This window comes from Thalassophryne amazonica, chromosome 12 (assembly GCF_902500255.1).
Source record: "Thalassophryne amazonica chromosome 12, fThaAma1.1, whole genome shotgun sequence".
In the NCBI taxonomy this organism is placed as follows: Eukaryota; Metazoa; Chordata; class Actinopteri; order Batrachoidiformes; family Batrachoididae; genus Thalassophryne; species Thalassophryne amazonica.
This window is the reverse complement of record NC_047114.1, coordinates 21,727,965-21,858,250: the sequence shown is the minus strand read 5'-3', so window position 1 is coordinate 21,858,250 and position 130,286 is coordinate 21,727,965. Positions and strand designations below refer to the sequence as shown.

At 40.0% G+C, this 130,286-nt stretch overlaps 3 protein-coding genes across 4 annotated transcripts; 1 reads left to right on the top strand and 2 right to left on the bottom strand.

Annotated features, from left to right (window-relative positions):
• Positions 1–15,157: 15,157 nt before the first annotated feature.
• Positions 15,158–41,065, top strand: LOC117521617 (gastrula zinc finger protein XlCGF26.1-like). The gene is made up of 3 exons (XM_034182954.1): positions 15,158–15,274; positions 29,756–29,890; positions 38,472–41,065. The coding sequence occupies exons 2-3, from the start codon at positions 29,878–29,880 to the stop codon at positions 40,208–40,210; spliced, it is 1,752 nt and encodes a 583-aa protein (XP_034038845.1). The 5' UTR covers positions 15,158–15,274; positions 29,756–29,877; the 3' UTR covers positions 40,211–41,065.
• A 15,848-nt stretch (positions 41,066–56,913) lies between these two features.
• On the bottom strand, positions 56,914–75,224 carry LOC117521614 (gastrula zinc finger protein XlCGF57.1-like). 2 transcript variants are annotated; one of them, XM_034182946.1, is made up of 3 exons: positions 75,100–75,224; positions 69,141–69,239; positions 56,914–59,671 (listed from the first exon to the last, which is right to left on the bottom strand). In XM_034182946.1, the coding sequence occupies exons 2-3, from the start codon at positions 69,166–69,168 to the stop codon at positions 57,759–57,761; spliced, it is 1,941 nt and encodes a 646-aa protein (XP_034038837.1). In that variant the 5' UTR covers positions 69,169–69,239; positions 75,100–75,224; the 3' UTR covers positions 56,914–57,758. The 2 variants fall into 2 exon arrangements, with proteins under 2 accessions (XP_034038837.1, XP_034038836.1); XM_034182945.1 differs by lacking the exon at positions 75,100–75,224 and adding an exon at positions 69,364–69,469.
• A 38,822-nt stretch (positions 75,225–114,046) lies between these two features.
• Positions 114,047–127,514, bottom strand: LOC117521168 (gastrula zinc finger protein XlCGF57.1-like). Its single transcript, XM_034182520.1, has 3 exons — positions 127,286–127,514; positions 122,497–122,607; positions 114,047–115,820 (listed from the first exon to the last, which is right to left on the bottom strand). The coding sequence occupies exons 1-3, from the start codon at positions 127,512–127,514 to the stop codon at positions 114,238–114,240; spliced, it is 1,923 nt and encodes a 640-aa protein (XP_034038411.1). The 3' UTR covers positions 114,047–114,237.
• Positions 127,515–130,286: the final 2,772 nt, after the last annotated feature.

Here is a 130,286-nt window from a genome sequence, read left to right as displayed (position 1 = left end):
CAAATTGCCTTGTGAATTGTGTTTTGCACATGTCATGCATGCTCTACAATGCTGTTTTGCATATGCATCGAACCCATAAAGACAAAAAATAGATTGCAATTGCGATATCATACCCCCTGATGAGACATGCGTCACGCCATGGCTCATAATAGCTGCCCATTTAAACATATTTTTTGGCAATATGGGTTTCTTTTGTGGTCATACGTACAAATCATTTGCATACGTAGCCCCTTTAGTTATCCACATTTGTTTTTCTCTGTCAGTTGCCTGCTGTTGCATGTCAGCAAGCAGTGTATGACCTAAATGCAAATCTGGAGTGGTTTCCTGTACAACAAAAATAGAAGAAGCTGCTGCTGCCTCTTTTGCTGCTCTGTCAGCAAAATCATTTCCTTTTGAAATACTGTCAGAGCCTTTGGTGTGAGCCGCACATTTGCATATAGCAATTTGTTTAGGCAATTTCACAGCTTTCAGTAGTGCAGTTAGGAGAGTGGCATGAGTCACTGGCTTTCCAGATGATGTCACCATTCCACGCTCTTCCCACAAACACATGCACTGTGCTGAAAGCGTACTGGCTGTCTGTATAAATCGTTACAGCCGTACCTTTAAACAGATAGCAAGCTGCAGTTAAAGCTACTAATTCAGCTGCTTGTGCTGAAAATGAGGATGGCAATGAAGCAGAATCCAATACTTCTGAATTTGTGACAACAGCATATCCAGATTGTGTTTGTCCATAAGCATTTTTAGTGGAAGAACCATCCACATACACAATTGTACTGTTTGGGATGGGTGTGTCCCGGAGGTCCGGGCGTGCTTTCGTACAGACTGTAGCTACATCAAGACAATTGTGCGGCTCACCATCCTCAGGTAAAGGTATCAATGTGGATGGATTCAATGTTGTACATCGCTCTATCGTAAGGTGTGGTTGTGATAATAGCAAGGACATGCACGAAAGATGTCTTGCTGGGGACAAAAGGCTCATGTTTGTCTGCAACAGAAGTGCAGAAACTGCATGTGGAACTTTCAATGTCAGCTGATGGAATAGAACAACATTACTGCTACTTTGAACAGCCATAGAGGCTGCAACAACAGCTTGTACGCATGGTGGTAGAGCACTTGCCACTGCATCCAATTTAGATGAGTAGTAGGCAACTGGCCTCAATTTTGAGCCATACACTTGAACCAAAACACTAGTCATGAACTTATTCTTACAATCAACTGTTTGAATGAATGGTTTACTATAATCTGGTAGTGCCAAAACTGTGGATGACACTAATGTTTGTTTTACTTTTACAAAAGCTTCCTCAGCTTCTTTGTTCCATTCCAACACGGTTGACATTGAAATATCATCCTTGTACATCAAATCAGAAAGTGGACTAGTCAACTCTGCATAACAGGGAATCCATGCCCTGCAGTAATTAGTCAGTCCAAGAAATGACATCATCTGCTTTTTGGTTTGTGGTTTTGGAGCGTGCAAAATTGCTTCCGTCCTGTCAGACAGGATCATGCGCCCTGTGGCTGATAATTCATGTCCTAAATATTTTACTTTATCCCTACACAACTGAACTTTGTTTTTACTCACTTTGTGGCCATTATCAAATAAGAAACATAATAATGCTACTGTGTCAGTTATGCAGTTTTCTCGTGTGTCAGAGGCAATCAAAATGTCATCAACATACACTAATAGTTGGCTATCTGCCGGTGGAACAAAATTGGCTAAACATGCTGACATGACTTGAGAATAAATAGTTGGACTTTCTGCGTAACCCTGCGGTAATCTGGTGAATGTATATCGTTGTCCTTTAAAGGTAAAAGCAAACCAGAATTGACTATCTGGGTATACTGGCACAGAGAAAAATGCATTACTTATGTCAATTACTGAGAAACTATTAAAATTTGGTCTCAGCGAATTTAACAAGGTGTGTGGATCTGGAACACATGGTGCTCTTTTAATCACAGCAGCATTTACTGCCTGCAGATCTTGAATCATTCTCCACCCCACTGAGGGCGGAGCCTTTTTTACAGGAAATATGGGTGTGTTACATGGTGAATCTGGACATGGCACTATTACTCCTGCTGTTAATAAATTCTCTACTACTGGCCTGATTCCTTCAATTGCATCAGGTTTTAATGGATACTGTCTTACACATGGTCTGTATTCTGTTTTTGGTCTTATAACTACAGGTTGTGCATTTTTTATCAGTCCTACGTCTGAAGGACCTGTTGTCCACAATCCTGATGGTACAGAAGAGAGAAGATCATCCTCTTCAGGACTCAACTGAAACACTCAGGATTGTGAAGTGGACACATCAATGTGTGTTCCAGCTGTCAGCACCAATGAGACATTAACTGGCACTTTATACAATTTAGTTGATGGACTGAACTCCGTTCGTGGTCCAACTCTGCTCCAATCAGTGGCTGACAAAGCTGTTATGACTGTCAGTCCCAATTCTTGCCATTCTGTCAAATATGGCTTACAAAGTGACACATGTAATGGCATACCTGTGAATCTCAATTTTAAAATGTCTTCAGTGGCACCTGTCACTGTTATGACAGCTGTTGAGTTGCCATCATGAATCAAATCGGTCATTGTCAGCTTCACAGGTGAAACGTTTTTCAATTTGTTTTCATAGTCACCATCCGGACCTGGAGGATCTTTATGCCACATTGTGACATGCAGGTCAGGTGGTGACATCTTTTGTTCAGGATTTTTTAGTAGGGCTGTCGCTTGCAAGATGACATCTTTACCCCATCCTGCAGCATCTTCTTCTGAAATGTCAAATGTATAGTAATAGTGGAATGTGGGGTCATCGCTTTCTTCTCTTACCATGTTAACGCCTCCTGTGCGCTCAACAACTAATTTCCCTTGTTCCACAATTATGGACAAGCCCAATGCAGTCAATCCGTCTCGTCCTAAGAGGTTAACTGGACATTGTGGCATGTTCAACACTGACATAGTACATGTCAGGCCAAATGGATCTGCCAACGTTATGGGTTTAGTGATAGGGACATCTGATGTTTGTCCATTTGCAGAGCGAACCCTAAAAATTTCGTTGCTCAATTGATGGACAGGTATGTTGTCATTACATGTGGTTCTACATGCTTCTGTATCACAAAGGAATGCCACCGGTCGTCCATTTACCAACAAAGTCACTTCTGGTTTTGGTACCGGATTTCCCAGTAAGGCACACAGATCCATATCACATTCAGACTGCCTATCTGATGTGGAATCATAGATTATGGATTCTAGTCATTGTGGATACTGTGGCTGCGGAGGATTATTCCGTTGTGGAATTCCTCCTGCTGCTCCATCAGTAGGTGGATTCAGACAATTTCTATACATATGTCCCTCTCTCCCACAGTTCCAACAAATCAGGGGACCACGTGGTGGCCCTCCCTGTCTGTGCTGCTGTTGTGGTTGCCATGGTCCTTGACGTTGTGGCTGTCCACCTTGTCTATTTTGCCATGGCTTTTGGGGGCGTTTGCACTGCTTCTGCTGTCTTAAGTTACCCTGTTGGTAATATATTTCACCATCTCTGTGTGCTACATACACTCCTTTGTTGCTGTTCCCTGTCTTTTTCTGCTTTAAGACTCCTTCTGCATGACAGCAGTGTGTATGTGTTTCTTCCAATGTGCCTGTTGGCAGTCCAATCCAATGTTTCTGTATCCAAGCTTTTATATCCTTGTTGGAATGTTGGATCAGAGCGTTTTTCAATTGTTGTTCATACACAGGTGCAGTGTTGCCACAGTTACTTTGAAAAAGTAATCATTTACTGATTACTGATTACTCCTTGAAAAAGTAACTTAGTTACTTTACTGATTACTCAATTGTAAAAGTAACTAAGTTAGATTACTAGTTACTTTTTTAGTTACTTTCCACAGCTACCGACAACAACTCACTTTATAGTCACCCTTTCTTGACTTCAATGAAAATAAATACTTGTTTTATAAAAAGTAAAATAAAGACCTCTTTCTTGACCTCATATTTAACTGTTGACAGCACTGTAACAGTAAAACTTGCAATTTCAAACCTACATTGTTTAGAAATGTAACTATTCTAACTAAACATTTTACTTGTCGAAATTATTATTATTTTAAGCAATATTAGTAGTTGTAGTAAAAAACGGCTTCAAAACTGGACCTTTAATCTAGGGGTGTTGTGGGGGAGGGGGGCACATCCCTGCCCCACGCCCCCATTCCATCTAGATTCGCCCCTGCTTTGGCGTTTGAGCACAAAGAATGGATAACATTTATTTATGCAGAAAACAGGACCAGATTTACATGTAAGAAAGTTTTATTGTGTTTTCACATCATATGGTCCTCAGAAAGAGAGTTTAGGTGCATTTGAGTGGAAAATAGTGTTAGTTGTTGACGCGTCGCCGAGGATCAGCTGTTTTTAACGAGACGATACAGAGCAGCTCAGCTCAGAATTCTAAATAAAGGAGGAAAAAAAGTATAAAAATGTCTTTGTAAACCTCAGTGCAGGTGTGCTGATCACCGCGCTTTAAGAGGTGAGGACGAGTCGAGCAGCTGCAAAAAACCGTGGATGAAAAGCTCACAGCTCGCTTAAAGTGGGCAGTTCAGTCGAACCCCGACCTCCTGCCCACGGACCAAGTTTAATGCTGCTATCGACCCACAATGAAAAATAATAGTAACGCACAGTGACATGAAGTAACTTTAATCTGATTACTGATTTGGAAAGATTAACGCGTTAGATTACTCGTTACTAAAAAAAAGTGGTCAGATTAGAGTAACGCGTTAGTAAGTAACGCGTTACCGGCATCACTGCACAGGTGTTCCTGGCAATATGCCACTATGGACTCTAAATACACTCTCAAATCTGCATCTAAACTCTGTCCATGGTTCTCCTTCTTTCTGTGTTGTCCTGGTAATTTCAGTGTAATTTATTTTTGGCCCTAACACACCTTTTGCTCGTGTAATCATAGCTTCCACTCTTGTTTTCAAGACTAGATCATCATGTGTCAGTGGTACGCCTTGTTGGTCTGCAGGATTCCAGTCTCCGCGTATCTGACTCCATTTAGGGCCACATGCTTTCATCCACACCTGTTGGACTTCAGGTCCATTAAGGTGGTAAGAATTTCTAATGTTTTCTATATCCTGCATAAATCCCTCAATATCGACACGTGGCGATGGTATCATGTCGACTGCTGCTTTGATATCATCAGCATTCCATGTTCGATATACGAGCATGGTTGATCGATGTCCTGCTGTTCCTGCACGAGGATTTGGTACTTCTATCATAGGATAGGCATCTCCCTGGTCACTGTGTTCCACCATGGGAGGGGCTGTGGGCACTTTCGCTTGACTGCGTGTTTGTGGTTTTTCTGGTTTTTCTGGTTTTTCACTTTTTACCTTAGGTTTTACTGCCAAATCATACTGTGGTGGCGGTACATTGTCATCCTCTGGTAGAGAGGGATATAAAGGTTCCGTTGTCACCGACGATCCAGCCGGCGGTGGTTGCTGAGGCTGTTCTGATTCTCTGTGCTGAATTATCACATCTTCTTCTGCCTTACCCACAGCTTTCTTTCCTTGCTTTCCCTAATCGTCGCTTCTCTGCTCCCTTCTGTCTGTTCTCTGCTTCCTCCTCCCAAAATGCCACTAAATCTGCCCCTACTTTCTGCATCTTTTTCTCATCACCTTTATGTTTCTGTTCTAACTCCTTCTTTAGCTTCTGTATGCTGATCAGGTTCAGTCGTCCGTCAAAGTCATGTTTATTTATCCAGGTCTCCAATTTCTTTGTTGCTTTTGGATTTTTTGCTTCCATAAATTTCCAGTCGTCAGTTGATAAATTTTCCTTATTTTTAGACGTCTTACCCCCCATTTTTATTATCCCTTGTTATAATTTGGACTTCAGACGGGGGCACACCTAGGGTGTTCTAAATCTGAAGTTTTCACACTTTCTTTGGACGTGACAATTAATTTGCCGTCGTGTGATTGATTCCTTTCACCTCCCCGTAGGAAGCGGAATCACTTGCCTGCTGCTTCCACACGCACGGTTGTCACTAACGTTGTCCAAAGTATTACACTTTCACACAGTTATTTACACTTACACAAAACACTATTTACACATAGAAACACTTTTAATAATCGTACGCGTATTCTTAGCCCAGGGGAGCTCGCCCTCCCGTGAAATTTAACTAATGTCCTGCATTAGGGGACTCCGCCGTCCCTGCCAGATTTAACTGCTTTTTTACAGTGCACGTATTTCTACCCGGGATTTCCTTTACGTATTAAAACAGAGGAGTCCGTATCCTCCTTCCGGAATTTAACTACGTGCGTCCCTCGCAACCGTAGAGGAGTCCGCCCTCCTCGCGGATTTTAACTGCTTTGCATTAACAGACGATTCCACGCCATCGCTTACGGAGTTTAACTGTTTTATGTGATCACACTTTTATCCCCTACCGGTACGCGTATATAAACAGAGGAGTCCGCACCCTCCTTCGGAATTTAACTACGTGCGTTCCTCGCCATCGTAGAGGAGTCCGACCTCCTTACAGAGTTTAATTGTGTTTCATTAACAGACGATTCTGTATCATCGCTTGCGGAATTTAACTGTTTATGTGATCTGATCACCACTCACTCAGTACTGTTACAAAGAAATTTTACTCACTGACTCGACCTCCTGTCTGTCTTCTTCGGGAAAATCTCGCCAACCAGACGATGCCAACGGTGGTCGACAATTGCAGACACGATCAATCGATCGGGCCTTGGCCAAGGATTTACGTCTGGACTTGGCGACCCCCGCCGGACACCTCCGGTATTGTTGAGATCCCGGACGTAGCCCCCAGTCAATGTTGGGTATTTTCTCCTCCAAACATTCTTAAAACCTTTGATAAGACAAACAGAGTCAAGAAACACCAGTGAGACAGAAAGTCAAATTAATCACGCGCGGAGTGCGGCCAGGCTGTACACCAAGGCTACACTAAAGTCTGGCCTGTGCTCCCGCTCTTTTATTAGAGATGCCCTCATTACATCATGAAACTTGTCCTAAGGGGGGGGGGGGGGACAACGCGAGACAAGTTTCTTCCCGTAACATAAACACATACGTCAATAAGTGCAGCTGTAAGGAAAAACAGTTTCTTTCTTTTACTCTTATCGTCGAAGGTCAGCACATCCCGTTCGTCTGTTACAGTTATCAGCTGTTGTGCATCTGCCTGGAGTGTCCTGGTCTTCACACTAAGCATCACATCACAACAGTCAAATCAACCTTCAGTTCTTTTACTCCCAGTTTAGATTGACCCCGTCATGCTTCACTCCCAGTCGTTAGCGGCTACAAAAACAAGTTGTATAATAATAATAAGTACATCCAGCTCTTCATTCCCAGTTCAGATTGACCCCAGCATGCTAAAACAGAGTTGAATAACAAATACATTCTCAGGGTTACTTTTAAGACAGGTGCATAACAGCACAATAACGTTTTCATAAGAAAGAAGACAAAGGTACAAATGTTTAACAGTGATAACATATATATATATATATAAAATCCTTAACAACTCCTCACTCAGGGGGAGGAGGAGTAACAAGAAGACAGAGATTGGCAATGAGAAGAACAGTAGTAGCCAATAAACCAGTATTGATCAGTATGCCTGGTATTTATATTTTATTTACAAACTGTTTTTCTTTTTTACTTTCACTTTTGATACTCTGTGTGCTTCTTCCCCTGTGTGCTGCTATACTATGCTGCTGAAACCTCAATTTCCCTGACGGAATCTTCCCAAGGGATCAATAAATTTCTATCTAATCTAATCTCTAATGTAATCTGTCCTGCTTGTTTCCTGTCTTGCTTGTTAAACTGCGACCCCTACAGGAAGTGGCTCGAGTAGCATATCATACTGGTGTAGTGTCAAAATTCATTAATTTAAAATATCTTACACATAGCCTGCCTAAAACTTTTGCATTGAACTCTGTACTGAAGGCCCCATGTAACCTAATGAGATAAGCAGCTCCATTAATAACCACACTGTTTCTGCCTGACCTTCCCTCCTATCTCCTGTACAGCAGAAACAATCTGTGATAACATTCAGTATTCAGCGAGAGTTTTTATGGGAAACTCGAAGTTTCATTTTACTGGAAAATGCATACGTGACTGTTTGCTGTACCCCTGCCTTTCTCTGAATGTACAACAGATCTCATGAGAAATGATGTGATTGCACACACATATTCAAAATCCTGCTGTTCAGACTTTTGACTATTGTGTGTCTTTGAGGCCTCGATTTAAAAGCCTGTTATTTAATGTTAATTTCCTTGACTTTATTTCCACAGTCTCAGATACTTTGACTTAAAATCATTTCTGCCTTAACACTGGTCTTACCAGATAGGCGCAAGTGACCTGTTACCAGTGTTGTGTGTTGGGGGGTGTGGCTGGATATTTTGGTGTTCTTTTCTTTTCTTTGCTCTTCAGGTGGCATGGAAACTGATTTGTCTGTGGAGAAGGTGCTGGCTGAAGAGTCCTCACCCTCATCAACATCATGTGTAGCACCTGTGACTGGTGCTCACATGCAACCTTAAAGACTTTCAGCTGAAGCAGATAATTGGATGGCGTTCTGCATTTAAGTCATGTGTGATTCAAGCAGAACTGCCGGGAACTCGACCTTGTGATGTTCGTTTGTGAGACGCTGAGGACCGCGCCTGGGTTTGACACATCGAGCCCGTGAAGCAAGGAAGGGTGAGGACACATGCTGTCAGCACACATCAAAGGTGATTAAGTGTTTGACTAATTGTTGATAGTAACTTGGTGTTTTGTTACACAGTATACTTGAATTGTGATGAGAATTGTGCAGCTTGCTTCTCACTGCTGTGGCGTGCGGATAATTGATCCTCCACCTGTTGTGAGAAGCTGCTCATTTGCATAAAGTTAAAAAAGATACAGACCTGAATGTGTTGCTGATAGCGTGTGTCTTTTGAAAGATTGTTGTAACTGCTGACTTACCTCACCTCTTCTTTGCTTCACAGAGAGTCAGTTTGTCGTGTCCACCTGGGGGGTGTTTGGCGGTGGTAGTGGGTCCAGGAGCGCCAGGCTTTGATCCTTACGAGCGCTGGAGAGCGTGCCAACAGTCACTCCACCAGAAAGACGCTGTTTAGTTTGTACACATTGTTATGCACCAAAGAGGGTAAAAAATAAATTGTTTTGTTTTGGAACCGCTTTCTGGTTATTTTTAGCGCTGGGTTCTGTCAGACGCAGGTCCGCTCCTCAACCCGCGTCGACACATAACAGTAGTTCCCGGCCATTCCATAATGGACCCAGCGGCAGAAGCGGTTCCTTTTGCCGAAAAAGTTCAAGAACACTTGGAGAAAATATGGGAGCAATTACAGCATCTCGCAAACCAAATTAAACAAACAGACGCCCGTGTTACGGAGCTTGCAGCGCAAGCCGTTCTGCTTCCTGCTGCTCCAGCTGTGGCACCATCGATACCGGAGCAGATAACTCCATCACCCAGAGATTCGGTGTTCGAACCGATTATTTGTCATCCGGAGCCTTATGCGGGAGACGTCGAAGCCTGTGCTTCGTTTCTGATGCAATGTTCTCTGGTTTTTGCTCAGCGACCGGCTTCCTTCTCTTCTGATGGGAGCCGTGTTTCATATGTGACAAATTTGCTCCGAGGTGACGCCTTAGCTTGGGTCACAGCGTTGTGGAGTAACAACTCGCCGTTGTTAGGGTCCTTTAAGGATTTCTCCCGGGAGTTCCGACTGGTTTTGACCATCCGGTGAAAACGAATACCGTTGCTCAACGGTTGCTGAATCTCAGGCAGGGGAGGCGGAGTGCGGCGGAGTATTCCGTGGACTTCCGGATTTTTTCTGCTCAGTCAGGTTGGAATGCCGCAGCTTTACGGGGCGTGTTTGTAGACGGGTTAAATGAGTCATTAAAAGACGAGCTGGCAGTCCGTGACGAGCCAAACGATTTAGATGAGCTAATATCGTTGGTGATTCGTCTAGATGATCGGATGAAGGAGCGTGGACGCGAGAGAGGGCGGCCATCGGAGCGGGTTTTTTCGTCTCGGGGCTTTCCCCGACACAGATCTGGGCCGCCTCTTCTTCGCCCCACTGAAGCTCCTCCGACGGGACCTCTGGCTCCTCCTGTTGACGAGCCCATGCAGCTCGGACGAGCAGAGATTACTGTATTGCCCCGACATGTAAGCGTCAAGAGAAATAATGGTGACGTATCTCCAAGTGTTCTGGGACAGGCAAAATAACACACATAAAAAAAAAAAAAATCTAGCACGGGTAAATGTTTTGTTTTCTTTAAATAGGGGTTATAATTGTATGGGAAGTCAGAGGCGTATCTGGTGGAGTGACTGTTAGGCGGTTAGAAGTCCGCCTGGCTCACGTCATTGTTCATTTTTATGTGTTTTAGGTATTTTCTGTTTGGGTTGTTGGGTCGTTTTATTTCTTGTTTTTATTTCTCTACATCCCTAACCCCAACCTCACTTGCCCCAAGACCGTTGTCTTGTGGGTTGTGGGGTGGTGCAGGTTGGTCACGCTGAGCATTCTCAGAAGACCTCTGCACCTGGGGGGGGGGGGGTGTTAGAGGCGTTTTTCTTGGTTTGGTTAGGGCCCGGTTCCACTCCAGCCTCGGTGAGCCTTTGTACCGTTCGTCATTGGTGTTGCCGGGGTGTGGTGCAGCGGAGACTTACCTCAGTCGGAGGGGTGGGCCGATCTGTTGCCGTTCGCCATTTCGGTAGTTCCACCCCTCCCAAGAGGCTGGGGTATGGTCGAGTTGGGGAACCGGACGTATTTCCGGTTCTCCGCTACGCCTTGGGGTTGGAGCTGGGTTAGTTTTTTCCTGTTCCCTTCTCCGGCTTAATGTTTTGAGCCGTTCGCCAAAGTTGAGCCGCCGAGGGGCTCTGGGAGGGACCCGGGGTCTTTCGGGGTGCCGGGGAGGGTAACAGGGTTTACGGTCGTTTTATATCCCCCCGGGGTTGTTTTTGGTAGTCCTCCGGGGGTTGATTTTTGATTTTGTTTTGTTTCCTTCCGGGTTCCACCTCCAGGGTTGATGGGACGGTCCTCTGGGGGGGGAATTGGCTTGGGGCCAACTAGCCAAGTGTGACCGGGTCTGGGGTTCCGGGGTTGTGGGGAGGGGTACCTCCTGGGGTGATGTACGGTCCTCTGGGGGGCGCCGTTGCTCCATGTACACCTGGGACCTTTGTGGGATTATGGTTCTGGCTGTTCCTCCTGGAACTGGCGATGAAGGCCTTCTGGGGGGGGTTGGGCTCTGCAGGTCATTCTGGGGGGGTTGTTTGTTATTTTCTTTTATGCATTTACATTTGTATTGTGTTTTGTGGGCTGTGTTGGGTTTTTTGCGTTTGGAGTTTTTCTTTTCTTCCCGGGGTTTGATGGGACGGTCCCCTGGGGAGGTTTTGGGAGAGTTTTAATGTTTTTTTTCTGTGTGTTGAATTGTACTGGGGAATGTTTGGGGCTTTTGTTGATGCCAGCCGGCCTTCCAGCTGCGGTGCCTGTCCTGCTGTCTGTGGTGGACCTTGGGAGCGTGGTGCTGTCTGCTTCCTGACGTGGACCCCGGAGGGAGGTGCTGTTCTCGGGCCTGGTCTGTTCGGGTCGCCGGGAGGCTTCCCGTTGATGGGGGGGTACTGTTGTGTGTTGGGGGGTGTGGCTGGATATTTGGTGTTCTTTTCTTTTCTTTGCTCTTCAGGTGGCATGGAAACTGATTTGTCTGTGGAGAAGGTGCTGGCTGAAGAGTCCTCACCCTCATCAACATCATGTGTAGCACCTGTGACTGGTGCTCACATGCAACCTTAAAGACTTTCAGCTGAAGCAGATAATTGGATGGCGTTCTGCATTTAAGTCATGTGTGATTCAAGCAGAACTGCCGGGAACTCGACCTTGTGATGTTCGTTTGTGAGACGCTGAGGACCGCGCCTGGGTTTGACACATCGAGCCCGTGAAGCAAGGAAGGGTGAGGACACATGCTGTCAGCACACATCAAAGGTGATTAAGTGTTTGACTAATTGTTGATAGTAACTTGGTGTTTTGTTACACAGTATACTTGAATTGTGATGAGAATTGTGCAGCTTGCTTCTCACTGCTGTGGCGTGCGGATAATTGATCCTCCACCTGTTGTGAGAAGCTGCTCATTTGCATAAAGTTAAAAAAGATACAGACCTGAATGTGTTGCTGATAGCGTGTGTCTTTTGAAAGATATTGTTGTAACTGCTGACTTACCTCACCTCTTCTTTGCTTCACAGAGAGTCAGTTTGTCGTGTCCACCTGGGGGGTGTTTGGCGGTGGTAGTGGGTCCAGGAGCGCTGGGCTTTGATCCTTACGAGCGCTGGAGAGCGTGCCAACAGTCACTCCACCAGAAAGACGCTGTTTAGTTTGTACACATTGTTATGCACCAAAGAGGGTAAAAAATAAATTGTTTTGTTTTGGAACCGCTTTCTGGTTATTTTTAGCGCTGGGTTCTGTCAGACGCAGGTCCGCTCCTCAACCCGCGTCGACACATAACAACCAGATCAAAATCAATCTAAGATATATGCTTGAGTATAAAATAAAATACACAAGTATAATCTATAATGTAAAGTTTATGTCAACTAGAGATGTGTGAACATGCTCACTGTGACACACCCTGGCTGCTCCTTAGTGGTCATAAAACAAAATACCTGAATTAGTAAATTAGTCAACCTCTGGACATACGATTGACAATTATGTCTTTCATACAACAACAATAATGAAATGAAAGTCCGGTTATTTATCCTTGATGATGTCAGAAAATAATCCTATTGTGATTTTGTTTTTAATTGATGTGTCACATATTGACCTCATAAGCACAACTCGACCATTCAGTGAGTTTTAGTGAAAGTTCATGCAGTTGCACAACATAAGATGTGCATGAGGCCAATTATACTGATTAGACGTCTTCAACAAGAGATAACTGGACTTTTGTTTAATTTGTGCATCACACTGTATGATGCTGACATTGTAAAAGCAACTCCTCTGAAGCTGCATTAAGGATTTCAATGAAACGTCATAAAGAGCAGCACGTGTTGATGAATATTTATTTTATTTTTTTTTTTAAACAACTTATGTGATTCTGTAATCAGCTCTCCACATTACAGAGTAAATGAAGCTCTTACGGAGAGTCGGGCGATCACCATACCGACAAATAAGCCCATGGCGAAGAGTCCTCCAACCTGGGCTTTGTGTTGGCTTGGTGTTTGCAGGCTACGAGGAGAGCGGTGCCACCAGCTTTGGGATGGTTGTTCAGCCACCACAGAGTCCGTATTCGTGTCATATTCCTCATCCTCTGAAGTCTCTGGGAGCTCTGCAGATTCACGCAAATTCTTGAATTCATTTGGAATATTTTGGACTCTCCTGAAGATCTCCTCCTCCTGTCTGCTCTCCAGCTGATCTTGGAGACTCTGTATCTCCTGTTTCAGAGCCTCCCTGCTGTTATTTAGCTCCTCGATTTGTTGGTGTTGATATGACAGTTCCAGCTTTTGTTTGTCAATTATTTCTTCTTTGTCAAAGAGTTCATCTACAAGATTGTCCAGTTCATTCTGCCGATGATCCAGAGACTTCTTCAGTGTTTCAATCTGTTGGTCCTTCTCCCTCAGAGAAACATGTTGTTCCTGATTTTTGTCCATCAGAGCAGATTTGTTTCTCTCAAATTCTTCTGTCTCCTTTTTCAGCCTTTGTATCTCTTTGTCCTTCTCCCTCTGACATGTGTTTTGTTCCTTAATATTCTTCATTAGATCAGAATTGTCCCTGTCCAATTTTTCTGCTTCGTCCTTAAGCATTTCCATCGTTTTCTGATTTTCACTGAGAAGATGTTGTTTATGTGCACATTCTGCCATGAGTTTGTCAACCTTTTCTTCCCAGAGTGTCTCAATGATCTCAAAATCCTTCACAGTGGTCCTCAGGGTTTTCATGTCCTCCTGCTGTCTTTTAAATTGATGCATAAGATCAGATATCTCAGCCCTGAGCTGTTGGATCTCTTGCTCCATATTATCCTCCAATTAAGGGACCCAAACCATGTCCTGAGACGGTCTGAAGGATTCGTGGTGGCTGCTGCTCAGCTTCATCAGAGCTCCTCCTTCAAACACTGTGTAGTCGCAAATTGTTTCAACTCCTGATGTGTAAATATCATCTGATTCCATTTCAAGTTTAGAGGCCTTCAAAATGTGGTTGGTACTCTCAGAGAGACGAAATGGTTATCCACCACCAGCAGCAGCAGAAGCAGGAAATTGTGTGTGTGTGTGTGTGTGTGTGTGTGTGTGTGTGTGTGTGTGTGTGTGTGTGTGTGTGTGTGTGTGTGTGTGTGTGTGTGTGCACAAGCATCATAAAGCAGACTGAGGTACAAAGCAGTAAAGTGGATTACTGCCTCTTTGTGTTTTTTTCTCATTCAATTCAAGATCTGGCTTTGTGACGTCACAGCTCTACACTGGCATGCATGAGCATTTACATTTTGATTTTTGTTAAACATAAAATAACACAGGTTTACAAAGATAATTTATGAATTATGCCATTATCTGATAAGTCCAAAACATCTGCTTCTGGAAAATAATAAACATTGAAATAAATAGTTGATAAACAAACTTTTTTTAAATTATTATTTTTTTTATCATATCCCGTGTGGGTAAAACCATATGCCTATGGGTGAAACCATCGGAATCCGTCACACACACGTCATCTATGACGTCGACGCTGAAAGGTCGCTACGCCGCCCGCGCGGGCGGGGACGTTCCATAATCGAGCACACAGGCAGCTTTTTTTTTAAAAGCAGGTAGCTTATGTTTTCAGAAAAGACTGACGAGATGCAGGTTCAAGGTGAGACTTTGTGCCACTGAAACAGCTTTTTCTACCAACATTGTTGGCAGCATGTTGCGTTCAGTCCAGTATTTCAAAGGTTGTTCCGTACAAGAACGTTAGCAAAACTTGGCTAGCTGTTAGCCTCCGTTTACATTGACGCTAACAAGAATCCAGTAATATAATGCTCCACTCCTAACCAGTTGGAGGCGGTAATGCACCGTATTGGTTTGCAAACCGTCAATAAAATTCAATGAAGAAGAAGAAGAAGAAGAAGAAGAAGAACGTCCAGTAGTTTCACAATTGTACAGTTGGTGGCGGTAATGCAACATTCTGGATGCCAACCGCCAATAAATTGCAAGAAGAAGAAGAAGAAGAAGAAGGAGGAGGAGGAGGAGATCGTCCATGCGCAAACTGTTATGATTGTAGCCTCGTATCGCCGAGTTGCAAAGTTAACACATTTGCAGCGTTTGATGCTTTACGGTGACTGTACTATTGTGTAAGTACTTGTACTGCTGTTTTTCAGTAAAGCAAATCACTGTTGCTATTTTATGCTACTTACGACGTGAGTTAGTGTCGTCATGTCGTGTTCGCTAGTACGTTAGCATTGTATGCTGATGCTGCTAGAGGACCTACAATAAACATAAACATGTAGTCAGACTGTTGTCACCGCATGTTTATGTGTAATGTTTGGTTGTTTGTGAGATTGGCATTATAATGGTTCTGTACTGGTGTAGCCTATTGCTTTTAGGCCTTTCCATATCGGAAAAGCGCCGCAGAAAGCGAGGAAGCCAGGAGACAGGCCCGCTCACGTCCTGTGTCCCAAATCAGGGTCAGTACCCTTCTGAAGCCACGGCTCAATAAATCTTGAGAAAAACGTTGTAGAAAAACAAAGTTTCTAATCTCAAGAACGTAGATGAAGAGCTACAACCTAATTGTTATTAGGGTTGGGAAGACGTATGAAAATCTTTCGTCAATTTGTACCATTAGTCATTGCCTAATTCTCATAATAAATAACCACGTTTAAAGTGTAGGTGACACGTAATGCCATGTTTTCATGAATATTTACGACGAAAATTAAACAGTTTGAAATTTATCCTTTCCTAGTTTGCAGTTTGTGAAGAGATAAATATTTGGATTTTGAACTGCACGCCACTAAAAAAACAGGAACTTCCCTGTGTGCCAACATTGGACAAGGAGGAGGAAGTGGCGTCAGGTCCGGAACCATTATTTAATTGTACCATTAATTTATGGATTTTTACAGGCTACTGATAGCCCCGTGGTTCAGGTCAGAGCTGCACCATGTTTTCATTGTCAGAACGGTTACTTTTCACCGCCAGAATGGCAGGTGGAACACTTATATTGACGAGCTGCTCCACTCCACACTGAAAACAAAACTGAGGATCTTCAGATTATTTTATTGTTTTCTGGATCATGGGATATGTAGCTTGTAGATGAGGCGCTGGAAGTCTTTTTCCTGCAGCGCGAAGCCGCTCGTTAACAACACAGACAGGATTGATCAGCTGCAATAATTGATTACGCTGGAACCTGGCACCAAAGTTTAGTGTGTCAAATGAAATGGAGTTTTCTTCAACCAGAACAGAAGGAATTCAGTTATTTTTCAGATGTGGTTTTGTAAAGGTGGATAAGTTTAAAGATGATCTCACTGAAATGCGCAGGTAAGACTATATATTTACTTCTTGTGTGAATGGTTTTAATCTTTAATAACGTATTTAAGAAGGAAAACAATATTTATTTTAAAAATAGCTATTTTCAGTCCCTCGTGTCACTTTTCAGATTTGAAATTGCTTCTAAGCAAAAATAAATAAACAAAAAAATCCACATTTCCTCATCACTTTATTCTAATGTCACAGTTTGTCACACTTTTTTTTTGTTTTATCAGTTGATTACAGCCCAAGAGCTGGCAAAAAACAATCAAAAGCAGTTTATCACCTCCACCTGTGCCAAAATCGTCTGCATTATTTATTTTTTTAAAAGTACCATTCTGTGTTCTGAACTCTGGCAGTATCGTCACTGTTGTCAGACTGAAGGTTTTCCTCTACAGTTTATTGTCATCTAAATAAGGCTGCAAACCATAAATGCTGTCCCCCACAGCTGCTTCAGAATCACCTTCAGACTGGATTAAAAAAACGCTCCACACTATAAAAAACATTATCCGAAAACAGCTCGACCTCTGCCATGTTTACAACTGATTTGGGCTTGAATCAGCAGGTGCCATTCCGGTGATGATGTAGCAACAATATGGCCACAGCTGTTCAGGATTTTTTTTTTCTTAAATATCATAACATTTAATCATTTTTAGTTATTATTTGTGCACATTTTTTGGTATCACCTACACTTTAAGCACTGAAATTCCAAACTGACTTTATTTAAGGTACAGAACCAAAGACTTGCAAATGCAATAAGAGAATATATTAACACAGTGGTCTCTATAGAGATACTGCTTTAGGTACAAATTCACATCACATATCAATGGTCTCCTGCTGGTTATACTACAACACTGTTTGTTAAAATATCCTATTGCATAATTTTGAGGGACATTTAGATTTGACTTGTTAGTCTCGAAAGCCACCTTTTAACACTACACAAACGCTTGCTTACAAAAGAGACTTTCTCTACTCCTTTCCTAAGGTTACATTCAATTCAAAGTCAGTGGGAAGAGTTAAAAATGATAGAGCTCTGAAGAAAGACCATAATGATGGATATGAGTACTAGAGAGTGCAGTAGCAATGCTGGCTTCATAATGCAAATGTGTCTTCATGGACAGCGATTTGCAAAAAGCTTGCAAAATATGTGTTAAAAGACCATTCTGACCTGGATATCAAGCCAGTAAAATTAATTTACTTTAAATTATGTAAAGAAAATAATAAACTTACCTAACACCTCCACATTCCGAAATATTAGTGTTGAAAGTTTACACGGGTCCGATCTCTTCCAGCTGCAAATAAATCAGCTGCGCTGAGATGTTCAGCTGCTGCTGCTGCATTCAGTGCAGTGCAGCTGAACACTGTAAATCAATCCATTAGTATATATATGTACAGTGTATGTGTGTGTGTATATGTATAGCTGTAAATGATTTCTGATTCTGGGAACAATGAGAGAATGGTTTCATCAGTCAAGTTCTGAAAGCATATGCTTCATCGGCTACAAAATATTTTATTTTCGTGTTGAAAGTTTACACAGATCCGATATGTACCAGCTTCCAAATTCTGCAGACATAAGGCACAATATCACATAATCCAGACTGGGCACACAGCAGGGATAGAAAGTCAGATTTGATTTTTGCAGGGACTGCGGCACTCAAAAAAAATTTTTTGCTCATGCACTTTGCTTGCTCGCATCATATTAAAGATATATTAGGCTACTCATAAATGATAACGTTTGTCCAGTGCACTAAAATCTACTTCAACACCTCACGGACAGCATATTCTGTTTATTATTTTCTTGTATTCATCAAATTTACGTTTACTATTTTGGAGAAAATAAAAAGACAGGAAAATACAGACTGGGATGCAGAGACCCTCCAGTACACTAGCGCTAGTACTGTTCATTAAGCCATATAAAGAAGTGTTTTTGAGCTCTACAGACTCTGTAAGCAGACTCTGTAGCAGTTGTGGTCCCAGTGAGTACTGCTTCTTGTAATTTTTCTAAATTAAAAGTTGTGAAAACATACCTCGGATCCCATCAGGGCTGTGAAAACTCTGCAGATCTGAGGAATTTCGCAGATTTCATCATGGCGGGTTAGGGTTATGGCCCAGTCACAAGGCACTTAACGAAGGGCAATGAAGCCCTAACAAAACAGGAAATCTGGACTTTCATTGGCATCGTTTAACCTTTGCTCAGCTTCGTTCCTGCAGCTGGCACTTTGTCAGGATTTTTAAACTGTTGAAAAATTTGAATGAAGGGCAATGAAAACCTCAATTCATCTGTTTCATTTTGCTGTCATTCTTGATGTCTTTTAATCTGTTTAGTTTTTGTAACGTTATTGTTTAGTTTGACTTTGTGCGACCAGCTGAACGTTTTCACACAGTGCAGAAGCTGCTTCTGAGCACTGCTGCTGACTCTGCGTTCATGTACCATTGGAAATTACAGGGCAAAGTCGGCCCGTTTGCTTGGATTTTTTTTTTTTTAATCTGAGTGGGGGGGGGGGGGGTCAGCTTCAATGGGCTCACGCACCTTATATAGGGAATAATTAATCTTTTTCTGTGGATACAATTAAGTATTTTGCCACAAGCAACTGCTGGATTTCAAACAAAAAAAAAAGTTGTCTAACTTCCGACGGCACTTGAATGCAGCGGCAGTGACAGCTGCAGCCCCTGCGTGCGCTTATTATTTTTTATTAAATATAACAATATGAGTGTAGGAATGACAATCCAGCCATTATGTACATGTGGCAACTGGTAGATAATTCAAAGGATTATATAAAGAGCTGTTCTGGAAGACAGAATTCGCGTTGTGACTCAGCTGCAGCTGGTGGAAATAACCGCATGAGTCAATCTGCACGTTCACACGGATTGATCAATTTACTGCTCTGATATATTCAGTCATCTTTACACTTATATTTATTCCCTATTTTGTTTATTATTCCCTAACAGGCTACGCTAATGTTAGCCCATCATTAAACCTTCAAAGCAGTTCAGTAAACGTCACGTTTTATTTTTACATTATTCTCACCTCGATAAAGCTGCAGAACTAAACTCCATTGGGCAAACTGGGACTTCGCATATATCCAAAAAGTGGGAGATTTCGGACTGAGTGGGTCTGCTCCATCACCCCGGCTGCCTGCCTCGGTCTGCCCAGTGATGATGCCTGAAGGCCGGCTTCTCTGTGCGGGTCGGCCCGCTGTCGCGGTTCAATCGATAGCCCACCAAGTCGTCGGTCCTCCCTTGGTCGGCATCACTCCGAAAAGTAGCTGGGAAAAAAGTTTCTCCCAACAGGGTGATGGGAGAATCGTTCTACTGCTGTTTTTTAAAGCTTTTTTTGTGGTTCAGGCGACCCAAATTCAAGATGGCAATCGCTGAACTTTTTCAGATTGTGGAAACAGCCAGAGTGTGACGTGGCAATCTCCGCCCCCCCCCACCCTTTTTTTTTTTTTGCTGCTTCCAAAGTGACGCGTCTGACGTCATGCGGATCCGACGGATCCCGACACGTTGACGGATTGGCCTGACGTATTCAGTGTGAAAGGCCCATAAGGCTAACTTAGCATTAACTTGTGGTGGTATATAGACAACAGTTATCAATACAGATGTGATTTCCTGAGGCAGATAAAAAGGTCTACAACTCAGGATTGTGTACGTATTCAATGCCTGTTGAGCAGTGAGTCTCCATTACCCTGGCATCGGTGCACCATCTGTTGTGTGTGTATATAGATGCACAGACCCCTCACCTCTGCTCTTAGTGGAGTGACTGTTGTGGTCTGCTCTGTAAACAATGTGGCCTGCTAGCTCGATAGCAGCGTCCGGCATGTTTGAATCCAGCCATGTCGCTGATATAATCATCACACAGTGCTCCAGGGACTCGATGTAATCCGCAGTCTCAGCTCGTCCATCTTGTTGTGTAGTGACCGTGCGTGGGTGAGGAAAAGGCTGGGGATTGCTGGTCTGTGTGGGTTAACTGAGTGTTGGGGGAGGAAGTCTTGTGCTTTATTCAAAATGACAATGATCTTTGGCATTTTAGATTTAACATACTTTGTGTTTTCCAACTTAGATTATCATCAGTAAAGATCCCAAGAAATTTGGTTTCATTTACAAGTTCAATTTCAACATCATGCACTCAGAAATTTCAGCATAAATTTCTGGGCTTATTTCCAGATATGATACACTTTGTTTTACCAAAGTGAAGTGACAATTTGTTAGCGTCAAACCATTCCATAAATGTCTGTATTTCCCTCTGTATCATGTCCAGAATGAGAATTGAGGTAGCAGGGAGATTGGCCTGTAGTTTGAAATGTGTTAATCACCAGATTTGAAGAGCGGTACTTCTTTAGCTATTTTCATTTTGGAGTGAAATCTCCCAGCTGTCAATGACAAGTTACAGATAGAAGTTAAAGGTTTAATGACACAATCAATTATAGTTTTATCAAAGACGTATCAACATTATTGTAATCGGTTGACTTTTTCCCCTTTAGTTTATGTACTTGTCAATTATTTCATATTTATCAGTTTCTCTAATAAATATTGAATCTGAAAGGTTAGTCCTCATTGTCCTGTTATCCCAAGAACTCATATTAGAAGGTACAGTTGAACTTGCTAAATGTTTCCCCACATTGGTAAAATAATCATTAAAATGATCTACAACCCCTGGCAAAAATTATGGAATCACCGGCCTCGGAGGATGTTCATTCAGTTGTTTAATTTTGTAGAAAAAAAGCAGATCACAGACATGACACAAAACTAAAGTCATTTCAAATGGCAACTTTCTGGCTTTAAGAAACACTATAAGAAATCAGGAAAAAAAAATTGTGGCAGTCAGTAAAGGTTACTTTTTTTAGACCAAGCAGAGGGAAAAAAATATGGAATCACTCAATTCTGAGGAAAAAAATTATGGAATCACCCTGTAAATTTTCATCCCCAAAACTAACACCTGCATCAAATCAGATCTGCTCGTTAGTCTGCATCTAAAAAGGAGTGATCACACCTTGGAGAGCTGTTGCACCAAGTGGACTGACATGAATCATGGCTCCAACACGAGAGATGTCAATTGAAACAAAGGAGAGTATTATCAAACTCTTAAGAGGGTGAATCATCACGCAATGTTGCAAAAGATGTTGGTTGTTCAGTCAGCTGTGTCTAAACTCTGGACCAAATACAAACACCATGGGAAGGTTGTTAAAGGCAAACATACTGGTAGACCAAGGAAGACATCAAAGCGTCAAGACAGAAAACTTAAAGCAATATGTCTCAAAAATCGAAAATGAACAAAACAAATGAGGAATGAATGGGAGGAAACTGGAGTCAATGTCTGACCGAACTGTAAGAAACCACCTAAAGGAAATGGGGATTTACATACAGAAAAGCTAAACGAAAGCCATTATTAACACCTAAACAGAAAACAACAAGGTTACTATGGGCTAAGGGAAAGCAATCGTGGACTGTGGATGACTGGATGAAAGTCATATTCAGTGATGAATCTCGAATCTGCATTGGGCAAGGTGATGATGCTGGAACTTTTGTTTGGTGCCGTTCCAATGAGATTTATAAAGATGACTGCCTGAAGAGAACATGTAAATTTCCACAGTCATTGATGATATGGGGCTGCATGTCAGGTAAAGGCACTGGGGAGATGGCTGTCATTACATCATCAATAAATGCACAAGTTTACCTTGACATTTTGGACACTTTTCGTATCCCATCAATTGAAAGGATGTTTGGGGATGATGAAATCATTTTTCAAGATGATAATGCATCTTGCCATAGAGCAAAAACTGAAAACATTCCTTGCAAAAAGACACATAGGGTCAATGTCATGGCCTGCACATAGTCCGGATCTTAATCCAATTGAAAATCTTTGGTGGAAGTTTAAGAAAATGGTCCAAGACAACTCTCCAACCTGCAAAGCTGATCTGGCAACAGCAATCAGAGAAAGTTGGAGCCAGATTGATGAAGAGTACTGTTTGTCACTCATTAAGTCCATGCCTCAGAGACTGCAAGCTGTTATAAAAGCCAGAGGTGGTGCAACAAAATACTAGTGATGTGTTGGAGTGTGTTCTTTTGTTTTTCATGATTCCATAATTTTTTCCTCAGAATTGAGTGATTCCATATTTTTTATTTTTTTTCCCTCTGCTTGGTCTAAAAAATGTAACCGTTACTGACTGCCACAATTTTTTTCCTGATTTCTCAAAGCCAGAAAGTTGCCATTTGAAATGACTTTAGTTTTGTGTCATGTCTGTGATCTGCTTTTTTTCTACTAAATTAAACAACTGAATGAACATCCTCCGAGGCCGATAATTTTTGCCAGGGGTTGTACTATAGCTTTCTTTTCCTTGACCACTGTATCAGTATTTGAGTAAAAATATGTTGGATAATCTTTGACAACTTTTTTTATTTTTGATAATTTCATTTAAGAGTGTGTTCACCAAGCTGGGCATCAATATGTAACAGCAACAGTGGGGTTGGGGGGGGGGGGGGGGTTCTTCAAAACAAGTGGAACATGTATTTGTTTTTAAGTATGGACCACTAGGGTTTTGAGAATGTAGGTTTTTTTTTTTTTTTTTTTTTCAACAATTTTTATTCTCTGAATAAAATCCTGGTCGCTCTTTTGCATGAAAGAGCGACAGATGATCAAAAGACACATTTCCAAATAAGTATGGAACTATTTAACTTCCTCCACAGTTTCATTGATGCCAGTTGTTGCACCATGCAGCAGTGTGGGAAACAATGTGTTAAGTTCAAATTTTTTTTAAACAGGTCCATTATTTCACTTGCTGTAAAAACAAAACCAGAAGAAAGAAGAAAAAACTGTTTGAAACATGCCTTCTGTAGTGCCCAAGCCTCATGCAAGAGGTTTTGCTGTAAGGGGTATAGTTTTATGTAGAGAATGTGTTGAAATATCTGTGATGGACGTACACTGTGGGACAATGTGCATGTGACGGACACACACTGTGGGACATATAGACCATCAAAAATTTAACAAGGATTTACATATGTTTTCTATACATAGAGCACTGAAATGCAAACGATATTAAAGCCGTTGTCCATTTGAATTAAGCGTGCCACAGTTAATTTCCTTTTTTGTTTACTTTTTGAAGACGCTTGCATTTTCTAATGTGGTCTGTCGATACCATGAATCCTATTTAGCCAAGTTGCCAATACATCAAATTAAAGGGCAAGGTTTTATAGGAGTAATTTACTAAAAGTAAACAAAAGCCTGATTTTACATGGAATGGACCATGCTTTAAGGATTTCCATGCAGTTGAAAACGCAGTATTAAGCATCCAAACATACCTTGAAATGAAAACAAAATGACAAGATATTAATGAGTTATTTAGTGGAAACCAAAATCAAGATGGCTGCCATGGGGGCATCTTGATTATTGGAGCATGCCACAAATCTATATGAAACATCCTTACCACCATAACGTACTTTTAGTACCCTGAGAAAATGAAAACAAAAGGACCGGGCATTTTTAAGATTTATAAGGCAGAAAATAAAATCAATGTGGCTGCCAAGCATGTAATAGCCATCTTGATTTATCAGAGTGAGATGTGAATTTAAAGGGAAATCATAGCAGGATGTGTATAAAAAGGAATCATCCTAAAACCAACCCCAGCACACCCTAGAATATTTGACACATGCATTTTTTTTTTTTTTACTTGTCAAAAGTCAAATTTGACAAACAGCTTTTGAAAGAATGTGAATTGAAGGAAAATCAGGTAACTCATGGTGACACACCTTCAGAAAGCTTTATAGAGTACAGTTCAAGATTTCCTGTCCAAATGAGGATTCTGAAGCCACCGATCAAAATAAACATGCTGTTTACAACTTGCACCCTGTGACACTGATTGCACTTAGCATGCACTCATTGAACTGCACTTGGTGCTTCTGCACTTACATTGCTGCTTCATTCTAAAGTGATATATTGCAAGTAATTAATCTGAGGGGCCCTAAAATCAATGAAGCATAAACATGCAATCAGTACTTGACCAATTTCATCTTTAAAAGACAGGTTACTTATAATGACTGATAATATTAGACTGAGCTCCCGACTGTACATGGGACGGATGGACACTGTGTGACCAAAATTATGATTTCTATCTCTGAAACCTTCAATATCCCAAAGTTAAATATGTGTGAATAATAAATCTTCACAAATTCTGATTTGAGTAAAAAAAGTCACCTTCATCTATGTAAACTGGTAATGAATGAAGAAAAATAATCTCCAGTATCATAAGAACAAAATTAGTGAGCCTTAAGAGATCTGTCGTCATGCAAAAGTAAATGCAATTTGTGAAAAATGCACAAATATCTGTTGTAAACAATGTGACTGCAAAATAATACATACAAATGATACCTTTTCCATACAAATAATGTACAGTACCAAAGGAAAAAATGTCCCACAAGATGTTTGTCCATCACATGTGACGGACGGACATTTTGTGGGACGGAAATGGTTCATTGGTTGTGGGGACTTGGCCACTTGAATTTTTTTCATGGATGTCATTATAGAGTATGCTTGTGGGTAGGTCTTCATCACACTTATGTCAGCATTTTTTTTTTTTTTTCCCCACAGTGAGGAGTAACATGTAGCGTTATAGACGGACACTGTGGGATGGAAAAAATATGCCCAAAATAAAAAGGCTACAGTATCAAATTCCAAAAATCTAATGAAAAGTTATTTTTGTCAACTCTGTTGATCAACCAGTAGGTGTTTTGGGTGCTTCCACAAGTTTTAACATGTTTTTATCCACTAAATGCAAGGTGACCTGTGTGTACGGTAAATTTTGGTATTTTTGCATTATGCTTCATTGAAGAAAAACAGGACGGACCAGCTGCAATTTCCCTGAAAGTACCACATGCCATATATCAATGGAAACGAGAAACAATAAGGATGCTGTAAATATGATGTTTCCTAATGATTAATAGGTGTACATCTTATTTCTGTCCAGCTGAATTTACATAATATCAAAGATGTTACATTATTTTGGAAAAACCATCATGTTTTTGGGTCAATTAAAGCTCACTGTGGGACTATTAAACACAACAGCCACCTGAATTTGTCTTGACAGATTCCTAGGAGCAGTGGCAAGACAATAAGGCCAATAACTTCTTTGAAAAATGAGTTTTGTCTGTTTCTGAAACTTGAATTGAAGGTAATTGGTTTTGATGCCCAGCATTGTGAACACACTCTTAAGAGCTTCCAAGTACCTTTGATGTTTGTTCTATTTCTTTTTTTTTTTTTTTCACAACAACTCACTGTAATACTGCCATTTGCAAGATCGCATGATATTGGTTAACTTGTTTTTATGTCTTGTATTTACTCTCAGCCTCAATTGTTCTACCCTTTAAAACTTGCCTATACAAAAAATGTTTCTTCTTACATGCATTCAGCAGTCCCTTAGTGATGCAATGTTTGTTGGTAATTCATTTGTATCCCACATTTGGTATCAGTGGACAATATTTATCATGCAACTTGGACATAATGAAGATAAATTATTCATATGATCGGTTAATGTCTTCAGTATAGATGCCACGGCAATCTTGGTGCGATAAATCCATTCTGAGATTGGCCGTAGATTCCTCAGTTATTTTTCTTTTGAAATTTGGAGTGTCAATATGATCAACTTTATCAGCTAAAGAATTGTAACGACAAACCCGGCAAGTGATCACTGATGCCACTAATAAGTAATCCACCCGTTAAATTCCCAACAATAACATTTGTTAATATCTTGTCAATGAGCGTCTGTGTTCGTCGTAATCCTGGTTGTGTTATCGCTGGATATAATCCCATACAGAACACAGAATCTAAGAATTCAGATTTTTTCATATATATATGGGCAAACATAAAAAATCTTAATCGTATTAACTCAATGACTTTCTGTGATTAGTCACATGGTATATGTGAAACCCAAAAATGAATTCAAAACCCGCTTAAAAGCACAGTTTTATTTTAAAATGTAAATGAATGTTGCATATATTTGAAAATGTAAATTTCAACTGAAACACACTAATGAAATCAAATATAAAACCACTGGCAGGTCATTTGTTATCCTGTTTCATATCAAATTGAGAATCTGTAAAAATAAAAAAAATAAAAAACAGTAACTGTTGAGGTGGTACCTGAGACTTGTATAGCTTCGGTGAAACGCAAATTCTGCATTGCAATGATTACAGATAACTTTGCTTTTCTCCAGTGCGCCATCCTGCAGGGCTGGATCCAGAGTGAAAATCTGACAGATACATTTTTGCCCAATGATAAAATAAAAATCATACGTGTCTTGTCATTCAATAATCCTCATTGTTTTATTCGTGTGCAACATACACTGTCACACTTCTTTTAATATATTTATTATACTTCATGGACCATAGTGAACACTTATTTGTATAAATATGATGTTCTAAAAAAACACTAACAAAAATTGACTGTAAACAAGATCAAATTTATTGCACAAATCTTTCAATTATACCTGAATCTACATATGATTTTTTTTTTCAATTGATAAAATCAATAAAAATTTGACTGCATATGTTCTTAATATATTGAGATACAGACAGTTCACAGAAGACATTTTCCATCGATACCAGTCAAAATTAGAAACAGTCCAGCAGGTACCAATATTCACGTCCATGACTAAATATACTAAAACAAATATGTCACAATTGTACACATACCACAATTTGATATGTGTACAATTGTGATGTATTTGTTTTAGTATATTTAGATGTTGTTGTGATTTGGCACTTTATAAGCTGATTAAATTGAAAATTTTATTGAGTCTTAAAGTAAATATGAAATTGATCACTGGATCCTTAAACTTTGGACATAAACTCTACATGGTGAATCCTTGATCTCTGGACATAAATAGGAATAAACAAAATCTGTAGTTTTTGTCAAAAGCATTTCCTTTCAGGCATTATTGGCATGAATGTCTTTCCATATATCTGAGCTGAGCTCTTACAGCTGCTGTGCTTCACTTCAGGATGTAATATGAAAAGAAAATACAGCACGTTTCATTTTGGGAGGAAAAAAATGTTTTAGTCGATTGTAGTTTCTTGTCTGTATTACAACGTTTGGAAAGAGGTGTCATTTTATATAAAACGGCGATTCATTTTGAACTTATTAATTCTGACCGGACTGTCTCGGCCGCGCAGCGTTTCAAGCTGTGTGAACGGAACGGCGATAATGACCTCAATAATTAACGCAACGTTAGCGTGTTAACGTTGCCCAGCCCTAATATATATAATATGGCCATGAGGATTTAGGAAATCTATGTTGAAGTCTCCACAACCAAATAAAAGCTTGTTGTTTTTAATTGAGTTCTACATCTCAGTAACACAGTAACATTCCATAACGCCATCCTAGGAAAATGACATATTCAGAACAATTTCACAATAATGATTGGATCTGACGTAAAGAGCCACACTACCACCCCGCTTATTTGCAAAAAAAATCATAACCCTCAAGATGGACAGAATCAACATACTCTTCTTTTAACCACGTCTCAGTAACTGCAATAACGGAAAAATATTTATTAGCAATTTTCAAACAGTCCTGGATTTTGGAAAAATTCCTAGAAAGGCTTCTACTATTAAAATGCATAATGGAGAATGCCCCGCTTGTGAAGGAATATTGCTTAAATTGTTCCTCAGTAAAATAATTACAATGATGATTTCTACCTATAAGAAAGAAACTGTCCGGATCAATATTGTTCTCAATGTTATGAAATCTATGCATCTTTGCTTGTGAACTACTGAGCCTTTTGGGGATGTTCCATTTATACCCAATCATGACACTCACAGTTAGTGTCCTCAGTTCAGCCTGGTTCACATGACAGGATTTTAAAATTATCTTTAGGTTTCCAAAACCTGAGAGACCACACACATGAAGATAAAAAAATATCATAGCTCTAACAGGTTTGGTCGTACAGTTTGTGGTGTTCAGCCACACGGTAAGGACAGCAACACCACACACGAACATACAATCTAGCAAAATCTCTCAAGATTAAACGTGACTTCAGAGTAAACAGAGATACTTTGTGGACTATTTAAAACAGAGGGAAAAAAAACAATGCAAAAAAAAGACAGGGCATTCTTTAAAGGAGTGGATACAGCGTGACCACCGCACTTTCTGGTAAGTCAGAACAGCTGTTTTGATTTTATTGTTTTGAGATTTTAACATATTAAAGACAGAACCACAAAACAACAACAAAAACAGATCAGAACCATAAACACTGAGCAATCTGAGTTAGAAATTAGGTCAGGGATATATATATATATATATATATATATATATATATATATATATATATATAAAATGGTAGGCAATTTACCTAAAACATACAGACCTCTTCAATTAGAAGAGCCAGCCTAAGGTTCTCCACCTCAACAAGCCTGTGCCCCTCTGCAAGGCATCACTTAAATCACTGGGCAAGTATTCCAGTAGAAGGCGCCATAAGTCCAGATGTTTATCCTCATTACCCCTTAACTTTGCACTTAAGCTTTCCATTGGTAATACTCAAAAAATTTTGTTATACCATTCAGTTACTCTTGGTGGCTTCTCCTTAATCCACTTAATCAAAATACATTTTCGTGCTAAGAATAAAAGTTTTCTTAAAAATTTTTTATTTATTTTTGTCCATCAATTTATTGGGAGATGCCAGCCCTAATAGAAACTGGCCTGGATCCTTACAGATTGTCATCTTCAGTATAGCACCAATTTCCTTAGTTACACAAGACCAATATTTAACTATTTTTGGACAACTCCAACAGTCCAAATATGTCCCATTAGTTACTTTGCATTTAAAATACAAAGGCGACCTATATGGGTCTGTTTTGTTCATAAATGATCATTTTATTTCTCCCTCTTCCTTTCTCTCTGGTAGCCAGTTCTCCTCTGCTGGCAGAGGATTGAGTGCTGCCACTCATAGCTGTCTGTCTGCTACAAAATATGTAACAGGCAGGCACTAAAATCTATGATTTCAGAGTTTACAACTGTTTTTAACTGTTAAGTTTTATTCACTATGCCTGCACAAATATGTTAGCGGTCTAAAAGTTATTGGAACTAAATGTATCAAAGCTAATTGCTCCGCTGATGGTTTTCAAAGTTATCTGAAGAGCTAATCTGCTAACAAAAATGTTAGCTTCGATAATTAGTGGTTAGCGGAACTGTGCCCACCACTGACACCAAGTGAACTATAACTTTTGGACTTTGTGATTTGTTTGTAACATGTAGAGAAATGTGCACAAAAGGGAAAAATGACCCTAATGTTTTGTTTTTCCCTTCCTCTTTATTTATTTTTTATAAGGATTCCAGATGGTGGTTCTCCTGAAAGGTGGTGGTCGTCGTCATTGAAGCCATGAAAACAGTTGAGTGTTTGAGCCAGAGAACATTCCAAGGCCGTTGCTGAACTGGAGATCAGACTGAAGAATGCAGAACAGAGGTACATCGTAATAACGTTGAGGATAATACTAACATTTCCATTCAGGCATTGCAGTGTGAAATTTTTAGGCTGTTTGTGTGAAACATTGAAATCGGCAAGGGGGGACTATGTGTATGAAGTAGATGTGGTTAGTGGGCCATTCTCGGGGCTTTTAAGATGATTTTTCTGTTATTTCCATCTGAAATCAGATGGTTTGCTGCACAGAATCGACCACAATAAAGACAAAAAAAATATCCTTTTGACTGAGTGCTTTGGCTCACCGTATATTATGAGCTTTGGAACAAACCCCATGAATGCTTTATAGTTTTTAGAAAGCTGTGAGATGGAATTTCTCTGTTTTCTCAGCTGTATGGAGACACTATAGACTAAGTCCACAGGTCTGTTGAGATATAGAAAGCAAATGTGGTGTCATGTTTCTTTATTATTATTCAGAGCCACCAATATCCTTCATACCCATGTTATTTTTAAATAGAAACACTGTTTCACAGTAAAATGCCTCTAAAACATAACATACAGGAGCCTGATATTGTCCTTTTTATAGATGGACATATTCACTACAAATGACATGGAAATTTTTAATCAGTCAACAAGCATGTTTTGTTTTTAGCTGTGTTGTGTGAGGCATTTCATACAGGCCCATAACAAACATATGAAACAAAAGTTGCAGAGTATTACACAAGAAAGCCTAAAAATGATTTCCATTTTGGTACCTAGGCAAGATATATTTGTAATCTTGTACCATTGTAGGTGACATTGTTGGACATAGTGTATTTGCCTGTCAGAGGGCCCAGGGCCAATTATCAGCCCACTTCTTTTTGAAGAAAGTTGATCATACGCCCAGCTTAAATTAAATTACAAAGAACACATTTATTAAATTGGAAAAAGACAAAAAACGGACACAACCAGGTGAGTTGTTTGATATATTTTTCGTTTGTGATGAAATTAGACGTTTTATTGAAATTGGCATTCCAATGTGCATGCATGGGTGATAGTCTTCTGTCATATGATGGATTTCCGTCAAAATCGAAATTCAGATTTCATTATTTTCGTACTATAATAAATTATTCCCATACTGTTTTTTCAGTGCCACTATACGGAGTGGCATCATCTGGCGATGCGATAGCATGAGACTTGGTGGGAATCTGACCGAGCACAGACCCATTTTTGCAGGGAAATTTCACATAAACAACTTCAACTCTTTATTTTTTGCTGTTTACATCCAGACGACACAAACCATGAAAAAATGCATTACATGAAGAGTTATGATCAGAGGACAATCTCTGCATTTTTTTTTTTTCATCTTGGCGGGGACCACAGCCTGTGTAGCCTAGGAGGAGCAGCCAGAAAAATGTCCCAATGTGCGGGGTGCTGTGATCGACGGTCCGTCTTGGGAGGGGGTACGCCGGTGCTGAGCATCATGGAGGCTGTGGCCGGTGCCCAAAAGACTCGATTGATGCTGTCTGCCATGGGATCGGTCAGATCGGAGGCTAACAATGCTGCAGTCCCTATGACAGGGAACAGGGAGGCTTTTATAAAGAAAATGGCAGAACGGAGATGTATTATTTCCATTCTTCTATGTTTTAAAGGACATGTCGCAGATTGATTGCAAAGCTTACATAAGTGTGATGTCGTGTTATGATGAATCGTTTTTAAGTGATAACTGTTACTTTTGATGCAGTCACAGTACAAAATGGCAGCCGCTTGCCACTGTTACTTGGTGCGCATGCACTTTCATCATGAATGGAGCCTGTTAAAACAGTCTGCTAGAAGCTCAGCTTTGTGCAGGCTTATAAGTGTTGTCATCACAATAACTGTGAAAAATCTAAGAAATACATCTGTGATCAGACAGCCTGAAAAACAGAGGTCCACAACATGGTGCATGCTCTGATTCTGATGGGCAGAACTCTGATGGACAAAGGAAAAAGAGGCCAGCCCCTTATGCCTGGTTCACACGGCAAGATAATTAGGCTGATATCGGACCCGATCTTCCCCTTCTGACAATCCTAAGGATGCCCCGACAATTGTGATGACGCTAAAGATAATCTTATCAGATATTTCTGTGGTGTGTTACGAGCAGCTCTGATCTGCTCGGAAGGACGTCTGAGGCACTCTAATTGTAAATCGGGGATATTCAACATGTTGGATTGTCTTGGCCCGATATCGCAGCGTGTGTGGTGTCCTCTGACCACTAACGAGCATGCAGCCTGCTGAATGTGATGTGTAGCCAATCAGAAAGCGAGGTGACGGATGCAGGGAGTGGAAAATAAAACCAAAACAGCTGTTCTGACTTACCAGAAAGTCTGGTGGTCGCACTGTCACCACTCCTTTAAAGAACACTTTTTTTTTTTTTTTTTTACCCTCTGTTGTAAATGGTCCACAAAGTATCTCCATTTGTTTACTCTGAAGTCACGTTTAATCTCAAGAGATTTTGCAAGGTCTTCTGTCTAATCTGGGAATGTTTGTGTGTGATGTCTGTTCGTGTGTGGTGTTGTCCTCACAGTGTGGCTGAACTGTCGTACACACTGTACGACCAAACCTGTTAGATCTATGACCACGTGTGGTCTCTGTTTTTGGAAACCTACAGATAATTTTAAAATCCTGCCATGTGAACCAGGCTTTACCCATCAAATCAAACATTTCACAATTGGTTAAAAGCTCAGATAAATGATAAATAATGATAAATCTATTCTGGAAACTGTAAATACATAATCTCATAAGTTAAATGTACAACCCCTGGCAAAAATTATGGAATCACCGGCCTCGGAGGATGTTCATTCAGTTGTTTAATTTTGTAGAAAAAAAGCAGATCACAGACATGACACAAAACTAAAGTCATTTCAAATGGCAACTTTCTGGCTTTAAGAAACACGATAAGAAATCAGGAAAAAAAATTGTGGCAGTCAGTAACGGTTACTTTTTTAGACCAAGCAGAGGGGGAAAAAAAATATGGAATCACTCAATTCTGAGGAAAAAATTATGGAATCATGAAAAACAAAAGAACGCTCCAACACATCACTAGTATTTTGTTGCACCACCTCTGGCTTTTATAACAGCTTGCAGTCTCTGAGGCATGGACTTAATGAGTGACAAACAGTACTCTTCATCAATCTGGCTCCAACTTTCTCTGATTGCTGTTGCCAGATCAGCTTTGCGGGTTGGAGCCTTGTCATGGACCATTTTCTTCAACTTCCACCAAAGGTTTTCAATTGGATTAAGATCCGGACTATTTGCAGGCCATGACATTGACCCCTATGTCTTTTTGCAAGGAAAGTTTTCACAGTTTTTGTTCTATGGCAAGATGCATTATCATCTTGAAAAATGTTTTCATCATCCCCAAACATCCTTTCAATTGATGGGATAAGAAAAGTGTCCAAAATATCAACGTAAACTTGTGCATTTATTGATGATTAGGGATGGGTATTGATAACATTTTATCTATCAATGCCATTATCGATTCTGCTTATCGATCCGATTCCTTATCGATTCCCTTATCGATACCTCGTGAATTTTGTACTAAAAGTAGGCTTTACAGGTTTTCTGTGTATTTCCTTGAGTCTTAAAGTAAATAAATATGAAATTAGTCACTGTATCCTTGATCTCTGGACATAAATAAAAATAAACAAAACTGTGTTTCGCGTTGAAATTATTAATTCAGACTGGATTCTATCATTCTATCTTGACTTGTCAGAGAGCCGCGCAACGTTTGGAGCTGTGTGAACACAACGGAGGAAGAGTCTCGTTTCTTTCTCGCAACGAGACAGGAGTCCCAGTTAGTAACTTTAATCTGCACAAAAGTGAATCACAACTCATATTCAGGGATGAAAGTAGTGAAAAACAAAAAAAGCTGAAACCCAAAATTACCCCCCAACACCACCTGCACAAAAATGTTTCAATTCTAGAAGCTCTGAAATGCAATCTGGGACTATTCCAGACGATAAACTGGAGTGAGTGCAGCATCCATTTAGGTGAGAGAAAAAAAAATACACAACTTTCCTTATTCAGATTCATTCCAGTAGTGTTCTGCTCTTACTAGGATGCAGCAGTTTTCTAGTTTGGCAGATAGTTCTGGAGAAAATCACTGAAGAAATGAACAAACCGAAAATATGGTTTGACCGAAACAAACTATCATCAAACTTAAATAAGACAGGGATGAAATGGAGGTGTGAGAGTCACTTGGTGTTCACAGGAAACATTTATTTCTGTATGTATTTATTTATGTTCATTGTTAGTTGCTATTATATATTTTCTGTTGTGTTTCTATTCAGGTTCTTTGTCTCTTTCTCTAAAACTGTATATAATAATCATTAGATTATTAATATATAAGCAAAAATAAATTTAAGGAATACTACAATTTGAAAACAAATGCACCCAAACATGACGGCTGCAGTTGCTAAATGCTAACTTTTAACATTGAAAATGCCATAGACATGCTAACGCGTTAGCATCGCTCCCGTTTTTAAGTTATAAAATACATCTATCAACTGTTTCAGAAACCATAACAGGTCAGTTTAACATAGAAAAGGTAAATAATACTGACAGACATATGCTCTTTAGGGTTTTAGCGGGGGAAAATTAAGCGAAAGAAAGAAATAAACGAAGCAATCAATCAATCAATTTTTTTATATAGCGCCAAATCACAACAAACAGTTGCCCCAAGGCGCTTTATATTGTAAGGCAAGGCCATACAATAATTATGTAAAACCCCAACGGTCAAAATGACCCCCTGTGAGCAAGCACTTGGCTACAGTGGGAAGGAAAAACTCCCTTTTAACAGGAAGAAACCTCCAGCAGAACCAGGCTCAGGGAGGGGCAGTCCTCTGCTGGGACTGGTTGGGGCTGAGGGAGAGAACCAGGAAAAAGACATGCTGTGGAGGGGAGCAGAGATCGATCACTAATGATTAAATGCAGAGTGGTGCATACAGAGCAAAAAGAGAAAGAAACAGTGCATCATGGGAACCCCCCAGCAGTCTACGTCTATAGCAGCATAACTAAGGGATGGTTCAGGGTCACCTGATCCAGCCCTAACTAGAAGCTTTAGCAAAAAGGAAAGTTTTAAGCCTAATCTTAAAAGTAGAGAGGGTGTCTGTCTCCCTGATCTGAATTGGGAGCTGGTTCCACAGGAGAGGAGCCTGAAAGCTGAAGGCTCTGCCTCCCATTCTACTCTTACAAACCCTAGGAACTACAAGTAAGCCTGCAGTCTGAGAGCGAAGCGCTCTATTGGGGTGATATGGTACTATGAGGTCCCTAAGATAAGATGGGACCTGATTATTCAAAACCTTATAAGTAAGAAGAAGAATTTTAAATTCTATTCTAGAACTAACAGGAAGCCAATGAAGAGAGGCCAATATGGGTGAGATATGCTCTCTCCTTCTAGTCCCCGTCAGTACTCTAGCTGCAGCATTTTGAATTAACTGAAGGCCGAAGCATTGCTTCAGTCTGCGAACCACTGCTTCGATTGGTTCAAGGTTCAAAGCAAAGCCATGCTGCAGAAAAGTTAAGGACCCGCTGCAGGGTCTGTAATCAATGTAGAGAAATTATAATTTTCCTGGCAAGCACCGCCAAAACAACGGCCACTCTGAAGGACAGATAACAGAATCGTTAAGCATAAAGCTTATTGATGTCGGTGGATCGAATCATTTCTTAACGATACCCGAAAGGAACCTGTTCTCGATACCCATCTCTGTTGATGATGTAATGACAGCCATCTCCCCAGTGCCTTTACCTGACATGCAGCCCCATGTCATCAATGACTGTGGAAATTTACATGTTCTCTTCAGGCAGTCATCTTTATAAATCTCATTGGAACGGCACCAAACAAAAGTTCCAGCATCATCACCTTGCCCAATGCAGATTCGAGATTCATCACTGAATATGACTTTCATCCACAGTCCACGATTGCTTTTCCTTAGCCCATTGTAACCTTGTTTTTTTCTGTTTAGGTGTTAATGATGGCTTTCGCTTAGCTTTTCTGTATATAAATCCCATTTCCTTTAGGCGGTTTCTTAGTTCGGTCACAGACGTTGACTCCAGTTTCCTCCCATTCGTTCCTCATTTGTTTTGTTGTGCATTTTCGATTTTTGAGACGTATTGCTTTACGTTTTCTGTCTTGAGGCTTTGATGTCTTCCTTGGTCTACCAGTATGTTTGCCTTTAACAACCTTCTCATGTTGTTTGTATTTGGTCCAGAGTTGAGACACAGCTGACTGTGAACAACCAACAGCTTTTGCAACATTGCGTGATGATTTACCCTCTTTTAAGAGTTTGATAATCCTCTCCTTTGTTTCAATTGACATCTCTCATGTTGGAGCCATGATTCATGTCAGTCCACTTGGTGCAACAGCTCTCCAAGGTGTGATCATTCCTTTTTGATGCAGACTATCGAGCAGATCTGATTTGATGCGTGTTAGTTTTGGGAATGAAAATTTACAGGGTGATTCCATTATTTATTCCTCAGAATTGAGTGAGCCCATATTTTTTTTCCCTCTGATTGGTCTAAAAAAGTAACTGTTACTGACTGCCACAATATTTTTCTTCTTGATTTCTTATAAGCCAGAAAGTTGCCATTTGAAATGACTTTAGTTTTGTGTCATGTCTGTGATCTGCTTTTTTTTTTTTCTACAAAATTAAACAACTGAATGAACATCCTCTGAGGCCGGTGATTCCATAATTATTGCCAGGGGTTGTAGTATCCATTTAGCCAATTTATTTTTTAATTTGAATTCACAAAGAAACAGAATCATCTGCAGTAATGCTGACTGAAGATGGTAATGATTCAATCAGAGAAAGTATGCATCATTGGCAGGAAAAGGAAGGAAAATATGTGCAAATCATAGTTAACATCTATTTGATCACATATTTTGATGTAGAGAATAGTCATTGATTATTGTTCATTGTTGGATTAGATAGAACTTTTTTGATCCCTTGGGAAGACTCCATCAGGGAATTTGAAGTTCCAACAGCATTGTATATCAGCATAGAGGGAAAGAAGCACTTGAGTATCAAAAGTGAAAGTAAAAAACGTATTTGCAAATATAAATATATAATAATAAATATACAGGAAGAAGGTAAGAGGAGCCACCACTGCGCCCTGGGGTGCTCTGGTGCTGCTGATCAGTGTTTGATGTGGTGTCCCTCAGCCTGACTATGTTGATTGTTGTTTATTGATCATTGATTATTATTATTACATATAAAATTATTTAAATATATTAATTTGGATGTCTTATTATAGTATATATTGGGTTATGGTGGTACCATTAAAAATGTATTTCTGGGGGGCATTGGGGCGCATGCCCCTGGACCTCCCTGGAGGACTTTATGCCTTTGGTGCTTTTGCCCAACAGCAAAAAAGTTTCATCCAAAAAATTTATATAGAAAAATTTTTAATTATATTTTATTTTTGGCAGTGGAGCAGTGACGAAACATTTCTTTAATTTTAGCACACACTCATCATGTAATATTGTATGTTAATATTTGTCTTTCATAAAAGAATACTGATTTGAATGGGCAGAAAAAATATAATACCCTGCAAAATAGTAATTACATCTCAGTATTCACTAAGATGCACTGTTTTTCAAGTAATTTTTGAAAAAAGTCCCCTTCGGGGAGGGAGCATTGTTTTCCATATTGACACAAAAGTCTTCTTGTTTCTTCAGTTGGTGTGTGTCTTGATCAGGGATATCGGTAGCACGTGTAATGAGTTACTCTAATCTGACTGCTTTTTTTCAGGAATTAGTTAATCTGACATGTTAATATTTCTAAATCAGTAACTAGATTAAAGTTACTTCTCAAAGTCACTGTGTGTTAGATATATTTCTGTATGAAATGTTATTCTGCTACACGAGATGACTTAAATTCATCAGAAAATGGGACAGCCTGTCTTGTGATGACGGTGTGAAGAACAACTTTAGGTGGCAGTGGTTAGAGGAAAAAGACAAGAATGGCAATTGTTTTGAAAATTAACTTCAAGAGGATAATTTATGTTGCCTGTAAACCACAAACTCTTGCTTATAGATTATGTTGGTAAGATAGACGTTATGCCTCTTGTGTCACTTAAAACTGCCTAGTCACACCTCACAGTAACCCTCTTTTTATCTTCCAAAAACAAAGCCACTGTTTAATCACTGCTATTAAGTATCATGGTTTTCTTTTATAGTGGTGTGACAGTGTGTCCAACATAAGTAATCTGACTAAATAATGAAATAAGTTGGATTTATTTATTATTGCAATAAGATATTATGTTTTATTGATCAGTTGTTGATAGTCTAGTTATGGTTGTGTTCTTCAAGAATTTGAGCATTTACATGTTAAACCAGCAATCAGATTTGACTGCAGTTAGCTGTAATTGTTCATGTCACTTTGGTCAGTTGCATACTCACAAGCTGAGTTAAATTCAATTGGACTCAACATCAGAACTATGAAAATGTTAATCTGGATCCAGTTAAAGACTGAAGTATAAATTAAGCACTAGAATACAATTCCATCAGTACAACAACTGAGTATGAGATCCCACTCACTAAAAACCTGTTATTTATGTTGTAATGAATATTGTTCGTAATTTCATGATTTTAATTGCTTATTTACAGACATGCAGCAGCTGTTGTTGAGTGAAGAAGAAATGGTCCCTGAACAGCAGGACTTACATCCAATTGTTGAAAAGAAGCTTGTTAAAGAGGAACAACAGGAACTCTTGACAAGTCAGGAGATAGAGCGGCTTCACAAGGTGGAGGAGACTGACATTCCAACGTTACCATTCACTGTTATCCTTGTGAAAACGGAAAATGCTGAAGAGAAACCACAGGTTCACCAAAGCCAAAGTGGGGGTAACACAAATGTTGAAACTGTAACAACTGCACCCAGAACACTGACAGCAAAAGCTGAAGAAGAGGACTATGTAGGACCACAACCACTCAGTAACGTGAGTCCAAATAATTGTTTACAATCAGACACCCAGAGCAGCCTCCCAGACAGTTCTGAAACTGAGTCTAACCATAACAGTGAAGGGACTCGCATCAGACTGCTTTGTCTAGGTTCAAACTGTTTGAAAATCAGTGATACCTTTGTTGGCGATAGCAGAGATAATTTCTCTGAATGTGGAACAGCATTGCGTCACATGAATTTTTCAAAGCAACACATCACAACTCATGGAATTAAGAAACATGTTAGTTTTCATGAGTGGGATAAAAGGTGGCAACAAAAGGGCTATTTGGCCGCCAAAAATGGCCACAGAGGTGGCAAGTTGCTGGGCTGTGTTGAATGTGGTAAAAGATTCAGGACAAAAAGTGATCTGAGCACACACACACGAATTCATACAGGAGAGAAACCATTTGGTTGTTCTGAGTGTGGAAAAAAGTTTAGAGTAAAAAGCAATCTAAAAGTACACACGAGAATTCATACAGGAGAGAAACCCTTTGGTTGTTCAGTGTGTGGAAAAAAGTTTAGAGAAAAGAAGAAACTGACCATACACCTGCGAATTCATACAGGGGAGAAACCATTTAGCTGTTCTCAGTGTGGTAAAGGATTTAAAGATAAACACTTTCTAATTCGTCACATGAGAATTCACACAGGAGACAAACCATTTGTTTGTTCTGAGTGTAGTAAAAGATTTCTAGAGAAAGTCCATTTGAACAACCATATGAGAATTCATACAGGAGAAAAACCATTTGGGTGTTCCGAATGTGGTAAAAGATTTCGAGAAAACGTCAGTCTGAAGAGACACCGGAGCATTCATACAGGAGAGAAACCATTTGGCTGTTCTCAGTGTGGTAAACGATTTAGAATAAATGCTAGGTTAGAGACACACATGAGAATTCATACAGGAGAGAAACCATTTGGCTGCCGTGAGTGTGGGAAAACATTCAGGGAGAAACGCATTCTGAATTTACATTTGAGAATTCATACAGAGGAGAAACAGTTTGGTTGCTGGGAATGTGGTAATAGCTTTCAAGATAAATACACTCTGAACAAACACATGAGAATTCACACAGGAGACAAGCCATTTGTCTGTTCTGATTGTGATAAAAGATTTCGAGAAAAAGCCCACTTGACCAGCCACATGAGAAGTCATACAGGAGAGAAGCCATTTGGCTGTTCTGAGTGCGGTAAAAGATTTGGTGAAAAGGTAAGTCTGAACAGACACCTGAGCATTCATACAGGCGACAAACCTTTTTCCTGTTCTGAATGTAGTAAAAGATTTCGTCAAAAATGTTATCTAGACAGGCATATGAGAATTCATACGGGTGAGAAACCATTTGTCTGTTGTGTGTGTGGTAAAGAATTTGGAGAAAAAGGCAATTTGAACAGACATATGAAAATACACACATAGGTGGGTTGGACTTCCTATTGGGCACTAGCCTTGAGTGTCCTCGGTCCCACTGTGAAGAGGGTTTGCTGGGAGAGATCTCGATGACGTTTCAATGATAACAAACCCCAGCTAAAACCTCCACAAAGCAAATATGAAAGTCTAACAATGATAAATTGTACTGGCCGAATGTCACCCAGGATTAAGAAGGTCCCCAAATCACAAAGCAGAAAAAGATCTTTTCCTGCTTTGCTTACTTAAGGCATGAGAAGTAGGGCAGGAGGGAAAAAGGCAGCATTTGAAGAGCAGATAACAGAAGCTTATTTCCCAACAGAGAAGAAAGAAGCCACCACAACTGCAAAACTACAATTGTGAGTTTGAAAGAAGTCAGTGGAAGAGGGAAGAAGAGTGGGCACTGCTATGGGCAACAGAATATCCCAAAAGGGAAATACACCAATCAGAGTCTGTTTATCCTTCTCATTAAAGAAAAATCATGTTTTTTTCCATTGTGCCAGTAAGCAGCCAGAGATGAAAATTTTTAATTTTTGATGGGGAGATCTGTCATGGTACGTGGATTGCATGGTCACAGCCAGAGGTGGTGGCTGGCTATGTTATGAAAAACTTACTTTGTCTGATGCACTACATGTCAAAAGCACAGTTAGACATATGTACATATTGTATGTTTACGGTATATTGTGTGCATGAATGAACATTGTGCTGTACCTTTAAACATATACAGTTGTGCAAATTTTACTTTGTTCATTCAAAATGGAGCCAACTGATAGTTGATTACAGTGCATCTGGAAAGTATTCGCAGCGCTTCACTTTATCCACATTTTTTATGTTTGCAACCTTATTCCAAAATGGAATAGATTCATTTTTCCCTCAAAATTCTATTCACAACACCCCACAATGACAATGTGGAAAAAGTTTTTAAAATTTTTGTAAGTTTATTAAAAATAAACCAAGAAATCACATGTACATAAGTATTCACAACCTTTGATGCACCTTTGGCAACAATTACAGCCTCAAGTCTCCTTAAATATGACGCCACAAGCTTGGAGCATCTATCTTTGGGCAGTTTTGCCCGTTCCACTTTGCAGCACCTCCCAAGCTCCATTAGGTTGGATGAGTGTTGGTGCACAGCCATTTTCAGATCTCTCCAGAGATGTTCAATCAGATTCAGGTCTGGGCTCTGGCTGGGCCACTCATGGACATTGCTGCATTCATCTTTCCCTCAATCCTGACTAGTCTTCCAGTTCCTGTCACTGAAAAACATCCCCACAGCATGATGCTGCCACCACCATGCTTCACTGTAGGGATGGTGCCTGGTTTCCCCAATAGCACCTGGCATTCACGCCAAAGAGTTTAATCTTTGTCTCATCAGAGCAGAGAATTTTGTTTCTCATGGTCTGAGAGTCCTTTAGGTACCTTTTGGCAAACTCCAGACGGGCTGCCATGTGCCTTTTACTAAGGAGTGGCCTCTCTCTGGCCACTCTACCATACAGGCCTGATTGGTGGAGAGATGGTTGTCCTTCTGGAAGGTTTTCCTCTCTCCACAGAGGAATGCTGGATCTCTGACAAAATGACCATCAGGTTCTTGGTCACCTCCCTGATAAAGGCCCTTCTCCCTCGATCGCTCCGTTTAAACGGATGGCCAGCTCTCAGAAGAGTCCTGGTGGATTTAAACTTCATTTATGGATGATGGAGGCCACTGTGCTCATTGGAACCTTCAAAGCAGCAGAAATGTTTCTGTACCCTTCCCCGGACTTGTGCCTTGAGACAACCCTGTGTCAGATCTACAGACAATTCCTTTGACTTCATGCTTGGTTTGTGCACTGACATGCACTGTCAACTGTGGGACCTTATATGTAGAAAAGATGTATCCAATCAACTGAATTTACCCCAGGTGGACTTCAATTAAGCTGTAGAAACATCTCAAGGACGATCAGTGGAAACAAGATGCACCTGAGCTCAGTTTTAAGTTTCATTGCAACGACTGTGAATACTTATGACATGTGACTCCTTTGTTTTTTATTTTTAATAAATTTGCAAAGATGTAAAAAACAAAAAAAGGAAACTTCTTCACATTGGGTGTAGAATTGAGGGGGAAAAAAATGTATCCATTTTGCAATAAGGCTGTAACATAAAATGTGGAAAATGCTAAAAACCGCTAGAATGGTAGGTTGTTGAGCTTGTTTGACTAAAATTTTTATTGACATTCAGTGTTGTCATTTTTGCATTGTGATATAAAGAATCCTTAGTGGAGACAGCTCAGACACAAACATGGGTATTTATTTCATGATTCTGTCACAGCTTTTTTTCTTTTTTTTAACCTGCTATCATGTCAAATTTGGGAGTGTGTGTGTGTGTATATATGTATATATATATGTATATATATATGTATATATATATATGTATATATATATGTATATATATATATATGTATATATATGTATATATACACACAAAAAATTAAAGGAACACTTTAATCCAAGTATAGCATCAAGTCAATTCAACTTCAGCAGAGGGGTTATTAATCAGTTTCAGCTGCTTTGGTTTGGATGACACCCAAAACAGGAATGGCTTTTACAGGTAGAGGACACTGACATTTTTTCTCACTATTTGACCGGTTTTTCACAAGTTTTATATTTGGGTAGGGTCAGTGTCACTACTGGTAGCATGGTCAAGAAAGCCCAACAAAGGCTCTTCTACAGAGCCAGAATAGTGTATCCCCTGCGTCAGAGTGATGGTATGGTTTGACAGCTGCACAGGACAGAATGGCCTTTACCTGGGCAGTGAGAACAATGCAAGGGATTGTGGGAAGTTCCCTCCCAGATCTGGATTCAGCATATGCTGGACGGGTGCAGAAGAGGGCCAGGTATATCGCTGCGGATCCCACACACCCAGACAATGGACTGTTTGTACAGCATTCCTTCCAGAAAGCAGTACAAAAACCTAAAATACCACCAGGTTGAAAGAGAACTTCTTCCCCAGAGCTGTGAAATCTGCCCCTTGCATGCACGCACACACACACACCACCCCCTGTAGACACATACAGGGAATAAAGTTCTCCTTCAATATGAATTGGGCTACCAAAAGGCAGGATTCACGCTGACACTGTCCTGACGCAGAATCAAGGTTGGACGCAAGGTTAAAATTTTACCACATTCTTTGGGCATAGGTGCACCGCATTCAAAATGTTAAAAAATTGATTTTTAGAATGTCTCTGTTTTGTCCTGTTTCCTCTGTGTCTCTGTCCTGTCTGCACTTTGCAGGAGGAGTGCGGTGTTGTCAACCTACTGTGTGGTTGAGTGTAGATGTTTCAGTGCGGTGAGAACAGTAGCAGAGTGCAGAGTTTTACAAACATATTTTCTTTCAAAAACTGCTCTCTCTGTGAGCGTCCTTGCTGTAATTGAACTACAAACACAGCTGCAGACCCGTGACAAATTAACCCCTTAAGCCCTAGAGCCTATTTCACCAAAATCACATACCCATACACTGTGATTTATTTCTCAGCTTGTACAAGGTCAAAAATGCAAATGTTTGGCTCAGTTAAAAGACAGGTCCTAGGGAGAAAACCTCCTCCATCTCCTCTGTCTAGGACCTGTCTCCCTAGGGGGGGGGGAAAAAAAATCAAAATAAATACTTGGTAGGAGTAAATGAGGCCCCCCCCCCCCCCCAAAAAAAAAAAACAACAAACAAACTCCGATTTATGTCTATTTGCTTGGTGTTTCAGCTGGGGTTAGTTGATATGTGATTGAAGTGGATACTTTTGTAGAGGAGACCTCGCTTGACATTTTGATGTATAATAAGTGTATGTTGGTGTCAGCATTGGTTATTTATGAGTGTTCAAATGTTCCAAAACAGGGGGACTCCAGGGTTTAAGAGGTCCCATAAACTCTCTTGCTGAGGTATGACAATATGTGCTCAAACTTTCTTACCTCTCAATCAGGTTGCACGTTCCACATTCAGACTGCAAACCAGGGAGAAATCTAGACAGAAAGAGGGTGTTGGGGGGGGTTGCCGGTGCCCTCCTGCCCTCCATAACACTCCTTGATTAAAAGGACACTTGAAGACCTTTTTCATACTGCTGCTACTACTTATAATAGTAATAATTTTAACAACTAAAATGTTTAAATCAGTATTACTCTGGGCTTAGGTTTTGCTGTAGTGACAGACTGTTTAATTAATGAACCATATAAAATAAGTTTACTTAATTTAACTTTTCTGCACAACTAAGGAGGGATGTGAAGCAATATTTTTATTTAATGTTTAAGCTTGGCATTACTGGGTCTGTTTTGGGTTCTCGCTTTAAAATTGTCAGTTAGGATGAGGGAAGCCAAAAATAAAAGGATTACAGGTCTTATGGTTAGTAATCTTATGAAATATACATGTTGTGATATCAATTTTGGTTAAAGACAAAGAAAAGGTGAAAATGTGCCAAAGAAAATGCAGATGTACAACACACATTAAGCAGGACGACCCCCCCCCCCGCTACACACATCAGAATTTCAGGTCCTGGAAAAACTCAGATTGTCACTGAATGGTGAGCTTCTGTTATTTAGCCTAATAGATTTGAATTAGCATTGAATGAAGTAAAAGCACTTTAAAAAAAGCTGTCCCCTTAAAATGTGTTTATCCTGAAGTATTTAAATATTGTAGGTTAAAGCTTTTCTATAACATGATGCTGCATTAGAAAAGAGCAGCGATGGTTGAGTGAAATATAACCTTGTTCAGCAGAACAGTAATTTGCTGGGGTTTTTTTTTTTTTTTTTTTAGCTCTCCACCTTGGTTTATCTTCAGTCCTAGGACATGATTACAAAATGGTTTCTATAAAAAGGTAGATGAACAGCTTATGATTTGGCCCTGAAAAAAAATTTCAGTCAGATATTTCAGTCATTTAACCAGTCAAAGCAATGGAAACGTGGGTTCTCCCAAAGAAAGCCAAAGCTGTCTCATCTGATGGAAAGGTCATGGCCGCTGTCTACTGGGATACTGACCCCGGTCATATGCGCAAGCTGTGACCGCAAACATTGTGGACAGAACCGGTGAGCTGGAGATGAGCTCCGCGGAGCAACAAGTGGCAGCTTTTCTCGCGACCAGAAACATTCATCTGGACGTGGACACCATCGAGGCTTGCCACCCTCTCCCAGCTACGGACAACAACACGCCTGCTCTGATTCTGAGGTTTGTAAGCAGGAAAAACAAAATTGCACTAATGAAACAAGGGAAAAAGCTAAAGGGTACGAATGTTTGTCTGAACGACCATTTAATAAAAAGGAATGCTGATATTGCCAAGAAAGCCAGATATTTACGGAAACAAAATAACAGAATACGTGGGTTATGAACTGTAAAGTATACATTAAACTTAAAGGTACACCTGAGGAAGCTAAGGTATTAGTTATCAAAGACATAGAAGAACTGAATAAATATGAATGAGGATAAAACTGGTTTTGGTTTGTGATTATTGATAAAAATCTATAGATAACATAATGACCATTGACAGTGATCAGTTTATTTCAGCCCAGGAGCTCGGTTTGGAAACATTCACTCACTGTAATTATGCTTCCCGCCCCTTTGGTCTTGAAATCGACCCTGACTCCTTTTTCACTGAAAAAATAGTACGACAATGTAATTATTTTACAGAACAACAACTCAGAGTATAAAATTAACAATGGGGCCTTTTCAATTATACATTTTAATAGTAGAAGTCTTCTTCGGAACATGTCCAGTATAAGTGATTGTTTGTCAACAACCAAAAGAAGCTTTTCAGTTATTGCAATCTCAGAAACATGGCTAACGGATGATATCAAAGATTTAGTACATCTGGATGGTTATGAATTATTTCTAGTTAATAGACAGAGGAAAAGGGGCGGAGGCGTACCACTGTATGTAAGGTCTGATTATACGAGGTCTGTGAGAAAACTATCGTACCTTTTTATTTTTTTCAAAAATCATATGGATTTGAATCAAGTGATTGCATCAGACAAGCTTGAACCTGCACATGCGTGAGTTTTTTTCACGCCTGTCGGTTACGTCATTCATCCTGTGAGCACGCCTTATGGGAGGAGTGCTCCACCCCCCTCGTCGGAGTTCTGTTTGTGCGGATAATGGCGGAACACTTGGAGCGACGCTATTGCATCAAATTCTGCCAGAAACTTGGCGACAGCCAAGTGGAAACCATTCGGAAAATTAAGACGGCTTTCGGAGATGAAGCCATGAGCACCACACGGATTAAGGAGTGGTACAACCGGTTTAAAGACGGACGTGTAACGGTGGAGAGCGAGCCGCGCCCCGGCCGACCATCGACGTCCCGAAATCACGAGATCGTTTCCAAAGTGAACGCTGTGGTGATGCGGGACCATTGCCTGACCATCTGAGAAATTGCGGAGGAAGTGGACATTAGTACTTTTTCGGCACATTCCATTGTTAGAGAAGATTTGGGTATGAAGTGAGTGGCTGCGAAGTTCGTGCCGAGGTTGCTGACGGCGGACCAAAAGCACCTCCGTGTTGAAGTCTCACAGGACATGCTGGACTCCATTCACACTGATCCCAGCTTTATGGACACCATTATAACCGGTGATGAGTCCTGGGTGTACGGGTATGACCCGGAAACCAAATTCCAGTCATCACAGTGGAAACATTCCACGTCGCCACGGCCGAAGAAGGCGCGCCAAGTGCGCAGCAATGTAAAGGCAATGCTGACTGTTTTTTTTGACTCCCGTGGTGTGGTACACCACGAGTATGCACCACAGGGTCAAACAGTAACGAAGGAGTATTACAGAGATGTCCTCCGTCGCCTCTGTGATGCTGTACGGCGCAAGAGACGGGAGTTGTCGGCCACAGGAAATTGGCGCTTCCACCACGACAATGCTCCAGCTCATTCCTCCAACTTAATTTGGACTTTTTTGTCTCAAAACCAAACTCCTGTGGTTCGACAGGCTCCATACTCTCCTGACATGGCCCCTTGCGACTTGTGGCTGTTCCCAAAAATCAAAACACCATTAAAAGGAACGCATTTTGAGACGAGGGAGGACATCATGGCTGCAACGATGGCGGCGCTGCGCTCCATCCCGAAAGAGGCTTTTTTGGAATGCTTCCAACAGTGGCGACACCGCTGGGAGAAGTGTGTGGAGTCCCAAGGAGACTACTTCGAGGGTGATTAGGTTTCCAACGCTCCAGGTAAGCCAGTTTTTTTTCCCCAGCCAAAGGTCCGATACTTTTCTCACAGACCTCGTAACTGCAAACTTGTTAACAATATGTCATTTACAGTGGACAATATTACGGAATGCGTTACTGTGGAAATCATAACCGTGAAGTCTAATAATATCATTGTCAGCTGCATATACAGAGCTCCTGGAGCAAACATTAATTCTTTTGAAGAAATAGTCATGGCAACATATAACAAAATCAATAGAAATAAGTATTTATTTGTCTGTGGAGACTTTAATGTAGATTTTTTTTTAATCCTCACAATCATCCACAAACCACCTCTTTCATAAATTCCTTATACTGTTTGGGATTATTTCCAACTATCACTCATCCAAGCAGAGTCACTGTTAACTGTACAACCCTTATTGACAATATTCTATCTAATGTTATATCTGGTAATCTCACAGCAGGAATTTTGGTAAGTGATATTAGTGATCATTTGCCAGTCTTTACTGTGTTTGCATCACAGGGTCATAGTAGTAGTAATCACCAAAGTGAACTAAAAACCTTGAGGAGAACAGTAACACCTGTAATCATTGATAACTTTAGGGAGGAATTATTGTGCCAGAACTGGGACGAGGTGTATGTTGATGAATCTTGTAATGCTTTTATTTCAACTGTCTCCAGGTTATATGACAAACATTGTCCTCTTGTTAACAAAAGGCACAGAAATCGATATTGTCACAAACCATGGATAACTAAGGGACTTCAGAATGCATGTAAAAAGAACTTGTTGTATAAAAATTTATAAATTAAGAACAAAGGAAGCTGAAACTAAATACAAAATATATAAGAATAAATTAATATTATGAGATTTTCTAAGAAAATATATAGAGAGTTACTGGGTATAAATAGAAATAACATCAAAAACACATGGAATATTATAAATGAAATAAGAGTAAAAATGTTAGCGATTATCCTTCATTTTTTTATTTAAATAGTAACAATATGATTAATGACAAGTCTATTGCTAGCCACTTTAATGAATATTTTGTTAATGTTGGGAAAAATCTTGCTAGTGTTGACTCATCAAATAACTTCTGGGTCAATAATACATCATTTAATAAATCTATGTCAATGTTTATTGGTGGCACTGGTGAGAGAGAAATAATTGATTTGGTGTATGGTTCCAAAAGTAAGAAATCGACTGATTTTAACAGTTTGGATATGGCTTTATTGAAAAAAATTGTGTAGTAAAACCTTTCAATTACATTTGCAATTTGTCACTGAGCACTGGTACATTTCCCTCTCAAATGAAAATAGCCAAAATAATACCTCTGTTTAAATCCTGCAATAAACACACCTTTTCTAATTATAGACTCATTTCACTTTTGCCACAATTTTCCAAAATTTTAGAAAAATTTTTTGCTAAGAGACTGCAGGACTATTTATCAAAATACGACATTCTCTGCGAAGAACAATACGGATTCAGAAAGTCTCGGACTACATCACTTGCTGTGATGGATTTGGTGGAAAATATAGCGACTGCAATTGATAATAAACAATACACAGTAAGCATTTTCTTTGATTTAAAGAAAGCATTTGCCACAGTTAATCATGGAATACTATTATCTAAATTGCAGCAAAACGGAATCAGAGGTCTTGCATATGATTGGATTAATAGTTATTTACATGGCAGATTTCAGTATGTTCACTTTAACAATATCGATTCTGAACCCCGGGAAATCAGAGGATTAGTATTGGGTCCATTGTTATTTTTACTGTATATTAATGATAAAAGCTGGGTGTCGAGATCACTGAGGTGTGTCCTTTTTGCTGATGACACAACTGTGTTTTGCAGTGGTGATAATGTCGAACAGCTTCTGGACATGGTGGAGAACGAATTGGGAAAGTTCAAGGTTGGTTTGATGCTAATAAATTGTCACTCCACCTTGGGAAAACTAAATGTATTATATTTGGAAATAAACAATTACCTAAGTTTAAAAATTTGACTATAAACAATACGGAAATTGAGGTAGTAACAGAATAAATTCCTTGGTGTTATAATTGACAAACTAAGTTGGAAAGTACATATAAACTATATTAAATCAAAAATGTCCAAATCTATCGCCATCTTGTATAAAGCCAAAGACACATTATCAGGGGAAGGGTTACTTACTTTATACCATTCATTAGGACATGCCCAGCTCTCCACAATTTCTCTGATACTTACTGGACTGGTAAGCATTGAAAGCTGAGATAGGCATGTCCCAACTTGTCCCATGACACGCCGAAACGGAGGTGTTCTTTGTCTCGCTCAAACAGCTAATTGGTGGTTACGCTCTAAGCCTCCGCGCTGCTTTCCATGACAAAATCTCTTGTTAAAAGTGAAATCTGCCGGAAAATGGCTGATGTCTAGCTCTTGTGATAACCAGAGAAAGTGCACACGACGGTCTCGTATCCACAGAGCCATCAGCTTAGAAATGATCTGGTGTTTTCTGCCTCGTCATCGCAGCTTGGAGTGCGACGCGTCGAGCGTCCTTAAAGCTGTCCTTAAAGCTGTAGTAACAGTCCTTATTCTCTGTGAAGCCTGTAAAATTTTCACTGAAAGCCAGATACATTTTTCAAATGGTTTCCAGGTGCCAGTCTCTAACAGCTTCTGAAAAAATTCTGATGGAAAAAAGTCCAAATCATTCTGCCATTTCCAGACAATGAAAATCCAACGAGGGGGCGGGACCACTCCTTCCACAAGGCGTGCTCACAGGCGAATGACGTCACTGACAGGCGTGGAAAAACTCACGCATGCGCACGGGGGTTCAAGCTTGTCTGACGTAAAAACATGAATGAAATCCATATAGTTTTTGAAAAAAATAAAAGGGTACGATACTTTATTGACAGACCTCGTATGTGGGTATGACCTGTAACGTGACTGAGAAGCATATGTGATGGTATATGTATTGTACAAGTATTTGTGTATAGATATATATGTGTGTGTGTGTATATATATATATATATATATATATATATATATATATATATATATATATATATATATATATGTATGTATATATATATATATATATATATATATATATATATATATATGTGTGTGTTTGCATACGTGTGTGTGTGAATCTAATTAGTAGTGAATGTATTTATTGATTTCGTGGAATAAGGGGTGGGTCTTGATAAGTTATGCTTCTACCCACCCCTTTCGGTCACATGGGTTTTGATTTTGGTCAGTTTTGGATTATTGTATTTTGTTTTCTGTTTTGCTGTATTGTTGTTTTGTTTTGTGTTTGTAAATATTGTATTTCTTTTTTATTCAACCATGTGTCGAAATAAAATAATTAAATTCAATTCAAATAGTTACCTGTTGTGACAAGTGCGTATGAAAATGAAACAGAAGGGGTGTGGAATGCTCCGTAGATGTTCTGTTTCACCACGACAAATGCTCCAGTTCACATCGGTAATCGCAATGGCTCGAATTCGCAAATGTGGCTTCACCCTTGTTCTGCACCAACGTTATTCCCCTGATTTGGCTCCTTCTGACTTCCATCCATTTCCAAACATGAAAAGGCATCTTGCTGGAACTCAATATAATACTGATCGTGATGACTTCCTTGAGCTCCAGGATGAGATCTTCTATGAGAACAGTATTAAGGCACTCCAGCAATGCTGGAAAAAGTGTATGGATGTACGAGGTCTATTAGAAAAGCATTGGACCTTTTTATTTTTTTCAAAAACCTGATGGATTTGAATCACGTGTGCTTGCATGAGCAAACCTTGAACCTTTGTGCGCATGCATGAACTTTTTCACGCCTGTCGATTGTGTCATTTCCTGGCAGGCAGCCTTTGTGTGAGGTGTGTCATGCGCTTGGCGTTTTTTCATTCCAAGGATGAAGACGGAACGACTGGAGCAGCGCCGCATCAAATTTTGCCAGAAACTGGGTGACAGCCAGGTGGAAATCATACGGATAATTCAAACGGCTTTCGGTGACGATCCTCTGGGCATCGCACAGATTTAGGAGCGGTACAACCAGTTTAACCCCTTAACACCTATTGTCGCATATATGCTACAATATTTGACTCAAATTTGCAACATACCATTATTATTATAACATAACAAAGTCATTACCAAAATACCAAAATTACTATTTATTTTTTGTGCAAAAGTGAAATGAATAATCTCAACATTATTTACCATCTACTTAAAGGCAAAAACACACATTTTTTTATATACAGCTATATAAATTCAGGCATTAAGGGGTTAAAGACGTCTGCACAATGGTGGAGAGCGAGCCACGCTCCGGTCGGCCATCAACATGCTGAAATGACCAGGTCATTCCAAAGTGAACGCTGTGGTGATACGGGACCGTCGTGTGACTGTCCGAGAAATTGCGGAAGAGGTGGACATCAGCTTTTTTTCGGTACATTCCAGTGTATAAGATTTCCACTGTAGAAGACAGATTTGGCCATGAAAAGAGTGGCTGTGAAATTCATGCTGCTGCTGATGACGCAGCAAAAGCGCCTTCGTGTTGAAGTCTCACAGGACATGCTGTGACATGCCCACCTCTTCCACAATTTCTCGGATAGTCACATGGCTGAAAATTCACCAAAAGCCGTCTGAATCATCCGAATGGTTTCCACCTGGCTGTCGTCCAGTTTCTGGCAAAATTTGATGCGCCGCTGCTCCAGTCGTTCCGTCTCACACACCCTCCTCACACAAAGGCTGCTTACCAGACAATGATGTAATCGACAGGCGTGAAAACGTTTACGCATGCGCACGAAGGTTCAAGGTTTGCTCATGCAAGCACACGTGATTCAAATCCATCAGGTTTTTGAAAAAATAAAAAGGTCCGATACTTTTCTAACAGACCTCGTACATGGGGATTATGCTGGAAAAATAAAGCATTACATTAATTCAGTTGTGGTTTCTTCTTGGTCAGGGTCAAACCTTTTCAATCACCCCTCATATATATCTCTGTGATGTCACACAAGGTTGATGGTTCAAAAAAAAAAAAAAAATGGTAGAACTCTGTCAGGTAATCAGGTAGCCCTCATTCCTCAGGATACACCTCACCTGACTAACTTCATTTGGCATAGTCATTCCAGCAATATACAAGGAGTTCCCCCATGCCAGCAACATCCAGTCATCGCCTTAGGTCACAGGTTCATGCACAAATCTCACAACCATCCGTAAAGCTGACAGAGAGGAGGCGCAGATGCAATGTGCCACAAAAACAGGTGAAAAGACAACTTTCACATGGAATCTCACTGAATTTGGAGCTCTCAACACCTGTGTGCATGGTGGCTGACTGTCTGCTGAATGCAAATTGGAGTGGTGGTGAAAAATCTTGAGCAGTCTGCACACAAACTGTGAGAACCACTGACGTGCCACGCAGCACACACACAAAAACATAATGCCACTGGTGCTGTCTGCAGGCCCCTCAAGACCAGGCACCTAAGTGGCTCTACTCTACTCTTTTCTATTCTCCTATTTTACTCTTCCTTTTTAGATATTTAGATATACCTTTGTATACTGGCATAGTTCCACCTTAGAATTGGAATATAATATATAAGATATACCTTAATGAATTTTCATGCAGCACTGCCACGGCTGAGATGACCACGTTTGTGCACATAGGATGGTGGTGGACTATTGCAGTTATGTGAAAGAATCTGAAAACTCCCCCGACTTTAGGAAGAAAAAGCACTATAAAGAATAAGTAAATAAATAAACCTGAAGAAAAGCTTGAGCTCACGAACTTACAGAATGATGTCCACTGAGCTGTGTCTCTCAAGTTCCATTGACATCCTCAAAGATAATGAAACAATAAATTGTCTCATCCACGTTCCCACATTGGTGAAATCCACTGTCCCCCAGAAAAAGATAAAACTCAAAAATCCAAGCCTGCCTGTACAGCTGCCCTGTGCATTCAGAGCCAGGCCATGCATAAAACTAAGTTCCACTTGATGGCACGGCTCTGCTGTGTTAGGACAGGACACACGGGCACCGTGATCCTTTGGAAATGCTCGATAAAAAAAGAATGAGGCCAGAGTGCTGACATTGTCCGTGCAGAATGTTGTGTACGTGGGATGAGGCCAGAGTGCTGACATTGTCTGTGCAGAATGTTGTGTACGTGGGGTGTGTGCTGAGCAGGAGGATTAAACTTGAATCCACTTCTGACCTCAAAAATAAACAGAGGTAAACTCAATGACTCTGGTCCATGCAGCTCATCTGTGGCTGGACAGGATGTGTCCATCCAGCACCTGAGTGTGCATGGTGGGTGTGTGCCGAAAAATAAATAACGACTAGTGCCCATGGGGATCCATGATAATGTATAATTTGCAGTAGGTTTACGTTTTGAGGGTCAACAAAGCACAAGCTCCCTAAAGTGTTGGACCATCACTCTCCTGCAACGTCAACAACTCTATCCAGAGATCCCATGACTACACAAGCTCTTTATAGGTGTCTCAAATTTCTTCCTACAAATTGTAAAGCAATTTTGAATATTAATTTACATCTACATTAAAAATTGCTTAAAGTGGCAGGGGGTTAAGAGGGCTGTGGTCAGCTGAAAAGCAAAAAAAGAAAAATGCTTAAAAAGGTGGGGAGAAGCAGAAGGGTTTTAGTCATGCTCATGCTCCCAAGAACCATTTTACTGAAAAAAGTCTGAAGGACCTAAAGCACATGGTTAGATGGCGAGGAGCTTTTCCAGGCGTGTGAGAGGCAAAAAAAAAAAAAAAAATGGGGGGGGGGGGGGGTTTCTGGCCTCCACTCTAGCTCCACCCATGCCAGGAAGTGTTCAACATTTGACATTTCCTGTTTCACTGTGAACTTAAAATTTGGCACTTCCTGTTTAGGACTCCCTGTACCATGAGCGAGCTTTGCGTCACTTTGCTCGTAATATATATATGTCGCGGACATGAACGAGCGAAGCTCTTCAGCATCTCACCATGCCATTTCCGGTCTGCGGCTTCATCTCTGCTTCATCTACCATCGGTTTGTGGCTTTTTCTCCACTGGGCAGATTTTTTCTGCCATTTCCGGTTTGTGCCTTGGTCTACCATAGAGCGAGCTTTGCTGCGCTTCGCTCATATTAATGGGTAGCATATTAATAGGCATGCAGTGTACACAAAATTATATTGTTTAGCCTAATTTAACTTGCCATTTTCATTTAAATAAAATTATGTTTTGACTGAACTGCACTCATTTAACTAATTAGAGAAGACACAGGAACATGAAATCATTTTTGAAGTTAATTTATTTGGGTTATTTGTTTAGTATTCAAGATATAAACAATACAATATATAAAAATTACCTCTGAATGACTTCTTTCTGTTAATCCTTGAACAATGCTACTTCATGAAGTTACCTTCTCCAAACTGATTAATTTATTATTTATTTTTATTTATTTGGTTTGGGAATCTAAAAAATGTCTGAACTTCAAGGAACAGAGCATTCAGCATTCACCGTGCCACTCCAGGTTTTTTTTTTTTTTTTTTTAATGTCATCACAAAGAACATGAAATGGAAACCAGCACCTTATTTATACAGCCCTTTTGAGCAACCGAAAGGTGACCAAAGTGCTTTCCAGTAAAATCAAGAAATAAAAGTCATAAGAATAAAAGCAAATACAGATACAATAAAATCAGGCACAAAAAAGCAAACATGTCACAGTGGCACTACTTATTAAATGCCATTTTAAATAAATACATCTTGAGCGTTGGCTTAGTGCTAGATCAGAAGTAGCGTGGAAATCAGGGGTTAACTTGTTCCTCAACACAAAAGAACAAATTATTTTTCAGCTGCACCAAAAATGGCAACTTGAAAATTAATAGAAATTGTATTCAATGCAACATCAAGGGAATAAACATATTGTGCATCTTTTAAAGGATTAATTCACCTATAAAAAAAAAACATGATTATCCAAACCTCTGAGTGCTCTACTCATCTTTAAAAGAAAGACAAAGACATATGGATATCAATAATGCAATGACAGTAAATATCTATATAACCTCAAACCATGTTTTAATCAGTGGTGGGACAGCTAACTGAAAAGATAACTTTTATAATGCTAAACCGATAAACCACAAAAAAAAAAAAAATTTGCAAAAGTTACAGCTAACCGCTATTTTTTAGTATTGACTTATTACACTGTCAGCTACTGATAAGCCAGTTTTGAGTTTAAGCACTGCAAGAGCTACTGCCTAAATTCAAAGGCGATGAGAAACCCAAAACATACAAGCCAGAGCTTTTCTCTTCATGCATCCGGCCCGCTGCTGCCAAACAAAAGTGTCATTTACTTTTAACATACAGCAACACAGACAGTGGCACCAGAGAGCAAATGCAAATCACTTTTCACTCATGGTTTCATTTATAAACAAAACTAATTCCGGACAGTTTATCGACATGAACAGCAACTCTGCCATTTTTACAAAGTGAAACTGTCGCACATATCTTTTAAAGTAATGCGCTAATTCTGAAGGTTTGAGCGTTAACAGACATGCGCCAAAAGACATTATGGGAAATGGCTGAGTCTCCTCTCATCACTTCCTCCACCGGTCAAAATGCACAGAACACTGCCATCTACTGGATGGGAGTGTAAATAGACCAATTGTAATTTGTGTGTGGTATTCCACTTTAAAATGATATACTGTCATGAAACTGAAATAAATAAAAACATATAAATGTTTCACAAAAGTTGCTGTTGAATGAAAAAAAATTCTCATCATGTCAACAAAACACATTTTTGAATGACTGAAATACCCACAACATGAAATGGGATGGTAACACATCATTCACTAATGTTTTCCTATGCATAAAGACAATGTCTGACACCCCGTGTAAATTATGTAATTATGTCTGACACCCTTTGTCAAGTTACTGTAGCATGTGTTGTTTTTTTTACAAATGTGTATTTGTAAATATGTCTTTTTTTTTCATTTAAAATAACAAAAAGCATTTTCAAAAGTGAAAATTCTGTTTGTGAAGTGTGATTCAGCCTTTGTTGATCACTGATCACACACATTCATCGCTTTGCTCAATCACCCAATACTGAGATATTCTGAGCATAAAACTGCGTTTGACATTCACAAATATGTTGGTCTATTCACACTTCCATCCAGTAGATGGCAGTGTTCTATGTATTTTGACAGGGGGAGGAAGGAGGAATTGATGCCTTTTGGTGCATGTGCCGGTTAATGCTCAAACCTTCAGATTTAGCGCATGAAGATATGTGCGATATTTTTACTTTAGAAAAATAACAGAGTTGGCCTTAATGTCGATAAAATGTCTGGCTCTGTTCATAATTATTAGTACACAATTAGTATATTACACAATTAGTTCTGTTCATAAAAGAAACCATAAGTGAAAAGTGCGTTCCATTTCATGTCTCCTGCCACACGTCTGTGTCATTGCATGTGGAAAGTAAATGACTTCTTTCTTTTTTTTTCTTTTTGCAACAGTAGCTGGCAGCCGGGCTGCCCCCTTCTGCTGGTGGAGGACTGAGCTTCTCACAGCGGTCTGCCTGTTGCAAAACACACAAAAGGTACTAACATGTATGATTTAGGGTTTACAAATATTTTTGACCATTAACCTTTACTCCCTATGCCAGCATAAAAATGTTAGCGGACTGAAAGTTAGAACAAAATTTAGTGGAAGCTAATTGGTCTGCTGATGGCTTTCAATGTTAGCTGAAAAGCTAATACGCTAAAGAAAAAGTTAGCTTTGCTAATTAGCAGTTAGCGGAACTGCGCCCACCATTGGTTTTAATGAGCTTGTGCAATTAAACCATTTGTGCATTTCATGACTAATTACAGCATATTTCTGGCAACCACTTTCTGCTGCTATGATGAAATAAATAATTCATTTAATGGACAGCCATCTGTATAAGAAGCTCTTACACTAATGGTCACCTCAAAAACACGAGCATTTGCAAGCCTTGCAGCTGAATAGTTTCTTTACAGTATGAATTTTCATAGGTGTTTCGATGTTTTTATTTTGTATGATTTATTACATTCATAACAACTAAATGGTCTCTCTAGTATGAATGTTCATTGGAATGCTCAGCCTGCCTTTTTATCCAAATATGTTACCACAGTCAGAATTGCCAAAATGTTTCTCTCTTATTCCATTTTCTTGGGTTTCTTTTTAACAGAGTGTAATGAGCACCAAACCTGGGGACTCAAAGCGTGCGTATGCACAAAAACATGGTGTCCGTAACCTCAGCTTCAGTAAGGGAAAATCCTACCATGTATTGTTTCTACCTGTGCATTTAAAACAGGTGATTTCACAGATTAGCTCATCTACCCACCTGAAACATCAACCTAGCACACTCAGCTAGTTTAGTGAGTGCATGGAACAAATATTACTCACTGAAACTGGGATTACCCACCTCTGCTGATAACTGGCCTCTAGGCATTAAGATTTTTCTCCATAAGCCCTGTCGCCCCAACCACCACTGGTATTACATCTATTTGTTTCCATGCCCATGTTATTGGCATGTCATTTTTGAGGTCTTGGTAATTTGCAATTTCTTCCCTCTCAGCTCTGTTGCTGCCATAGTAATTGGGGATTGTTACGCCTCTAATTTTGGCTGTTGTCTCTCCTGTATGAATTCTCATATGCGTTTTCCAGTTGCCTTTTTCTCTAAATCTTTTATCACACTCAGAGCAGACAAATGGTTTCTCTCCTGTATGAATTCTCATGTGTGTTTTCAGATTACCCTTTTCTCTAAATCTTTTACCACATTCACAACACCCAAATGGTTTCTCTCCTGTGTGAATTCTCATGTGTCTGCTCAGATTACTTTTTTCTCCAAATCTTTTACCACAGTCAGAACATGCAAATGGTTTTTCCCCTGTATGAAATCTTGCATGTTTATTCAGACTGCTTTCTTCTCCAAATGTTTTACCACACTCTAAACAGACAAATGGTTCCTTTACAGTATGAGTTCTGATGTGTTTTTTCAGGCTACGCTCTTCTCTAAATTCTTTACCACACACAGAACACCTAAACGGTTTTTCTCCTGTGTGAATTCTCGTGTGTGTTTCCAGGCTGACTTTTTCTCTAAATCTTTTGCCACACTCAGGACAGCAAAATGGTTTTTCTCCTGTATGAATTCTCATATGCCTGCTTAGATTGCTTTTTTCTCCAAACAGCTTACTGCACTCAGAGCAGACAAACGGTTTTTCTCCTGTATGAAATCTCATGTGTTTATTAAGATTGCTTTCTTCTCCAAATGTTTTACCACACTCAGAACAGACAAATGGCTTCTTTCCTGTATGGCGTCTGATGTGTCTCTTCAGGGTGCGTTTTTCTCTAAATCTTTTACCACACTCAGAACAAACAAACTGTTTCTCCCCTGTATGCATTCTCATGTGTGCATTCAGGCAGCTTTTTCTTCTAAACTTTTTATTACACTCAGAACAGCCAAATGGTTTCTCACCTGTGTGTATTCTCGTGTGTGTGGTCAGATGGCTTTTGTCTCGAAATCTTTGACCACATTCAGAACAGTTAAATAGTTTCTCTCCTGTATGAATTCTCATGTGTATTTTCAGATTCCATTTATGCCAAAAATGTTTACCACACTCAAAGCATCCAAATTGTCTGTCTCCTGTATGAAGTCTCATGTGTCTGTAAAGACATCTTTTTTCTCTAAATTTTTTATCACAGTCAGCACAACCAAACTGTTTCTCTGCCTCCCCTCTATGAATATTCATGTGTCTGTTCAGATCACTTTTTTGCCCAAATTTTTTATCACATTCAGAACAGCCAAATGGCTTTTCTCCTGTATGAAATCTCATGGGTGTTTCCAGACAGCTTTTTTCACCCATTTTTCCCCCACAATCAGAACAGCCAAATGCTTTCTTTGCTGTATTCCCTCTCATGAGTGTGTTCAGATTGTCCTTTTGTCTCCACCTTTTATCACACTCTGGACAATGACAGTGTTTCTCATTCACTTGAATGATCGCATGATGTTTTGAATAATTTATGTTACCACATTCTGAGAAATTAAATGGTATCAAAGCACTGTTAAAATTGCTATCACTTACAAAGGTAACAGTGTTTTCCAGGCAGTTGAAACCTGAGCTTTGATGAACCTGTGATGGCAGTAGTTTTTCTTCATTGTTTTCGCACTTTACAGGGACAATGGTGAAAGGCACCTTCATGATTTTAGACTCCTCCAGCTGGTGAAGGTGTTGTGTCTTCTGCTTTGTGAAAAGTTTCTCCTTTTCCTCTATATTGTCCTTCTGGTCAGCACTCAGATTCAACTCCTGTTTTTCAAAGAGCATTTCGTCTTTCTTCACGAACTGCTGCAGCACGACTGCAAGGAAACAAATTAACATTCAGAACAACAGCAATCCGAGATTTCCGACATCCGCACAGGGTTGACAAGGACTCAGAATTACAGATATGTGATTCACATTGTGACCCAGACTTTACCTGGATCCGGATTCCACAACACAATGCAATAATTGCATACTGAACTGGAGTGGTCCGACTGAAGATGTTGCAATGTGATATTTAATTCCCAAGCTGAAACAAAATAGTGTCTTCTTGATCTTGGTTTTACATTGTGATGTCATATCTGTGAAGTAGTTTTGACATAATCATTAAAAGTCTACAAAGTGAAATCCTGATGCAGAATCTGTATCCAGATCACCTCCAAAATTTAATGAAGTCTTCCAAGGCCTAACACAAATGTGTGGTGAAAATTTGGCAGAATCTGTGAAGTAGTTTTGACGTAAACCTTAAAAGGGTATATAAAGTGAAATCTTAATCCAGAATCCGGATTCGGATCACCTCCAAAATTTAATTTAGTCTTCCATGGGCTAATATGTGTCTGTGGTGAAAATTTCATCAAAGTCTGTACAGTAGTTTTGATGTAATCGTGCAGTCAGACAGACAAATAAAAAAACAAACCCTGATGATTTTATTACATCCTTGGCGGATTAACAACGTTCATCATAATAAAGACAATAGTGGTGATATGGCTCTAGCAACACTGAGTTATTAGATGGATGGAATAGATACTGTGGAATTGTAGACCAGGAGACTCATACACATATAAAAGTGTGTAGAATCAAACACAAAAGCATAATTTCACCAGAGTTATAAAGTCCTGTGTGTATGGATCATGGAAGTGTACATTCATGTGAGCCTTTTGTCCACTCCAACCTTTTTCTTTGAAAGTACATAGTTACACCCTCAAAAACGTATTAGCATGAACAACCAGCGGTCCCTAGCTGTCCATCAAAACATGGATCAAAAAGAAGAAAACAAAACAAAATACAAATGCAATTGCACATTCTATGCAATTACACAGAATGTGAACCTGAGACAGTCCTCCAAAGGATGGAGTAAAGGAAATATGTACCTGCATGATTAATGGAGTTTTTGAATGAGCTTTTGATTTTCAATCAGCAGATCTGAAGTAAGGGAGTATGACCAACCAGTCTACATGTGCTTTGTGGACTTGGAAAAGGCATATCACTGGGTCCCTCTGGGTATCCTGTGGGGAGTGCTGCAGATGTTTGAGGTACCGGATTTGCTGTAACATGAGATCCAGTCTCTATATGACCAAAGTAGGAGCTGTGTCCACATTCTCAGCATTACATCAGACCTGTTTCCAATGGGTGTTGGACTCCACCTGGGCTGCCCCTTTTCATCAATCCTGTTTGTGATGTTCATGGACTGGATTTCAAGGTGCAGTCCAGCACCAGAGGGTGTCCATCTTGGTGATCTCAGAATTGTATCTCTGCTTGTTGCGGATGATGTGCTTCTGTTAGCTTCATCGGGCAGTGACCTCCAATGCGCACTAACCAGGTTTGAGGTTAAGTGTGAAGCGACAGGAATGAGAATCAGCACCACCAAATCTCAGACCATGGTCAGAAAACAGTGGATTGTCCCCTCTGGGTCAGGGGAAACTTACCACAGTTTAAGTATCTCAGGGTCTTGTTCACGAGTTGGGGTAAGTTGGAGCGTGAGATCTATAGATGGATTGGGGCAGTGTCTGAAATTTTACAATGTACCAGACTGTTGTGGTGAAAAAGGAGCCAAGCTGGAAGGCTCTCAAATTATAAGTTGATTTATGCTCCAAATCTCAATTATGGTGACGAGCTTTGAGCAATGACTAAAATAATATGATCGCAGGTACAAACAGCGGAAATGAGATTACTCTGCCGGGTATCTGGGCTTGCACTCCTGAACAGGGTGAGAAGCTCAATTGTCTGGGAGGGACCGAGTAGAGCCGTTGCTTCTTTGCATCAAAAGGAGCCAGGTGAGGTGGTTCGGGCACCTGAGCATCTCCCTAGGGAGGTCTTCCAGACACGTCCAACTGGGAGGAGGACCAAGGAAGACCCAGGACATGCTGGAGAAATTATATTTCCCAGCTGGCTTGGAAATGCCTTGGGATCCCCCAGGAAGAGTTACAGAACTTGACAGAGGATAGGGAAGTGTGAGATGAGTTACTTGATCTGCAACCACCATGACCCACCAGGGCTCGACATAGCCATTTGCCCGCTGACCCGGCGCCAATTTGGCCCACTTTCAGGCCACTACATTTTATCAAATGACGGGCCACTACAAAAATAAGCAAAATTCTATTTATTTTACCATATTTTGCGGCAGCAAAGTCAAATTTCTTCACATCTCCATGTCATCAAACTTCACGGCTTTCGGTGACGATGCTATGGGCATCACACAGATCAAGGAGCGGTACAACTGGTTTAAAGACGGCCGCAGAACGGTGGAGAGCGAGCCACGCTCCGGTCGGCCATCAACATGCTGAAATGACCAGATCATTTCCAAAGTGAACGCTGTGGTGATGCGGGACCGTCGTGTGACTATCCGAGAAATTGCGGAAGAGGTGGACATCAGCACTTTTTCAGCACATTCCATTGAGACAGAAGATTTGGCCATGAAAAGAGTGGCGGCGAAATTCGTTCTGAAGCTGCTAATGGCGGTGCAAAAGCACCTTCATGTTGAAGTCTCACAGGACATGCTGTGACATGCCCACCTCTTCCACAATTTCTCGGATAGTCACACGACTGAAAAGCCACCGAAAGCCGTCTGAATCTTCCGAATGGTTTCCACCTGGCTGTCGGCCAGTTTCTGGCAAAATCTGATGCAGCAGCGCTGCTCCAGTCGTTCCATCTTTTTCCTTGCAATGAAAATCCGCCGAGAGCACGACACACGTTCTCACATAAAGGCTGCTTGCCAGCAAATGACGTAATCGACAGGCGTGAAAAAATTCACGCATGCGCATGAAGGTTCAAGGTTGGCTCATGCAAGCACACGTGATTCCCGTGACCACGTGAAGCACGTGACCAGCTCCCAATTCAGATCAGGGAGACAGACACCCTCTCTACTTTTAAGATTAGGCTTAAAACTTTCCTTTTTGCTAAAGCTTATAGTTAGGGCTGGATCAGGTGACCCTGAACCATCCCTTAGTTATGCTGCTATAGACGTAGACTGCTGGGGGGTTCCCATGATGCACTGAGTGTTTCTTTCTCTTTTTGCTCTGTATGCACCACTCTGCATTTAATCATTAGTGATCGATCTCTGCTCCCCTCCACAGCATGTCTTTTTCCTGGTTCTCTCCCTCAGCCCCAACCAGTCCCAGCAGAAGACTGCCCCTCCCTGAGCCTGGTTCTGCTGGAGGTTTCTTCCTGTTAAAAGGGAGTTTTTCCTTCCCACTGTAGCCAAGTGCTTGCTCACAGGGGGTCGTTTTGTCTGTTGGGGTTTTACATAATTATTGTATGGCCTTGCCTTACAATATAAAGCGCCTTGGGGCAACTGTTTGTTGTGATTTCGCGCTATATAAAAAAATTGATTGATTGATTGATTCAAATCCATCAGTTTTTTTTTTGTTTTTTTTAAAAAAAAGGTCCGATACTTTTCTAACAGACCTCGTATTTACCCTTTTATGTTAAACCGACCTGTTATAGTCTCTGAAACAGTTGATACGAGGTCTATTAGAAAAGTAACGGACCTTTTTATTTTTTGCAATAATCGTATGGATTTGAATCACGTGCGCTTGCATCAGCCAAGCTTGAACCTTCGTGCGCATGTGTGAGTTTTTTCACGCCTGTTGGTTGCGTCATTCGCCTGTGAGCACGCCTTGTGGGAGGAGTGGTCCAGCCCCCTCAGCGGATTTTCATTGTCAGGAAAATGGCGGAGCGACTGCCGCTTTGCTAAATCAAAATTTTTTCAGAAACTGTGAGAGACAGCCAGGTGGAAACGATTCGGAAAATTCAGATGGCTTTCGGTGAAGATCTTATGGGGATCACACAGATTAAGGACCATTACAACTGGATTAAAGACGGCGCATAATGGCAGATGGCGCGCCGTGCTCTGAGCGGCGATCGACAGGCTGAAACGACCAGATCATTTCCAAACTGAATGCTGTGTTGATCCGGGACGTCATCTGACTAGCAGAGAAATGGCAAGAGAGGTGCACATAGCACTTTTCCTGCACATTCCACTGTTAAAGGAGATTTTGTAATGAAAGACGTGCGGCAGAATTCGTGCGTCAGGACGGAGCCGCTCATGGCGCGGAACAAAAGCACCTCCGTGTTGGAAGTCTCACGGGACATGCCCAGCTCTTCCACCATTCGGAATATTCAGCCGGCTTTGGGTGGCTTTTCAGTCGAGTGAGTATCCGAGAAATTGTCAAAGAGCTGGGCATGTCAGGGCATGTCCTGTGAGACCAACACGGAGGTGCTTTCATTCCGCGCCATTAGCGGCTCCGTGGCGAATTCCTCCGCTCCTGTTTTCATGACAAAATCTCCTTTAACAGTGGAATGTGCCGAAAAAGTGCTATGTGCACCTCTCTTGCCATTTCTCTGCTAGTCAGACGACGTCCCGGATCAACACAGCATTCAGTTTGGAAATGATCTGGTCGTTTCAGCCTGTCGATCGCTGCTCGGAGCGCGGCGTGCCATCCGCCATTGTGCGCCGTCTTTAATCCGGTTGTAATGGTCCTTAATCTGTGTTAAGATCTTCACCGAAAGCCATCTGAATTTTCCAGATGGTGTCCACCTGGCTGTCTCTCACAGTTTCTGGAAAAATTTGATGCACCGCTGCTCCAGCCGTTCAGACATTTCCCTCACAATGAAAATCCAACGAGGGGGGAGGACCAGTGCTCACTCAAAGCCTGCTCACAAAAACTCACGCATGCGCACGAAGGTTCAAGCTTGGCTGATGCAATCACACATGATTCAAATCCATAAGGTTATTGCAAAAACTAAAAAGGTCCGTTACTTTTCTAACAGACCTCGTAGATGTATTTTATAACTTAAAAATGGGACAGATGCTAATGCGTTAGCATGTCTATGGTGTTTTCAATGTTAAAGTTAGCATTAGCTGTTGGCATTTTAGCACGTTTGTGTGCATTTGTTTTCTGTATAATAATTAATGGCTCAGCGCTTGTCATTAAAGAGTCAAATGTATTAAAAATTGTAATTTTTTTAAATTAATATATTAATAATAGCAACACCAACAGCAATAATAGTAACTCTTCAGAAGTGGAAAGTCAGCTTCTTAACTCCTCTCAAAGCCATTAAAATATGTCAATCGTGACTGTGAGTCACTTTTGTCCTGATTAAAGTCGCAAAGTGGGATCGTGTCTTGTGGCAGTCAAGAAACGAGAATCGTCCTCCGTTCCGTTAGCACAGCTCCAAACACTGCGCGGCTCTCTGCCAAGACAGAGTCCAGTCGGAATTAATAACTTCAATACAAATTGCCGCTTTAAATAAAATGACACCTCCTTCCAAATGCTGTAATACAGAACATAAACTACAATCGACTAAAACTTTTTTCTTCAAATGAGATGTCCTGCATTCTTTATGAATTAAACTGATGCTGACACAGCCAGCTGCAAGAGCTCAGCTCAGAGGTATGGAAAGACATTCATGCCAATGATGTCTGAAAGCAAATGCTTTTGACAAAAACTACAGGTTTTATTTATATTCAGAGATCAAGAAGCCACCATGTAGAGTTTATTTAGGTCCTGAGTTTAAGGATCCAGTGATCAATTTCATATTTATTTACTTTAAGACTCAATAAAATGCCGTTGACATAAAAACCTTTAACACCTACTTTTAGGACACAGAAAATTCACAAGTGGTATCAATAAGGGAATCGATAAGGAATCGGATCGATAAACGGAATCAATAATGGTATAGATAGATAAAATCTTATCAACAACCATCCCTAACCACACTCCATGCTCCTGCAGAATCTTGCGCATATTGAAATGCATGTCGTCGATGTGTGGAGCGTGCGTTCAGCCGTTTCCGTCACCGATCTTCAGCAATGTTCGTTAGCATCTTTAAATGTGCGGGAAGCTGCAGGAAACGAAGACGAACAAGACGCAAATCTAACAGAACGCTTTGAAATTTTTATTGAAATATGTTTAAACTACATCCACCCAAACCCGGACAACAACCAGGAAAGCGTTTCGCTAAAGGAAATCGCCAGAAGAGGAAACTTAGCGATGATGAGTTAAGGGAGAGAGACAGGCTATATGAAAGAAACAAGAGGAAATGAGGTTTTGTCCCGACCTGGCCACAGAAATGGCCGTGGCTTGGTCATGACCAAGAGAAGAATGAGGTTTTCTGCCAAATCTGCAGGGCCTAAAGTAAAGTATATGCTTGGTCCTGGTAGACCCTGGCTGTTTTGAAACTAGTTTAAAAGTCTAACCAGCTTGCCTTTGTGGAAACCCCACGGTGACAACATTAGCAAAGGAGCCAAGCATTTTTTTTTCAATTTTTAGATCTGTAACTCCAATCCAGACAAGGCATACTTTTTAGTTTTGATATGGACCTACATCTGTATTTTACATTTCTGACTGAGTTAGCCAACTCTGAGGGTTGCTTAAAAACTGCCCTCTAAATTTTATGGGAGTCACTTTATTATTTTTTTTTTTACACTTGAGAATGTCCTCTGATAAATTCTATTTTTTTTAACTTCATGGTCCATAGACTATTTCATGTTTTTTTCTGGATTGGTTTATATTATATAGGCAGTTTTATTTGCAAGATTTCAAGGTGGAATATCATAAACTCTCACGTGCAAAACCATGGGCCAGTGGTCCTACACTGTGGGCCACTAACTTCTAAATTCTACTGGGCTTGTGGACCAGTGGGGCAAATTGGTTTGTCAAGCTCTGCCCACAGCTGGATAAGCGGCTGAAAATGAATGAATGAAACGAACATTGCATAAAATCAGTTCTATCTACCTCTTACCGTTTCACGTTAAACATCTTCAAAGTCGCACACTTCTGAGTGTGTTCAGAAATTCCCTTGCTATTCACCTTATTCAGCCCCGCCCACTTTTACAACAGAGGCATTTCCGTTTTGTCTTAGGACTTCTGCTGAGTGGTGTTTTCAATATAGAACAATGAAAGATATTACATGGGTAGAAACAAAAACCTTTTTTAAAAGCTCAAAGGGATCGACTCTGGCTCACCCACAGGTCATAACAGAGTGGGAAGATGATATGAAAAAGTGGCCCTCAATTATTTTTAAGTACTTTGTGTTGTCACTCGGCGTGGATGGATTGGCTATGAGGAACTATGAGCTTCGCACTGCAGAGCGGCACAAAGCTTGTATAAAAGCACAAACAAGTTAAAATACTACCCGACAAGTAGTACCACCGTAATACCAAGATTACGTAACGTGAATATACGTATGGTGTTATTTCATGCAGTGCTTGCTTGTATCAAACGCCAGAAAATGAGAAAATTAGATAGCAGCTAATGCTACAAAACACAGCTTACCCATTTGTCTCACTAGCATCTGCCATGGCTTCTTCAATGGAGCGTTGTAGCCCAACCATTTCTCTGGGTAAGGATCCAGTGGTGTGTGCTTTTTCTCCATAAAATGAAAAGACATACATAATGGACATAGGGACGTTTGGGTGGACTTTTCAAATTCAGTGCCTTTAGCCAGCACCGGAGATCCTCGTTTTTCAATGGAGGAGGGAACAAGTTTAATGCTCATCCACAGCACTCAGATCTCTCCTTTCCATGTTCAAAACATCATTTCCTCTTCTTCCAGTTGTTGTGGAACTCACGAACTGAACAATTAATGCTGCTCATGTTGGGACACTTCTTGCATACTATGTTCCCATGTAGCTAATCATCGACGCAATGGCAAACCGGACGTTGCTTGACAAAATGGAGCCACCCACCCTGACTTCCTGAATACGGTGAATAAAACAGAATTTGTTTGTTTTTTTTAACTCTAATTTAACCTTTATTTAACCAGTTTTTTTTTTTTTTCAATTTACTTCATTTATAAAGCGCCAAATCACAACAAAGTTGCCTCAAGGCAATTCACACAATTAAGTTTTAAACTTGCCAACCCCTAGAGCAAGCACACAGGTGACAGTGGTAAGGAAAAATTCCCTCTGATGATTTGAGGAAGAAACCTCAAGCAGACCAGACTCAAAGGGTGACCCTCTGCTTGGGCCATGCTATTGCCACAATAGACAATACAGGAAATTTCGGAAGATTGCAGAAGTCCATGCTGGTGCACAAGACGGAAGGCCTGCAAAAGAAGAACACCCACTCCCGTCTCTGGATGCAGCCTCACCTTAAACAGAGAGAGAAAAAAAAAAAAAAAAAACAGAATCAGGCGGCAGACAGACAACAAATACAGTATAATTTATCAGCATTTAGCAACAAGAAAAACAGAAGAAATATTAAGGTGATCACCAGCCACTAGCCCTAAGCTTCACTAAAAGACATAGACTTTAGAAAAAGTTGAGGCCGTGGCCCACTCTGTTTAATAATAAAATGAATTTAAAAGGGTAGAGAGCATAGTACCATACTATGCCAGCCTGCTAGCCATACGAAAGGGAAAATAAGTGCTTCTAAAGTTTGGACTTGAAAGTCTCTACAGAATCTGACTGTTTTATAGATGCAAGGAGATCATTCCACAAAGCAGGTGCATGATAAGAGAAAGCTCTGTGACCCTCAAACTTTTCATTCACCCTAGGGACACAAAGTAGTTCTGCACCCTGCACACCTTCTCAATGGCCTAGGATCAACCGCTATATTTGAAAATGCTGGGAGTGTGGCAGGGGGTGGGGGTGTGGCGGAGAGTGATACGCAAAGTGATAATTGTTGCATAATGCAGCAATCCCACCAGTTCGTTTTATACAGTGCATCTGGAAAGGTGCCACAGCGCTTCACTTCTTCCATATTTTAGAAAAATACATTCAGGTCCATAAACATTTGGACAGTGACCGCATTTTTGTCCTGTGTAAACCACCACAAAGGTGTGAAAACGAAACCAATGAGATGCAAAAGGTGCATGCACTGTAAACTGTGATTTAATTCAGTTGGTTTAACAAAAAATTTCATTAACAATTTTGAAATTATACCCTTTTAGTGCACTATGCACACAGTTTCTCTAACCACAGCCGCAGAAGCCTACAACTCCTGTAGAATTCCCATGAGTGTCTTGGTAGCTTCCCTCACAAGTCTCCTCCTTACATGCTCACTCAGTTTTGATTTTTGTTAACTGTAACCCTCATACAAGTGCAGATCAGAAAAAGTGGGACAATGTGGAAAATGCTTATTTAAGAGCCAGTTTTTGTAAAAGTCAGGCAGGTTTCTATTAGAGGGTGATTCATGACCCCTTCAGCTTTGTCTGCAAAAAAAGTTTTTGGGGGGGTAGATATACATTAGAAAGGAGCAGAAATCACATTTTAGATCCTTGATAGGGTCTGCTTTCTTTTGGGGGGGGGGGGGGGGGGGTGTCCTGGTCCTGGAAATTTCTCACCTGAACTGTATTCCTGAAGGAACTCCATCAGTTTTGTGGCTGCAAAAAATATGTTTTCTTCTGTAAGAGCAGGTCAGACAGTTTTAGAATCTAGAAAATCTAAAAAGAGAAACAAGAAAACAGCCATAAGAACATCCCTGAAAGACACTGTAGGAAGAAACCACAGGAAGAATATAATAATGTGTTTAGAATATTGGAAATTATCACTTGTGGATAATTTTACCTCGAAAAGGGGGCACCACCTATCACTGCCTGAATGTTATTATAACAAGGTTATAATATCATTGATTTTAGGGTCAGCTGATAAGAAATATTAAAATCAGTCTTGAACTTTCAGGCGTAAGCTCCGCAGGTCAGATCCGACACACTCTGTAAAATCATACAAAAATCACAGACAACTTCACACATTTAAGATATTTCTTTAACTCTGGCAGGAGTTAAATAACAGGACATATCACAGTGAGCAATTTAATGATGACGACATTCAATGAGCAATGATTATATGACGTTCAGATAATTTGGTTTCGTAGCGGGAGTTTTAGGAGTTGAAAAACGTCCTAATTTAGCAATGAATTTACTTTGGTATTTATTAACTTGAGAGAAGATTAATGATTTTGAATCTTTCAATATTATTGTTAGAGCAGAATTATGTTTCACAACATTTATACATTAATTCTAATTATATTCTTTTACAACATGAATTGTATGGATATTAATAACATGCAACACAAAAATATATTTATTGCCAGTTTTTTGTAGTACCCTTTACCCCCCCCAGTCCGACGCCCCTGTGTATATATATATATATATATATATATATATACACACACACACACACACACACACACACAGGTGGGCACAGTTCCAAGATTCCGCTAACTAGCAAAGCTAACCTTTTTGTTGGCTGATTAGCTTTTCAGCTAACTTTGAAAACCATCAGTGGACCAATTATCTTCCACTAAATTTAGTTCTGATAACTTTTAGACCACTAACATATTTTTGCAGGCACAGTGAATAAAGCTTAACAGTTAAAAACATTTGTAAAGCCTAAAATCATACATTTTAGTTCCTGCCTGTTACGTGTTTTGGAGCAGACAGACAGCTATGAGAGGTAGAGCTCAATCCTCTGCCAGCAGAGGAGAGCTGAGTATCAAAGAGAAAGGAAGAAGAAGATGATCATTTATTTTCACAGCCTTACAGATTTGTAGATGTATCACAGGAGTCATGCACAGCAAGACAGTTTTGACTTATGGTTAAAATTTTAAACAAACTAATTCCGAACAAGTTACTGAAATTAACATCACCGCTGTCATTTTACAAAGTGAAAATATCAGCTGTATGTTTTAGTTTTACAGTAATGCACTAATTTTGAAGGTTTAGCGTTTACAGACACACATGCCAAAAGGCATTATGGGAATCAGTGGTTGGTCAGTATATGTAAAAACCAACACACAAGTTAATGTAACGTGTGTGTTGGTTTTTACAAATAAATTTGTATTTGTAAATATGTCTTTTTTTCCATTTGTACAAAAAGGCAATTTGAAAACTGAAAATTCTGTTTGTTAAGTGATTCAGCACTTTTAGCAATTTTTTTGGAGTAGGGAGATGAAAATTGGTACACATGTCTGACTTGCATAGACGCACAAAAAAGTCTCAAAAAAGTCTCCTCCATGGGTCTACTCCAAACAGGAAATCGGCCATTTTGAATTTTCTTGTCACTTTGGCGTGATTTCTTCATGTTGTATTTGAACAAACTCCTCCTAGGGATTTTGTCCAATGCACTTCAAATTTCTTCAAGATGACCCAGAGACGATACTGATCAAAAGTTATCAAAAGCTTTTCTTTATGTCAAAGGGTGTGGCCGCTATGGCGCCGCCATTTTGACCCTTCGCCATGGAACATTATACTTAAACAGGTACTGATGTCACAACCATGATGATTCAAACCACTGTGCTGCAGTGGTTTGAATCTTCACAGCTCTGTGGCCACAGAACGCGCTGACTCTCTGATCTATGCTGTCTGCAATTTGATAGAAAGAAAATAAGAAATATATTTCTTATTACTTTAATTAATGGTTTAAAATTGCAAAACTATGACTCTATAAGCTTGAAATATGATTGAATTGGTACATTTTCAGCAACATTTCAGTTCATTTTTCAGAAATTCTGTGCTAGGTGGCACAGCCAATTTGAACCCGAGAGCCAGGTGGAAATTTGCAGTACCAAGCAGGGCCACCTGGCACTGCCCACCATGGCTAGAGCCCTGCATACAACATGTACAACTGCCATTAATTAATGGTACTGATTTCATATTTCTGTTGTGTTTTAAGTACTGAATTCTAAAAAAAATCATTTTTGATTTTTTTTTAAACAGTGAATTAAATCAGCTGAATTAAATCTATCAGCCCCAATTATTTTATTTTATTATTGCTTCTATTTTTGCATTTGATTTTTACATGGACCACAATGGAAATAAGTGTTTTCACTTTCTTGTGTCATCCATGTATTTTTTACGTATTTACAATTATATTTAATTTCTTAAATAAAATCATGCACACACACTTTTAATATATAGATAATTTACCATCCCCTGCTGGAATAGTGTGAGTCCAGAATGTAATTATCAATGTCCATGGTTGAGTGTTGCTAGCTAATATACGAGGTCTATTAGAAAAGTATCCGACCTTATTTTTTTCAAAAACCATATGGATTTGAATCACGTCTGATTACATCAGACATGCTTGAACCCTCGTGGGCATGCAAGTGTTTTTTCACGCCTGTCGGTTACGTCATTCGCCTGTGGGCAGTCTTTGAGTGAGGAGTGGCCCACCCTCTCGTCGATTTTTTCATTGTTTAGGAATGGCTCAGAGACTGCTGCTTTGTTTGATCAAAATTTTTTCAAAACTGTAAGGCACAACTGAGTGGACACCATTCGATAAATTCAGCTGGTTTTCGGTAAAAAATTTTAACGGCTGATGAGAGATTTTGGTCTGGTAGTGTCGCCGTAAGGACGGCCCACGGCACCTGACGGCGATCTGCGCTTCGAGGCGGCAGCGTCTCACCGTTTCAAGTTGAAAACTTCCACATTTCAGGCTCTGTTGATCCAGGAAGTCGTCAGATAACAGAGAACTTTCAGAAGAAGTCGGCATGAGGAGTTTATTCGGACATTCCATTGTTAACGGACATTTTGTAATGAAAGAACGTGCGGGCAGAGTCGCATGTCGGGCCGGACCCGACCGTGGGGGGTCGCGACAGGAAAAACACCTCCGTTGGAAACCTTAACAGGCAAGTTGGAACATGCCCAAGGTGTTAAACAATTTCTCAGTTACTCACTTGTTGAAAGCCATCAAAAGCCACCTGAATTTTACAAATGGTTTTCAACTCGGATGTGTTTTTCCTGTCGCGGCGCACACAGATTTGCCGAGTCGTCATGGAAACGACTCGGCGAATTTGCGCGCACGTCTTTCATTAAAAAATGTCCTTAAACAGTAGAATGTCCGCATAAAGTCCTCATGCCGGCCTCTTCTGAATCTTCTCTGTTCTCTCACGACGTCCTGGGTGAATTAAGCCTTAAATTAGGATGTTTTCAGGTCGAAACAGGCCGACGACGGCGCCTGGAAGCGCTGCACGACGTCCTGCTCTGTGGGAAGTCCTTACACACATAATCTCTCATCAGCCGTTAAACTTTTCACCGAAAACCAGCTTAATTTCTCGAATAGTGTCCACTCGGATATTCCTCACAGGTCCAGAAAAAATGTTGATAAAGCAACGCGCGCCGTCTCGAGCAGCGTGTGAAACAAAGGAATTCAGCCGAGAGGGCGGGACCACATCTCACTCAAGGCCTGCCCACAGGGAAATGACGTCACCGATGCGTGAAAAAACTCACGCATGTGCACGAGGGTTCAAGCATGATTGGTGTAATCTCACGTCATTCAAATCCATATAGTTAAAAAAAATAAATAAAAGGGTCGGTTTATTATCTAATAGACCTCGTATATAGTTTCTCATACACGCTTCTTCATGTATGAATTTTCACTTTGTATATCAGATTTTTGGTCCTAGGATTTTGAAATGTAGCAGTCTTCCCACATCAGAATGATTTTCAGGGCAACATACAGCTAATTATCAACAATAAAAAGGTATGCAAAGTCTATAGTTTACAAATGTTTAAAGTCAATAGACTAATAATTCTTGATGTGTTCTGTTGGCATCTTTTTTTTTTTTAAGGTGGACTCTGCAGTTCTTGATCAGTGTGAAATATTTTAGATTTTAGGCATTTTCCACAATTCTGCAAATATAACTTCTTTTGGCTTCTGCCTTTTTCACTTTGGGTCACAGCAAATCAGATGTGGCTCTGCATGTTGATTTGGCAAGTTTTATATCGGATGCCATTCCTGGAGGAACTCTACATTGCATGAAAAATGGACAGGGGTGGTCTTGAATGGGAACCTAATGCTCTGGAAACAACCACACTAACTGTTTGGCCACCATGCTGCCCCTTCCACAATTCTGCAATAAAGTTTTAAAATACCATCAGTGAATCTCCTGTTTTAATTCACGTCACAATTAAATGTTTCATTTTCAAACTGTCCAAAAATATGTTTGAAACCACCTCATTTATGAACCTACAGAAGTAAAGTTATAACATATAATTCAAGGTAAAAAATACATAAAATGCACATTACTGTTAACCAAACTGTTGCCCTACCACCCTCGGCACAAAGTAGTCCAACATTGCCAAGTCTCTCATTGCTCATAGTTGTTGGTATTTTTGAGGTTGTGCTCACAACTGCCAATGCTAATGCAAAGCTATAGCTATGCAACACGTGAAAAGCTGATGGAAGTCCCTTCTTGAGATCAAGTAATTAGATGTTTGAAAATGAACATTTTAAACCAAATTGGTAAAAAACAGAGACTCACTACTGTGTCTGATTCCTGTGAAGAAGAAATAATCTGCAGAGATCTGCATCTCACTGAGCACATATTTACTTAACAAGGCCTATGTCTAACACATTGTGATCATGTACAGGATCCTGTAGTGAGCACAATATAGGCCAAACCTATTCAGAACACTAGGGATGTAACGACACACTCGCGTCATGATGTGATACATATCATGAGAAACATGTCACAATTTGATATATAATTTCATGACAGTTCACACAAATTATATAGAATTGAATATGAGCTGAATGCTGAAAGTAAAAGATTATTCAGAAGTATGAATTGTAATCTTTAATGTCATCAATTTCCTGTTTGTATATTATAGAAATCATTTATGATTGTTCTACAAGGTCATTATTTTTTCCCATGCAGTATCATGATACTGACCTCAAGAAACAATGCGATTTTATCCAGGTTCCATGATACAGTTATCACGATTCACAATATATCATTGCACCTTTACTAGGACTCGTATATGTAGTCTGAAGTATAATGTACTTACACATGTCTGTGTGTGTCGGGCAGTCTGTTCAATAGTTATACTATATAATAAATATTTAATTTAACCTTTATTTAACCAGGTTAGTCCCATTGAGATCAAGCTCTCTTTTGCAAAGGAGACCTGGACAATTATAAAGTTTCCAATTCACCTAACCTGCATGTCTTTAAAATACTATACATCACTTTATTTGTATATACTATATACGTAATATATAATAGTGTAATAAAATCATTTTGTGATCTGGTTATCTTCTTTGAAATATTAACAGTGAAATTATTTGCCAGGTTAAATGACTGATTTGTATAAACAGCATCTGGCTGCCTACTTTGCGGCCATGCGCCACTGCAGTGAATATATTAGCTAATACAATTACAACACATAAAGTTAGCTTTAATTTATTCTGTTGTGCTAACTACATCAAAACTAGCCTCGACGCTAACGTCCTGCTAGTCTGTTAATGGGCCGCAAACGTTCATTACTGACTTTTCGCTAATACACAAATATATTCTGTTACCTGTCAAAACGTCCCATCCATTTCACGGATTCGGGTACATGACAACAATAAAACGTAATTTTTGAGATATTTGATAAAAACAGTGAACGTCACAGTGCAGAGCCGCCTCCGTCCAAGTAGGAACGTGATTGGCTCAGACATTTCAGCCAATCAAAAGGTTTCTAATTGGAGGAGGCGACGCAACCTTTCCTGCACGTTTTTCCGTTTGAAAGATTTTTTTAAGCGCAGGCTCAACAGTAATTAAAAAAAAAAAAAAAAACTATATTTATAGAAAATTAAATGTTCCTATTTAGATAATTTTTAATCGTGATTTTATTTTTTGAACCATGACCATGATTGAAAATTTAGGCCACTGATCTCGTAATTATGAGGTCTTTTCTCGTTTTATATATATATATATCACACAAACCGGAGGAACCGAAACTGGTCTAGTTAGACGCGTTTTGATTGGCTGATTTGTCTGAGCCAATCAGTTTGCTATTTGGATGGAGGTGACAGTCTGCTCTTTGACGTTCACTGTTCTTGTCAAACATCTGGAATTGAACGTTTTGTCGTCGTTATTTTTCCGAGTACGTGGAATGGTACATTTTAACAGGTAACGAAAATACATTAATTGATGCTTAGGACTCATTAACAAGCTACTAGTTTTGCAGGACGTTAACAGCGGCCCAGTTTTGGTTTTGACATCAGATAAACGTGTAAAAGTATTTGCCATTGAAGCCCCAATGACATATCGAGGTTTCACAGCTTCACCAAATAGTGCGTTAGTTCATTACTCGAAGCGTCATTGGATACTGTTGACATTTAGTGGTTATTTGGATTGTAACACTTTAATTATGATAAGAGCTGCATCCTGCACATTACGTTTTATATAGGCCGTGGCTACGGGTACGGATCCGTATCTACAGAGACCATTCTAAAGATACAGAGGGTATTTCCCGGTGACGTCATGTCTTACCGACCAATCAGAATGCGCAAATATGTCCGTACCCACCTGTCATTATTGTATGCGTTGCTTAAGGCTTAAAGCCTTTGAAACAATCCCTGTAAGCCTTAACTTTCACAGTCCGCTAATGCTACTGTATACGAAATTCAATGGGAGCGGTGTGAGTTTGGTCGTTGGAATTTTTCCCCCTGTTTGACCCATGCATGCGCAGATGCGTTGCGCACTTTGCTTATTCTCCTCGGTCCATACCTTTAGCAGTCCTGCAGAAGATATGGATGTACGTATCCTTAGCCACTTCGTTTCATAAAATTGGCTGAGTGGATCCTTGTCATTTGATTGGTGCTTTGTATGTCACATGACATGGATTAATTCCATCCCATTTGTGTTGCATTGCATTCAGAGTGTGGCTTGGTTCCATTTAGAGTGCAAATTTGGTTCCATACGTTTGGTACCATTGCACTCTCATGTGCACGCCCGCACTCACACACACACACACACACACACACACACACACACACACACACAGAGAACGAAAACTGGACTCATTTCTGACATGATTTTTTTTTCGCTGTACTGAGGACGTATACAGGCTTATTTTTGTTGTCCACGCACACACAAGTGCCAACCAGGTTGCGTGTGTGTGTGTGCGCATACGCGGGGGACACGACTCTCCTGAGACATAATTTGAGCTAACTTACACTGCTAATTCTTTTAAGATATATATATATATATATATATATATATATATATATACACACACACACACACAAAACAAATCTACTGTGGTGTCTGTTAGCAGGAAGAGAGAAAGATAACCTGGACTCATTTCTGACGTGACTTTCTTTTTTGCTGCACTGAGGAGGTACACAGCTCGACCGAGCCAGTTGCATGTGTGTGCGGGACAGTGACGTGATGATTTGATTGAGTTAACTGACGCTGCTACCAGTGGTGGGCACAGTTCCGATAATCCGATAAATGATAATTATCAAAGATAATGTTTTCATTATCGGATTATCTTTTTTAGATAACTTTAAAAACCATTATCAGACTATTATCTTGCAATACATTTTTGTCCGATAAATTTTAGACCGATAACGTGGTAAATAAAGCTAAACAGCTACAGATTTTTAAAAAATTTAAAATCAGTTGAGCACCTACCTGTTAAGTATTTCGTAGCAGATGTGTAGTTCTGTCCTCTGCAAAACAGAGGAGAGCTGTTTCAAGAAGAAACTGGAAAAGGAGAACTGGTCCCTCTCCAAGAAAACTCATTTCTTTTAATCCCATACTAATACGAGGGCAATATCACCCAAGTCATCCAGAGGCATACATTTTTCACTTATGGTTCAACTTTAAACCAAACTAATTTTGAACAAGATATTTAAATGAATGTCATGTGTGAAGTTTTATAAAGTGAAAATATCAGATATATGTTTTAGTTTGAAAGTAATGCACTCATTTTTAAGGTTTTAGTGTGTATATATGCTGTGCCCAGCGTGCATTATGGGTAGGATAGGGTAATCTCAAACGTTCACGACATGAGAAGTGCATTTGAAACACTGATCAGGCTCTACAGACAACAGCATTAAACTCATAGTGCCTAAAACTCTTGTGAATATATTTTCTGGGTTTATAGACGTTGTTATTGTGTCTGCGTTTATTAAATTCCACGCATCTTAAATGTAGCAGACACGGATTATCTGGAATTTTGTTTTGGCAAGTTTTCAAGGTCTCTGCTGCTATCTACTGGCCAGTAGTGTTCATGGCAGTATTGGACCTGAAGCTGGGCTGATATTTTCAATTACTGTACTGGGCGACAGCTGAAACTGTATGACAGAACCGCACAATGTAAAAGTTCAGAGCGCACGATTTATGTTCTCACACACATTGCACGTTCAAAAACCACACATTGGACTTGTGTTTCCAGAAGCAAAACGTAAACAGAAGCTTTTTTCCAAACTTAATTTACAAAAACTCTTGATGGGAGTACGGAACCCGGGAGAGGTCACTTAAAGTGATATTTTTTCTGGCCATAATAATTTGTGCACACGTTTTCCTTTAATTGAGCCCACGAATTAATAAAACGTGCTCTGAAATTAATAAAACGTGCGCACGTTTTCCTGGCTGTGATAATTCGTGCACACGTTTTCCTTTAATTGAGCCCACGAATTAATAAAACGTGCTCTCAAATTAATAAAATGTGCGCACGTTTTCCTGGCCATGATCATTCGTGCACACGTTTTCCTTTAATTGAGCCCTAGAATTAATAAAATGTGCGCATGTTTTCCTTTCGTTCAAAATGAACTTCATAATATGACCTAAATTGTCATCCTCACGACGGGGAGACACTTCGCCCTCAGCATCCTTTTTAATGTGCTTAAACTCCAGATGATGCCATGCTGGGCAGCTGGAGTTCTCTGTGTCCTTTTGCGCCTAAACCATGATAATACACCCTGACCACATCCATTTCTAATGGGGAAATGTATTACACTGTTTGCTGGTTTGTTGGCTAATAGCCAACATTTATGTATCAAGACAATATTGAATGCACGTTTTACAAATTGTGGCCACGTTTGAGTAGATTGCGCCCTTGTTTTACTCAAACGACGCTTAAAACGAGCGCACAATATAATAAAAACGTGCACAATATAATAACGTGCGCACAACATCATAAAACGTGCGCACAATATAATAAAATGTGCGCACAATATAATAAAATGAGCACACATTCTCTCCACATGCAAAACATTTTGCGATGATACTTCCAGGGCTCCGTAAAAATGCCTGTTTTTAGAAATAAAAAAATGGAATATTTTATAAAAGCACATTTATCTGTAAACACCAACACACTACACACATCACATTAACGTGTTGGTTTACATAATGAATGACTCAACCAGTCAGTGTTTAGCAGAGGCACATTTTACCCAGAATCCTTTGCGGTAGAGAGCTGAGCTTTGCGACTCCTCTCAGCTTGCTTCTGTGCTGGAAACCATGTAGTAAACAAGAGCTTCCGGCAGGGGGCAAGATGTTCAAAGACAGAAGTGCGAGCTCATTGTTTGGGTCTGTTGTCGCTTTTGATGCTGCCAGAAGTGATTGTAGTGTTAAAACTCAAATTCAGTTTGTTAATAGTTGCAAATGTACCAGAGACAATACTGGAATTTATCGTTATCTGTAACTTCCGATACATTTTTGGGTGGTTTATCATTTTATCTTTATCAAAGATAACTTTTCAGTTATCTGATTATCTGTTATCGAAGTTAATTTTTTGGTTATCTGTGCCCACCACTGGCTGCTACACACACAAAATCCACTCCGCTGTAAGCAGTCTGGATGCATGAAGACCTGCTCACATGAAACGCTGATGTGATTTTTGGCAGGGCTGAGTAACTACACAGTCTTTTTTTTTTTTTTTTTTTTTTTTAAATGGAAGTCCGAAGTCAGTGCACAACATCACTGGACTACACGTCACAGTGGAACACCAAAATGTAAGTCCCTTTTCTGTTGTTTACAAATTAATAAAATATCAAATGACAATGATCTATTTTAGCCGTTATATAATTTGCCTCGTTGAATGGTATGTTCCAGCTTTCACCTCATGAAATAGTCCTACCACTGAACTCAAACATTCATTATTTGTATATTATTGGACATGTAGTTGTCAGCAGTATCAAACATTATTCACAACATTGGTAGATTTTTTTGCAATTAAAATAACTGAGTGGGAAGGGGTTGCTTTATTGATGATTTTTTTTTTTTTTTAATCAGTTCAACATACCTGAGGTCCAATAGCACCTGATAATAAACAATAAACATACCACAAAATTAACGGAGCTCCTTCGGGCACAGCATACATCACATTCAACAGTTGAGGGGGATTTTAGTCTGCTGAGACAGTGTTTATATTGTCTCCACAAGAACAAATTTAGCCGTTACCAATAAATAAAAATAAAATATTTGAAAAATGCTTTGTAATTCATTGGGAGGAACAGATTCATAATGTTCACTTCAGAAAAGATGCTGTCAATTCAGGATTCACAGAATCCTAATACAAAACAAAACAGTCACATGATTTCACCCAAGCAAGGCCACAGCAAGGCTTTGTTTGTCTTTGTCACGTGATATTCTGAAAAATGACACAGGGCTCACAGGCTTCATTTGGACACACTCTGTCTGCATGACACAAGCGTCAGGGCTTCAGTGTCAGAGGTAACATCACTACTATAGTAATATAGTCACTGCAGTGGCTCGGAGCTGTGAAGTAAGCAGCCAAATGCTTTTTAAACAAAGCAGTCCTTGCTGTAGTCGTATGATCCTAACATGCATTCCCTTTGAGTGAAAGCATTGGTGACTATCTGTACATAATAACCAGTTCTAGTCGTATGTAATGCTTCTGATTGGTCAATCTTGGTCACGTGATTATGACGCTGTCTACTTATACTTTTGTTTTCTATCTGTATGTATGGCCAAAATTACCTTTGTGAAGTGACAATCTTAAACACTTTCTGTGGTTCCATAATATTTGTAAGTATGGCTATGATGGTAATCACATAAAATGCATTTTTATACTTTAAGTTGAAAAAAGAAAATCTTTTAACATTATTGGCATTTGAACCTGGGGTGGCTGATGTCCTAACCTAAACCCTAACCCAACAACTAACCATAACCCTGCCCCGAACAAGGCTACGCTGTGTACAAATAAAATGTATTATTAATACAGCTATCTATGGATAGCCACATTATTGAATGAAAAAGGGGCTGAGTATTCCTGGCTGAGTATACCCTGCTGGGAGTAACTGAAGCATTCATGTATAATTTACACTTATAATCCAGAAAAGAATGGACCCACAGACGATGGAATAAATCAGACAGAGGTTATAGACATTTTGAAACAATGACATGATGTTCAGAGTCCACAGAATTTGAAGTGGCTCCATTGTAAAAATCCTGACTGGTTGATGGCCCAAAAATTCGTAGGGTGAGGAAACAGGCTAGGATTATGCACTGTCAATTTTGGAATGAATTGGATTAGGTGTTTACAAGATATAATGTTGAAAGAAAAATATGATCGAAGGACACACAAGCAGATGGAGCTTATTTTTATATCCTCTGGCCTATTGTGGCCAGTGGGGATAAAATGGCATGATGTCACACTATCTTGGACTGTTTAGTCAGGCCTCAAACCTGTTGGTTGCAGGATTGGCAGCCCAACCATTGTAAAACACCTTGGAAAGGTCAACACTGGAAAAGAAGATTTCCTATTTCTATGTTTCCTGGAAGATACCCTCCTATTGCTTTCCAACGGTGGACTGTACACATGGAATTGGATGGGGGAAACATAGTTTGATCTAGGGATTTTCTCTCTGGATGGTGGTGACTGGTGCAGTGCTGAGGATTCATCCACTGTACAGTGGTGCCCAGGAAAAGATGAGATGACTCATGCAGGTGGGAATTCAGGTCTGCAGATCTGGAGGTGGCCACATCACAGTGGATGGATACACCTGCTTTTGGTCTGATCGCTCCAATGGTCAGGTTATGAGATGCTAACCAATGACCTAAGGCAGCAACTGGATGTCTTTGGTGCCAGGCTTCTTCAGAGGATCCTTGGATACTGCTGCAGTGACTTTGTGTCGAATGAGTGGTTACTTAAGTAGACTTAAGTATTGATGAGGAGTACGACTTGGACTGTGAGCATCTGTTTTGACCTTTTAGCAATATGGCGTGTCTCTCTATGCGTTATCCAGCTCATAGGTACCTGAGTGTGAGGACCCAGTGACTGGAGAAGGTCAAGGTGATGTCATGCTTCACCTGGCAGCAGCAGATGGATGTTAATTTAGAGATATGGGGATGGACTGGCTCTTTGCCTCGATGGTTATCATCCACAACTCCCAGAATTTACTTGACTCCATTAGTAGGGTTGGCCACTGAAACTTGGTTCCAGTATTGCACTGGTGCCTCAACTATTGGTATCTACCAGACCAAATCAAAATGCAGATTTCAGTGCTGTGTTAGCACTAATGCCTGGTTCATGCTTCTCCATTTACGTCACTCTGTAGCAACACAGAGGCTCTGTACCCTCTCCGAGCCCCACTCTGTAGCCTGTTGTGCCCCTCCCAAAATCTGCAAGTTGGCTTTGGAACAAGTTTTGCTGTTGCCCTTCCTGATGCAACTCCACGTTATTGGCATGGGTAGTCTTGAACCGCGAAACTTCCACATTGGAAACAAGCACACCGAACTGCTTGGCCAAACACCCCTGCCCCTTGGTATAATATTAGTCAAAATCAGTTGTTTGTTGAAAAAGTGTAATTGAGTAGGTGTAAACTACCTAAGTGAACATGCAGAAAGCCATTTATTAATTTCATTTAACCCTTAAAAGAATAGACCTGCTGCAGCTGCCACCACTTCCTTCACTCAGTGAAGAAAGTGGTGTGGTTAGAGGTCCGGATAGATGAAATTTTCACCATATACCCTTCAAGTAGATTGATTAGGAAAGGCAAAGTCAGTTTTTCCATCAGGCAAAATTTTACTTGAATTTTGGTCAGTTCAAAATTTGAAGTCAAAATGGCCTCAGATTTTGTAAAAATTTAACAAGTTTTTCATCAACTTCTTTTGCGTTTAGAATGCTCGTTTTGATAACATCACAGAATGCAAAAATGCTTAAAACTGCATGTTACCAATTAACTTTATGCTAACAATATGTTCTATCAGTTGATGTATTCAAACTAAATTTGATCATTTTCAGGTGCTAGAATGTCCTGTTAAGCACAAAAGATATGTGAAAAATTTGAGAATGACCTTGACCTCTAATCACCAACATAACCATATAAATTGATTCTGCGTACTGGAAAACATAGGAAAGCACATCTTATTTGCTGAAATAAGCAAAAAATTGACTGATTCATGAGAAATTTCAAATTTCCCGCTCACACAGATTTGGCTCTGAAAGTGCTCACCTATTGGTGCATCAGCTAACTGAAACAATCCCGCAAATGGGGATACAATCATCAAATTCAGCACAAATCCACCTTAGACATTATTTTTTTGAAATAACCAATTAGCCACCTAAATTTTTAAATAGGCACCAGGTGGAGGTCAATTGAAGAATTTCACAGGGGTCAAAATTAAGACGTTCTAATCATATTGAAAACCATATCATATTATTTGCTTGATCATAATGATTACAACAAGGTATAGTTTGGACTGTCTATGACTGAATGCTGTGGCTCTATTGGGTAAAAACAGCAAGATTGGTGACAAAGGTGTTTCAGTTTGTACAAGGGTCAAAAGATAGATAGATAGATAGATAGATAGATAGATAGATAGATACACTCAACAAAAATATAAACGCAACACTTTTGGTTTTGCTTTCATTTTGTATGAGATGAACTCAAAGATCTAAAACTTTTTCCACATACACAGTTTCACCATTTCCCTCAAATATTGTTCACAAACCAGTCTAAATCTGTGATAGTGAGCACTTCTCCTTTGCTGAGATAATCCATCCCACCTCACAGGTGTGCCATATCAAGATGCTGATTAGACACCATGATTAGTGCACAGGTGTGCCTTAGACTGTCCACAATAAAAGGCCACTCTGAAAGGTGCAGTTTTGTTTTATTGGGGGGGGATACCAGTCAGTATCTGGTGTGACCACCATTTGCCTCATGCAGTGCAACACATCTCCTTCGCATAGAGTTGATCAGGTTGTCAATTGTGGCCTGTGGAATGTTGGTCCACTCCTCTTCAATGGCTGTGCGAAGTTGCTGGATATTGGCAGGAACTGGTACACGCTGTCGTATACGCCGGTCCAGAGCATCCCAAACATGCTCAATGGGTGACATGTCCGGTGAGTATGCCGGCCATGCAAGAACTGGGACATTTTCAGCTTCCAAGAATTGTGTACAGATCCTTGCAACATGGGGCCGTGCATTATCAGAGACATGAACCCCCAGGAATTTTGATTGCCACACCATCTCCACAGCAGAATCTTTGATGTGAATGGAGGTATGGGGGGGCTTGGGGCATCTTCTCCTGAAGACCAGCTCCTTGGTTTTCTGCACATTCAGGATCAGATTGTTGTTGCATGAATCGCTGAAGAGTCTCACTTCCTGTAGTGCATGTTGTCCTCATTCTGGATGAGCCCCACTACAGTTGTCATCAGCATATATGATTGTGTGATTTTTGCTGAACTTTGCACAACAGTCGTGGGTCATGACGATGAAGAGGAGGGGACTCAGCGCACATCCTTGTAGAGAGCCTGTGCTTAATGTGATGGTGTTCAACCTGCTGTTCTTACCTCAGGTCTTAGCTATATTTCACAGGTGGAAGAAAGCAGTTCTCATAATATCCCTAATGTGTAGGTCCAAAGGACAATGCAGGATCAAAAATCACCCCAAAGTTCCTCACTTTGTCAGTGCTATGTATGACACACATCAAATTGATGCTGATGTCTTGCTTGACCAAGAACCATCATTTCAGTCTTGTCCGAGTTCAAAAGTAGGAAATTGCTAGACATCCATCTTTTCACTGATGCAAGGTAATCCTCTAAGGATTTTATCTGTATGAGATTACCAGCAGTTATTGGCATGTGTAACTGAGTATCATCATCTTAGCAATGAAAGGTAATCCCAAAATACAGCAATATCTGCCCAATGGGTGCTATAGAAAGGGAGAAAAGCAAGGGGCCTACACTGAAAAAAGTGAAACACAGTGCACTTCATTCAAAGTACTTATTTACCTTGGTCTAATTGAAAATTGTGGTTTCCAGTTTAAATCTGCTGGAATCACTATACAAAATCATAAATATACATTGTGAGAAACAAAAAAATTAGCTGTAACAAATTACATCAATTTTTTAAAGTTGATCCAAAGTAGCATTTTTTTTTTTTTTTTCAGTGTAAGACGGACCCCTGTGGAACCCCAAACTTCATGTCACTAAGGTTAGAGGTAGTGTTGTACAAGACATAATGAGAACAACTGGTATGATGTCAACCATGCATGGGCATTAACAGCAATCCCAAAATGATTCTCCAGCCTATTAAGTAGAATACAGTGATTCACCTTATCAAGTGCAGCACTAAGTCATAACAGCACCAGAACCGTACTGGTGTCTGAATCCAATGCAAGAGGATCATTTACCACTTTAGTGAGAGCTGTCTCTGTGGAATGATATGCTTTAAATGCAGATTGCATTATGGTGCAACATACAGGCCTGACGTATATACTACAGTCTACGGTACAGAGATATTTGTTGAAACTACTGTTTTTATGAAAAACGTTTTGAAAACAACAAAGATTGTATCCATTTCCATTTGGACAGGGCTTAGTTTGTCATTTAAAACAAAATGTAAAGCTGAAGTTTCAGGAAATGGTTTCTACTGGTATTTGAAAAAGGCGAAATGCTAGAGCTTCTCCCAATGAATGCAGGAGTGCCAACACAGCTCTACGCAGTGCATTATTGGTGTGTATGTGTTTCCTTTGACTGGTTTATTAAAAATGGGATTTTGTCTCATTTAATGATATTGTCTAAAATAATTGTGGGAGTCAGTGGTTTGAATGATGTTTTAATGTGATTAGCATTGTAGACGGTAAACTAATCCATTAAATGAAGAATTTAGCTTGTCAATATGTTTCAATTCATAAAATTTCTCTTAACCTTCACGGTGTTGTCATTTTTGCAGTGTAACACAATGGAGTGTCCACAGTGGAGGTAGAACTAATGCACAAATATGGGTGTCTCTATAACGCTGTATGTATCACAGCTGATGTTTTTTACCAGTGCTGAGAACACAACGTTTGGGGAGCTGCATTAATTCTACTGCAGGTGCAACACAAACATTTTTTTTCAATCAATGATCAATTTGTAAAGCACATCTAAAATACAATGTTTTTGACAAGTTCAGATTTTATAATATCAGTCTTTAGCTGTCTAAGCAGTAAGGAAGTGGTTTCCAAACTTGCATTAAGTCCCTTTGGAAGCTGCAAAAAAGTAAACTTCGAATCCAAGAAGATACTTTTGTTGCTTACATCACATTGTTTGCCAATTGAACAAAAGTGTGTCATCCATCATGACCAAATATGACCTATTGTGATCAGAATCCACCAATTCCACATCTGGATTCTGATCACACTAAAATTTAATGACTTCTTAAAAATTAAAAATTTGATCATTTCATCAGCTTTTATGTTTTGTGAAAGTACTGCATAAGAAACAAACAGATGTTGGAGGAGGTAATAACTGCTGTTTAGTTTTATTTTTGTTACCTGCATTAATTTTCAGAGGAGGGTTGAGGGTATGTGATCAATCAACCCTGTGACTGAGTGCCATAGACTGTATACAGCAGGTAAAATATTGAACAAGTCACCATTTTTCTCAGTAATCTATTTCGAAAGGTGCTATTGACATGAAATTTTCACCACATGTTGGTAACCCAAGTAATTCATAGATGCAAAGAAACCAAAACAAATAAGTTATGTATGACAAAATGTATTGACATGGAAAAAATATTGAACACACTGAAATTTATTTAATACTTCATAGAAAAGTCTTTGTTGGTAATGACGGCTTCAAGACGCCTCCTGTATGGAGAAACTAGCTGCATACATTGCTCGGGTGTGATTTTGGCCCATTCTTCCACACAAATAGTCTTCAAATCTTGAAAGTTCTGTGTATCTCCTCTATGAACTCTGATCTATAGTTCTTTCCATAGATTTACTGTTGGATTCAAGTCAAGTGATTGGCTAGACCATTCTAGCAGCTTTATTTTAATTCTCTGAAACAAACTGACAGTTTCCTTTGGCTGTGTGTTTTGGATCATTGTCTTATGGACATGTCCATCCTCGCGTCATCTTCTCAAGAATGTCACCCATTGGTGATAGGAAGGCTGTGTCTGGGCTATGTTGTGAGTAGTTCCATGTTCACAGCAGCTGAATGATGAACTCATTAATGCATAAAGGGGTGGAGTGTGGGTGGTTCTGTGTGTGACAACAGACTCCTGAACATGACTCTCTCTTAAGAATCCAAGCCACCTAATCTGTGTTTGGGTGTTTATTAAATCACAATTTTGGGGACATTAAAAGTTATGAGCCAGGTACACACATTCATCATCTTAAGCCTCTACTGGTGGTTGGCTCTCACTGCGGTATTGAATCACTTCCTGTTCCGGAACACAGTGGTGTTTTGCTGTATCTGTTAGCTGTTTAATCTGCGCAGTTAGATTGATCTAGATAACGATTTGTTTCACAGTGTAACCTTCACGTGCCTTAACTAAAGCACTCCCTCTGCTGAATCACCTCTAAATTATTTACACATTATTTACTTTGTGTGTTTTTAGGAATCCGCTAGCTTAGCGCAGCTACTAGCTCTTAGCCGGTTTAGAATGGCGGCTTCTCCTGTCTCTCCCGCACTTTTCTGCTCTGGGTGTGAAATGTTTAGTTATTCCTCGGCCTCCTTTAGCAGTAATGGTACTTGTAATAAGTGTAGCTTATTCGTAGCTTTGGAGGCCAGGCTGGGCGAATTGGAGACTCGGCTCCGCACCGTGGAAAATTCTACAGCTAGCCAGGCCCCTGTAGTCGGTGCGGACCAAGGTAGCTTAGCCGCCGTTAGTTCCCTTCCAGCAGATCCCGAGCAGCCGGGAAAGCAGGCCGACTGGGTGACTGTGAGGAGGAAGCGTAGCCCTAAACAGAAGTCCCGTGTACACCGCCAACCTGTTCACATTTCTAACCGTTTTTCCCCACTCGGCGACACACCCGCCGAGGATCAAACTCTGGTTATTGGCGACTCTGTTTTGAGAAATGTGAAGTTAGAGACACCAGCAACCATAGTCAGTTGTCTTCCGGGGGCCAGAGTAGGCGACATTGAAGGAAATTTGAAACTGCTGGCTAAGGCTAAGCGTAAATTTGGTAAGATTGTAATTCACGTCGGCAGTAATGACACCCGGTTACGCCAATCGGAGGTCACTAAAATTAACATTGAATCGGTGTGTAACTTTGCAAAAACAATGTCGGACTCTGTAGTTTTCTCTGGGCCCCTCCCCAATCGGACCGGGAGTGACATGTTTAGCCGCATGTTCTCCCTGAATTGCTGGCTGTCTGAGTGGTGTCCAAAAAATGAGGTGGGCTTCATAGATAATTGGCAAAGCTTCTGGGGAAAACCTGGTCTTGTTAGGAGAGACGGCATCCATCCCACTTTGGATGGAGCAGCTCTCATTTCTAGAAATCTGGCCAATTTTCTTAAATCTTCCAAACCGTGACTATCCAGGGTTGGGACCAGGAAGCAGAGTTGTAGTCTTACACACCTCTCTGCAGCTTCTCTCCCCCTGCCATCCCCTCATTATCCCATCCCCATAGAGACGGTGCCTGCTCCCAGACCACCAATAACCAGCAAAAATCTATTTAAGCATAAAAATTCAAAAAGAAAAAATAATATAGCACCTTCAACTGCACCACAGACTAAAACAGTTAAATGTGGTCTATTAAACATTAGGTCTCTCTAAGTTCCTGTTAGTAAATGATATAATAATTGATCAACATATTGATTTATTCTGCCTTACAAAAACCTGGTTACAGCAGGATGAATATGTTAGTTTAAATGAGTCAACACCCCCGAGTCACACTAACTGCCAGAACGCTCGTAGCATGGGCCGAGGCGGAGGATTAGCAGCAGTCTTCCATTCCAGCTTATTAATTAATCCAAAACCCAGACAGAGCTTTAATTCATTTGAAAGCTTGACTCTTAGTCTTGTCCATCCAAATTGGAAGTCCCAAAAACCAGTTTTATTTATTATCTATCGTCCACCTGGTCGTTACTGTGAGTTTCTCTATGAATTTTCAGACCTTTTGTCTGACTTAGTGCTTAGCTCAGATAAGATAATTATAGTGGGCGATTTTAACATCCACACAGATGCTGAGAATGACAGCCTCAACACTGCATTTAATCTATTATTAGACTCAATTGGCTTTGCTCAAAATGTAAATGAGTCCACCCACCACTTTAACCATATCTTAGATCTTGTTCTGACTTATGGTATGGAAATTGAAGACTTAACAGTATTCCCTGAAAACTCCCTTCTGTCTGATCATTTCTTAATAACATTTACATTTACTCTGATGGACTACTCAGCAGTGGGGAATAAGTTTCATTACACTAGAAGTCTTTCAGAAAGCGCTGTAACTAGGTTTAAGGATATGATTCCTTCTTTATGTTCTCTAACGCCATATACCAACACAGTGCAGAGTAGCTACCTAAACTCTGTGAGTGAGATAGAGTATCTCGTCAATAGTTTTACATCCTCATTGAAGACAACTTTGGATGCTGTAGCTCCTCTGAAAAAGAGAGCCTTAAATCAGAAGTGCCTGACTCCGTGGTATAACTCACAAACCCGCAGCTTAAAGCAGATAACCCATAAGTTGGAGAGGAAATGGCATCTCACTAATTTAGAAGATCTTCAATTAGCCTGGAAAAAGAGTCTGTTGCTCTATAAAAAAGCCCTCCGTAAAGCTAGGACATCTTACTACTCATCACTAATTGAAGAAAATAAGAACAACCCCAGGTTTCTTTTCAGCACTGTAGCCAGGCTGAGAGAGTCAGAGCTCTATTGAGCCGAGTATTCCTTTAACTTCAACTAGTAATGACTTCATGACTTTCTTTGCTAATAAAATTCTAACTATTAGAGAAAAAATTACTCATAACCATCCCAAAGACATATCGTTATCTTTGGCTGCTTTCAGTGATGCCGGTATTTTGTTAGACTCTTTCTCTCCGATTGTTCTGTCTGAGTTATTTTCATTAGTTACTTCCTCCAAACCATCAACCATACAAACCATACAACTATTAGACCCCATTCCTACCAGGCTGCTCAAGGAAGCCCTACCATTAATTAATGCTTTGATCTTAAATATGATCAATCTATCTTTATTAGTTGGCTATGTACCACAGGCTTTTAAGGTGGCAGTAATTAAACCATTACTTAAAAAGCCATCACTTGACCCAGCTATCTTAGCTAATTATAGGCCAATCTCCAACCTTCCTTTTCTCTCAAAAATTCTTGAAAGGGGAGTTGTAAAAATCTAACTGATCATCTGCAGAGGAATGGTCTATTTGAAGAGTTTCAGTCAGGTTTTAGAATCCATCATAGTACAGAAACAGCATTAGTGAAGGTTACAAATGATCTTCTTATGGCCTCAGACAGTGGACTCATCTCTGTGCTTGTTCTGTTAGACCTCAGTGCTGCTTTTGATACTGTTGACCATAAAATTTTATTACAGAGATTAGAGCATGCCATAGGTATTAAAGGCACTGCGCTGCGGTGGTTTGAATCATATTTATCTAATAGACTGCAATTTGTTCATGTAAATGGGGAATCTTCTTCACAGACTAAGGTTAATTATGGAGTTCCACAAGGTTCTGTGCTAGGACCAATTTTATTCACTTTATACATGTTTCCCTTAGGCAGTATTATTAGACAGCATTGCTTAAATTTTCATTGTTACGCAGATGATACCCAGCTTTATCTATCCATGAAGCCAGAGGACACACACCAATTAGCTAAACTGCAGGATTGTCTTACAGACATAAAGACATGGATGACCTCTAATTTCCTGCTTTTAAACTCAGATAAAACTGAAGTTATTGTACTTGGCCCCACAAATCTTAGAAACATGGTGTCTAATCAGATCCTTACTCTGGATGGCATTACCCTGACCTCTAGTAATACTGTGAGAAATCTTGGAGTCATTTTTGATCAGGATATGTCATTCAATGCGCATATTAAACAAATATGTAGGACTGCTTTTTTGCATTTGCGCAATATCTCTAAAATTAGAAAGGTCTTGTCTCAGAGTGATGCTGAAAAACTAATCTATGCATTTATTTCCTCTAGGCTGGACTATTGTAATTCATTATTATCAGGTTGTCCTAAAAGTTCCCTGAAAAGCCTTCAGTTAATTCAAAATGCTGCAGCTAGAGTACTGACGGGGACTAGAAGGAGAGAGCATATCTCACCCATATTGGCCTCTCTTCATTGGCTTCCTGTTAATTCTAGAATAGAATTTAAAATTCTTCTTCTTACTTATAAGGTTTTAGAGCGCTTTGCTCTCAGACTGCAGGCTTACTTGTAGTTCCTAGGGTTTGTAAGAGTAGAATGGGAGGCAGAGCCTTCAGCTTTCAGGCTCCTCTCCTCTGGAACCAGCTCCCAATTCAGATCAGGGAGACAGACACCCTCTCTACTTTTAAGATTGGGCTTAAAACTTTCCTTTTTGCTAAAGCTTATAGTTAGGGCTGGATCAGGTGACCCTGAACCATCCCTTAGTTATGCTGCTATAGGCTTACTGGGGGTTCCCATGATGCACTCAGTGTTTCTTTCTCTTTTTGCTCTGTACGCACCACTCTGCATTTAATCATTAGTGATTGATCTCTGCTCTCTTCCACAGCATGTCTTTTTCCTGGTTCTCTCCCTCGGCCCCAACCAGTCCCAGCAGAAGACTGCCCCTCCCTGAGCCTGGTTCTGCTGGAGGTTTATTCCTGTTAAAAGGGAGTTTTTCCTTCCCACTGTTGCCAAGTGATTGCTCACAGGGGGTCTTTTTTTTCCGTAATTATTGTATGGCCTTGCCTTACAATATAAAGCGCCTTGGGGCAGCTGTTTGTTGTGATTTGGCGCTATATAAATAAAATTGATTTGATTTTGATTTGATTCATCTTCAACCGCTTACTCCAATTAAACGTCGTGGGGGCTGGAGACAATCCCAGCAGTCATAGCGCGCGAGGCAGGGTACACCCAGAACAGGATGCCAGTCTGTCACAGGGCCACAAACCGACAAACACATTCACACCTACGGACAACTTAAAGTTTCCAATCCACCTAACGCGCATGTCTGACGATGTGGGAGGAAACCCACGCAAACACAGGGAGAACATGCAAACTCCACACAGAAAGGCCACAGGCGGGAATTGAACCTATGACCTTCTCACTGTGAGGCAACAGTGCTAACCACTAAGCCACCATGCTGCCCATGAGCCAGGTATTTTCTCAGTAATCGTGCATTATGTAGACCGAGGGAGTGAAGTTACCAACTGTTGCTAAAAGTGTTAATGCAATTAGCATACAACATCAATCAAATGAGTTTCACTCAGCGTGAATACTGCAACAGTAATGTCTTAGATACAAGGTTGGGTAGGATTACTTTGAAAGAATACATGTGGATTACATGTATGTACATTTGGATTACTTGTAATCTGATTACTTTTGGATTACATTTCAAAGTAATCCTACCCAACCTTGCTTAGATGATCCACTAGGATGTTTCACTGCATAGGTTGTATTATTGCAGGCATTTGTAATAAAATACTCCAAGACACACAGTCTCCACTTTCTGCTGCATTGAGCAGACTGAGTTAAAGGCAAGAGGTGGAGACACTGGCCTCATCTGTTGTCACTCAAAGCGACATGTTCCCAAAATTACAGAACATTATGGCTTAAAACATCTTCAACTAAGAAGTTAGTAAAAAAAAAAAAAAAAAAGAATCTCCCCTACAGTTTTCATGGACAAGGAAACTTTCTATAAAGACCAAAGCCAGTTTTTGTACCAGGCTGTAAACATGTGCTCTGTTTTGGAGCCAGCATCAAGCGGCCAGTCAGGGAACTGCTTTTCTGCCATGGAGTTGTATATAACTGCATACACCTCATTTCAGGCACTCAGGTTCTCGATTGCTGAGTGCACAACATCTGAGAATGTACATGATGGATTTCATGTAAATTTTATCGAGAGGTTGTGCTTTGGAAAAGAAAAGAGTTACATTTTTGTTGTGGGGGCTGTATGTGCCTTGCTGTATGTGCCACCCAAAAAAAAGCAAGCCGATTTGCTGAAATCGGCTTGCTTTTTTTTTGTTTGGCGAATTTCAGTGATGGCGGTACAGCTGGTGTAAGAACCGGCACGACTGCTAGGTGGCAAGTATGCTTTGCGCAAAGTTTACTGAGTCAGTGAGATTTTTTTTTTTTTTTACTTCTGACATTCTGTACATTTTTCAGCCAATCAGAAAGTCAGAAGCACCCTATGAAAAATCTTGCATGAGCGTTCTCCCCAAGGCGACCTTGAGCGACATTTACAGGCAGTATGCTGGACAACGGTTGCAAGGTGAGTTTTTCCACAGGGAGTTGCTCTGTGCTGACACATTCTGTTGTGCCTTCTGGCAAACTGTAGCAGAAATTTCACATCTTTTGAAGAAAATTTTTCTCTCTTGTTCTATCAGAGAAAGCTAAACAAACAAACGAAAAAAACGCCCTCCCTAATCACTTTTCTGATGTCAAGGATGATAAACTAATTTTTTTTTTTTTTTAATGAGGTCTCACACATTAGTTATACACAACGTGTTTTAGAAATAAATCACAATTCAATCCCCACTCATTTCTTTCCAGCTTCAGTTTTATTATTCATGTCATCCACATCTTTGTGGTGCATGCTCCAGATGTTCAGAAGCGCACACATCCCTATGAAGCCCTCTGTGGCTGTCACATCAAATTTCATGACTCCAATATCTAAAACGCCAATGATCCAAAAGACAAGTGATTAAAAATATGAAGGCAATCTGCAGTCATACAGGAGGAAGTCCCCACAGGGTTGCACCGAAATCACTTCTTTCCAGACTAAGTACAATACATTTGTACATACATTTTCGTACTCGGTGTACTTTTTGGCTGTAACTGCTACCAGTATCATTAGCTTTGTTTTTATTTACAAACATTTCACTTAAATAATGTAACTTCACTTTTTTGACTACAACAAATTGTCCAACATTAATTGTGTGTTTCTTAACAAACATGACTGCCAGACATTTCACTTAAATGTAACCTGTGGACTTCAGCACGACAAAATATACAACACTAATAACCGAACTGAAACTGTCCATCAAAAGCTTTATGTTTGTGAGGACTAAAAGCCTTGTTTGAAAATGTGAGGGCAAGTTTATTTTTATGAAAAGAAGCTTCTCTGCATTATCAGCTGAGAGCCTTTGTTTTTATCTAGTGTGTAACACTGAGCTAAACAGCCTTTCACTCTCCACACTATTTTTCAACTTTTAATTAAATACGCGCCGGTTACATACACAAATACAAACTGTGAATGGTATCCCCCCCCCCCCCCCCCCCGCAAAAGGTGGAACATGTAATATTGGAGGAGCACAGCGTGCGCGCACATGCACACCCACTGTGTTGCGCGGCATCTCTGCAACACACAAAGGTAAAACGGAGTAATTTTAACATTTTATTTTTTCTTTGCAGATCATGGGATAATTTCCTCATGTTCAGGCAGAATAGCCCATTGCCTGTGGTAAATGAGCTGTTAATGAATGAGGTGCGCAGTGACTCTTTAAACTTCCTGCCCAAAATGTGGCTCGTGGAGGCAAGCGGAGGGTCTGAACGCAGTGCCACAGCGATTCCGCAAACGGTTTACACCTGTAGCGGGCTGAGATGGCCTCCCATCAGCATGAACACCCACACCAAGGGCTGAAACTCACCAACCTGATGGACAATCTCCACTGCTGAAACCCTGATCTGAGTTCTGGTGGAGGAACTGTGGCACAAAGTGCTGAACTTGTAGAATTTTCGGGATGATGTCAGCAAGAGATGAGACCAGCAAGCAAGGACCACCAGGAATCCTTATACAGCGAGAAAGGTTTAATTGCAGTTTAATAACATAAACCCATTAACAGATATACCTGGAGGAGACCCCGACAGACACGCAAGCCAACATAAAGCACAGAGTCGTCTGACCTTAGCAACCCCCAGAGCCATCATTGACATATAAAGACCCATTCATTATTTAATATGTAACAGATAACCAAAACATAGCACTTTCTTAAAATACAGCACTTTGTTTATTCCGCCAAGGACTAGGGCTGAAACGATTAGTCGAGTAGTAGAGAAGCTTGAATCTTCGACTGGACTGGGTTGCTTGATGCGAGGACGTTTCGCTTCAAATCACAGAAGCTTCCTCAGCTAAAATTCTTGCTCTGGTAGTCTGACTTCTGTCTTGACTCTTGTAGAAAAGAATAACAGAAGCCACAACAGCTGGAGTTTTAAACCTAACCACACCCCTGCTACAGAGAGGCAGACTGCTATGGCTAGTGACTAAACAATTGCTCTAATTAGCACCTATTGTGCTCTAGTTAGGACCCTCCTAATGACAGGGTAGCTGTCCCTCCTAACGATGGGACTGCCACCTCTCCTGACGACTCTGCTGATGACGTGAATGACTCATTACCATGAACAAAAGACTGAAACTGCTTTGACCTGAGTACCCCATTGTAAACAGCGTGTCTCAGACCCCCTCCCCGGTTAAGGCTGTGTTTCAAATGTTTCACATACAATGCCTCCTTCACTCCTCTCTCAAACCATTCTTTTCTCTGGCTAAGATTTTAACTTCCTTGTCCTCAAATGTGTGGTTAGTGCCTTTAAGGTGGAGATGAACTGCAGACTGTGGTCCACCTCTGCGTTGCTGGTATAGCCTTTTGTGTAACGGCTGCTTAGTCTCACCTCTGCAGTGTTCATTACAGTTTTCCTGACATCTGATAGAATACACTACATTGCTCTGTTTGTAACTAGGGATCTTGTCCTTAGGGTGGACTAATTTGTGTCTCATGGTGTTAACAGGTTTAAACTGGGATTTTGTGTTGTCTAGTTTTTTGAAGTGTACCTATGCTGAAAATTACAGACATCTCATCTTTCTAAGCTGGAGAACTTGCACAATCAGGGACTAACTAAATACTTTTTGCCCCACTGTAATCAATGTAGCACCAAAAGCTACAGCTTTCCAATGCGACACACAGAGTAAAATAAAGCCTTTTAAGAGAAAGAGGGTCCACACTGATCATCTGAAATAGCTTACTGCATATTTAAAGTGAAGCAGTGTGTTTGTCTATTTTTAAAAAACACACGATTTGGTCCACTGGCTGCTCTCCACTCTACATGCACTTTAAGTCAAGTTTTCATCCACAGGGTGCAGAGATGTGCAGCCTGACTGACTGAGGATAACACCGATCGTCTGTGCTTAAGGTCCAGAAACTGGGAAAGATCCAAAACATGTTGTTTTGAAACACAAGGTTCGGTCAGATCAGCACACAGAAATGATCACACAGACTGCATTTTGCTAGAATAAAAAGGCGTATATTTATTCCCCACAAAAGCAGTTACATCAAACACAAGTGGTTGCAGCGCATTTTTCTCTCTTACCGTGACGCCTTTAAGGTGGAGAGCCAACACCTTCAGCAGAGTGCGCCTGTCAACCGGCTGGGCGTTCGTACGTTAACCCGCAGCAGACTCTGTTGAAGCATGGTTCTGCTCCCTCTTTTCTAGTGTGTCCGCGAAGGGAGGGTGAGTGGCCAACTCAACCTCCCTGGCGCACATAATTCCTTTAAGCAACAGGCATCTGAAAGTTATTTTCTCTTGCAAAAACATAAAAAAAGCAGTTCTTCACTCCCAGTCGTTAGTGGCTACAAAAACAAAGTTGTGCTATCAGTGTAATACTAACAAGTACATCCAGCTCTTCACTCCCAGTTCAGACTGACCCCAGCATGCTAAAACAAAGTTGAATAACAAGTACATTCTCAGGGTTACTTTAAGACAGGTGCAAAACAGCACAATAACATTTTTATTATACATTTCCACTCTTGGTGTTTTGCACCAATCAATTTATGTAACTTTGTATGGAAATAGGTAAATATGGATTCCATCCATAAACATTGACTATATCGTGCCAGAACATTTCCCACAGTTCTCTTCCCCAAACTTCCTTGGAATGTATTTTCCAATTAGTGGCATGCCATGTAGGCATCCAGGTAAGTAGTCCTTGGGTCACTGACCATGAGTCTGTATAAATATGGAGGCCCTGTGGTCCTCCCTGCATGACCACCATATGCACGGCCTTCAACTCCGCCCACTGACTGCTTTTTCCTTCTCCTAATTCTTCCAGAGACTGACCTAATTGTGGATTAAAAGCTCCTGCTTTCCATCGCCTTTTTCCTGCTTGATATTGACAGGAACCATCAGTGAACCATGCTCGACTTTTCTCATCATCTGACAAATCATCCCATCTTTTTCCTGCTTTAACAGGAGATTCCTCCAATGGTTGAACTTCAAAAGGTTCCTCATCTTCCTCAGGAGCATCAGCTACTTGTTCATGCAGCAATGACACCCCTTTTTCACCTGGTTTTACACGCTCTGACACATACCATTTCCATTTTATCACACTAGCCTCCTGAGCTGTCCCTATTCGGTGAGTGGTGGGATTACTCATCACCCATGTCAAAATAGGTACGTGTGTCCTCATCATTACTTCATGTCCCACCGTTTGTGATTCAGTTTCAATCAACGCCCAATAACATGCTAAAAACTGTTTCTCAAAGGGAGTATAACGCGTACCCGCATCTGGGAGTTTCCTCGACCAGAATCCTAAAGGTTTGCGTATCTTATTTTGTTTTTGCCATAAGCTCCAATTAGCATAATCATTTAGAGCAGACACTTGAAGTTCTACTGGTCCTGATTGCATTTTCCCTAAAGACACAGCTTGTTGTATGGCTTCCTTTGCCATATCAAATGAGCATTGTTGTTCCTCTCCCCATACAAACTCCTCTTTCTTTCTAGTGCATCGATATAAAGGCTGTAAAATCTGTCCCAAATGTGGAATATGATGTCTCCAAAATCCAAATAAACCAATATATCGTTGTGCATCTGTCTTACTGTGAGGTACTGGAAAGTTAGCTATTTTCTCTTTAGCTTTTTGTGTGATTTCCCTCTCTCCTTTATTCCAAACTATTCCTAAGAATTTCACTGTTTGAGCTGGTCCCTGAATCTTTGCTGGATTAATTTCCCAGCCAAATGATTTCATATGAGTCACTAATTTCGGTAGATATTCCACTACTTCTGCTTCTGTATCTCCTTGAAGCATAATGTCATCAATGTAATGTGAGATCATCATTCTCATTGGAACCTGGAACTGTTCCAAATGCTCCGCCACCACTCTATGACAAATAGTGGGACTGTGTAAATATCCTTGTGGCAATCTTGTGAATGTATATTGCCGTCCTTCCCACGTAAATGCAAACTGTTCCATCCTATCCTCTGGGATTGGTATAGTAAAGAATGCATTAGCCAAGTCTATGACAGCATACCACGTGCCGCTGTGATGTTGCACTCGTTCAATTATGCTCACAGCATCAGGCACGGCTGAAGTTAATGGAGGCGTGTGTTTATTTAGACCTCTAAAGTCTACAGTCATTCTCCATGTACCATCCGATTTACGGACTGACCACAATGGATTATTCCATTTTGTTGTCACTGGTTTCAAAACTCCTGCCTCCAAGTAGTCTTTTATGGTTGCAGTAATTTCTGCTTGTCCTCCAGAATACGATATTGTTTCTGATTAATCACACATGTAGCCTCTGGAATGGGAAAAGGTTTCATTTTTACTTTTCCCACCAGAATCATTCTTACGTTTGCTATCCCAAATTGAAATTTACCCTGTTTTAAATGCAAAGTCATTCCAGCTAAAACATCCATGCCAATTATCCATTCATTAATTGGAGTCACTATTACAGTGTACACTTTAATTGGCATATTTCCAATTTTAAGCAGTATTGATATATTTTTTCCATACACCAATTGTCCGCCTAATCCAGTTAAGGGAACTATAGGTCCCTTCATTTTCTCTGGATTTCCATGAATCAATGAGGCCTCCGCTCCTGTGTCCACTAAAGCCGAGGTGACTTGAACTGATTTTTTCCAAAATATTTCCAATCACACATGGGGTCTAATATCACTTGTGAACCATTGTTTTAATTCTCGGCGGGCCACAAGAGTTTGACCATCATCCTAATCTTCCTCGCAAGGGTCAAAGCTCCAAGAACGCCTTTCTTTATTTTTCCCCTTCTTTTTGTCTTTCTTTCCTTTCCGGACTGCAGCTATTTGCACCAGATCATCATCAGAGTCCTCCTCCTCCTCCTCCTGTAGGGGAGGGGCACTAGGTTTCACTCCTTTCTTTTCTCCCTGCACAATTTCTTTCAACAATGAGGCCAATTCAAACATATCAGGGCGCATCCCTGACACGCAATTTATTTTCAGCCCCTTTTGTTTACATTTCTCAGCCAAGACGGAAGTTGGTACACCGTCTATTTCTTCGGCTTGAATTTCCAATTGCTTCACTTGTTGTTCTAATCTTGTCACCTTTTGTGATTTAGCACATTCTGATGAGCGGACTGTATCTAAAGTTAAAACCCGCTCTTTCCAGGCTTCTGCACAAATCCACATCATTTCACTAATTCCTCCCAATGGAGCTTTATCTTTAACCTCCACCCGTTTCAACATTTCACATAAAACTGGCGGAGTCGCGGTGGGAATTGCTCCAGTCCACGACCCAGGGCATCCCCCACGTCGCCGTAGAAGCTGGCCTATTTCTTTAGAAGTGATCCCATCCCACCCAGGGACCACTTCTTCCTGTTGAGATGCCTCCTCGGCATCCTTCTTTCCCAATCTAAAGCAAGACTCCTGCTGAGATGCCACCTCTGCATCTCTTTTTCCTTTCCCAAAACAAGACATTTCTGTGTGTAGTCTGAACACCCGTCGTTATCCTGCCGACAACGCCAAAAATGTTTTGAAACACAAGGTTCGGTCAGATCGGCACACAGAAATGATCACACAGACTGCATTTTGCTAGAATAAAAAGGCGTATATTTATTCCCCACAAAAGCAGTTACATCAAACACAAGTGGTTGCAGCGCATTTTTCTCTCTTACCGTGACGCCTTTAAGGTGGAGAGCCAACACCTTCAGCAGAGTGCGCCTGTCAACCGGCTGGGCGTTCGTACGTTAACCCGCAGCAGACTCTGTTGAAGCATGGTTCTGCTCCCTCTTTTCTAGTGTGTCCGCGAAGGGAGGGTGAGTGGCCAACTCAACCTCCCTGGCGCACATAATTCCTTTAAGCAACAGGCATCTGAAAGTTATTTTCTCTTGCAAAAACATAAAAAAAGCAGTTCTTCACTCCCAGTCGTTAGTGGCTACAAAAACAAAGTTGTGCTATCAGTGTAATACTAACAAGTACATCCAGCTCTTCACTCCCAGTTCAGACTGACCCCAGCATGCTAAAACAAAGTTGAATAACAAGTACATTCTCAGGGTTACTTTAAGACAGGTGCAAAACAGCACAATAACATTTTTATTATACACATGTAAAGACGTAAAAATATAAATAATTACCCTGGAAAACAGAAAGGGATACCCTAAATTTGATAATCTCCGTGATGGCGCAGCGACATTGTGCAATTGCTTTGGGAGAACCCTGAACTGTTGTTTAAAAATGCAAAAGTGCTTTTTATGGGATTACTCGATTAATCGCCAGAATAATCGATAGAATACTCGATTACTAAAATAATCAATAGCTGTAGCCCTACCAATGATGTAATAAAATCATCTGCATTTATTTATTTGTCTGTCTGTTAACAAGATTACAAAAACTACTGCACGGATTTTGATGAAATTTTCACCACAGATAGGTGTTAGGCCAAGGAAAACTTGGAGGTGATCTGGATCTGGATTCTGAATCAAGTTTCACTTTATAGAGGCTTTGAAAGTTTACTGTTAGCGGGATTACGTCAAAACTACTGCAAGGATTCTCACCAAATTTGCACCACAGATATTCAATCATGAAAGACCATTAAATGTGGCGGGTGATCCATATCCTGGATCATGTTTCACTTTATATAGGCTTTGAAGGATTATGTCAAAACTACTTCACAGATTCTCACCACATTTTCACCACGGATACATATTAGGCCATGGAAGACTCCGTTAAATTTTGGAAGTGATCCAAATCCCGATCCAGATTCTGGATCAAAATTTCTGTTTATATAGGCTTTGAAGGATTACATCAAAACTACTTCACGGATTTGCACCAAATTTGCACCACAGATAGATATTAGGGCATGGAATCAAATCAAATCAAATCAATTTTATTTATATAGCGCCAAATCACAACAAACAGTTGCCCCAAGGCACTTTATATTGTAAGGCAAGGCCATACAATAATTACGTAAAAACCCCAACGGTCAAAACGACCCCCTGTGAGCAAGCACTTGGCGACAGTGGGAAGGAAAAACTCCCTTTTTAACAGGAAGAAACCTCCAGCAGAACCAGGCTCAGGGAGGGGCAGTCCTCTGCTGGGACTGGTTGGGGCTGAGGGAGAGAACCAGGAAAAAGACATGCTGTGGAGGGGAGCAGAGATCAATCACTAATGATTAAATGCAGAGTGGTGCATACAGAGCAAAAAGAGAAAGAAACACTCAGTGCATCATGGGAACCCCCCAGCAGTCTAAGTCTATAGCAGCATAACTAAGGGATGGTTCAGGGTCACCTGATCCAGCCCTAACTATAAGCTTTAGCAAAAAGGAAAGTTTTAAGCCTAATCTTAAAAGTAGAGAGGGTGTCTGTCTCCCTGATCTGAATTGGGAGCTGGTTCCACAGGAGAGGAGCCTGAAAGCTGAAGGCTCTGCCTCCCATTCTACTCTTACAAACCCTAGGAACTACAAGTAAGCCTGCAGTCTGAGAGCGAAGCACTCTACTGGGGTGATATGGTACTATGAGGTCCCTAAGATAAGATGGGACCTGATTATTCAAAACCTTATAAGTAAGAAGAAGAATTTTAAATTCTATTCTAGAATTAACAGGAAGCCAATGAAGAGAGGCCAATATAGGTGAGATATGCTCTCTCCTTCTAGTCCCTGTTAGTACTCTAGCTGCAGCATTTTGAATTAACTGAAGGCTTTTCAGGGAACTTTTAGGACAACCTGATAATAATGAATTACAATAGTCCAGCCTAGAGGAAATAAATGCATGAATTAGTTTTTCAGCATCACTCTGAGACAAGACCTTTCTAATTTTAGAGATATTGCGTAAATGCAAAAAAGCAGTCCTACATATTTGTTTAATATGCGCATTGAATGACATATCCTGATCAAAAATGACTCCAAGATTTCTCAGTATTACTAGACATCAGGGTAATGCCATCCAGAGTAAGGATCTGATTAGACACCATGTTTCTAAGATTTGTGGGGCCAAGTACAATAACTTCAGTTTTATTTGAGTTTAAAAGCAGGAAATTAGAGGTCATCCATGTCTTTATGTCTGTAAGACAATCCTGCAGTTTAGCTAATTGGTGTGTGTCCTCTGGCTTCATGGATAGATAAAGCTGGGTATCATCTGCGTAACAATGAAAATTTAAGCAATGCCGTCTAATAATACTGCCTAAGGGAAGCATGTATAAAGTGAATAAAATTGGTCCTAGCACAGAACCTTGTGGAACTCCATAATTAACCTTAGTCTGTGAAGAAGATTCCCCATTTACATGAACAAATTGTAATCTATTAGATAAATATGATTCAAACCACCGCAGCGCAGTGCCTTTAATACCTATGGCATGCTCTAATCTCTGTAATAAAATTTTATGGTCAACAGTATCAAAAGCAGCACTGAGGTCTAACAGAACAAGCACAGAGATGATTCCACTGTCTGAGGCCATAAGATCATTTGTAACCTTCACTAATGCTGTTTCTGCACTATGATGAATTCTAAAACCTGACTGAAACTCTTCAAATAGACCATTCCTCTGCAGATGATCAGTTAGCTGTTTTACAACTACCCTTTCAAGAATTTTTGAGAGAAAAGGAAGGTTGGAGATTGGCCTATAATTAGCTAAGATAGCTGGGTCAAGTGATGGCTTTTTAAGTAATGGTTTAATTACTGCCACCTTAAAAGCCTGTGGTGCATAGCCAACTAACAAAGATAGATTGATCATATTTAAGATCGAAGCATTAAATAATGGTAGGGCTTCCTTGAGCAGCCTGGTAGGAATGGGGTCTAATAGACATGTTGATGGTCTGGAGGAAGTAACTAATGAAAATAACTCAGACAGAACAATCGGAGAGAAAGAGTCTAACCAAATACCGGCATCACTGAAAGCAGCCAAAGATAACGATACGTCTTTGGGATGGTTATGAGTAATTTTTTCTCTAATAGTTAAAATTTTATTAGCAAAGAAAGTCATGAAGTCATTACTAGTTAAAGGAATACTCGGCTCAATAGAGCTCTGACTCTTTGTCAGCCTGGCTACAGTGCTGAAAAGAAACCTGGAGTTGTTCTTATTTTCTTCAATTAGTGATGAGTAGTAAGATGTCCTTGCTTTACGGAGGGCTTTTTTATAGAGCAACAAACTCTTTTTCCAGGCTAAGTGAAGATCTTCTAAATTAGTGAGACGCCATTTCCTCTCCAATTTACGGGTTATCTGCTTTAAGCTGCGAGTTTGTGAGTTATACCACGGAGTCAGGCACTTCTGATTTAAAGCTCTCTTTTTCAGAGGAGCTACAGCATCCAAAGTTGTCTTCAATGAGGATGTAAAACTATTGACGAGATACTCTATCTCACTTACAGAGTTTAGGTAGCTACTCTGCACTGTGTTGGTATATGGCATTAGAGAACATAAAGAAGGAATCATATCCTTAAACCTAGTTACAGCGCTTTCTGAAAGACTTCTAGTGTAATGAAACTTATTCCCCACTGCTGGGTAGTCCATCAGAGTAAATGTAAATGTTATTAAGAAATGATCAGACAGAAGGGAGTTTTCAGGGAATACTGTTAAGTCTTCAATTTCCATACCATAAGTCACAACAACATCTAAGATATAATTAAAGTGGTGGGTGGACTCATTTACATTTTAAGCAAAGCCAATTGAGTCTAATAATAGATTAAATGCAGTGTTGAGGCTGTCATTCTCAGCATCTGTGTGGATATTAAAATCAACCACTATAATTATCTTATCTGAGCTAAGCACTAAGTCAGACAAAAGGTCTGAAAATTCACAGAGAAACTCACAGTAACGACCAGGTGGACGATAGATAATAACAAATAAAACTGGTTTTTGGGACTTCCAATTTGGATGGACAAGACTAAGAGTCAAGCTTTCAAATTAATTAAAGCTCTGTCTGGGTTTTTGATTAATTAATAAGCTGGAATGGAAGATTAATGCTAATCCTCTGCCTCGGCCCGTGCTACGAGCATTCTGGCAGTTAGTGTGACTCGGGGGTGTTGACTCATTTAAACTTCATCCTGCTGTAACCAGGTTTCTGTAAGGCAGAATAAATCAATATGTTGATCCATTATTATATCATTTTCTAACAGGGACTTAGAAGAGAGAGACCTAATGTTTAATAGACCACATTAACTGTTTTAGTCTGTGGTGCAGTTGAAGGTGCTATATTATTTTTTCTTTTTGAATTTTTATGCTTAAATAGATTTTTGCTGGTTATTGGTGGTCTGGGAGCAGGCACCATCTCTACGGGGATGGGGTAATGAGGGGATGGCAGGGGGAGAGAAGCTGCAGAGAGGTGTGTAAGACTACAACTCTGCTTCCTGGTCCCAACCCTGGATAGTCACGGTTTGGAGGATTTAAGAAAATTGGCCAGATTTCTAGAAATGAGAGCTGCTCCATCCAAAGTGGGATGGATGCCGTCTCTCCTAACAAGACCAGGTTTTCCCCAGAAGCTTTGCCAATTATCTATGAAGCCCACCTCATTTTTTGGACACCACTCAGACAGCCAGCAATTCAAGGAGAACATGCGGCTAAACATGTCACTCCCGGTCCGATTGGGGAGGGGCCCAGAGAAAACTACAGAGTCCGACATTGTTTTTGCAAAGTTACACACCGATTCAATGTTTATTTTAGTGACCTCCGATTGGCATAACCGGGTGTCATTACTGCTGACGTGAATTACAATCTTACCAAATTTACGCTTAGCCTTAGCCAGCAGTTTCAAATTTCCTTCAATGTCGCCTGCTCTGGCCCCCGGAAGACAACTGACTATGGTTGCTGGTGTCTCTAACTTCACATTTCTCAAAACAGAGTCGCCAATAACCAGAGTTTGATCCTCGGCGGGTGTGTCATCGAGTGGGGAAAAATGGTTAGAAATGTGAACGGGTTGGCGGTGTACACGGGGCTTCTGTTTAGGGCTATGCTTCCTCCTCACAGTCACCCAGTCGGCCTGCTTTCCCGGCTGCTCGGGATCTGCCAGAGGGAAACTAACGGCGGCTAAGCTACCTTGGTCTGCACAGCCTACAGGGGCCTGGCTAGCTGTAGAATTTTCCACGGTGCGGAGCCGAGTCTCCAATTTGCCCAGCCTGGCCTCCAAAGCTACGAATAAGCTACACTTATTACAAGTACCATTACTGCTAAAGGAGGCAGAGGAATAACTAAACATTTCACACCCAGAGCAGAAAAGTGCAGGAGAGACAGGAGAAGCTGCCATGCTAAATTGGCTAAGAGCTAGTAGCTGCGCTAAGCTAGCGGATTCCTAAAAACACACAAAGTGAATAATGTAAATAATTTAGAGGTGATTCAGCAGAGGGAGAGCTTTAGTTAAGAAGATTACACTGTGAAACAAATCGTTATCTAGTTAACTAGATCAATCTAACTGCGCAGATTAAACAGCTAACAGATACAGCAAAACACCGCTGTGCTCCAGAACAGGAAGTGATACAATACCGCAGTGAGACGGAGATGGAAGACTCCTTTCAATTTTGGAGTTGATCCGGATTCTGACTCAGGATTTCACTTTATAGGTTTTTAAGGATTATGACAAAACTACTTCATGGATTCTCACCAAATTTGCACCAGATACATATTAGGGCACTGAATTTTGGAGGTGTTCCAGATCCGGATTGGCGAATGTCAGAAATCTCTGATTGCTCGTTACTCATAATTAGCCTTTGGATAACTGATTCGGTGTTTTCTGATGTTCTGTTAAGGTATCTTGAAAGATGAGTTGGATTTCCTGTGTAGGTCATTGTTGGGGAGAGGTTGTCTCTGATGGCCTCTTTAGCAATTTGCTGTGCAGAGGAGAATGGTTGTGACAGGGCAGTAGTTAAGATCCCATAAAAGGTGTGGGAAAATGCCTGATATCAAGAAGGACATTGACATATTAAAAAAAAAAAAAACACACACAGACACCATATAAAAACTGCATTTTTTTTGAATCCCTCTTATTGAGCAGGCGATACAAGTACAGTAGTGTTCAGAATAATAGTAGTGCTATGTGACTAAAAAGATTAATCCAGGTTTTGAGTATATTTCTTATTGTTACATGGGAAACAAGGTACCAGTAGATTCAGTAGATTCTCACAAATCCAACAAGACCAAGCATTCATGATATGCACACTCTTAAGGCTATGAAATTGGGCTATTAGCAAAAAAAAAAAAAAAAAAAAAAAAAAAAAAAAAACAACTAAAAAAGGGGGTGTTCACAATAATAGTAGTGTTGCATTCAGTCAGTGAGTTCGTCAATTTTGTGGAACAAACAGGTGTGAATCAGGTGTCCCCTATGTAAGGATGAAGCCAGCACCTGTTGAACATGCTTTTCTCTTTGAAAGCCTGAGGAAAATAGGACGTTCAAGACACTTATACGCAGGTGCAAAAAATTATAGGCTGTTCATCTACAATGATCTCCAATGTTTTAAAATGGACAAAAAAAAAACAAAGAGACGTGTGGAAGAAAATGGAAAACCATCAAAATGGATAAAACAATAACCAGAATGGCAAAGGCTCACCCATTGATCAGCTCCAGAATGATCAAAGACAGTCTGGAGTTACCTGTAAGTGCTGTGACAGTTAGAAGACACCTGTGTGAAGCTAATTTATTTGCAAGAATCCCCCGCAAAGTCCCTCTGTTAAATAAAAGACGTGCAGAAGAGGTTACAATTTGCCAAAGAACACATCAACTGGCCTAAAGAGAAATGGAGGAATATTTTGTGGACTGATGAGAGTAAAATTGTTCTTTTTGGGTCCAAGGGCCACAGACAGTTTGTGAGACGACCCCCAAACTCTGAATTCAAGCCACAGTTCACAGTGAAGACAGTGAAGCATGGTGGTGCAAGCATCATGATATGGGCATGTTTCTCCTACTATGGTGTTGGGACTATATATCGCATACCAGGTATCATGGATCAGTTTGGATATGTCAAAATACTTGAATAGGTCATGTTGCCTTATGCTGAAGAGGACATGCCCTTGAAATGGGTGTTTCAACAAGACAATGACCCCAAGCACACTAGTAAACCAGCAAAATCTTGGTTCCAAACCAACAAAATGAATGCCTCGCAGATGTGAAGAAATCATGAAAAACTGTGGTTATACAACTAAATACTAGGTTAGTTATTCAAAGGATTGCTAAAAAAGCAGTTTGAACATAATAGTTTGTAGTATCAACAGATGCTACTATTATTAACACCCCCTTTTCTACTTTTTTTTTTTTTTTTTTAACTAACAGCCCAATTTCATAGCCTTAAGAGTGTGCATGTCATGAATGCTTGGTTTTGTTGGATTTGTGAGAATCTACTGAACCTACTGGTACCTTGTTTCCCATGTAACAATAAGAAATATACTCAAAACCTGGATTAATCTTTTTAGTCACACAGCACTACTATATCATGGATTTTCTAGATCATATCAGTCAACGTGACAGTTCTGGGTCTTCCTGATCTTGTTCCATCTTCTGACACTTGTTCTGCCCTTTTTGAATTCAGCTGACCAGCATTTAACTGCAACATAAGATGGGGCATTCTTCCCTAATGTCAGTACCATGTCCTTACAGCTCTTCTTTAGAGACCTTTCCTTTTTGGGAGAAATTGTATCATGGCACGCCCACCAGCTTTGTCCATTTTGCCAGTCTGATACACCCCTACTCACTTCACTGAAATCGAGTGAAGTGAAGCGAGTCAAAATTTCACACGTTCTCAAGAGAAATGCTGGTTTCTCAGAATGCAAAAGAAGTAGAACTACACCCTACTGTTTGTGGGTAAGGCTCACAACTTTTAAATCACCCCTCATACAATGAATGAACACATTTGTTAATGTTAAAACTTTCAGTGCAGCTCAAGCAGCTTTGTCAGAAATGGAGAAAACTCAGCTGTGACAAAGTAACAGCAGTGTCTGAGCTCTGCTTCTACCGTGGACGCTCAGTTTTGTTACACTGCAAAAATTACAACAAAGTGAATTTCAATAGAAATTTTATTGTCAAACATTGTAACATAATCAACAAGCAGTTACCTCATGAAAAAACAACTGGATACTCAATGAGGTCATGCTATAGTGAGAAATGTGTGGCAACACTGGCATTGCAGACTGTTGTATCCCAGTGTAAAGGTATTGAAAATGTTCAAAAGATTTGTGAAGTTGTAACACATTGTGATCCACAAAAGTGAACAAGTCGATTGTAATCTGTGTAGATAGGGGGGATATGCATCTGTTATTTTAATGTTATAGACAACTTTATTTTTTATTTCATTACCACATCTTGAAATAAATCTTTTCTGATTGAATGTGGATTTGGCTGTGTAGTCACTCTGATGCCAAGTTACAATTACAGGCTGAATTTAAAATATAATGCAGGTTTTTGTTTTTTTGTTTTGGGGGGGGGGGGGGTGATTTCATTGACCTGAGTGCAGTAGCTGTGCACTGGGGAGTGAGAGGGGTATAGCATATAACGGCTTGGCCAGATGTATGCAAGCTGCTTCGACTGGGTCAGCCATATCTACAGAGTATTAACAAATGTTTCCTTGAATATGGATTGGTCAGCTGTCATTTTGATGCCAGGCTACAATCTAAGAAATTAAAATACAATGCAGAATGTTTGTGAAGTAAGCACAGTGGTCCATGTGCATACAGTTCAAGACTCACTGCACGCTGCCCTCTTTAATCTCCTCTGAAAATATAACTTAAATCCATAAGACCATGGATGGCATGCAGTACTCTTGTGGACAATCACACCGGATTACCTTATATTTGGACTCTGGAAATTGATCGGAGCCAACAAAAATCGGCAACGCAGAACTGTCCTCATCCATTTAAAAAAGGTTGAGTGGCTGTGTTGCATTTTTATGTCTAACAGCGAAATGGCTTCTGTTTTTGTCTTCATTTCATTTCTCTTGATTTTTTTTCTAATAGAATGCAATGAGCCCCAAACCTGGGGTCTATAGTTGCACCCTAAGCATTGCTGGCTTTGTATCCGAGGGTTCTCTTCAAGATTTAATTTAATTTAATCTTTATTTAACCAGGTTAGTCCCACTGAGATCAAGATTTCTTTTATAAGGGAGACCTGAACAATTATAAAGTTTCCAGTTCACCTAACCTGCATGTCTTCAGATGTGGGAGGAAACCGGAGTGCCTGGAGGGAACCTACTCAAACACTGGGAGAATATGCAAACTCCACAGAAAGGCCACAGGTGGGAATTGATCCCATGATCTTCTTGCTGTGAAGCAACAGTGCTAACCATTAAGCACCAAGATGGTAACCATTCCCTTAATTGCTGATAACTGCACTTCATGGGCACTTGGATGATCAGGGATAGCCTCAAGGTATTTCTTGACGTTCTTCATAAACCCTGTTGCCCCCATCACAACTGGTATTATATGTACTTCTTTCAATGACCAACTTGTTCGTAGGTCATTTTTAAGATCTTGGTATTTCTGGATACCCCCCACCCCCACCCTTTCAGCTTGTATAATGTCCATCTGTCATGAGGATCTGGCATGCTGATATTAGGACAGTGATATTAGTGACAGATACACTCAACAGCTGCATGACAGAATCGGCATTGATCATTTTGTGAAATTCCTGCCATTTTTTTTAAAGCCATTTGTTAGAAGTCCCTGATCTTGTGCTCCAACTATAATTATTTCTTCATCGAATCCAAGTTCTCCATTTGTAACCCACCGTATAGACCCTTCTTTGTCTATGTATTCCTTTTTGAGTTCTTCTTGGAATTGGCTAGCCCTTTTGTACTGTTTCCATCTGTTCATTCGATGTTTCTGTTCTCTTTTGCTGTATTTTTCCCTGGTCTATCTTGCTAGTATCGTTGCAGGTGTCAGATCATTGCTTTCTCTTTCTCTTAGCACGGGCCGAGGCGGAGGATTAGCAGCAATCTTCCATTCCAGCTTATTAATTAATCAAAAACCCAGACAGAGCTTTAATTCATTTGAAAGCTTGACTCTTAGTCTTGTCCATCCAAATTGGAAGTCCCAAAAACCAGTTTTATTTGTTATTATCTATCGTCCACCTGGTCATTACTGTGAGTTTCTCTGTGAATTTTCAGACCTTTTGTCTGACTTAGTGCTTAGCTCAGATAAGATAATTATAGTGGGTGATTTTAACATCCACACAGATGCTGAGAATGACAGCCTCAACACTGCATTTAATCTATTATTAGACTCAATTGGCTTTGCTCAAAATGTAAATGAGTCCACCCACCACTTTAATCATAGCTTAAATCTTGTTCTGACTTATGGTATGGAAATTGAAGACTTAACAGTATTCCCTGAAAACTCCCTTCTGTCTGATCATTTCTTAATAACATTTACTCTGATGGACTACCCAGCAGTGGGGAATAGCTCCTCTGAAAAAGAGAGCTTTAAATCAGAAGTGCCTGACTCCGTGGTATAACTCACAAACTCGCAGCTTAAAGCAGATAACCCGTAAATTGGAGAGGAAATGGCGTCTCACTAATTTAGAAGATCTTCACTTAGCCTGGAAAAAGAGTCTGTTGCTCTATAAAAAAGCCCTCCGTAAAGCAAGGACATCTTACTACTCATCACTAATTGAAGAAAATAAGAACAACCCCAGGTTTCTTTTCAGCACTGTAGCCAGGCTGACAAAGAGTCAGAGCTCTATTGAGCCGAGTATTCCTTTAACTTTAACTAGTAATGACTTAATGACTTTCTTTGCTAATAAAATTTTAACTATTAGAGAAAAAATTACTCATAACCATCCCAAAGACGTATCGTTATCTTTGGCTGCTTTCAGTGATGCCGGTATTTGGTTAGACTCTTTCTCTCCGATTGTTCTGTCTGAGTTATTTTCATTAGTTACTTCCTCCAAACCATCAACATGTCTATTAGACCCCATTCCTACCAGGCTGCTCAAGGAAGCCCTACCATTATTTAATGCTTCGATCTTAAATATGATCAATCTATCTTTATTAGTTGGCTATGTACCACAGGCTTTTAAGGTGGCAGTAATTAAACCATTACTTAAAAAGCCATCACTTGACCCAGCTATCTTAGCTAATTATAGGCCAATCTCCAACCTTCCTTTTCTCTCAAAAATTCTTGAAAGGGTAGTTGTAAAACAGCTAACTGATCATCTGCAGAGGAATGGTCTATTTGAAGAGTTTCAGTCAGGTTTTAGAATTCATCATAGTACAGAAACAGCATTAGTGAAGGTTACAAATGATCTTCTTATGGCCTCAGACAGTGGACTCATCTCTGTGCTTGTTCTGTTAGACCTCAGTGCTGCTTTTGATACTGTTAACCATAACATTTTATTACAGAGATTAGAGCATGCCATAGGTATTAAAGGCACTGCGCTGCGGTGGTTTGAATCATATTTATCTAATAGATTACAATTTGTTCATGTAAATGGGCAATCTTCTTCACAGACTAAGGTTAATTATGGAGTTCCACAAGGTTCTGTGCTAGGACCAATTTTATTCACTTTATACATGCTTCCCTTAGGCAGTATTATTAGACGGCATTGCTTAAATTTTCATTGTTACACAGATGATACCCAGCTTTATCTATCCATGAAGCCAGAGGACACACACCAATTAGCTAAACTGCAGGATTGTCTTACAGACATAAAGACATGGATGACCTCTAATTTCCTGCTTTTAAACTCAGATAAAACTGAAGTTATTGTACTTGGCCCCACAAATCTTAGAAACATGGTGTCTAACCAGATCCTTACTCTGGATGGCATTACCCTGACCTCTAGTAATACTGTGAGAAATCTTGGAGTCATTTTTGATCAGGATATGTCATTCAAAGCGCATATTAAACAAATATGTAGGACTGCTTTTTTGCATTTACACAATATCTCTAAAATTAGAAAGGTCTTGTCTCAGAGTGATGCTGAAAAACTAATTCATGCATTTATTTCCTCTAGGCTGGACTATTGTAATTCATTATTATCAGGTTGTCCTAAAAGTTCCCTGAAAAGCCTTCAGTTAATTCAAAATGCTGCAGCTAGAGTACTAACGGGGACTAGAAGGAGAGAGCATATCTCACCCATATTGGCCTCTCTTCATTGGCTTCCTGTTAATTCTAGAATAGAATTTAAAATTCTTCTTCTTACTTATAAGGTTTTGAATAATCAGGTCCCATCTTATCTTAGGGACCTCATAGTACCATATCACCCCAATAGAGCGCTTCGCTCTCAGACTGCAGGCTTACTTGTAGTTCCTAGGGTTTGTAAGAGTAGAATGGGAGGCAGAGCCTTCAGCTTTCAGGCTCCTCTCCTGTGGAACCAGCTCCCAATTCGGATCAGGGAGACAGACACCCTCTCTACTTTTAAGATTAGGCTTAAAACTTTCCTTTTTGCTAAAGCTTATAGTTAGGGCTGGATCAGGTGACCCTGAACCATCCCTTAGTTATGCTGCTATAGACTTAGACTGCTGGGGGGTTCCCATGATGCACTGAGTGTTTCTTTCTCTTTTTGCTCTGTATGCACCACTCTGCATTTAATCATTAGTGATTGATCTCTGCTCCCCTCCACAGCATGTCTTTTTCCTGGTTCTCTCCCTCAGCCCCAACCAGTCCCAGCAGAGGACTGCCCCTCCCTGGGCCTGGTTCTGCAGGAGGTTTCTTCCTGTTAGGGGGGAGTTTTTCCTTCCCACTGTCATCAAGTGCTTGCTCACAGGGGGTTGTTTTGACCGTTGGGGTTTTTACATAATTATTGTATGGCCTTGCCTTACAATATAAAGCGCCTTGGGGCAACTGTTTGTTGTGATTTGGCGCTATATAAATAAAACTGATTGATTGATTGATTGAATATGCCTCTCTGCACTTTTATGTCTGACATTATTATTTGTCCTTCTTTATGATTTAAGGTGATGGTGGTGCTCCACCTACTCATCTGGGCCCTCATCAAAGATCTTATTCCCTCATTGATATTATAAAGTTCTAAGCACCTCCTAATCCAGGTGTGTGGCACACTGTCAAATGCCTTTTTATAATCAATCCAGGTCATGCTGAGGTTTCTCCTCCTCTTTTGCCTGTCCTCCATGATAGCTTTGTCTATCACTAACTGGTCTTTAGCTCCCAATCTTTTCCTTTTGCAACCTTTTTGTTCATTTTCCAGGTATCCACCAGTGTCCAGATGTTCATAAATGGCATCATCTATGATTCTTGTCAGCCATTTATATGTTGTTGTTAGGCAGCAGATGGGTCTGTACTTATTGAGTAGTTATGTTTCCTTGGTTTTTGGTAGTAGGCTTGTGTTCCCAGTCATTAGCCAGTCTGGTGTGTCCTCTTCTCCATTCAGTATTTTGGTGCATATAGTGGTGGTGCAATGCTGTCAGCCTTTTCAACCAAAAATTTGGGACTTTATCAATGCCAGGTGCCTTAAAGTTACTGTAATCATGAATTTTATTTATCACTTCTTCAGTTATTATAGTTGCTGGTATTTGCTGTTTGTCTTTGTTTTTCTGTTTTATTATTTCAATCCACTTTGCCTCCTGGTGCTGTTTAGGGTCTTCAAAAAGTGGTCTCCAGAATCTGTCAACGTCTTCTCTCTTGGGTAGCCATTGTACTTCTATTGTGCCCTTTGCCATATTTCTGTAGACTAGACTGGGATTTTGAAAAATATTCTCCACAAATACTGCCTTTTCCCTCCTGCCCCACTTCTCATGCCTTGAGTAAGCAAAGCAGTAAAAGATCTTTTTCTTCTCCTCAATGGTCCAATTTACAGTGGCGTAGTTTCGTAAATTTCTTTTGGCCCTTTGAGGCTGCTGTTGCTGGAGTCCAGGATCAGAACTATGCTGATCTGGTGGATCATCCAGTTGAGTGCTCCTGCAGGAGAGATCATTCCCCACAGCACTGGGAGAAGTTGCACCATTGCTCTCCTTACACACCCTGGTGCCTAAGCAAAATTTGGGGACCTTTTTATCCTGGGAGACATCCAGCCAGTACAACTGATCATTTTCAGACTTTTTCATATTTGCTTTGTGGAGTTTTTAGCTGGGGTTGGTTTTCATTGACACGTCCTCATAGAGATCTCTCCCCGCAAACCCTCTTCACAGTGGGATAGAGGACACTCAAGGCAAGTGTCCACTAGAACTCCTAACCCACCTGCTCTGTATGTATTCTCACATGTCTGTTCAGACCACTTTTATCTCCAAATCTTTTACCACACACAGAACAGCCAAATGGTTTCTCTCCCGTATGTGTTCTCATGTGGCAGTTCAGACCACGTTTATCTCCAAATCTTTTATTACACACAAAACAGCCAAATGGTTTCTCTCCAGTATGAATTCTCACGTGTCTGTTCATGTCACCTTTTCTTCGAAATCTTTTACCACATACAGAACAGCCAAATGGTTTTTCTCCTTTATGAATTTTCATGTGGCCGTCCAGATGGCCTTTTTGACGAAATCTTTTATCACACACTACACAGCCAAATGGTTTCTCTCCTGTGTGAATTCTCATATGTGCATTCACCTCAACCTTTCCTCCAAATCTTTTACCACATTCAGAACATCCAAACGGTTTCTCTCGTGTATGACTTATCAGATGTCTGTCCAAATGGGTTTTACCACGAAATCTTTTACTACACACAGAACAGCCAAATGGTTTGTCTCCTGTATGAATTCTTTTGTGGCTGTTTAAATGGTCTTTTCCTCGAAATCTTTTCCCACACTCAGAACAGACAAACGGTTTGTCTCCTGTGTGAATTCTCATGTGTATGTTCATATTGTTTTTATCTTGAAAACATTTACCACACTCAACACAGCTAAACGGTTTTTCCCCTGTATGAATTCTCATGTGGCTGCTCAGATTGCTTTTTACCCCAAATCTTTTACCACAATCACAGCAGCCAAATGGTTTTTCCCCTGTATGAATTGTCATGTGCCTGCTCAGGCTGTTTTTATCTCGAAACCTTTTTCCACACTCACAACAGCAAAATGGTTTCTGTCCTGCATGAATTTTCCTATGTCTGTTCCGATCACTTTCATCATTGAATCTTTTACCACAGTCAAAGCAGCCAAACATTTTACCTGCTGTATGACTTCTCTTTATGGTCAGATAGCCCTTTCGTCTGCACAATTTAGCCCACTCAGGAGGGCTAGCATGTTTCTCATTTGCTTGAATTCTCCCATGTTGCTTTGAAAAGTGACCCAGTGCTTTTCCACCTTCAGAGGAATTACCCCTGCTATCAACACCAGAGGCGTCACAGTTTTTCAGACAGTTAATACCTGAAAAATGTTCCTTGATGTGCTTTCCTTCGCCATTATCATCTGTTTCACAACTGTCTGAATGGCTGCTCTTAATATTTGGTTGTAAACAACTATATGGATTGAGGTTACTGCCTAGATGTGGTCCTCCACAGTCCTCTCCATCAATTTTGGCTGTCAGTGTTCTACGTACAGTTGAGCTGCTGATTAGAGGTCCTGCATTTTTGTTCTCATTTAGGTTTTGATGAACCCGTGACTGTGGTTCATCTTCAGCATTTTCACACTTCACAAGGACAACAGTGAAAGGTAACTCTGGAATGTCAGCCTCCTCCACCTTGTGATGCTGCTCTCCTTCCTGACTTGTCCAGAGTTCCTCTTGTTCCTCTTTAATGTATTTCTGGTCAACAATCAGATTCCTGTCCTGCTGTTCAGGGTGTATTTCTTCTTTACTCACCAACATCTGCCGTAGGTCTGTCAAGACATACAACCCCAAATCAGAAAAAAATACATCTGGAAATTACAGGAAAAACAAAAACCAGAGTGATCTTGATATTTCGTGTGACTTCTATATCAATGCAGACAGTACGAGCCCAAGATATTGCGTGTGTTGTGTGGTCAGCTTAATTTCATTTGTTAATATACATCCATTCCTGAATGAAAGGCCTGCGTGATATTCCAGTGGTTCAAGTACCAAGTTACAGTTTACTGACATAGAAGCCAAAAAATAAACCTTCTTATAACACAATAAAAATACTGTTTCTAGCTGAACAAAATACTTATCAATATATAATCGAAAGAATTAATACAAAATCTTTATCCAAAAAGTTATGTGAACTTAACCGAAGCTATATCTAACCTTGGCAGTAACTAAATTTTACAGACCTATGAGACAGCAGTCTCACCATAGGTTGCTTAAACTAAATTCATCAAAACATATTAACTTATTTTCTTGAAATTCTACAATATTCTTAACATTTTAGTCCTGTCTCAGCTCAGACAGTGCCATATGGTAGAGGTGCAATGTATTTTCATTGCGAGAAGCCCTGCTTGAATCAACTCTATTCTCAGCTAGGAGATCAACATTTGAAGACCTAATCCTGCTGAAGGTTCCATTTCCATACCACTGCACAATGACAGTATCATTGGTTGACCTGAGCAGTGTTTTTTTTTTTTTTTTCTGTAGTGAGCAGGAACATCATTCCTGGTGATAGATATATCTGTTTCAGAAATAGATCTAAACTCTCATGACATACACCATGTTTTCAAAAATACCTCTACAGCACCACTATGAAGGTCTTTCTAAAAAAAAAAAAAAAATCTCAAAAAATACACGAGATACAGAAATCTAAATACAATCTCATTGACATATATTTGGCAATGGAAAGATATGGTTTTCATTGAGCTAGGATGAAAATCGTTTGAGATTATTATTATTTATTTATTTATTTATTTTTACACAGGGCAGTATTTTTTCACGCATTCAACTTCTGATATGGCTGGCTGTCTACTTTGTGACATAAGCACGCTGTATTTAGAAATAGATAAAAATTTATTATTTTGTGTATTAACATATGTTCACAATGTTTGTGTGAAATATCTCAATTTTATCATGAATAATTTGGAGTAGACAAGTATTAGAAGTTCCGCTTTTGGCTTCAATGTCTAAATTTTGTTGTGCTTTTTAACTTTGCTTGTTTGTCATTTGGCAATGATTTTCTTAGACAAACTGTATGGAATACCTAAAAACTGGAGTTTTGAAATTTCAAATATGGTTTGTGAGTTCCATGCAAAAGTTTTGAGTGCCTATATAAATAGAAAATGTGTAACAGGGCAAAATAGGTGGCATTCTCTGAAATTCTCAACCCCCCCCCCCCCCCCCCCCAAAAAAAAACCCAGTAATTTCATGCGATTTTCACCATATATTTGTACTTTTTTTTAATAAAAACATATTTTCATGACTACAGAAAGGTTATAGATCAAAAGCCAACTATTTTCTGCTAATAATGCCACAAAAATGAAAGATATCTAAAAAATGGGTTTCCTGAGATTTTTTTCACACCCATGTCAGTAAAATGTAACTCAATGCTTGAAGCTTAATATTAAATCATTACTTTTACAGAATGTTTTCTTGAGTCCAGTCAGGGGATGATAAATGAACATTAACCAAGTCACTGAATATATCTTGGACTCAATTTACTTCAATCATTAAGAAATACAAACAGTGTGGTACTGCATGGTAAATGTGTGTCAAGTAGTCAGTTCTCAAAAACTGAGTGACCATGCTGTATGGAGAATACATCCCAATTCACATTGTCACACTGGAGCGGTGTAGAGAAGGCTTGTAAAACAGGAAAACAGATAAAATCAAGGCTCTGGTTTCTAATGTGCCAGCTGGCAAACTACACCTGAAATTTTGCTTTATTTTTTCCCCTCCTCTATGCCACTTCATAACAAAAGTGGGGTACCTGATCCAGCAGTCATTTCATATTGATGCAAAAGTAAAACTTTGTGGTACCAAATTAAAGCTTAGAGTCTCTTAACAATTTTCAATAGAATGCAATGATCAAATATAATTATAATAGGATAATATAATTATATTCTAATATCATTTTTGGAAGTTTCAAAATACATACCTATAGTTACTGAAAGAAGCGCGAAAATAAATTGAGTAAATAGTCTGCTTGGCAATTGAGACAAATTTTTATATGCTTGCCAGCTGATAACAAAATGAAATTTGTGATGTTTGTGAAATGAGTAATGTTGTCATCAAAGCATCTGAGGGCATTAGGCTAAAAGTCCATCCTGTAGAATGTTGAAAAATTGAAAACTTATGAGTGCACATATGCGTGCTTTAAATAGTATATTATTTAAAAGGCCATGATGATGTGTAGATCTATGTATGTAACTGAAACTGAATGAAACTGAAACCAATATTCCATGAAACATTATGTTTTCAAGGGGGATTTTTTTTTTTCCTTGGGGGATAAAGCAAAAAAAATGTATATTTTAAACAAATTTTTGAACAAACCATCAAAACTGGGGCTACTAGAATGAAAGTATTTGCATCTCAGGTTGTAAGTCACTGAATCAAAACAACTGATGTTATATGTCCAATGTGGACCATAAAGTCAAAAACATTACGAGAGATTTACTTCACATTACTCTCACATCAGATTCTGGCAAAGCTTTATGTCCCCGTGTGGCCCCTAAGAGATCTGATCATTGTCCACTCAGAGTGAAATTGTTACCGAGACACAAACGTCAATGGATGATTTTCAAGTTGCCGCTAGACCAGCACCTACACGCATGCATGACGACATCACAACTCTTTCTGGTTAGGGATATCGTCAAGGTTTGTGCAAGACGTCGGACGTGGGAGGTTGGACAAAGTTGGACGACAGTCAAACGGAATGCTGACGGTACGGGAACTAAGCAAACGATGAGAAACTGTCAAGACAGAAAGCAAACCGGAATACGGACAAATTGAAGTTGTCGTCGGGATTCATTCACATTTTTCAACACTTTGAAAATTCTGACGAAGCCCCAGCTACAGTAACAAAGCTGGACGCTGGTTAAACGATGTCTCCGAAAGTCAATGTAAGCCTAGATTTCTTGTTTAGTTTTGGCTTTGTTGTCCTTCGTTAGTGCCATGTAACCGGGTCTTTACATCGACATTCACACCACTGCAGCACTCCTTCTCATTCATGTGGCTCAACAACAACAAAAAATTCATTACCGATACGGCATGTAATTCGCCTCCAGTGGCCATTTCACTCCCTGGAAATTTGACAGCTGAGCTGTTGTTTCTAATGATGCCAAACACACGTGCTAGAGGCTCACTAACCGAAGTCTCGGTTTCAAGATACCGGCGCAACTTGAAAATTGCCCATTTCCTACCAATATAATTAAATAAATAATTTGACTGTAAACTGTAAATTATACCACTCTTGGCACTCCTCCACAAGGTCTCTTTTGAAAATACACGTCAATGCATCATTTTTTGAAAATTTATAAAGCCATTATACTCCCAACCCGGTTGACCTCACAGAATTGTTGAATCGCCCAGAACAAGCAGAAAAGCTTTCAGGACAACAGAGGTACTCTATTATGTTGACCGAATTGGATAAGTGCACTTTTTTTTATGTAAAGTTTATTAGTGCATTTTAGCTGCATAATTTAAACCAGAGGTTGACTGGGGAACCATGTGTATGATGTCACAGAGTTGTCATTGTTATCAACAAACTGCTTTGCCAGTTGCCAGGGAGATGCAAATGCAGCTTAAGCATGGCTAATCATCAGAAAATTTCTTTATTAAGTTTCATTTCAGACTGTGACTAATGACGTGAGAAGTGAATGGAGTAGAAGCAGTGAATCAAGATTGATTTAATCATTCATGTGACCTGAAAAATCAAACCCTTGAATGAAAAAGTTCAGATTTTTGAAAACAGGGCATCTCTTTGTGCTGAGTTACAGTCCCACCTTAAATTGACTTCCAATATATGCTTCCTACAGTTTTTGCACATTTGTGGAGTTAGATGATGTGCATGTTTTGTTTTTTTTTTATAAGAGGTCTTTGATCTGAAATATCTGACACACTGGTCTATTGTGAAGCAATAAGTTGCACATATAATAAAGTTTCACATACGAGGTCTGTTAGAAAACTATCCGACCTTTTTATTTTTTTAACAAACTATATGGATTTGAATCATGTGCGCTTGCATCAGCCAAGCTTGAACCTTCGTGCGCATGCGTGAGTTTTTTCACTCCTGTCCCTTGCGTCATTCGCCTGTGGGCAGGCTTTGAGTGATGACTGGTCCACCCCTCTCATCGGATTTTCATTGTCAGGAAAATGGCTGAGCGATTGGAGCAGCGCTGAATCAAATTTTTCCAGAAACTGTGAGAGATAGCCAGGTGGAAACCATTCGGAAGATTCAGATGGCTTTCGGTGAAGATACTCTGGGCGTCACACAGATTAAGGATCATTACAACCAGATTAAAGACGGCCCACAGCGGCACAGGGCGCGCCGCGCTCCGAGCGGCCATTGACAGGCTGAAACGACCAGATCATTTCCAAAGTGAAGGCTGTGTTGATCCGGGACGTCGTCTGACTACCAGAGAAATTGTGGAAGAGGTGTACATCAGCACTTTTGCGGCACATTCCACTGTTAAAGGAGATTTTGTAATGAAAAAGGTGCGGAGGAATTCGCACGTTGGGATGGAGCCGCTCATGGCGCACAACAAAAAGCACGTCCGTGTTGGAAGTCTCACAGGACAAGTTGTGACATGCCCAGCTATTACACAATTTCTCAGATACTCACTCGAATGAAAAGCCACCGAAAGCCGTCTGAATCTTCCGAATGGTTTCCAACACGGACGTGCTTTTTGTTGTGTTTAACAAATTGTAAAACACTTCTTATTTGAATGAAACAATGTGAAACTTATGTGAAATTGTATTTTTATTCATTTTATCATGCTACGTATATAAAAATATACAAATTTGTTTGTTTTTTTTCCATTTTCCACATATCACATGTTGGATAGGTGGCTAACTTTCTCACTGTGAATCCACTAAGGAAAGTATATTCTGAACCGTGGTCTCTTGCTTTGTCTGCTTTTGTTGTCTCCCTACATTTTCATTAAAATGAAGGGTTGCCACCAAAGTCCTAAAACAGAAGTTAAAACAACATTAATAAAAACACTGCTTATATACACATTACAAAATGCTGTTTGAAATTTAGGGTGTTATTGAGATAACATAGACAACTTACCTGCAAAGCTGACCCTGATATGAGAAGGAGACTCGATCACGAGTGGCATCGACTGACTGTGTTCACATGAGCACCTGAACAAAAACAGAACATTGACATTTTTGTGTTTTCCATATGCATGTAAACTGAACAGCCTGTTTTTTGTTCAGACGTCTGTTCTTTCAAAGTAGATTAGATGTGATACAATTTATGATTACAGATGTTCTGTATGTGTATTTTAGACAGGTAAGTCTCCATTTAGCATAAACATTTTTTACAATATTATGCCTGACAAAATTTGACAAAAGATATAGAAGTAAAATTCTTTTATTTAGAAATCTTTTCCCCCCATCCCATGTGGGTCTACAGCTTTTCAGAGAAAGATTTGCAATCGTTTGCTTTGAATAAAAAGTGAAGAATTAGCAATCACAAGAAACTGACATAAACAATTAAATATATACAGAATGTACAGAAACTTTATTTTCAGTGATTTTAGAACAAACTCCTGAGTTTAAGCACACTGTGCTGCTCAAATATTTTTTTTCATACACAAACACACCGTGCCAGGAATAAATGATCATTTATAAGAAGAGGTGGTGAGTGAACAAACCATTCAGCAGCTTATATCGTCCTCCTCAACGCTGCTGCTGGCTTCCTTTCATCAGAAACCTCATCTTCTTCAAAAACAATCGATATGTCACTTAAATCTTCGCTATAATCGCGCACTATGCCTTCGCTGTCCGTGTCTGCCGTGTTGGTAAACAGAGCCGCGTTGCAAGACATCTACTCGAATGACGTCACATCCGTCGCAGCGAAAAAGTAGGTCAACTCAGAGGCGGTAAATTCAAATTCTCAGATGAGTAACGAAATGTCTAAATACTTGTTCAGTGTATTTTATGGTAAAAAAAACAAAGACAACATGTGGAAAAAGCTTTTTTTATTCTTCAAGAATATGTAAAAACATCATAGCGTGGCAGGGACCCTTTAAAATAAACATTATATATCATTTCTCATAATATCCTTTTTGGGACGGACGGACAGATAGGCAGGCAGATGGATGGACAACGCCACGACATAACCCCCCTTCGGGCCTTCAGCCAGCAGGGGATAACAACAGAAGACAAACAAACAAACAAAAAATACTGACTCAGGATTCGGGCAGATTGGGACATCCATATATTCAATCATACTGACAGGCCACTCCAAGTACAGTTTAGGTGGACAACTGATGCAAAGCATCGGCATACCTCCAGAGAATTTCTAGTTGTGGTGGACAAATGGACAACTGTAAATGTCGAACCCTATAAGGATTACTGCATTTTTTTTTTTATGTGCATATCGTCCCAACTTTTTTGTGATTTGGTTTTTTGTGTGTGTCTGTCTGGCATTGGCCATCTCACCTGAGTGCAGAAGACAGCTTTCAGAAGCATATTTGAGAAAGGTGAGAGGTGTTGTCTCTAGTTTGCTCTCTCCAGACAAATCATCAAAAGCAGTTTTAGACTCTGGAAAATCTGAAAAGAGAACCAAGAAAACAATCACAAGAAACACATATCTATAAATCTTTGCAGACAGTGTGGGGCTCTCCTCTCGTCTTCTCCCAGTCTGGGAGAATCGCACGCATGGACTGATCAATCATGCAGGTAATGATCCGGACTGTGCACCGGAATCAGTTGCCACATTGGAATGCTGCCAGTTTTTTTTTTAAGAAGAAAACTGCGCTGTTCTCATCTTTAACATTTCAGGAGAGCGTAAGTATGATTTGGAAGATTAGTGAGGGTTTTTTTTCTGTTGTTTTTCATGTAAAAACTACATCCAGAGTATGTTTTTTTAAGCCACTACATCACTTCATCTAATGTGTCCTCACCCGGATCATTTTTTGAATCATGTTTTCTGGAATTAGGCTACAGAGAGCTGAATGATCCTTTGTTTACAGCCAGGGCTCTGAAACACTTGATGCTTTAAATTTCACATGTGATTAAATTCACACTTATGCTCACTGATGTTAAATAAGCCTTAACTGCTGTATAATTGAGGATTTTATTTCAAAATCACGATTTAGATCCTGCTAAATGTTTTAGTTCTGTATTGTTTAATGCTGCAGCTGCTGATTATTTTCATTATTACTCTGATTTTTTTTCAGAAATAATTTAGTGTGTAAAATGTCAAATATTTGTGAAAATTTACATTGATTTTATGCTTTGTCCATGAAATAGTCCAAAAATATAAAGAGAATTGAATTGACAATGATATAAATTGGAGAAAAGCACAAAATCCTGTGTAAAAAGCTGAAACATGAAACTTTTTTTCTGAGAGGAGTTTAATTATTTAACTAACTACAGATTGTAGTTATTAATTACATTTTTAAATAATGGTGGTGTACTTATTTATTTTAAATTTCATATTTATTTATTTGTCATGTTCAGTGCCATTGTTAATGCAAAATTATTTGCAGCCGTTTTCAAAACATTCATAAATAATTAAAATAATAACTCAATATTAATTTAATCTTAAGTATTGAGAAGTTATTTTGGAAATAAGGAGAACTGCACTGACAAATTCTGAATTACTGTTCATTTCAGAAGGGGGGAGGAGGGCACCAGAAAGCATTTGTGCTTAGGGCACCCAAATGGCACAACTGACAAAAAGCAGGATCTGACTATTGTCTCAATTTGTCTGTCAAATGTTACCCCACGACAGTGTTGTACAGTAACGAAGTAAAAATACTTCACTACTGTACTTAAGTTTTGGGAGACTTTGTACTTTACTTGAGTTTTTTAAATTCAGCTTACTTTCACTTTTATTTCACTACATTTCCGACCTTAATTGCATACTTCTACTCCGTTACATTTTCTATGCACCATGCCGTTACTCGTTACAAAAAAAAAAAAACACACACACACACACGAAAAAAGTCCTGTTTTCACCCAGAGACACCACTGATTACTAGTGACTGCAACAAAGTCAGGCCGATTTGTCATGAGACATGTCCGGTAGGCTTTTTTTGCAGTTGTGCACTTGTGGGGTGTTTGTCAGGAAAATGATCATTTCTCTACATTGATTACAGACCTGCAGCGGGTCTGTAATCAACTTTTCTGCAGCGCGGCTTTGCTTTCAACCTTGAACCAATCAAAGCAGTGATTCGCAGGGAATTGAGGGAAATGGTGATATTGTGTATGTGGAAAAAGTTTTAGATCTTTGAGTTCATCTCATACAAAATGGGAGCAAAACCAAAAGTGTTGCGTTTATATTTTTGTTGAGTGTATGATCATCATCTGCGTGCATAGATAAGATAGAACAATAGATTATGCTTAGCAATAATTGACTCAAGTGGTAGCATATAAAGGGAGAACAGTGTAGGGTCAAGAATCAAACCTTGTGGTACCCCGCAAGAGTGAGAAACACTAGAGGAGGACATATCACCAACCATGACAGAAAAACTTTAGTCAATCAGGAAAGAAGAGAACCATGTAAGTGCAGTGCCGTGGATGCCAATATATTGGCTCAGGTGGGATAAGAGGACTGCGTGGTCCACAATATCACAGACTGCTGTGAGATCTAGCAACTCTTGTAACACATACCATATTTCAACCACAGACAAAGCAAAGTAATTATGTACCTTTAACAAAGCAGACTCTATGATGGAACCCGAAAACAGATGGGAATTTTTCAAAAAGAGAATTGCTTTCTTAAAAATGACTGCAATTGGATAAAAAAAAACCAACTTTCTCTAAATCCTTAGAGAAAAGGCAAGTGGGAAACAGGTCTAAAATTAGATAAAATAGAAGAGACCAGATGAGGCTTTTTAAGAAGTTGTCAAACCATAAGTATGTTTTAAAGTGGATATGACACCTAAAAAATTAGGTAAAACTGATATAAATATCAAAATATACATACAGTATAGTAAGTTGAAAGTGGTTTTAATTATTAAAGAAATAAAGTTTGTACAGTTTCTCAAAAGTGTATTTCTTGGAAAGTGCGCTGGTAGCGTTCCATCAGCGGTCACGTGATGCCGTGACGTCACAGAATGTAGAGTCCCATCTTTGTCTGTTAGATTAACAACAGGAACAGATGGACCTCAGCATGGACAGTGACGAGATCAAGAACTTTTCTGACTCCTGTTCAAGTGTAGATTATTTCTGACTCGGATCCTGTGGATGTTGCAGCAGTGATAAGACCCTACAGATTGGAGCCGTATCTTTCGGACGAACATTCAAACAGGAGCATTCTGGCAGCGAAAATAATGCAGACAGTGTTTATGGCGGAGCCAAAGCAGAGGCAAGAGACGTGCCAATTCCGATGGATTTTGAAAGGCTGCAGAATATGGAATGGTAAGGTAGGCTTTGATTTTTGTTGCTGCTGTTTATAACACTCTAATTACTGTATAGCATTTTCGATTCAAACGTCTGTTTACTGCCTTTGTTATTGTTCCGGAGCCGTGATAGTGTAGCTATTACTTGTGGACCACTGTCATTACCTTTGGGTTTTTGCCATTTTTGAGTGCCTGGCATTGCATTCATCCGTGTTTAGTTATGTTATTTTCACGAAAGAATAGGAAATAAACGGCGAAGGTTTCGAAAAAGATCGCTGAAAACAACACTGAACATGCCACCGCCGTGTTTACGTGCCACCGTCATGTTTACTACGTAAGTTCCTTGACCATTTCAAGATTATTGTGAACATTTTATTTGGGGTTGACATTTTATGTGTTCCTGTGAGCGGTGCGAGAACATGGAGACGGTAGAGGAAAGTGTCTGCTGTCAGGAGCAAATGTGAGTGTGCGAGCGGAGCGAGCGGCAGCCGGACATTTCGTGCATCACACAACACCGCAGCTTTTGATCAATCTGCCTGGACTTGAAAAGGCTAAAACCTTTCGCCCTTGTGTTTGTGCAATATACTGCGACACACTGGTCAGGCATATCGACAAACAAGTCCCTGAGAGCTGTGTTTAATCAAAGTTTCTGCCGCTAATAAAAGTGTAAACAACGGCCGCCAGGCACACAAGCCGTCTAGGTCTACATGTAGTGACGTATTTCAGGGTTGGTGCTGCGCGGGAAGCTGGTCACGGGGCGTGCACATTTTTCAGTGGCGGGACGTTAAAATGTTATATATAATGGGAGAACTGCGTCCATTTTCCCAAAACGCTTAGGTTGACCGAATTATATAACCTTTGTTACAGGTAATAAGACTATGGTGTCTTTAAGTATCATATCCACTTTAAGGCAGCTGGCAGTGAGCCAAAACTGAGGGAAGAATGTGCTTGGTGCATGCATCACTTCCTCGTTTGTTGCTAGGATGGTACTCTGTTTCCGGTTTCGGAAGTGTCGGTGTTATGGCTGAGCCAGTGTTCACCCGGTGTCTCTTGGAATTACCGAAGTTCACTGTTAATGATGTGCATCGTATCGTCAGAGCATCAAGTACAACGCCGCAGAATAAACTTGAAAAAGGTTTCAAGTTTTACGTATCGTCCTACCTTTGCAATTTTGAAGGTAAGTCGCTGATGCTAATTGAAGTTAGCCTGAGGTGGGAGCTAGCACTTGACTGTTGTTTTTTGGTCACGAACCAAATAACCATCCTGTTTCAGGTTAACCATGTTTGTAGAAATGCCCATTTTTGTATATTTATATAGTTGATTGAAGTATCAGGCAAAAACAAGGCCAACGAGGTAACGGTGAGGGCCCACTGCTACATTTCTGAGGAAAACAGATGCGCCACATCAGCTGAGAGTAGGACTGGTTAAAATGGCACAAGTTCTGTTCAGTGTCAACGTTCAAAGTTCTGTTGAACATGTCCAAAAGTTCATTCAACACAAGTGCTACCTTTTTTACCCTTGCTCTTACATCACATTAACAACTTTGTTAATCATAGGCAAAGATGTTGGTAGCCAGATGCAGGTGAGTAGCTGAGATGGAATCAATAAGCAGGTGAGGCCATTTGGTCCATTTGGCATCTCTGATAATGACAAAACAACCGTAACAAATTATACAACTCTTGAATTTCCTATGGGATAAAGTACTATCTTATCTTAGGGACATTTAAGAAATGGGCTATGGTCAGTACCTGGACCACACACACACACAAATATTGTTTTAAGCCCTAGCGTATTGCTCTATGGAGTCAGACATGGTGGATATTTTATTTACCTGGTATAGAATCGTATATCCTCATCAGAGGTAGAAAACCGCTCCAAACCGAACTTGCTGCTAATGGTTATCTCCTCGATTTGTTTCCAGAGCCTTGATATCTCCTCGCGTAGCTCATCACTCTCATTGAGGGAGAGATCAAGTGCGGCAGGCTCTGAAGTAGCGCAGTAGTCATGTCCATGGGGCCATGGGTCATCATCATCAGGTTCAGTCTGCATCTCTGTTGGGTCGGTGTTGAGTGGACGCTCTGTTCTTTCCCATACTCCAGGTCGTGGCATTGGGATAGTATAGTTATTCCAATGGAAAAGCAGAGGAACAGCTCCAGAACGTAGTCGTCGTCATCCAGCAGAAGTGGGAGGCTCGATCAAATCAGCAGTGACAAAGTGTCGCGAACACACTCGGGAAGTACTTGTGATAATAAAATGGTCTCTCCTGATCTTAACAACCCACTGTTTCTGCAGTTCCGAGTCCTTTGGAAAATTGTGGAAACTCAGTAGAGAATTGCACCTACTTGATGCTGTGCAGAATGGCACACAGCAGTGTGATTAGCCCGACTATCTGTGCGTTGCTGAAACGATAACTTTGTCCGTTTACATGTCATGTTTGCCTAGAACATGTAAACGGAAAACATGACATGTAAATTTAGGTAGAAGCAGAAGTACAAGTACGCGGCTAACGAGCACCAAAGTGCCGGCTTTCTTGCTAAGGCTACCGGCACCGGATGTTTACAACCATCCTGACATCTCAGCGGAAGTTACGTCACGTTCCGACGTGCACACAGCCCATTGATGATACAGTGGCAGTGGCAGCTGGCCCATAGGGGGCGCTGGGGCACCGCTCTTCCAGATGTGGATGGGAAAAATTATAAAATATATATTTTTAAAAAGTATTATCAGTTTCAGTTTTACTTAATACTATGTGCCTACAAGTAATCAGAATTATTAAAAGAACAGTCCCACCAAATGACTCTCATTCAACAGTGCATTTCCACTGACAGAAACACAGAACGTATCATTTCTCTTCTTGGGCACTCACTCATCAGCCCCTTGAAGTGCAGCGAAATAACCAATTGTGTATGTTGCTAAGGAAAAATAATAAATATTTGGCCAATCAGCATGGCCAAATTTAATGGCTTGGGTCGCCCCTGGATTTATCAAAGTGCTTCTGTTTTTGGCGGAAACAAAAACCCCACAGACGTTTGGGTTATATTTATTTTTTGTCTCCGTGTGTTTTGCTGGAGTAAGCTGAAGAACTTTTGGACTTTACAATACTGCTCCCGTTATGTCCTCGATGGTTTTCAGCTGCAGATTTGCCTTCGGATCCCACTTCAGCTCAGGTGAGCCCACGAGCTGTTAGGATTTACTCCCAAATGTTGCTCCTGGTGTGGAGATGAGGATGAAAATTTAAGATAAAATGAATGAGTGATGTTTGTTTGTTTTAGGGGGTCAACGCTGTGATCTTTATTGGTACAGTGGACCAGTTACAACAGTTAGGGTTGACCGGGGCTGTTTGTAACAGCGTTCAAAGCCGCAGCCATGTTGGCATTTTGGTCATAAAATACAGGAGTAGTTTCAACTTTATTTCAGTTTACATATCATGAGGATCAGCCCACAGAAGTGAAATATTCTTTGAAGTATTCCACAGTCTAAAACAAATGATTTGCTCATCTTAAAAAAACAAAAACAAACAACCCCCCCCCCCCCCCCAAAATAGCAATTTGCATGTTTTTTTTAAAGAAATTTTAACTCAGCCACAACTGAGTACACACAAGATGCTTATAGTCAGACTAACTCAAGTTTAGCAAAGCAATTAAGTGGTTTTGTATACTTAATTTGCTTTGTCCTATACACTGTTAATTAATTTTAACCAATTTAATTTAAAGATTTTGGTGTTACTAGTTAGCTGAATTATTTAATTTAAGTTATTCTTGCTTCTTTATTCTGCCTCCATTCCACTCAATAATGTTCATGCAAATTATTACCTCAATTTTGTGAAATTTAAAAACATTTTTTAATTATTTCACTGAACTCCGAATAAATTACACCTTGCAATTCAGGTTTTACAGTCAAACTGGTTATTTTAAAACTATTGTCAAGCTATGGCCAACTGTTTTATTTTTGCTCCCCCCCCACACACACACACACACACACACACACAGTCTCACTCTTTTCATACAATCACTCAGTCCCCCACTCATCTTAGAACCCCCCAACTCATTCACTCACACGCACACACACACACTCTTTTTTGGAAGGTGATGTGAGCACTGTAGTATGTACATAATGTTCTTTTGTCAATTGAGGAATGTTTCCATATTTTGAAAAAGTCTAAATTTGGTGATATTTTCTATTCTGTTAAGGGGGTGTCACTGTGAAACCTAAGATCTGTTTGGCTGAAGATAATGGCAGTGCAGTACAGTATGGTGACTATGTGTGTAATTGGTGTCAAATGGTGAAATGTTCCTTGCTCAAGTACTTGAGTGTTGTATTTGCTACTGTAATATGTAAATGATTAACTTTATCTGTGAAACTGCTGATTTTGAGAAGGACATTAAATGATTATTGTGGAATTGTAGCAATTTTCTGAATGTTCATTTGAATACCTGTACTGGACGATGCAAGGAAATCTATTGGCACACCAACCCCACCAAGATTTTTTTTCCATGAGCCGCCACTACTCAGCAGACATTACCAACAGTATTGAAAACTTCAACTAACACTTTAGCCAGAACAATGTCCAAGCGGCACTTTGTGTGTTACATATTAAAGAATCATTAACCGAGTGCGAGGTCTGTACGGGAAAATATCAGACCGCGGTTTTGATATTCCCATACAGACCAAGCAAGGGAGGTTAATTTGTTTATTCGATAATAATTTGTTCATTATTTGGCTGTACGGAGCTATGTTTTCATCTTGTTGGGTTTCATTTTGCATGTCCACTTCAAGCTCGTTTTCTGTTAATTCCTCCAATTCAAACTCGTTCATATACAGAAAATTTGCTTGGAGAATGGTCCTCTTCGTCGCTCATTTCTTTGTTCCCTTTTTGTTTAG

Bases quoted from the DNA above. Each gene is read 5' to 3' on its own strand.
- LOC117521614 (XM_034182946.1), bottom strand. From the start codon at position 69,168: ATGGAGTTCCTTCAGGAATACAGTTCAG. The intron at 59,672-69,140 runs GTGAGAAATTTC...GTTTCCTTGCAG, and splicing joins CCTTCAGGAATACAGTTCAG to TCGTGCTGCAGCAGTTCGTG.
- LOC117521168 (XM_034182520.1), bottom strand. From the start codon at position 127,514: ATGCCACGACCTGGAGTATGGGAAAGAACAGAGCGTCCACTCAACACC. The intron at 122,608-127,285 runs GTTTGGAGCGGT...TTCTCTTTTCAG, and splicing joins AACCATTAGCAGCAAGTTCG to ATTTTCCAGAGTCTAAAACT. The intron at 115,821-122,496 runs GTGAGATGGCCA...ATGTCTTGACAG, and splicing joins AAGCTGTCTTCTGCACTCAG to ACCTACGGCAGATGTTGGTG.